We start from the raw sequence: 144,179 nt of genomic DNA on the forward strand, positions 1-144,179 counted from the left end.
GTGGAAGCGAATGAGGAAGAAAAACTGGGTAGAAGTGATTTTGTGGAATCAAGGTAGGAGGAAAGGCTACCCAGGTTTCCCTCCTACCTTGCTTCCACACATTCACTCCTACTCAGGTTCTCCTCTTACTTTGCTTCCATACACAATTGAAAATTGGGAGCACACATAGCAACCAAACTCGGGTAGAACACAGTTTTTTAAGCTGTTCACACACACAGGCAAAATCAGGGTAAGGAAGCTTGCAAGCACAGCTGGCAGGCAGCAGGGATCCCAGCCAGCTCTGGGGAGGGGAGGGAGATCCCCATAATGCACCACACACTCACACGGTGCATTATGTGCACTCTGGGGGGTGGGACAATGTGGGGCAATGCATCCCAGCACTCCGTCCCCCCAAGCAACTGACAGCCGCTGGTAATTATCTGAGTGGGCTCTGCCTGCTGAAGAGAAAGCCCTGGATTGTTTACAGGGAGGAAAGCTTTTATGGCTTCCTCCCTGCTAACCCTTTTGCGCTTTCTCTCTGCTCATGAGAAAGGGCTCTTTGATTGCGTTAATGACAATCAAAAAGTCCAGGGAACTGTTTCCTTTTCCAGTGCTTTCCTCCTAATGCTAGCTACTTATTTTATTTTATTTTATTTTATTTTATTTTAATGTGAGAGGGGCTTCATATTTCTTAAAGACCCTCTCAGCACTAAGAAAAGTGCAGTACTGTGTGAAGTTCAGCACCGTGGGAAATGGATCTCACATTGAAGGGTTTTTTTTGTTAAAGTGGGTCCTGCTCGAAAAATCATGAAGATCACTGTTGCAGCCCCAATCATGTATGCCATCCCCTGATCTCCTGGAAGGAAAGGTGGAATATAAATATGGGAAATAATAAATACAAAAGTAGCATGAGAGGACACAGTCAGTTTTTCTGATGTTATACTTTTCATCATGGGAGTAATTTGTAGTTGTGCTGCATGAGTGAAAATTGTACAGTTGGATGCAGCCTTTAGAGAAAAGAAATAAACTGGATTGGACAGTGAGCAATATTTTTTGTTGTTGTTTGAAGGAATTGGCTTTAAAATGAAATATATGATGAATTAATCTAAAAGGGAAATGCATGGCACTAAAAATGAGAAAGGAACTGGGAGATAAAATGAGCAAAAAAAGAAGAAGAAATATAATGGAAAGCTATATTAGATAAATAGAGCTGAATTTAAAGGCAAGTCAAAAGCAATGGGTGATGCTGAAACAAGTGTGGAATGATGACTTGACTGAATGGAAGGGTTCCAAACATTTAACTTGGACAAGGAACAGGTGAGCATGGAAAGCTCTCACACATGGCAGTCAACAGAAAAGCCTGAAACAGAACAATCCATCAACTGGAGAGCTAGAAGATTAATTGAAATAAAAATAGTAACAGAGGATAGGGTTTTTAAAAGGTGTATGTTTGCAGCTGCAGCATGTAACTATGAACTCTGGGAAATTCTACTAGTCTTCTAGATATGGCAGTCCTTTGTACAAGCAATAAGCTCCACCCACAGGAAAGATCAGGTAAACAAATTCAACCTTTTAGCCTACTTTCCTTAAGGAATGTAAGGTTAAGTGATCATCCAGCTCTGCCTCTCTGTGTGTGTGCACACGCATGCACACACATTTGCACATCTCTATCAATTTTGCAACGCCTGGACCAATTTGGACCAAATTTGATGCAATTGTAGTGACACACAGGGACACAAGTACATGAGCCCACTATGGCATATTTTATGATGATGGCATCCACCCCAATTCAAGATGGTGGATGTGTGAATGTTTGAGGTGCAATGGGCTAACCTGTGGACCACATAACCAACTTGAACCAAATTTGCTACAGTTGTAGGGTAACATAGGGTCACCTCAACGGTATAGTTTTCAATGTTGTCATCCACCCCAGTTCAAGATGGTGGACCCATGAAACTTTCAGGTGGAAGTCGATTAACTTGTGAAGATGGTACTTATCATTTGTTTATAGTTAAAGGAAAGCAGGTAGATCTGTTCTTACCAAAAATTCTTGTTTTACAATGTTAATCAGGAAACAGCAATAATAAATAATATTGCCCCAAATGAGAGAGACATCATATCCTGCAAAATCAACTGGATCAGGGCATCAGTCCTAGTTCCCAGGTTGTCCCCAACTAGACATGGAGCTACTAAGCTTCTTCAGGATCGCTGCATCATATGTCTTGGAGTAGACTTGGCATCTTAGACTTTACATAAGAACATAAGAACAGCCCAGCTGGATCTGGCCCAAGGCCCATCTACTCCAGCATTCTCTTTCACACAGTGGCCCACCAGATGCTGCTGGGAGCGTACAGCAGGAGTTGAGGGCATGCCTCCTCTCCTGCTGTTATGCCCCTGCAACTGGTACTCAGAGGCATCCTGCCTTTGAGGCTGGAGGTGGCCTAGAGCCCTCTGACTAGTAGCCGTTGATAGACCTCTCCTCCATGAAGTTATCCAAACCCTTCTTAAAGCCATCCAGGTTGTTGGCTGTCACCACATCTTGTTGCAGAGAATTCCACAAGTTGATTATGTGATGTGTGAAAAAGTACTTCCGTTTCTTGGCCCTAAATTTCCTGGCAATCAATTTCATGGGATGACCCCTGGTTCTAGTCTTATGTGAGAGGGAGAAGAATTTCTCTCTGTCCACTTTCTCCATACCATCCATGATTTTATAGACCTCTATCATGTCTCCCCGCAGTCGTCTTTTTTCTAAACTAAAAAGCCCCAGGTGTTGTAGCCTTGCCTCATAAGAAAGGTGCTCTAGGCCCCTGATCATCTTGTTTGCCCTCTTCTGCAACTTTTCCAGTTCTACAATATCCTTTTTTAGATGTGGTGACCAGAACTGTATGCAGTACTCCAGGTGTGGCTGCACCATAGTTTTGTATAAGGGCATTATAATATTCGCTGTTTTATTTTCAACTCCCTTCCAAATGATCCCTAGCATGGAATTGGTCTTTTTCACAGCTGCCGCACATTGAGTCGACACTTCCAGTGAGCTGTCCACCATGACGCCAAGATCCCTCTACTGGTCAGTCACCGACAGCTCAGATCCCATCAGCATATACTTGAAGTTGGAGTTTTTCATCGCAATGTGCATCACTTTACACTTAACAACAATGAACCGCATTTGCCACTTTGCCTTTGCTTTCCTCACCACAAGCCTGAAAGCAAACGAAAAACTACCTGACCAGCCTGTTTTCCATCCTTCTAGTTGGTTGGCAACTCCACCGTATAAGACTACACAGGGTTCCTTGGGAATAAATCAGCTGAAGATGGTGCATACTGTATCTACCCTTAGGATTGGCATGGTGCCAAGCTACCACAAAGCAAAGCAACAGAAAGAGTGGCTAGCACATATTTTAGGAGCAATTGCACAGTGTTATCTCTCCCCCAAACACCTGCACATGTGAATGAGTGGGAAGAGACCAAAATGAGCATGCATGCGAGAGGGGAGGGGGAAAGTCTTGTTAATTATGCCAGGGACTTTCTCTAATGGCTTGAAGTTGCCAGTCCACCCACCCCAGATCCATTGGCATGTGGCCTTTACTACAGATGGATCTAGCTTGCGAAACATATCCAGCTGCTATTGCCTGTTCCGCAGGTGCTTGGCTTTGTAACTGCACACCAGCCAAAAGCAGACAGATTTGCTTGTGGCTTCTTTTCACTGGCAGTCTAAATGGAAGCGTGTGGGTAAAAATAGATGTGATCTGTTCCCTTGCACGTGCATCGCTCTGTCTGGTAAGGAGTGCTGCATACAGACAAAAGAAGCCCCCAAATGAATAGCTACTGGCAGTACGTGAGCTTATTTCCACAACCATGTCTAGATGCTCAATAAGAAGTGCAATTGTTACATAAGAGGCTGCCTTATACTGAATCAGACCATTGGTTGGTTCATCTCACCCAGTTCCGTCTATTCCGGTTGGCCATGGCACAGCTTACTGGCAGAGATTTTTCCATTTGCCTGTCACCTGATCCTTTCTAACTGAAGATTCCAGGGTTTGAAGCTAGGATCTTTTGTGTGCAAACTACAGGCTGAGCTGCCACAGACTGAGCTGTCTTTTATGACTACAGCGTATCTGAGAGGAGGCAAGTTTAGGACCAATGTGCATGACTAAGCCCATTCACATGTATGTTCAACACTTGTGCAATGAGTGACTAGTGTACACAGGTACAGATCTGTATACAGGTGGTGTCATTCACATGTTATGTTGAACACAGGTACAGAAGTATGCTTCCTATCTGTACCATGCGTGTATCCGGGTTCACTTTTTAAATGAACACAGGTACAGCCATTCTCACAAACACACGCACGAGTGTACAGACATCTGTACTCTCATATGGCATAATGTCTGTGTTGGGCTTTTATGTTTAGAGTGACAAAGTCCTATACTTTTATAAGCTCCTTCAGAAAAAGGCTCTGCCACTTCAGAGTGGAGATGGGGAGAATCACGTGTTGAACACTAAGCCATACCTTTTTTTTTTTCCTTTAAAAAAATGTTCCCTGCATAGGCAAAACCAATTTCAGGAATAGTTCAGCCCCAATGGTGGCCCTTCCATGAGGAAGATTGAGGCAGTCACCATGGAAACAGGTACAAAGATGGGCACGAGGGGGCAGATGCTAGATCCCCACTGCCATGGGCTCCACTCCTTCCCTTCCCTCCACTCCTGTTCTTCATTTCATCTATCTATCTATCTATCTATCTATCTATCTATCTATCTATCTATCTATCATGTTTCTATACTGCCCCATACACAAAATGTCCCTGGACGGATCACAATCTTTACCCTGCGAGGGTACACTGTTCATTTCTTCCTCCTTGCCCCAATAGGTACATCCCGTCCTTCTTGCTCCCCCAAGTGAAGCTAGGAATGCGCCAGCCACAAGTGCCTGACTTGGTGGCATAATCTGAGAGAGCTTGTGTGTCACAACCACTACCCCAGCATCCCAGCCTGAGAATGCTCAGCACTCACTGACCAATGGGGAGGTCAAATTGTCTACCTTCAGCATCAAAGTCTCTTGGACCTCCCCTCCCATTCCCTGTTTCAGAATACAAGCTCACTTCAGGCCAGAGAAGGAGAGCTGGCCTTGTGGTTGCAAGCATGAATGGTCCCCTTTGCTAAGCAGTGTCTGCCCTGGTATGCATTTGAACAGGAGACTATGAGCCAGGTCTCACGATCCGTGAGACTCAGTTTTGCAGGGTGAGCAGGGAGCCCTGGGCAGCCGGATCAGCCACCCACATGATTGCCGGCTCCGTGATGGAGCTGGCAGGGGCTGGGGGGAGCGGGGGCCCAGCATGCCCTGCACGAGCACGCAGGGCATGCTGGTGAGACCCCTGGAGCTGGGAGACGGCTTTTTGCCCCCTTCCAGGGGTCTCCTTGTGAGTAGGTGCAACGCAAAGCTGCGCCGCAGCTACTCACGATCATTGAAACCAGGTTTGTGGAGTGTTTGCTCCACAAACCTGGTTTGAGGGCAGGGGTTCTTGAGTGTGTTATGGTGGTTCTTACGATCTGGTTCTTACGAGTGAGCCCGGTGGTTCTTACAATCTGCAAAAATCGGGCTAGGCTGTCCTAGCCCAATTTTTGCAGATCGTGAGAATAGCCCCTATATCTGTGAGCACTGTAAAATATATTCCCCTTAGGGGATGTGGCTGTTTTTGGGGGAGCACCTGCATGCAGAAGGTTCCTGGTTCCCTCCCTGGCATCTCCAGGATAGGGCTGAGAGAGACTCCTGCCTTCTTGGAGAAGCTGCTTTCAGGCTGTGTAGACAATACTGAACTAGATGGACCATTGGTCTGATGTGGCATATAAGGCAGCTACCTATGTTCCTACCACTTCCATTGGCTTCAGCATCCCAGCATCCCTATAAAGGAAGCAGGAAAAGGCAGCCCCATCAACTACTTGTTCCTGGAGCTGGCTGACCGTGCTTTAAGATTTCCCCCCCCTTATTGCAATCCTGTGACAGTTCACATCCTCCACTGTTATCCAATATTGTCACCAATGTATTATCTTGTTTGCTGATAACTAGGGGGCAAGATGCTAGGCTGGGCTAGAATCTTTCCTCTCTATCATGCTAAATTTCTACAGGTAGGGAGTTCTTAGAGACACAAATAATCATATGATTCCCTCCCCTCCAGGCTATCATGAATATAAGGAATAAAATCACTCCTTCTTCCCTTCAGTCATTTGATTCAACTGTGACCTAGAAACTAATGGCCTTTTTACCTGCAATATTTTTACATAAAGCTTCATACTTGCATTTTTAAAGTTGTTTTTTTCTGATAAATTTGTTATCTAGTTGTCCTCTGTTCCTCCAGTATAAGGATAAGTGAAGGAATTTACAGTATAAATTTACAGTTATACAGTATCCAGTCTAGGTGAAGGAATTTACACCTGTATGAAAAAGGTTAATTATATCTCCGAGATGGAGTAACAATAGATCAAAGAAAGATGTAAACAACCCAGTTTAGAGGAATGCTGTAAAGGAATGATGTAAAGAAATGCTGACGTATTTCTCAAAGATTTTCTGCTTGATTATGAGACATTTAAGAACCAAATGAATCAAATGGAGATTCAGGTTGCCTTCTGACACCTTGAGGTCATTCACACAACTAAAAACGGGGTAGGACGAGTGTTTGGGAGGTGTGTGTGCTCCCAATTTTTGGTTGTGTGGGAACAGGCTAGGTAGGAGGAGAGACAGGTGAATGAGGCTATCCTTAGATGCAGGCAAAACCAGGCTAGGGCAGCCCAGCGGGCGATCAACCAGCCTAGCAACAAGGAGAGGATAGTCTGAGGAGAAGGAGTTAAGCTTTTTGAGGCTTCCCCCTCTTGCCTTTTCAAGCCCTTCCCATGGATTGTGAGCCCACCTCTTCACCCAAGCTTTTCCAGCTTTTTAATTTTTAAAGTTTTAATCTGTTTTGAATTTTGGATTGTTTAAATAGTTCTAAGTTATTTGTATATGTCTTAACATGTTTTATGTTATTGCCAACCACCCAGAGATGAACGTTTGAGGTGGTGTACACATTTGAAAAATAACTAACTAAATAAAGTGTGTGAAATCAAGGTAGGAGGAAAAGCTGGGTAGGACAGCTTTTCCTCCTACCTTGGTCAGATGCTGGGTATGTTAGCTGTGTAGGATAGGGCTGTCCTATTCTCCCTCCTCCTACCTAGTTGTTTGCTCCCACACAACCAAAAATTGAGAGCACACACTAGGGTCGTACAAAGAAACGGCTGGTCCAGTTCGGTTCAAGTCCAAACTGGACCCAAACCAGTGCGGTACCAGTGTTGGTCTGGTACCCCCTCGAACCTGCCCCCCCCGTTTTGTTCAGTCTGGGGAGGGTTTGCAGGTTTTAATTTTATTTTTATTTTTAAAAAACTTACCCCCTCCAGGAGGATCCTTTGAGGCAGCAGGGGGGTCCACTGAGGTTTCGCCTCCCCCTGCCAGCCACCCATTTGTCCAAAACCGGCCCATTCAGCCATTCTTTGGCCTGTTCAGGCCTTTCCCCCCAGCACAGTGGCCATTTTGGAGGCCACTACACCTGCACAATCAGCCTCTGCATGGCCTGGGTCATGCCAGGCCATACAGAAGCCCATTGCACAGGTGCAGTGGCCTCCAAAATGGCCACCGCGCTGATGGGGGAAAGGCCCAAATGGGCCGAAGAATGGTTGAATGGGCCGGATTTGGACAAATGGGTGGCCGGCAGGGGGAACCTCCATGGACACCCCCTCCACTACCTTGGAGAACCGCCCCCAGAGGGGTAAGTTTAATTGTTTTAGATAGATAGATAGATAGATAGATAGATAGATAGATAGATAGATAGATAGATAGATAGATACATACATACATACATACATACATACATAAACTCACAAACCCCCAAATAGGCTGGGGGGGGGGTCGGTTGGGGGTCGGACCAAACAGGGGGTGGTTTGGTTCGACCCCGAACTGTCAAACTTGTTTGCAAATCCCTAGCACACACAGCTCCCAAACCTGGAGAGGACAATTGTCCTATCCAGTTTTCGGTTGTGTGAATGATCTCCTTATCTGTCTTTTTGCAGCTTAAGAATAGCTGTAGGTAAAACTGAATTAAGAATAAACTCCTAGAACATATTTTTCACATAAAGCCTTTTGTAATCAATTCTATTTTGATATATTATGCTTTGTCTATGTGTTATGTTCTGTTTAAGCTGTACTAGGAGCTATATTGGAGCACAAGTATTTTACTAGAAACTTTTCCTCTTAAGTTCTTATCTTTTATATTTTCAATACAATACCCTGGTGAACACGAAATGACTGAGTGGTGTATTCTCTAAACTGAAGCCTTACACACTCTGCAGTTTCCTGATATAGCTTAAAGCTAATCTAAACACCAAAGATGTTAAAAGTCATCTAATTAGAGGCAATCTGTAACAATGCACACCTGCATTCTGAAATGGTACAACCCCCAAAGGATTGTACAGTGTGCTTGTTCTGAAAGTGCAGATTAGACCAGTGCAACTGTGTTTTTGATCATATGAAGCTGCCATATACTGAGTCTGATCAATGATCTGTCCAACCGTGTATTGTCTATTCCATTTGGCAGCAGCTATCTGGGGTCTAAGACAGGCTCTTTCTTAGTGAGATCCTTTTAACTGTAAATTGATTTCATCTTTGACTTGGTGTATTCAAAGCATGTACTCAACTACTAAGCGGTAGTCCCTATCCCAAGGGCAAGGTTTTTTCCTTGGAAAAAAATGAATTACATAGTTCATTATTAGATATAGAAATCAAATTATTATTAGTAGTATTTCTTGTTTACAGTCAGACAGGTGTTATTGACTGGTTTGTTTTATCCAGACATGGAGTCCTTCCCAAGGACCTGGGATGGCTGGATTTTATTGTCAATGTTGTTGCTGTATTATTATTATTATTATTATTATTAAGCCCTCAGGGACACATTCTTGGTACAGTAATGACAAGGGTTTTTAGGGAGAGAGGAGGGGGGGAAATCACATAGGAAGCTGCCATATACTGAGTCAGACCATTGGTCTATCTAGCTCAGTATTGTCTACACAGACTGCAGCAGCTTCTCCAAGGTTTCAGGCAGGAATAGCTCTCAGCCCTATCTTGGAGAAGCCAGATAGGGAACTTGAATCCTTCTGCTCTTCCCAGAACAGCTCCATCCCCTGAGGGGAATATCTTACAGTTCTCACAATGTGGTCTCCCATTCAAATGCAACCAGGGTGGACCCTGCTTAGCTAAGGGGACAAGTCATGCTTGCTACCACAAGACCAGCTCTCTCTCTCATCACTGGCATGTTTTCCCCTCCCCACAATGTCCCAGTGTTCTGTCAGTTCTGGGCACTGTGGTGGGAAAAAAGATGTTGGTCATCACATTTTTATGACATTTGTTGTATTTTTCCCTCTCACTGCCCTAAAATCATACAAAAGGTCAGGGGATTCTGGGGAAAGAAGATATGGGGTGGATATCAGAATGCAGCCCATTGGAAATATCTGATGCTTCTTTTACACTTTAAAAACAGTTTCAAACAAAGGATGGGGAAAGTCTCCTATTCAGTTTCACTACAAGGTAATCCCAGGACCACTACTACCCCTTTGCTACAAAATCATGTGGGATAATAACATCAAAGATGAAACAAATGTGACCTTCAACAAATGAAAATGAGAAAATGAGGATAAGGAAAATGAATGCAATTCTGAAATGAAAATAATCCTTGAACCTTCCTACAGGTTCACTCAGGAAATTCAGGTGCACTTGTACTTTCTGCTTTAGATGATTTTTATGTCCTTAATGTGGATACAATCAGCATTTGGAAGATCACAACTAGGGCTATCTAGCATAGCATGAGAACATTCATACAACCCAAAACTGTGTTCTACCCAGGTTTGGGAGCTGTGTGTGCTCTCATTTTCAGTTGTATGGAAGCAAGGTAGGAGGAAAACCTAGGAAGCTTTTTCTCCTACCTTGTTTCCACGCAATCACTTTTACCCAGGTTTTCCTCCTGCCTTGCATCTACACAACCAAAAATTGGAAGCACACACAGCTCCCAAACCCAGGTAGAACAAAGTGTTTGAAGATATTTATATTTTCCTGCAAAACCGGGCTAAGGGAGCCCAGCCCAGTTTTGAACATTCGTGTGAACCACCGGGATTGAGCCTGATCCCATTGGCTCCACTGAGGCAAACCCACCACCAATCGTAAGAGGCTCTTTGATTATGTGAATGACCTCAATAGTTTGTTATAGCAATTGCCTTAAAATACTTCCATGTGATGTTTTGTTCTGCTTTTGTCACTGTTTCGTTTGATCTCTACTTGTCTTCCTTTCTTTTTTTATTGTCCTACAAGCCACTTAAAATAGGAGTTCTCTTTCTACAGAAGTGTAAAACAGAAGCAAAAGACCAAATACGATCACAGAATTGTGTGAGTGAGTGATGCAGGATTTTGTCTTAGAAATCATTCCCCACTGCATAAAAAAGTAGAACCATACCATGAATTCAGACCAACAACATTGGCACAGTAAGATTTCAGGTGCTGAATAGTTTTACACTGAATTTTATTATAGTTATTTGTTTTGCTTTCTCCACAGACTGTCCTTTAATAAAGTATCTTTTTTTAACATGTGATTGCTTACAAACATTAGAGAGTGTGATTGCTCTCAAAATATACCTTTATTATCCCTTTTATCTTATGGAAAAGATGATTATAAAACAGCATACACATCTGATGCAATTTGCCTACCACAAACCTTGGTTCATAGTCAGCATCCAAACTTTTGCTGTAATCCCTGTATATGGGAGAGATTTGTGGTTTTAAGACCATGAGTCTTAAAACATGATGAATAATACATAATGAGCCTGAAAACACTTAACTACTTTTCTTCTATCCCGCACTGGAATGAGCCTACCTCTTGTCTTGACATTGTTACCCAACTCTGCCCTCCTGGATTATGCATATTCACAAGCCTTCATATGTTCTCTCTCTCTCTCTCTTAAGGGATGGTATACCTATGTACAGGATCTTGAGATTGCACCAAAAAGCCCCACTCCAGTACTGCTGTGCTCAAGAAGCTCATGCTGATGCACTGACAGTGCTTACGCCATTTGTCTGAAGACACCATGTTGTAAGTGTGATGAAGACTGGGGTACCCCAGCCTTCAAATCACAAAAACAAGCTCCATCTGAAAGAATCCCTTTCCCTATAATATCTGAAGAGGGCCACTAATAATTGCACACATTTCTTTTGGGTTCTGATAGGGAACTGGAAAGTGGTGGTGGACACTGCAATCTGAGTACTCTGGCAGTTTTTGGTGGACTTTTTTTTTTTTTTTGGCACAGGTGAGAGGGTGAACTTCCCTTTCAACAACTTTCTCCATCCATAACTTCCCACATCCAGTCTTGCAGCTCAAGCTCTTAGCCGTCATACTGTACCAATGACCAACTCCAGCCAGGTCTTAAGCTGGCAAAATTTATTTAGACAAAGTTCAGCAAGAGGAGGGAAAACAGTGGAATTTTTGGAAGATATGCAGCCCTACCGACTCCAAAACTCACCAATCACCATTTAGTTCCTGAACTGTGGAATGGGAATAATGCTGACCACTGTGATGATTTAAGAACAATCAAATTTATGGTTGCAAATAGGGAGAAGCAGAACCCCCTGAGAAATTTCACTTGCCTTACCGAAATTTGTTGGTTTCAGTGTTCCTTCTAAGATGTGCATGTGTACACGCATTCATTATGTTTTTTTTTTATATCTCTCAGTTAATTATAGTTCCTGCTCAGGTTGAATCAGAAAGGCCCTACTCTGAACATAAGAACAGCCCTGCTGGATCAGGCCCATCTAGTCCAGGATCCTGTTTCACACAGTGCCCCCCCCCCCCGATGCCTCCGGGAAGACCACAAGCAAGAGGTGAGGGCATGCCCTCTCTCCTGCTGTTACTTCCCTGCAACTGGGGAGTAACATGTGCGCACACTGCCTTGATAATGCTGCCCAGAACAATACTCATTCAGTACACAGGTGGTGGTGGTGGTGGTGGGGGGGGAATAGAGAGAACACAGGATGGTTTCCCTTCAAAAATTTTCAGATGTTTCTCCCTGGGGAATTTGCTTCAAATTGCACTTCTTTCCAAGTTTCGGTGTCAATTCTCCTCCCAAAGTACTTTGCGAAGGCTGCCTTTGCATGCCATAGGAAACCTGAGGCAAACTCACCTCAGGTTGTCCCCCATCCTGTGACATCTGAACAGTCAGAGCCATGGTTTTGAGATCCAACCATGGCACTGATTACCACCCCCAGCCTCTGAATGAACCCTTGGTGGTAAGTAAGATTCACTTACCAAACTGAGGGTCCAGAGGCTGGAACATGTTGTCTGGTTTCAGCAACTCACGCAAATCAGAGTTAAGGGAGGAAGTTCCTCCCACTTCTCAGAGTCCATAGGCTGGCAAGCTTTCCTTCCCGGGTCCTGGGATGCCTATGCAGTCAGTTTCTGCCCCCTTTCAGGTTCTGAGACAGCAACTCCAGCTCATCTGGGAGTGTGTTGGGGGACGAGCAAGAGAACCATGGGTTCACTGAACCCATGGTTCTTAACAACGTCCGAAGGCAGCCAGATTAAAAGTTCTAGACAAACCATTGGAAATAGCAATGGTTTGCATTCCTCATGGGCTGTCTATCATGGATTTACAAAAATAAAAAAAGTTTCATCTGAATCCTGAAGAAATTATTCTGTGTTCCTTTGACCCTAGTAAGGAATATTGTATAATTTGTTGGTGTGTGTTTGATTCCCCAGAATGTTTCATTTCAAGGAATGAGAAATTCAGATTTAGTAACTGTCTGGGCCCCCCGGCCCCCAAGACAATAAGATCTTGTTTCCTCTGAAGTTGGCAACTCTTGATATGTTGCTAAATTATAGCTCAAGCTGGATTAAAACACTGTAACATTGCAGTTGGATATGCTGATTTGTGCTTTCTATGGCAGCGTTCTAGAATACTGATACTTCTCTATGCTTAAGGACAAGAAAATGTTGCATTTTTCTGCTTAAACTTCACAAATGCTTTTTAAGAGTGAAACTTGCTTACCCCAAGCCACCTAAAGAGATCCATGTGCACAGGGAGACCTGTGTACTTGCTGGATTGGGAACTGCAGGTATAAGTGGGATATGCATTCTAATGTGCTTTAAAAAACACTATCTGAAGGATGCACTCTATCTGCAATGTTATGTGGTTTCTACTGTGCATTTGAACACTGCATTCTATCTGTGCTTTGAATGGAATGCACACTCTAATGCAGTGATCTTCACTATTTTCCAAGCAGGGTCCATTTGGGCCAGAAACCTTCCGTGTGAGAGCCATTTCCGACAATGCTGACCTCTGCACAGTACAGCACTTTTCTCAGTGCTAGGAGGGCCCCATAAGACAGACAGAACCCTCTCTTAAGAGCTCTATAGGGAAAACAATGGGAAGGGCGACACTTTCTAGAACTCCATGCACACCTTCCAAGATGGTGCAAGAGCTCAAGAAGGCTCTGTTTCCCTTCAAGGAGCCCCACTGGCATTGGGCAAAACACAACACTGAGCAGTGAGAATGGTCATCTCTGCACAGGGCCAAGAGGATCTGCAGCGTATTCAGCTTCAGCTTCACACAAGCCCAATAAAAAATTAGTCAGGGGGCATATTTAGGGTCGATGGGAGTTACGAAGGAAGAAAACTACTCTGATATGCGGCCCAATCCATGTTCCCACCCACATGCACAACTAGTCTATGTACAATGTACATAGTACAAGTATGTACCACTAGTCTATGCCAATGCCTTATTTTGGGTGCCATGTGACTTAAACTGGGGCCAAGTATTTATCCATGCATGTATCTATCCTCCTCCTGCTTTAATCGCCCTCATCTCTTCTCCATTTCCTGAAGGGTAGATGTGCTATATAACATTTATTGATATAAATAGAAGTGGATCTGGAAGACCAGTATATTTGTGACATGTCACTGAGCCTGCATAACATGCTTGCTGGATATGCTACATTAGCTATCTGTGTGTTTGCCTTGATCTCTGACAATACAGGCATTCCAGCAAGGCTGAAACTTTTAATTAGAGACCTGTGCAGCTTTCCTTCTTAGTAACGTAATCATTAAATTGATTTTTCCAGTCCATCATGTAATTGTTCCAGTGAAGGAATCCTGCTTTCCACTCTCGTTCTGCTTCATCAATGTTTCCTGTAAAACATGAAATGGGTGGCATTAATCTAAATTTAAATCTCTTTGTACATTAATTGGAAAATAATTCTGATTACCAATGCCATTTTCCTCTAAATACACCACACACCACTTTGCCCTCCCCTTTGCTCTCTCTCTCATGTGATTTATTGTGAGTTGGAAGGGTAACATTTTATCTCTGGATCATGAGATAATCAGTTAAAATGAAGAATTATTCTTCTGGCCAAATATTCATTACTGTATGGAAATGCATTTGCCACTTTTACACCCATCTGACATTTACTAAGTTGCTTCTAAATTCATGAGGGATAACAGTGGACGGAAGTCCAGCTACAAACTTCCATTCAGGGCTCCACAGCTTCAGCCCTGCTGCAGATGCTGGACAGGCCACTGTGGCTGGCTATGATGGGAGTTGTAGTTCAAAAGCAGCTGGAGAGCTGAAGTTGTGCAGCCCTGATTTAGGGGATCAAGCCAATGAGGCGGGTCTCATGCACAGGCAAAACCAAGCTTAAAAAGCCAAGCCTGGTCCTGCCCACGCATAAGACTGGTGGGGGACCACCTGATCCGAGTGGTTCTTCAGTGGGAAACCCACCAAGCCAGCCACCCTATTAAACAGGGTTAAGGGAGCTCATGCTTCCTTAAAGGTAAAGTGTGCTGTCAGGTCAATTTCGACTCCTGGCGCCCAAAAAGTCCTGTGGTTTTCTTTGGTAGAATACAGGAGGGGTTTACCATTGCCTCAGTATGAGGTGATGCCTTTCAGCATCTTCCTATATCACTGTTGCCCACCACCAGGGATTTGAACCAGCAACTTTCTGCTTATTAGTCAAGCAGCAAGAGGCAAGAGGTGGTCCCTAGGTGGCCCCTCCCTGGGGCAGCCTAAATTAGAACATGTCCACCCAATTACAGCAACACCCTTGCTGGAGTCTTTTTCAGGTGGGGAATATCATCCAGGTTGGACCATTGTTGACATTAATAATAAATAAAACCACCGTAAGAAAAACAGGACAAATTAAAAGCATACATAGACGCATCGGACAGAAAACAATAACATTGTACACTGGTTTCTGCTTGATGCTGGACTAATAAGTTGGTTTTTACCTGACACTGAATACAGGCATAGCTCTAAGGAGGGCATTCACAAACAGGATCAATAAATGGAATCATAAATGATTCTCAATAAGGGAATCAATCTTTTAAGTGCAGCCAGATAATCTCCATGGGTGCTTCTTGGTCCAAATTACATTTTGAAATACTAATATTTTGGCATCCCAATTTGTTTCTTATTTGTGAATGCTTAACGAGTGGCAGACTCTAATGTCATTTGCTTTTTACCTGACCATTTGCTTTTTGTCATCATGACCTTGTAGAGTAGAATGAATAGATGCTAGCAGCTGGATGCAGGCCATATTGTGGTTAGGATACAGTACAATTTATTAGCCTACATTAGTCAGGAAAATGGATGTCTTTTAACCAGCTCCTCATCAGGAAGATACCTGCAAATATTCTCCTGACTGATAGCTATGATAAATATGGCCTCACTGAGAACAGTATGACCATAAAGGTCAACCTGAGATCTTCTTGGTGCAAGACTAAAATCTGCAATTTCTATATTTCTCTGGAATATTAAGCTGAAATGCTAACCATTTGGAATAAATCATCACTGTGCTGGTTCAGGCAATACTTACCAGCTCAAGCAATGATATATACTACCATCATGATGTCTTCTGTGAACTATCTATCTATCTATCTATCTATCTATCTATCTATCTATCTATTTAAAATTATTTTATTTTTTATTGTATTTATTGTATTTAAAATATTTCTGTACCTCCCAAAACTTGTGACTCTGGGTAGTTTACAATTAAAATCATTTAAAACATTAAATCAATTAACAATTAAAAACATTTAAAAGATTAAAAACTTTTAAAACCCAGTTTTAAAATTATTTAAAACTGTAAATCTGATTAAAAGCCTGGGTGAATAAATGTGTTTTCAGTGCCTTTTAAAAAGTTGCCAGAGATGGGGAGGCTCTTATTTCAACAGAGAGCGCATTCCAAAGTCCAGGGGCTGCAACGGAGGTGGCCACGGGATGAGTTGGTGGCAGCCGCACGCGAACCTTTCCAGATGGTCTTAGCAGGCAGTGGGGCTCATGGCGAAGAAGACGTTCTCTTAATACTCAGGACCTAAGCTTTTTAGAGCTTTATAGATAATGACCAGCACCTTGTATTTTGCCTGGAAATGTATCGGTAGCCAGTGCAATTCCTTCAGCACAGGAGTAATATGGTCTCTCCTAGATGACCCAGAGACCAACCTGGCCTCTGCATTCAACCAACTGCAGTTTCCAGACTACTTACAAAGGCAGCCTCACACAGAGCGCATTGCAGTAATCCAACCTAGAGGTTACCGGCAGATGTACCACTGTTTTGAGGTTGTACATCTCAAGAAACGGACACAGCTGGCATATCAGCCAGAGCTGATAAAAAGCACCTCTGGCCACTGCCTCAACCTGGGCCACCAGGAAGAGGTTTGGATCCAGAATCACCCCCAGACTGCGTACCTGTTCCTTTTGGGGGAGCGTGACCCCGTCCAGAACCGGCAGATCAAAATCATCTCCCGAATTTTGACTCTGCACAATAAGTAACTCCATCTCATCTGGATTCAGCCTCAGTTTGTTATCCCTCATCAAGCCCATTACTGCCTCCAGGCAGGCGTTCAGGGAGGTTATGCCTTCTCCTGATTATGTTGACATGGAGAAATAGATTTGGGTGTCATCAACGTATTGATCTCAACTCCCTCCTGGAATGTCTCTTTCTCAAATGAGGGGAACTGTTCATATGATCAGCCTCTGTAGATGTAATCCAAATATTTGTTTAAATTAGTATTTGGAGTGTGTTGAGAGTGGCCATTCAGAAGAACAGCTCCCAGGAAATAAAGGGATATGCTATAAGGCATCAGGATATCCATGGAATGCCTCATTATGAGCATGTCCCTTTCTAATCACATAGGCTGGTAAGGTATGGTCTAAACCTGCCCAATGTCAGTCCCATCACTTTAAGATTCCTCTTATAAATGATGTACATATCAGATGTGCATATCTGGAGATGTACATATCAGGTGGTAAAAATATGATAGATAGATAGACAGATAGATAGATAATAGAATGAACCCTTCATAGTTACATCCCAATTCTGCTCTGATGGAACTCAACATTAATTATAGAAATATCACAATGGGTTCAATTCAGTCTTAATATAGCTGGCTCGGCTCGAAGACTCATCTTCAAACTGAACTGAGGGGTGCTGGTCTAAGGGTGAGTTGAGCCAAGGCCCCACCTCATGAGCCAGCTCGATGTAAAGGGGGATCAGGCAAGGATTCCCCAAAGATCTAAATGCGGTGAATGAGCAGGAGAGAAATTTTGGAAGGGCGGCATAGAAATTAATTAATTAATTAATTAAATGTCGCCTTGCCCTTTGTTTATCTTTAAAATCAAACCATAGTGGCAGCTGGAACAGCGGTAATGGCAGAGGTGAAGCTGGCGGTGGGCCTCATTCCACACACACACCCCACCGGCCTCGCAACCGACCAGGCGGCTGCGCTGCGGCCTGTTTCAGGCCTCATACAGGTGGCTGAGCCAGCAGGGATGATGGAGGTGGCAGCAGGGGCTCCATCCACCCCCCTACTGGCCTCCAAAATGACCAAGCAGCTTCCCCGTCATTTCGGAGGCCAGCGGGGGGTGGAAGGCGCTGCCACCTCCACTGTCCCAGCCGTAGTTTGATTTTAAAGGTTAAAAAACTTAAAGGGTGAGGCTTACTTTCCCCTCAGCGCCCCCCCCCACTGCATTTAGCCCCTTACTTGTAAAGAGGAATCCTTGCCGGATTCCCCTTTACAAGTATACCTGTAGGATCTCTCAAGCCAGCTCAACAGCTAGGCTGGACTAGGCCCAGGCTTGATCGAGCCTGAGCCTGAGTTGCCTGGAGCGGCTCAATTCTGGTCCGGATTTGAGCCGAACCAGGCAATCCGGTTCCGTGCACACCCCTAACATGAAGGGAGTGCCACAGCCCTGTTTCTCTCCCTTCTCTTCAGAGTAGACAAATGCTTACCTTCCATTTGAAGCCCTCCCTCTTTCTTCAGGCTCATGGCTCATGTTTCCTTATCCTCAGGAGGATAAGGTTGAAAAGCGTAATATAGCAACCCAGCATGTTGCCTGTCACACACCAAGGGGAGGGGGGAATGGGACTCTGTTATATCATTTTGCATGATATACTTATGGATCAAACCTACTTATTCTGCAGAAAAAACTTAATGTATTCATCTCAACATGAATCGAAAAATAGCAATGACAGAGAATTATTTAGGATTCTTCGTTATGTAAAAACAACTGGATCTTACTAGCTCATTTACTGACAAAGATATCAAAACTGTTAAGATTTTGCCCAGATTCACTAGGTGACAAAAGCCCTATTTACATGTTATGTTCAATGCACAATACACTCTCAATCTGTACTCTGCATTTAAGAAGGCCTGTACCCAGGTACACTTTCAAAACGAATACACAGACAGTCATTCATACAAAAATATGTACATCCATACACCTGAATGCATGTACAACATAATTTTTGAATCGGGCTAAGGACTTGGGTCTCACTGATTCAAAATGTGTGTCAGAATTGTTAGATTACTACAAAAGAAGATGGAAAGGTGATATGATTTACACATAATCTAACACACTCTAATTTTCAGAAAAGTTTGAAATTGGGAAGAGGGGGTTGTATCTTTCATAAAACAAGACATGACATGTACTTCATTCATAAGCCTGATTCAGACATTATAAAATTGTACCTCTGTAGCTATGTACAGTGGTGCGAAGGGGGAAGAAATCCCACCCTTGCCGGTCAATCACCCTCACGCCCCACCGCTCATACTTACAGCGGGGCTTGTTTGAAGAGCCCTAAGCATGATGGCAGGCGCTTCTGTGATTGAAAGGCTGGATCGATCCAGCCTTGCAATCACAGACGTGCCTGCCATCATGCTTAGGGCTCTTCCCTCTTCAGACAAGTCCGTCTGTAAGTGTGATTGGCAAGGCACAAGGGTGATTGACACAGCAGGGGAGGGACTTCCTCCCCCTTCGCGCCACTGTACATGGCTACAGCAGTGTGATTAAGTAGCAGCCAGGAGACAATCTATGTTTGTGTGCGCACCCCAAAACACATACAATCAGCATGTTCACTGGCAGATTTAGAGTTTGTTCTCATTTCATTCCCCACCTCATATGGATGATGATCTCGCTAGCCTGCTACGTAATGCAGGAGTTTACCGTACTATCGGTTACATCACAGAACATTGGGTGCTTTTGCACTTAGATATCATCACCCAAACAGATGGTGTCTATTTCTGTGAGTAAGGATCAAAAAGAATATTTCATCAATTAATATACCCACTTCTTGCCTGAAACAGACCCAGGTTCACATAAAACACACACATGAGGTGGTGGTGTTTTCAGCCTCCCCAACATCCTACATATGATGGGATGTCATGAAGTGAAATGATAAAATCCCTCAAATGTCAAACAAAAGAACAATGTGTCAGATGAAGAATATTATGTTGTTTTCCTCCTAGGAAGCCTTGCACATACAGCTATTTGGGGAAGCAACCAACCAAATCCTACTTGTTTGTTAGCTTTCTCTGTCAGACAGAGACAATCCAGATCACAACATAAAATACGACACATGCTACTTCGTTGAAAATAAGCACATAGGAGAATTCAAGCATACAAAATAGAAATAAGATGAGGATTTTGCAACAACTTCCCATTTCGTACAAAACATCTCAGTCCTGTTAAAGCTATCGCTGCCTGTAAAGCTGCATGTGCAGCCCAGGACACAGCTTAGGCACATTAGGTGCCTAACATCCCAGACTAATGTTGCATGTACCAACATTTTGCATGTGCAACAAAGGAAGGGCAATATTGGGGGATGCGTTGTAGCTCAGCGGTAGAGCAAATGCTTTGTATGCAGAAGGGCCCAAGTTCAATCCCTGGCATCTCCAGGTAGGACTGGGAGAAACTTCTGCCTGAAACCTTGGAAAGCTGCTGCCAGTCAGCAGAGAGAATACTGAGCTAGGTGGACCAATGATCTGACTCAATATAAAACAGTTTCCTGTGCTTCCTTCCCTCTGCAGCCCTCTATGCCTCCATAAATTATGTTTCTGACAACTATGGAGCCCTCAAGCACATATCTTCTGCAGGCACATGGGGCTGCAGAGGGAACTTTGAATTGGCAAAAATTGCCCTCCCCCTGTTGGGTGTGCAAAACATTATTCTGCATGTGGGGCCTTATTTATTTAAAAGATGTATATGCCATTGTCCTTCATAAGTAAATTCATGGTGGCTTGCAACAAAATTCATTAAAAACAGAGGGGCCCAGAACCATGCATTCAGTTGTGAATTTTGGTGAGAAGAATTTAGTAACAATTCTACTGTTGAGTTGCTTCATGCAATAGAGATGTTCATGAAGTGTTTCATGCACATCTGGGGGTGGGGGGAGCGCTTAGGAGGACAGCAGGTCTTACCTGCTCCTCCATGGCACCTCCACTGCCCCGCATGGTACTATCAGGATTAACCCCCCTGCCGCATGGCTGTAGGGCTGCTCCCAGCAGCCTGTGGGCAGGGTCATCATGGAAATGGCATCTGCATGGGCACCATCTTGAGTGGTCAGTATGGTGTCACTGACCATTCAGGATGGCACCTGCGCATGTGCAGATGCCATTACCATGACGACCCCACCCACAAGCTGCTGGGATCAGCCCTGCAGCCATGAGGTGGGGCATTTCATCCCAACAATGCCACAATGGGGCAGTGGGGGGCAGCAGAGGGGCTATGGAGAAGCAGGTAAGATCTGCTTTCCTCCTTTTAAAGCACTTGCTCGCCCCCGCCAAAATGATTCAATGGGGGAAGCTCAAAGCGTTTTGGTGCCTCGAAACAGAGGTGCCGAAATGCTTCATGCACATCCCTATGATGCAACAAAGATATATGAAGTGGTATTCATACTCAGTGCTACAACAGAAGGTAAATAATCACACTGTCTACAGCCACATTCAAGTTTATGTGTTATAGAAAGCTGCCTTATACTGCGCCAGACCATTGGTCCATCTACACTGAGTGGCAGCAGTTCTCCAGGGTTTCAGATGGTGATTTTCCAGCTCTACTTAGAGAAGCCAAGCCTTCTGGGGCCTTCTGCAAGCAAAGCAGATGTTCTTCCACTGAGCTATGGTTCTTCCCCAGTGAGTACAGAGTAGGGTTAGAATACAAACATTCTTAGTTCTCTGCTTTCCTCTTATCTTTGTAATGTACATATTTAAAAGCTCCTCTGACAAAATGAAGGCAATTTGTGCTGTAATTAAAATGCCCAATGAGGATCCAGAGAACCAGCAGTAAACATACTTCGATTCAGATAAGATTCAACCATCTTTCTAATCTTTTCTCTATATAATGTGTCTAGGCTTGTCTGGAAATGGGGAGATAGCAGTAGCGATGTGCAAACAGGTTTGGAAGTTGAACTAGTTCGGTTCAAAGACTCCGGGTTGAGCTGAACCACCCCTGGGTCATGCCCAGGCCACACAGAGGATGATTGAATAGACACAGCAGCCTCAAAAATGGCCACCGCACTGAGGGAAAGGCCCAAACAGGCTGAAGAAAGATCGGACGGGCTCGTTTTGGAAGTCAGGGAGGCCGGCAGGAGGAGGTGGAACCTCCATGGACCCGCCTGCTGCCTCGGAAAACCCCCCTGGAGGGGTAAGTTAAAAAGAAAACAAGTAACAAAAAATGTCCGTGAATTCCCCTCCCCTGGACCGAACCGAGCTGGGGGGGCTTGAGGGGGTGCAGGACCGAACTGGCCTGGTCAGGTTCATGTCTGGTCCAGACTCGAACTGAACTGGGCCAGCCGGTTCCATGCACATCCCTAATAACTAAGGCTGCTGAAATCCCCATTATTCCCTATGGGGGAAAACATAAACTTCGTAAACTTCAAAAATCATTTAAAAACCACCCCTTTGCCCAATTTATTTGAAATATGGGCACTACCACACTCCACAACCTACTCTGGGCCACCCTGTTGCCCCCCATGTGGAGCTATAAGGCTGCTGAAATCCTCATTATTCCCTATGGGGGAAAGCTTAAAGATGCACCAACTTTAAAAATCACCCCTTTGCCCAATTTCTTTGAAGTTTGGGTGGTAGCTTCCACCCATTGGGAACTACCACCCAACCCACTTTGGCCACGAAATGGAGGTCTGAATCTCCAAATTTCTCAGGTCCAAATCCGGGATTATTTGTTTTATCCCTGAATCTGGGCAACTGAGGACAGGGGTGATTTGTTTTGTCTACAAATCATTTTGTACCCAAATCATTTCCCACATCCCTAGACATCAGTATGCTGATGTCACCCAAATCTATTTTTCCATGTCATCATCATCAGGGGAGGGCATAACCACCCTAAGTACCTGCCTAGAGGCAGAGATGGGCTGGGTGAGAGATAACAAACTGAGACTGAATCCAGACAGGATGGAGCTACTTATTGTGCTGGGTTGGAACTCGGGGGACTATTTTGTTCTGCTGGTTCTGGATGGGGTCACATTTCCCCAGAAGGAACAGGTACACAGTCTGGGGGTGCTACTGGATCCAAACCTCTCCCTGGTCTCCCAGGTTGAGGTGGTGGCCAGAGGTGTTTTCTATCAGCTTCAGCTGATATGCCAGGTGCGTCCATTTTTTTGAGATAAACAACCTCAGAACAGTGATACACATGCTGGTAACCTCCAGACCTGACTACTGCAATTCACACTATGTAAAGCTGCCTTTGTACGTAGTCAAAGATACAGAATGCAGCAGCCAGGTTGGTCTCTGGACCATCTCAGAGAGACCACATTACTCCTATGTTAAAAAAGCTACACTGGCTACCAGTAAGTTTCTGGGCAAAATACAACGTGCTGTTTATAACCCATAAAGCCCTAAACAGCTTAGGCCCTAGGTATTTAAGGGAATGTCTTATTCGCCATGAGCCCCATCATCCATTGACATCATCCAGAGAGGTTTGTCTGCAGTTGCCACCAGCTTGTCTGGCAGTTATACAAGGACAGGCCTTCACGGTTGCTGCCCCAAGACTCTACAATGTGCTCCCTGCTTAGATAAGAACTTCCCCATCTCTGACAACTTTTAAAACCATCTTTAAAGACTTAGTGTTTTCACCTAAGCTTTTTAATTTGACTGTGGTTTTAAACTGTTTTCAGGTTTTCATTTTTAATCTGTGTCATGTTCTTGTAAACCGCCCAGAGACGGAAGCAATAAAAACATTGCAATGCTGCCGGTATTTAGCAGTACAGGGGCCAGATAAATTTACTGCCAAATAAACATACCCTTTCTCCTCCCATTTCACCATGAATCAGGTATGTTTAGGAAATGGGTATTCAATGCTTCTGAGAAGTTGTTGAAATATAACTTCCCTTATCCCCAGCTGAAGGCTGTTGTGTCTGGGAATGATGGGAGTTGTAGTTCAGCAGTATCTAGAGGTGCACGGTTGGGAACATCTGGGGTAGGAAGTCAATTTACAAGTCAGGAAGACTTCCGCTCATTTTAGTAGAGTTCATGTAGAAATTTTTTCCAGCTGATGGCCCTCTTATAGTGATCTACAAATCTTATGTGGATGAAATTGAAGCGAGGATGAGAAATATGTACAAAACGATGTATTATAAGACTTAATGAAAAACCTTATTATTGAAGTGAAGGAGGTTGTCTCATTGGAAGGACCTCTGGATTTAAATTTACACAAATAATTCTTTCCCATAAAAGCCTTGGAATTGAAATTAAAATTTAGCACCAGCAAAGTGACCTTGTATTAACCAATTTACTGTACATACATACATTTACCACAAAAATTACCTGTCATCTCCAGGACTTTGGGAAAAAATATATTCCAGAATCGGCACTGCCGGGCACGTAATTTTGTACGAATCTTTGACGCTTCTGTGCTTAACGTTAAGTATTTTTGTTCAGCGCTGGTGAAGACTGGCCATCTTGTCCCATTAATCTGAGTCCCACTGGGTATTCTAAAGGATTAAAGAGAAACATTAGATTTCTCATGGGAAATTACCTGTGCACATCAGTAGTGTAAAATTATTCTATTGAAAAGTTATTTTATTTCAAAGACTGGGAGGTATGCATGGAATTACTTCAGTACTTTGGAAAGTAGATAGAAATACACATCAACACCCCCAAAATTTTAAATGGGTTCATGGTACAAAGTTTAATTAAAAATACAGCAATATACAGCTGGATTTTTAAAAAATGTGAAAAGGAGAAAACACCTTAATAACATCAACTCTCATCAGTTGCATTTGATGAGCCCAAGAGGTCAGGGAGAAAATGCAATCTCATGGATAACAATAAGGGCAATAAATTCAGTATCTTGGCTTGCCCAAAGTGTTTAATAAGAATGCTAATGCCTTATTCAAATATGCAAGAATACTGTATTGAATTTTTAGGTACAAAGCCCTGCAAAGATGTGCACCTGTGTAGGTGAAATGAAGTCCTCACCTGTAAGTATGTAGCAGACATTTGGGGTGGGAGCTATTTTTGTGGTAGCGAGCATGAATTGTCCCCTTTGTTAAGCAGAATTCACCTAGGTTTACATTTGGATGGGTGACTACATGTGAGCACTGTCTTTTGTTAGATATCCCCCTTATGCCACAGCTCAGTGGCAGCGCATCTAATTACCACTTGATGCTTCTAAATACCAACTGCATCAGCAGGAGAGAGGCATGCCCTCAGTTCTTGCCTGTGGGCTTCCCAGAAGCATCTGGTGGGCCCCATTGTGAAACAGGATGCTGGACTAAATAGGCCTTGGGCTATTTAGAACAGGGCTGTTCTTATGTTCTAATGCTCATCTGTTTGCATTCAGAAGGTTCCATGGCATCTTCAGGTCGGACTAGGAAAGACTGTTGTCCAAAACCTTGAAGAAGCTGCTGCCAGTCAGTATAGACAATACTGAGAAGAATGATCTCAGAATGGTGGTGCATACACTAGTAACCTCTAGGCTAGGTTACTGCAATGTGCTCTGTGTGGGGCTGCCTTTGTAGGGAAACTGCAGTTGATCCAGAATGTGGCAGACAGGTTGGTCTCTGGGTCATCTCGGAGAGGCTATGATACCCCTGTGTTGGAAGAGCTGCACTGGCTGCCAATACGTTTCCAGGCAAACTAGGAGGTACTAGTTATTATCTATAGAGCCCTAAACAGCGTAGGCCCTAGGTATTTAAGAGAGCGTCTTCTTCACCATGAGTGCCACCGCCTGTTAAGATCATCTGGAGAGGTCCGTCTGTGGTTGGCGCCAACACGTCTGGCGGCTACTCAGGAATGGGCCTTCTCCGTTGCTGCTCCTGGACTTTGGACTGCACGCTCTCTTGAAATAAGACCCTCCCCATCTCTGGCAACTTGTAAAAAAGGCATTGAAGACACATTTATTCACCCAGGCTTTAAATTAGATTTATAATTTTAATATTTTGATGTTGGGTTTTAAATGATTTTAATGTTAATGATTTTAATGTTTAAATTATTTTAATTGTAAACCACCCAGAGATGCAAGTTTTGGGCGTTATAGAAATATGTTAATAAATAAATATTATGATGATGATGATGATGATGATGATGATGATGATGATGATAAGCTAGAGGGACAATGCTCTAACCTCCTATGTTCCTAGGATGTACATAGGATGTGGGCAAAGCCTTCTGCTGTGATGCTGCCCATGCCCAGTGTACATTTAATGCATACATGTAAGGGGACAGCCCAAAGCATATGCATCAAATGATTACTCATCACTTGAGACCTAAGTACATACAATTAATGTCTATGGGAGGATGTGAGATTTTATTACTAGGTTTCACCTTCCCACCTGTACACGTTCACTAGACAGTGCAGTCTCTATGTGTGTATCCAGCATACATGCCATACACAGGTCATTCATGCATGGAGGAACTGAGACTGTGTTTAGTTGGAGGGCAAAGTCTTATCCCATTCCATTCTCTGCACATTCAGTCTACGCCCTTAAAATATTCAGTCTACACCCTTAAAATTTTCTAGAGGGCAATGTCAGGCCATCTGTCCATGAGCTGAAGCTGAGCCAGAAGTGGGTCATGCAGCAAGACAACAACCCTGAAAATTCAAGTAAGTCTACCACAGAATGGCTGCACAAGAAGAGATTTTGTGTTTTGGAGTGCCCAGGTCAAAGTTCTAACCTAAACCCTATTGAAATGTTGTGGCAAGACCTGATGCGAGCTGTTCATGGCCCTCAAATGTCACAAAGCTGAAACAGTTTTGTATGGAAGAATGGGCCAAGATTCCCCCAAGCCGATGTGTGAGATATTGATCACTGGTAACAGAAAATGAATAGCTGCAGTTATTACTGCTCAAGGAGGTGCCACCAGGTACTAAATGCAGGGTTCACATACTTTTTCACATGAGGATGTTTGTTGTTGACTCTTTCTGTCAAGTGAATATTCAAAATATATCATTTTTGCCCGGGCTACTTATTCATTGGGGATGCCTTTCTCTCTTATCAGAGTTTTACTTAGAATCTAATCATATTTTGAATAAGAATTGTGCTAAATACAGATTGTCCTAGGGGGTTCACAACCTTTTCCTCAATACTGTAAATGACTGACCAATCCTTGTGTTTTTAGTCCTTTGTATGTTTACTTAGCCAGGATGGATGAAGCCATAGAAAAGCAGGGACAATGTATAAAAAGACTGAAAGTGACAAGATCCTGAGATGTAGACACTAGAGTATAATTCTGCTTCATTAGTAATGTGCTTTTCCTAAACCTTTGCCTGTTGCTTAGGACCACAGTGTTTTGATGGTTGCTCCATAACTCTGAAACTTGTCTTGTCCTTGACAGACAAGAACCCATGGAATCCAGAAAGTGGTGGGGCAGGTCAGTTTACAGCACCATGGACAGCTCTGGGGGACAAATTTATCAGACCATACTCAGTAGTAGATTGAGCTCTTAAATACAGGTGGACCTCCTTATAGGTGGACCTGGCCAGAGGCGTAACTATAGGGGGGGCAGGGGGGGCACGTGCCCCGGGCGCCATCTTTTCTGGTCACGTGGGGGGCGCCACCATGACAAATTTTTTTTTAAATTTTTTTTTAATTTTTTTTAATACAAATGTTTCCTGCTCAGTGCAGCAGCGCTGCAGCAGTCAAGGGAGCGCGTCGGCGCCCCCTCCCCCACGAGCGGTCCCTTCCACGCCGCCCGTGCCCCCCCCATTGCTTTGTTGGCGCCTGGCGGCCAGTCAGTGGCCTGGCTTGGCAGCGGCGGGCGCTTGTGAGGAAAAATCTAAGTATAATGTAGTATGTGGGGGCGCGGGGGGGCGCCATTTCAGTGCTTGCCCCGGGCGTCATTTTCCCTAGTTACGCCTCTGGACCTGGCATCCTCAGTTTCGCATATCCATGGTTGGGTAATTAACACCTGACCTCAGCACACACAGAGAAAAAGGCAGATAAGGGGTTAATCCCACATATCTTGGAAGTCATTTCCAGGCACCATTTTGAATGCAGGAGCCATTTTATGACTCATTTGTTAACACACACAAACACACACCAATCTTTGCAGAATTCCTGAGATAGAGACTGGGGACGGGGCATCCTTGGTCTCCCGGAGGCCCATGGAGCATGGTATGACACTTCATTTGGCCCATTTTCATGTTTATTGGGCTCTTGGGGGCTCTTTTTGGTCTAGGAACTGTACCTCCCACTGATCCCATAGACTCAGTGCTTCATTATCCATGGTTTTGTTACCCACAGTAATATGCAGGAATAGAACCCCTGTAGACAATGAGGTACCTCTGAGCTCAGGCTATCTTCCTGGGCTCCATCTCCTTGCTGGGAGAGTGGATGCCTTAAAGGAAACATTTCTAGCTTCCTTTCTACCTGATCCTGCTTAGCATGTTGCCAGTGCTAGTATGCAGCTCAAATAAAGGTTGATGGTGTGGGAAGGACCAAGGGCTCAGGTTCCAACTTTGTGGGGCACCCAGCTTGAGGGTGCTGTTTCAGGGGACTCCAGCTCTGTAACTCTCTTGGGCCCTGGCCTGGAGTCAGGATCTGAGGCTGGGAAGTGCTGGCCCTGCCTTATTTGGGCATGAGAATGTTAAAAATCCATGCTGGATCAGACCAAAGCCATTTATAAATGCATCTAAACCCAGCCTCCTGGATTTAGAAGGTCAAACTGGTCAAATCCCATACCTTTGTAAATCCCAGAAGCAGTGAATGAAGGCAGTACTTTTTCACACAACACATAATTAAACTGTGGAACTCTATGCCACAGGATGTGGTGTTGGCCCCCAGCTTTGATGGCTTTAAAAGGAGCTTAGACAAATTAATGGAGGACAGGTCTATTAGTTACTAGTCTGATGTCTAGTCTATTAGCTACTAGTCTGATGGCTATAGGCCACCTCCAGCCTCGGAGGCAAGATGCCTCAAAATACCAGTTGCAGGGGAGTAACAGCAGGAGAGAGGGCATGCCCTCAGCTCTTGCCTGTGGGCTTCCCAGTGGCATCTGCTGTGGCATTCCCCCATCTGCTAAGTGAGCAAAGAGGCATATTTTACCATGGTGATTCTCTTTATTTAGCAGGGGGAGAGTAACTGGCCCTATCCACTCCCAGCACAGTACTTCCAGTGACTGTTGCTGGTGTCTATCTTATGTTTCTTTCAGATTGTGAGCCCTTTGGGGACAGGGATCCATCTTATTTATTTATTTGTTATTTCTCTGTGTAAACCGCCCTGAGCCATTTTTGGAAGGGCGGTATAGAAATTAAATTAATCATCATCATCATCATCTGGTGGACCACTGTGTGAAAAAGGATGCTCAGCTAGATGGGCCTTGGGCCAGCAGGGCTGTCCTTATGCAATTGTAATACTCCTCTCCTGCTGCTGTTCCTCAACTACTGGCATTCAGTGGAATGCTGCCTGTGAAAATGAAAGGTTATATAGCCATCATGCTGAATTGGCACTGATTGTCCTATTCTCCATGTATATCTAATCCCCTTTAATGCCACCTATAAGCCATTTGCAGATGCCCATGCCTGATGGCTATCTGAAAGGGGCACAGCTTCTTTTGCATAAATTATTCTCTGTGAATCAACAGCAGTGTAGCAAATATAGACACACTCTCAGTACATGCCAGTGTGATGATAGACAAGAGTTTCATTTCAATTATCTATTACTTGAGTTTAAAACTGATCAGCCACCTTTCCTGAGAAGACTCTGCCCAAAGTGAGGCACGATCAAACCACGAAGCAGATTCCACCAAACAAGGCTCCTTTCCTTTGGGAGAGACAAAAGGTGCTATTTTAAACACTCAGAAAGAGGAGTGCAATAAAAAGCTTGAAAATGCTAAGCTGATCTGAGTAATCTGGTGTCCTTCGCCATGGTTTCTAGTCAAGAAAACCAGCAAAGAAAAGCGAACTCTTTTTGAAGGCAGTGGGAGTTGAAGATTGTTTACCATCCTAGAAGTGGAGGTCAAGCCTGGCAATTTGAGGAAAGATTGGAGGACTGCAAATGTTTACTTTGTGGTTCCCCCCACTCTTCAATGGCATCATTGTTAATGAATGCTACATTTAGCAACTGAATGGCCTCGATAAAAGGGAATTAGGTTTGAGCTTCATATTAAGCGGAAGAAAATTCACTCTTGCAGGAGGCAGATTGCGACAAAGAGTTTGATTTGTACATGGGATAGATTGTGATATCACTCTTTTCAAACAGCAAAGATTCTGCAGCTAAATGCGTTAAAGGGATAAACAAACACCCAGTGCTAAAGCAAAAAAGAACACCAGCTGTTCTTGCTACAGGCCACTGGCTGGATGCCTGGAATATCTCAGCTCTGTGTAGTGACTGCCCAGATGCAGCCGTGAAAAAGTAACTTTCCTACTCCACCTGCTGTTGCATTTAGTGTTGATGCTGAATTTCGGAACAGAAGTCAATTCCAAATTAGCCCCAAATCCTCCAAAGTTTGGGCACAGTTCAGAAAGGGATTGTCCTGTTGCCAGCCCTCCGCATTGTTGTCCTCACCACCCTTTCCTATGCAAAAACGTACCTGGTGGTGACAGCAGCAATGATGGGGCTTCCATTATGCACTAAAAAAAGTGCCATCATGTGGTACTCAGGGATCTTGACAGTCACAGTAAGAATTCCAGAGCCCCAGAAACTATATTTCTGAAGGTTACTAGTGTCCCAAACCCTAGACAATCCTAGGTCCTCTGACATCCTGAGCAAAGACTTCAGAGTTCTGGTACCTGGAAGACTATTGCAGCAACATTCTAAGACAAAATAGATATTGCACTGGGAGAGCTCCATCACAAGGCCTCACACAATTGCCCCATCATCATAAAGGTTCTGGGGTAAGATAAAGTGACAGCAAGGTTATTATTATTTATGATGATGATTATTTTTACATTCATATCCTGCTCTTCCTCCAAGGAGCCCAGAGCGGTGTACTACATACTTAAGTTTCTCTTTCACAACAACCCTATGAAGTAGGTTAGGCTGAGAGAGAAGTGACTGGCCCAGAGTCACCCAGCTAGTATCATGGCTGAATGGGGATTTGAACTTGGGTCTTCCCGGTCCTAGTCCAGCACTCTAACCACTACACCACGCTGGCTCTCTTGGTTGTGTCATGGATTCATAGGCAGTTGTAGGGCATGGGAAACACTGAACTTCCAATAATGTCACCAGGAATACATCAGTGCCATCCTTCAGAATGGGCTTGAAAATGCAACATTTTATCCCCTCCCCATTCCCCCCAACTTTTTCTTTGAGTTTCTATCTGAGCTCATTGTGAATCAAGCCACAGCGATCTCATCCTGCTTTTTTTTTTTTTTTTGCTTCCTTTGCTCTTCCAGATCATTAGATGTGGAATCACACAAAAAACCCTGAGAGGAATACAGTTACATATTATGAAGGTGCAATGTAGGTGAACTAGGAGATGTAATGTAGACCACTGACATTCAGCCTTCCAAGTATTACTGAAGTACAGTGGCCAATTTCATACACTCCACATTTTGTTCCTGCATTCCAAGCATTTAGCTCTACCTGAAAGCCCAGTGGACAGATACTAGTGAAGTCGAGCTGGGAGTCTAAAATATCCCTTAATCTGATCTGGCATGGCAATTCCTATGTTCCTCCTTTGCCCACTTCTTTGCTAATTCTGCTCTGATTAGCTTATGGCACCCATTTAATTGCATGTTTATTTGTGGCTCTTGAGAATAGTGACTTAAGCAGAGCTGACTAGTACTTCAGTCCAAGATCAGGATACTAATAGCACTGTCAGAACTCATTTAAGTGCCTCTGTGCTATGGAAAAAATAATGACATTCCAAATTGCAGTTCACATGTAAGAAGGAGGTCTGTGCTTATGGATGCAGATGCCACTTTACAGAAAATGCTTGAAAACATTATCATTGTAATATAGTGCAATGTCATATGAGACCTTGAGCTATCTATCTATCTATCTATCTATCTATCTATCTATCTATCTATCTATCTATCTATCTATCAATCAAAGAATGCCGTCAAGTCGATTTTGACTCCTGGCACCCACAGAGCCCTGTGGTTTTCTTTGGAAGAGTACAGGAGAAGTTTACCATTGCCTTTCAGCATCTTCCTATATTGCTGCTGCCCGATATCATACCAGCAGTAGGGATGTGAGAAACATTTTGGGTACAAAACGTTTTGTACACGAAACGGACCGTTTCGGGTGTTTTGTAGAAAAAACAAAATGCCCATTTTCTAGATCCGAAACTTTTGTACACAAAACAAAATGTCCCTGTTTCGGCTACAAAACATTTTGTTGTTTCGGACCTCCATTTTGTGGCAGTCTCTGAGTCAGTCTCCATTTTGTGTTTGACCTCTCTTTGAATTTCCTCCACTTCCAGCCTTCTGATCGGTGACCTAAAGCATGGGCTGAGTTGCTGACGATTCCCTGACGGTTCCCTGCTGACGGTTCCGCATTAGCTCTTTTGCCTCTTGCCACTCTGACCCCACATTGGCCAGAGGAAGGGTTGAAGAAGGGGTAAGGGTGGGGTTCTGTTGTTTTTGAGGTGTCTGAGTGTAGATTCTCTAGTAGCATATGAGATTTTCAATGATAAACCATGAATCCACTCTCATATGCTACCAGAGAATCTACACTCAAAACATCTCAGAAACAACAGAACCCAGTACCCCATGGGTTAGCAACCTAGGGGGATGATTGGCACCCTATGTGCTCTACACCACCACTCACTCTGGGCCACCCTGGTGCCCCCCAAGTGCAGTTACGGGGCTGCTGAAAGCTCCATCATTCCCTATGGGGAAGAAACTTATTAAAGATAGGTAAACTCCATTAAATCTTTAAAAACAAGCCCTCTGCCCAATTCCTTTGAAATCATTCTTGCAGCTTCCTTGCCCCCACTGGGCACTACCACACGCCCTACTCTGCTCTGGGCCACCCCCTCCCCCCATGTGAAGCTATACTTTTGCTGAAACCTCCATTATTCCTTAGGGGGGGGATCTTAAACGTCAAAAAATTACCAAGAATCAGCCCTTTGCCCAATTCCTCTGAAATTTGGGTGGTAGCTCCCACCCATTGGGCACTACCACCTCCACCCACTAGTTTTGCCATGGGGCCATTTTTTAAAATCCAAAACATTTCAGATTTGGATTTTGCCATTTCAAACAAAGAACAAAATTGGGGTGTTTCGGATTGGTTGATTTCAAACAAAGAACAAACTGGGGGTTTTCGGATTCAGGACAAAAACAAACAGGAAAAAAACAAAACGCACAACCCTAACCAGCAGGCATTCTGGCAACCGGCAACCTTCTGCTTGTTAGTCAAGGATTTCCCCATTGTGCCACTTAAGGTGACTATATATATCTGCATTGATTACACACTGAACTGCTTTAACAAGCAATACAAAAGAACTCCCTGATTCATCGGGAAACATGCTAAATGTACATTCTAGGTATGTTACAATTTTCAACTTGCTGCAAGTTCATTTCAAATTGTAACCTATCAATGCTCTAAGAACTGATATCTATGTCTTCTGATTTACCAGTGTTGTCATATGAGTGGCAACCCACAGCTTATGGAGTGATTTGACTCACCCAGTTCAGACATAGTGCAGAACCATGAGTCCAGTGGACCCGCAGTTCCGCGCAACTCCTCCCGCTCTCCTGTCCATGTTTGGACAACAGGGAGAGCTTCCTCTCTGCAATCGGTGAAGGACAGTCCACACAGCCAAATGGGCCAGAGTGAGGGAGGAACTTACTCCCTCAACTCCAACTCCGTGGGCGAAAATGAAATATTTTAGGTTTAGATCCACTAAAAATACCTGATCGTTAGTCATGCTAGTACCGTCTGCTACATTCATGCAGGGTCATGTTCTAGCAGCTCAGTCTGATTTCATGAGCTAGAAAAATCTCAGTGAATGGCATTATCTTGGATATAATATCTGGATAATTCCAGGAATTAGTCTAGTGTGAGATCAATACAAGTCATTTGGGACACTAAAAGCCAGAAGCAGCAATAAAAACTTCTTTTAAAGGTTGCTTTTTTATAAACATTGCATTTATAACTAGCTGCTTATTAGCCACTGATTCCATAAGAAATGGTTTATCGGCTGCCGACTTCTGCGGATTTGCTGATGACAGTTAAATACTTTTTAGTTAACAAAGTGACCTTAGTGGAAATCTTTACTTTGTATAGAGAACTTCCATAATTAAAATGAATGTGCTGCCCATTTTTGTTTTCTCACTAATATGATTTATAGTTTGATAGCATATTGTATGAACACATTGACTTTTTATTAAAAGCAACTTTTTACAGATAATTTATCAATCACAGGAAAAAAGGCATCAAGCTTCATATTGAACCTTCATAGCCTCTGGCATTCAAACAGAGGTCTGATGGTGATTTGACAGAGATGATGTAGCAGCTTCCTGTCCTGAGCAGAGGTTGGACTGGGAGACCTCAAAGTGCTATAGTGGAGCAGATTTTTCCTCATGAGAATAAGGAATAAAAGGGATTTAAGTTCTTCCAAATCTTCAAGGCAGCAGACTTTCTTTGCTGGGGGCAGTCACTGTAGGAGTCAATAACTTTTTATTTTGTTAGTTTTTCAAATGGGCAATGTAAAATTTAGAAGTGATCCTAATATGTTAATGTGTATGCAGCCATTGCATAACACACTTCGCTAACAAGACTGGACGGGAAACAGCAGTAAATTACTACCGAGACTGTGAGCACTACTTCACCATAGAATGCCTGTCACTGCCTCCTAAATGTCTGAACCAGCTCACAGTTCTTTCTTTTTCTTGACAGAGAATGTGTTTTCTCTACTGTTATACAAGAAGGGCAACTCCAGATACTCTTTTCAAAGTATGCTAAGAGAAAAATATTTATTTTAACAGAGCAGATAGATAGATAGATATAGATATAGATATAGATATAAATATAAATATTTAAAAAAAACTAGGGGTGTGTGCAGCGGGGGGATGTCCCCTTCAGATGTAGCATCGAACTGTGGATCCAGTGGACCCACAGTCCCATGTTCCCACTCTCCTGTCCACATTTGGATGCTGGGGAAAGGGGCATATCTGCAGTCAGTGAGACTGCAGAGAGACAGGGTTGCTGGCTGTGCAGGCTTCCTTCTTTCCTGAAGGACAACCTGCCCAGCCAATAGACACTGGAGTGAAGGAGGATCTTCCTCCTTCAACTCTGGTTTCAGAGGGGCGAAACTGCGCTGCCAACATTCAAATGTATTGCTAGCCCTGCGTAACTGCGTTTGGAGTGGGTGAAACTGAGTTATAACCAAACGTGAAAAATAGAGTTTGGAGAGGGAAACCATGGGTCCATTTTTTCTTAAACTCTAGTTCACCACATTCGGACATTTGGTTAATGAAACCAGAGGTAAGGAACCTCTGGTTTCGTATTTTGTCTAAACCGTGTGTGTGTGTGTGTGTGTGTGTGTGTGTGTGTGTGTGTGTGTGTGTGTGTGTGTGACAAAGAATAAATACACTCATAAATATGTTTGTGTAACAGTTTCTATGGGCAGCTCCACACATAATCTCAAATAAGGCACTGCCAACCACTGGTTCCTTCCCAGGATGCGTGCGCTCCTGGAGTCAGCTGCTAGTTCCCTGCCTTTCATGTTGTCCAAACCCACCAATGTTGGATTACCCAGCAGCATTTTCCTTGCCCACCCAACATCTGCAATCAACTTCAAATCTGGATTATAGAAGGCTGACTCAAGGAAAGTGCTGCTGCACAATCAAACATTAGTGGGTTCAGAAAACACAAAAGGAAAGGCACGCAAGTCGCCATGTTTGCTAGGAGTACTCACTCTTCAGGAACTGGTAGTTGGCAGTACCTTACTTGCCACTGATATATGTGAAGCAGTCCTATAATTCTAATCTTCTTCTGTTCATATGACTAGAAGAAGCAGAACTTGGGAGAAATATCACACTGTAGCAATTGTCCATCTCTTTTCAAACCCAGGCAAAAATATCCCAAATTGATATGAGCTTTCTACAGAGCAAGAAGAATTCTGGCCTGAATACCCAGGCATCCAATTAAACCCTGAGCCAAGCCATAATTGAGCCTTCCTCAAGCCTTAATTATGGCAAAGGGATAGCTTCAGATGAAAAAGGCTGCAGTTCCAACATCTTGCCACCCAAGAAATGGGAGAGAGTCTTAGACCAAAAACAAAAAACAAAAAAAAGATAATCCGATTCCCTGATGGGACAGGACAGCAAGGCACTCTCACCCTCATATCAAAAGGATATGGACAACAGAATCAACAATAGCAGCAAATAGTCCTGCTTATTTGAATAAACTGCACTGCCTAACAGTTTTTAAACAGGTTTTCAAAAGAGAATGGGACAAAAGAACTAAATGAACAGAAATGCATTTTAAATCAATATGTCAGATGCTTCTTGAGCTGGTGATCAGAACCATGGGTTGTGGGAGAGATTGCCCTTCATGATGAGCTACCAGATCTGTAGCTGGAACATTTTCACAAGAAAAGCTCTCAGTCCGAGAACTTTCCCATCCATCCAGGCTGGTAAATGGATCCATCTGGAACAGGAAGGGCTATGAAAGGTGTCCTGCATGGACTGGGGCCTTGCCCAAGTTACAAGGTCTTCTTGGCTCTGGTGTGCCAGAGTCAAGTCTGTGACTTCTGGCATGACACTTCAGTTCCGATTGCTGCCTTCAATCTTGGCTTGCTTCTCAATCTTGATTTCTGGCTGGACATCTTGATCCTGGCTTGCCTCCCAGTTCCAACTCTCCTGCAGTTGTTGCTTGCGACCCCTTGATAAACAATGCGACCATTGTTATGAGTTTCAGTTCAATTTAGTGGTACACATTTGCAATCTAGTTCTCCAGGATACTGAACCCCAGTCTTCAGAGAAGAGATTCCATAGCCCAGGTTTGTTAAACAGTACACCAGGTAAGACAAAGGATCTCTTTTTTTTGTGGGGGGGGCTGGTCTATGGCCACAATAAATATATTGATTGATTGACAAAGGATCTTTAAGACCATTACCAGTCTGTTGGATGGGATACATTATCCACACTATTTATGGCCTTGGAATAGAATCCTCCTATTCTATTTTCTGTTGGAACAGAAAGAACAGTTCTAATTAATCTGAGAACTGGAGTTAAAACACCATGTATGATTGTTCTCTCCAGACCTTCAAATTACAGCTAGCTGTGCAAACTCCCCGCCGCCTCAAACATACACACCTTGATCAGTATTTGCTGTATTACTTAGGAACATGCATCTAGAAGTCTCCCATAATTTCTAAAGGCCAGGATACACAATCCATATACCTCTTTCCATTCTGTACTTGCAGTATAACAGCTGTTAAGCAAGAAATATTCCATACATCCATGCAATTCCCAGTTTTAGAGCAGAATTCCATAATACTTCCCGTGTTTTCAGAGCTTGAAAGATGCAGTCAGGAATTAGGAATCCTGAAGGTTTAGTATTAAGTGATAAATAACTGTCTGCAAACCCCACTCCTTTCAGTTCATTATTCAAGCCAAGCAATGGTGTGGTTAGAAGGCAGACATCTCAGACTTCTTTTAAAAGAGCAATTGTCAAGGAAAAAACAAGCCAAGAAGCTAACCACAGGGTTTTAGGAGTTGGCTGGCAGATTCGCAAAATGCTGAAAAGTATCAGACTATCCCCCTTGGCAAAACATCACTGACAGTATTGCAAAGCACATTAATCTATTGTGCAGCCTCTTCAGTCATAAAAAGATGTGTATACTATTTATTTCATTTATTTAACCTTTTAATATCCCACTGCTCCAATACACTACTGTTTGAGGCAGCTCATGAAATCAGTAAAACAGACACTATAAAATATACACATTTTAAAGGCTCAGTTAAAACCACATTTAAAGTTGCAAGTTATCATTTTAATGTTTTAAAACCTACCAGATATAAGCTGCAGGTAAAATATTAAAACTCCTGTCAAAAGCAATGGGACTCTTGAGCAGTTTCTTAAGAACCCTAAGGGAGGGAGCAAGGTAGAGCTCTTTTGGGAGGGTGTGTTGGTATGATTTAGCCAGCACACCAGGCATGTCCTATTCCCACCACCGTATTACCCTCTGCCAAGGACAGCTTTGATTGGAAGGATCTCCTCCAGATTGATTGATTAATTGATTAAGTGCCGTCAAGTCAGTGTCGACTCTTAGCAACCAAAATGATAGATTCTCTCCAGGATGATCTGTCTTCAACATGGCCTTTAAGGTCTCTCAGTGGTGCATTCATTGCTGTTATAATCGAGTCCAGCCACCTTGCTGCTGGTCGTCCTCTTCTTCTCTTTCCTTCTACTTTTCCCGGCATTATGGACTTCTCAAGGGAGCTTTGCATAATGTGTCCGAAGTATGAGAGTTTGAGCCTGGTCATTTGTGCCTCTAGTGAGAATTCTGGATTGATTTGTTCTATGATCCATTTGTTTGTTTTCCTGGCTGTCCACGGTATCCTCAAAAGTCTTCTCCAGCACCAAAGTTCAAAAGCGTCAATATGCCAGATTAAACCCTCCAGATTAAACTCCGCCCCCGGAAACATCTTGAGAAAAGAAACCCTTCAGTAACACCAGAAAATAAAAAGCTCCCTTCGACTAAAAACAGAGGAAATGCCCCAACCCCACCCCAGAATCAGTTCCATGTGTTCTGGTTTTCCATGATCAGCTAATGACTGCTGGTTCATGACATTTGGTGTATGTGCTTGGCTAAGAAGCCAATGAGGCAAGACTACCATCAGTGGGATTATGACTGAATCCCCCCTAAATGGAGCAATACTACAGCACTGTGGAGCCTCGGTTGGCCTTGGAGAGCTGGGCCCAGCTAAGGTGTTAGAAATTAGACTGCATTATTTTTAACATTAGTAGTATATTAGCAATTATTATTGATTAAGGAAGCTTTTGCTTGATCAAGCTTTTGCATAGGCTTAAATAGAAATGCTGGTCCCTATCCTTAGAATGACCTTACAGAAATTTGTGAGTCAGAAGCTGCCTGTGCAGGAAAATTTCACAAGTGAGAGCAAACAAGTGAGAGGCTGTGGCCGGGAATGCTTTTGATCAGCTTCAGTTGATATGCCATATATGTCCATTTCTGGAGGAAAATGACCTTAAAACAGTGGTACATATGCTGATAACCTCTAGGCTTGACTACTGTAGTGCACTCTATGTGGGGCTGCCTGTTTGGAAATTACAATTGGTTCAGAATGCGGCATCCAGATTGGTCTCTGGGTTTACCTGAAGGGACCATATAACACTGATTCTAAAAGAACTGCACTGGCTGCCAATATGTTTCCGAATGAAATACAAAGTTGTGGTTATTACCTATAAAGCCCTTAATGGCTTAGGTCCAGGATACTTAAGGGGGTTCTCTATCATGAACCCTTTCACATATTAAGATCATCTGGAGAGGTCCGGTTATGGTTTCTGTCAACCTGTTTGGTGGCAACTCGAGATTGGTCCTTCTCTGTGGCTGCCCCAGGGTTTTGGAACTCACTCCCTGCTGAAATAAGAGTATCTCCTTCTCTGTTTGTTTTTAGGAGGACCCTGAAGACATACTTATTTTCCCAGGCTTTTAACTGAAATCTATTTTTTTTAATTTTAATGTGTTTTTATCTATTATGATTTTTTATCTTTTTATGAATTTTAAATGTTTTATATTATATTATTTTTAATTTTGTACACCGCCTAGAGATTTTGATGTTAGGCGGTATATAAGAGCAGGTAAGATTGCCTGTGAAAGAAGGGCAAAAGAGGGAACCTTGAAACCATCCAGTTAAAGTAGTTGAAATTAGGAGTAAACAGCTATGACCAGAGGAGGGGTATAAAAATAATTGTATTAAATTGTAAGGGGTCTTCAGCTCTTCACTGGAAGCCTGTAATACCTTCAGCCAGCTGAATACACAATTGCACTGTCTTACTACGTCCTCCTCTGGATTTGTGGTGAGTTCCTGAATAAACAATTTGATCACTTTTTGGGGAACCTGGGAAGATTCTGTCTTCTGACCTGAGAGTTTCTGCTGACACTGAGGCCAAGCCCAGAGAGGACCACTTAGATTGTTTAAATACATTCTTACATCATGAATGTACTATTGTCACACCTCTGATAAAATCATTTTGTGCTGAAGTATGTAGCAGTCTGGCTTGTCACTAACTGTTCTTCTCAGTATTGTTGTTTTACTTTCTTTAACTATCCATCAGAAACATTTCATTTTGAATTTTTGTTTGCTAACTGCAGAGCAGGCGGGGCATCACACCACTCTAGCTCTCTGCCCATTTTGCCTCCAGTTAGGGTTGCCATGTCACAATTATTTATTTATTTGATTCATTTGATTGATTGATTTCTATACCACCCTTCCAAAAATGGCTCAGGGCGGTTTACACTAAAAGACTATCAAAAACTATTAAAACAACATAAAACCATTATTAAAACAATGAAAACAGTTTTTAAAACCCTGGAAAACCAGGCCAAACCTTTATGGTTTAAAAACAGTTTAAAAACCCTGGAAGGCCAGGCCAAACAGATAGGTCTTAAGAGCTCTCCTGAAGGCCAATAATGAGAAGGCCTGCCTCTGAGTTGCCACCAGACGTGTTGGTGGTAACTGCATACGGACCTCCTCAGATGACCTTAATGTACGGTGGGGATCATACAGAAGAAGGTGCTCTCTATGATAAAGGGACAATGACAAAAGAAACCACTGGTGGCAGAATCCTCTTGTCAGAGCCTAGACTTTAGATCTAATAACCACTTCTTTTAGCTACCCTGTTTTTTGCTTAGTCTGCCAAGTACTCCTCAGTTTCCCCCTCATTAGCATATAGTTCTTCCTGACCGTATGCACTAACCTTTAGCTCAGAATTTTATGCAGTTCCATCACTGATTAATCCCTTCTTGCCTCAGTTGCCCTGTCTACCCATTTTCTCATGACACACTTCTTTCAGGTTGCTCCTCAGTCCATTGTCTCCTCTACATCTGTTTCCTTGTTTCTGGGTGTTCCTATATCCTGGGACTCCTTCCCATCCTCAGCCTTACACTTTTTGAGGTTTTAATTGTCAGCTGAACTGACAAATATTCCTTCCCTCACAGGAATAAGTGCAACCTGCTTAATCCTTTGCATAACTAAACATTCCATGCAACACACTAGCTCTGCTCTTGATGTCAGAGGTTTCACTGCCACAAGCATAATCATTCTATATTAGTTTTGGAAGATAACATTCAATTGCAGTCCTATAACCTACTGGGGACACCAGTATGCTAACCAACACAATGAAGTCATTCTCCAAATTTCTTTAAGTCCAGAGGCAATTATTTAGAACTTGTTTAAAGTCAGATCTCAAAATGAAAGACCATCTCCAATGGCAGAAGTAGGAAAGACTTCTAGACCTTGGAAAGCTGCTTGCCAATCAGAAGAGTTGTTATTAGACTAGATGGATGAATGGTATGGCTTGGTATAAAGCTAATTGGCCATCATCATTATATTTGATACAAATTTGCTCCCTCTGTGATATTCATTGACTCCAAGAAATACAAGCTTTGTGGATAGGCACTTGATTTCCCCAAGTTCGCAAATGATGCCATTTGAAATAAAGGGAATTATATTCTTTCTTATAGGAAGCATCACTCCTGAATGAATAAAATGGGAATCTGACAAACTCTCACTTTATGAATGCTTTGATTACATTTGAACTCATTCTCGCTATCATTGGGGCCCACTGATGTGTGATCTGGAATAACGCGTTCTCTCTCCAGATTTCTTTTTTAAATTCAGAACATTTCTCCACTTCAGCTAGTCATTTATCATCTCATCAAATGATGTGAAGGATGCCCTATGCAATTCCATCACACCTTATACTTAATTCACCTAAACAGTCTATTCATGGTTTTCATTCCTATAAGCCTAAAATAAAAAGCAAATGACAGAAATATTTCACTTTGCAATTTCAGATATTATTCATGATGCCACTTTGCATCAATGAGTCCCTAGGATTTACAACTTAGAAAAGTAGAAGCTCTAGCCAGCTTCTCCACTGCCATCTGATTCTCCCCTAGTCCATTTCCATTCATCTGTCTTGTGCATTTAATGTAGGCTGTTTGAATAGATACTATACAACTGTAGGGCTGACAGTGCCCAGCATTATAGAAATCAAATAATCACAGAATTCAGGATAGTATAAGAGTAGTTTGCTAAAGGGGGAGGGGTAGTGGTTTACATGCTGTGGTACCACACTACCACGTGTGGAGGAACAGCTATCCCACCACACTACCACGGGTGACAGATCCCACCTCTACCACCACATGTGGAGGACCCTGCTATCCCACCAGACTAACAAGTGTGAGGAACAGCCCTCTGGTTCTCCTGACTCCTTCACCGCTGCCACCAAGTGGGCTTTTGGTAAGGCTGAGTCCACTGCAACAGCCCTTCCAGGAATTCAAAAAACTCAAACCAAACCTTAGGTGAATGGAAAGGCCTATAGGCGTGGGGCAGAGACAATCAACAAGCTCTACTATATTAAGAAAGTTTTTACTAAAAGCAAAAGTTCCAATCAAAACATTACCTTACAGAAAATCACAAAATAATACAGAAGAAGTCAGGGTAACTAACAAGCTGTAGGTTTTTTAACACTTGCTCAATTCTATCAAGGTTTTCTTCTCTCAAAAGAACTCTCAAAGTCTCTCTTTTCTTCCTCTGGCTGTCTGGGCAGACTTCTTTGTTCAGGGGGATAGCACAGATCTGGGGCTCAATCCTGCCTGACTACTTTCCCACTTTCAGTGACTTCAGTTCATGGTCCTGGCTTATTGGCTGGGCAACTCCAGCAGTCTCTAGCAACCACCAGTTCTCTGCTCAGTTCTCTCCCAGGTTTCTTTCTCCAGTTTTTCTTTCAGGCTTCCAGCAGACTTTTGCCAGCTCTTCTTCTGCAGACCCTCTCAGCCTGACTCAACTGAACTCCAGCAGCTCCACTCCAGAAGCTCTTCAACTGCACTCAACTCCAAAACTCAACCACAGCCCCCTCAATTCCACCGAATTTCTTTCAGCAGCTTCAGACTGACCCAATCCCTTTCAAACTTCCCCAATATATACACTTCTTCCATCCCATCAGTTATTTAGTTCAGCCAATCAGAACTCAACAAATTCCCCTCCATAACTTAAAATCATTTTCCCCTCCAAAGTTCAACTGACAGATTTTCCAAAACCAAAAGTGAAACAGAAAAACACCACTGAACCTTTGACCCTGCACCGTCTTCATGCATAGGGATTTGAAATCACAGCAATCCTATGTACAACAATGCAGATCTAAGAATATTTACAGTACAGTGGACCCTCGACTTACGAACTACTCGACATCCGATGTTTTCGACTTACGAACAACAAAAATGGCCGCACGCTTACGAATTTTTCGAGCTACGAACGGAAACCATTGGCGGTTTAGATGCGGTTTCCTCGACTTACGAATTTTTAGATGCGGCTTACTCGACTTACGAATTTTTTCAGACCTCCGTGGGTGCGCTTTTCGACTTACGAAATTTTCGACCTATGAACGTGCATTCGGAACGGATTAACTTCGTAAGTCGAGGGACCACTGTATATAATTCATTTATGTGAGCTTATTTACAAAAAACTGGGAGGTCTAGGCCTCGTTCCTTCACACATGCTCTGCAGTGTAATGTAGGCACTGCAGAACTGTGGGTCTCTAACACATATAGGGGCCATTCACACAGCCATCAGGTCAGGGAGGGCTGGAATTAGAAGGTAGGATACTACCTAAGAACATAAGAACAGCCCTGCTGGATCAGGCCCAAGGCCCATCTAGTCCAGCATCCTGTTTCGCACAGTGGCCCACCAGATGCCGCTGGAAGCCACAGGCAGGAGTTGAGGGCATGCCCTCTCTCCTGCTGTTACTCCCCCGCAACTGGTACCCAGAGACACCCCACCCCCGAGGCTGGAGATGGCCTATAGCCCTCCGATTAGTAGCCGTCAATAGACCTCTCCTCCATACCTACCTTGCTCCCACATGACTGCTTGTTCCTTTTGGGTGCTGCTGCTCAAGTGCCCACCCAAACAGCACTGCAGCAAGTGGTACACTGATCTACAGGCCAGGGAAAGGACATCCAGCCTCTGGATATCCCATAATATACCACATGAGCAGTGCAGTGCCTTACAGAAATGCTAGAGGCCGGATCACAACTCCCCCTGGCTGCCTGCAGTCTGTGTGCCCAGATGACCGGGTTGTGGGGGTGGGGGGGAGGAGATGTATGTGCATCCTCCTACCACACTTTTGGCTCAGATTAAGAAACCAGGCTACCTGGCAGGGCAATGCCAGGATTGGGACTGATCCACTCCACACAACCAGCCCTACCCCGGATAGGGCTTTGCAAGCCTGGGTAGGGCCGATTGTGTGAATGGCCCCATCATAATGGTGCTGCACAAGAGGGCAGTACTGGAACTACTAACCTTTTGTGCAGCTGCACATCATGTGTGACTTCCATGACTCTCAATGAAAATCACACGCAACACATGATTGTGCAAGAGATTGGAAGTTCTGGTACTGCCCTCTTATGCAACACCATCACCACATGTGTTAGAACCCCACAACAGTGCAGATAGTTTCACAGTGCTCATGTTACACAGTCTGGTAAAGCTGAAACCAGAAGAAGTGATGCTTCAAATCCATTATGATTAGAGTTGCCTAAAGTACAATATCAAGTCAGATTTGTTCTTCGGACAAAACATTAGAGGAGTTCCAAAGGAAACAACAAATATTTCAGTAAGATTGGCAAAATTTCTCAGCTCATTCTCTAATTAACTTCGAGAACATCCTGAGATATTTTGCCTCTTTTTACTGAGTTCCACCTAAGTGCTACCTGAAAGTAGAAATATGTTCTTTTGAGGTCCACCTAAAGAGGTCTTTCTCCAAAAGATACTTAGAGAAACATCCAGTGCATTTTTAGAAAAGCAACGGAGCTTTGATAAATATTTAGTAAAAAAACTAGGCTTCACATGTCCCTAATTAAGTCATAAACTAATTTCATGGGAGAGTATTTCAAGCTCTTGGCATCCTGCCATTCTATGTCCTTCCCATGACAAGCAGCAGCAGAATAAGGCCAAATAAGCAAATTCATGAAAACTTTCCCCCCTTATAATTTTTTAAAAATACATAAATCAGTTTTTCTTGGCACAGAATTTGAGTTATCTTGGTACAGATTTGTATGTGTACAGGCATGCACATGCACACAGCCCCAATCAATGCCTTCATTGGATGGATAGTCTTGAAATGTGTTAAAGATGCTCAAACTCAGTAATATGCTTTTATTAGTTTAACCATTAGCAAATAATCATAGTTCATCACCAAAATGGATCTGAAAACTACTCTCATGATCTCTGAAGCCCTAGTAACAACCAGAGGTGCTCTTAACCCTGGTCTTCAGGGCCAAAGTCCAGTGCCTCCGGAGACCCTGGAGGCCCTCAAATCCTCTTTAGTCAGTCCTGGGTGGTGTGGTCGCTGAGCGGAGCATGATTATGCTTAATTTTCAGGGGACAGGGGGTCCTCCAAAGGCCTTTAGGTCCAGGCTCCAAAATTACCTAGGTGCACCTCTGGTAGCATCTAGGAGTAGGTTGGACAACTACAATACAGTCTATAAGAGGATACCTTTGAAAGTTCAAACCCTTCATTGGACCAAAATATGGCTGCCATATTAACTGGGGATAGACGGACATTGCATAAACCTTTAGTATGAGTCCAATAAACCTTGGTATGGGTTGCTGATTCCTTTCCTAGTCCAGTTCAAAGTACTGGTTCTTAACTTTAAATTCTTAAATAGCCTAGAGCGAAGACAATTTCAGGACCATAGGAGCACAGGAAACTGCCATATATACTGAGTCAGACCATTGGTCTATCTAGCTCAGTATTGTCTTCACAGACTGGCAGCGGCTTCTCCAAGGTTGCAGGCAGGAATCTCTCTCTGCCCTATCTTGGAGAAGCCAGGGAGGGAACTTGAAACCTTCTGCTCTTCCCTGAGCGGCTTCATCCCCTGAGGGGAATATCTTGCAATACTCACACATCAAGTCTCCCATTCATATGCAACCAGGGCAGACCCTGCTTAGCTATGGGGACAAGTCATGCTTGCTACCACAAGACCAGCTCTCCTCTCCATATCATCCCATATGTTCTGTTCAGCACTGGGAGGCCCTGCCTATTTCCCTCTTCTAGGATTCACCATAAAGACACAGGAGACAGGGCCTTCTTGGTTGCTGCACTTCTACTGTGCAATGCCCTCTCCAGAGAAACCTACTTAGCAAAGTCTTCTGGCACATGGCCCAAACATAGTCACTTAAAAGGGGTTTTTCTGGGATGCTGTGTTCTAATTCTTTGAGGTGCTTTTATGATATGCTTCTCATCTGAACTATCTTGAATTTTGTGACTGTTTGAGTTCTATAGGGCACTGTTGGCATTACAGTTGTATAGTTTTCTACTCAAAGAGCCTACATTAAATGGACAAGACAGATGAATGGAAGTGGACTAGGGGAGAATCAGATGGCTAGTGAATGTTCTAGTGGTGAGCTAGAACATTTCAGCTGTAGTTTTCATTTGTGGGGCTGAGTCTTGTATCTTTGACTGATTCTATATTTTTGGTTTATATGATTGCTCTTAGCTTGAATATAAAAAAAAAATATAGAAAAATAATTTATATCTATTTCTATCATTCATTTTTCCCCTTAACAAATAGCAGTGGTGAATAAATAAATGTGTCCTAGACCAACATGCAAATATACTAATCCATGTGGTTGGAGGCTTCCGAATCCGAACCTTAAAAAACTGAGCCTAGCAATTAACACTTGAGCTGTTACAGAGGTGAGGAACCAAATTTTTCTCCCCATTGGCTCCTAAAATGCTTCTAATCGAATCTTAGAAAATCTTACTAGCTCTTAAGTTTTGCAAGAAAAAAAGATGCAACTCTGAACAAAACTATTTAAAAGCAAACATGATGTCTCCCCCTGGTCTCGCAAGAAATGTCTGTGATCCATCTGGCTTAAAGCCTGACATCCAGAAACATGAGAAAGCCTTCAACATCTCAATTTTCTAATGCCTAGACAGACTAAATAAGGTTCACACTACTCCATCTAAATTACTCCTGGGTGACAAGAATCTTAACCATACATTTTTGGGGCATGCACAATTCCAAATGACATTCAGAGCAGGAAATGAAGTGGTATCATGTTGCCTTGAGCTATCATATCTCAACAACAACAAGAAGAAGAAAACATTAAGCAGAAGTGTACATTAAGATTAGCTCTACATTCATGGTTTATTTCCAGTTTGGCCTTGTAATGTAGGCCTGAACAACTTCTGATCCACTAAACTGGACAAAATACACAGGCAGGGAGGCTATTCACACACGTGTGAATAAGGGAGCCCAGCCCGGTTTTGCAAGTGCATGTGAACGGCTAAGATCAGGTCCGATCCCGGAGGCACCACGGCTACAAACCCGCCTATGAAGCCTCGCCTCGCCTCATTTTCCTTATTGTGTGTTAGTCACAGCAGCTTGCAGTCATGGCTGACAGACTCAGGGAGGGGAGGGGGATCCCCATAATGCACCACACACGTGCACAGTGCATTATTAGAGCTCCGGGGGGTGGGGCAGTGCGTCCCGGCACTCTGACCCTCTGAGCTACTGGCAGGAGCCGATGCTCATCTGGGCAGGAGATCTGCCCACCCAAGGAAGCCAGACTGGTCATGTGCAGGGAGGTAAGCACTTTTGGGCTTCCTCTCCACACCTGGATACCCTTTTCACACTGGTCGTGAGAAAGGGCTCAATATATGGTGTCACACCAAAAGCTTGATATGGGGCTAACTTAAACACAATACATGAAAGTGAAATCTGAATGCCATTTCTTTTTAAATGAAAAATCTTTTGTGGAACACATTGATATGGAATATACACACATATGATTGGAGGTCATCAGCTTGACACGGGGAAATCACCCTTGTGGGTAATGTGTGAATCAGAGCTGAGGCATGAAGCACAATGTAGTTTTCATGTCAACATATGTAATACATTGACTGCCAAATGTTTCATAGTGCTGCACTGACCCCAAAACCCAATATCCCTAAAGCTCTTTTTAAAACAATTATTCTTTATACTTGCAAATTAAAGAAGGCATTGTTCTTCTTTCCTCTGGCCTTGTTGAAGACAAACAATCTGCAATAACTCTGAATGTAGCATGAGTCATTCTCAAATTGCATTCATTTCAGGCCAATTCATTAGTCACGGTTAACCAGGATAGAAAAGAGGGTAGTTTATGAGGAGCGGTGCTGCTTAGATTCTGTTAAGATCGAAAACAACAGGCCTGGGATTAGCACACAGCACTTCCTAGACTATTGCCGGAGGTTGGGTGTTTTAGAATACAGTGAATTGGGGAGGAGAGCTGGTCTTGTCGCAAGCATGAGTTGTGCCTTTGCTAAGCAAGGTCCACCTTGGTTTGTATTTGGATGTGAGCACTGTAAGATTATCCCTTACGGGGATTGGGCTACAGATCAGTGACAGAGCATCTGCTTGCATGCAGATTTATTTATTTATTATTATTTATTTATTGGATTTATATGCCGCCCTTCCAAAATGGCTCAGGGCGGTTTACAAATTAAAACAAACCACTAAAACAATAAAGAGCTAAAACAAATTAAAAACAATATAACAACAATTAACAATTTTAAAACAATTAAACAATTACAGTGATTAAAAGCCCCCAAAACAGGTTAAAATATTAAAACAGATTTTAAAACCCTGGAAAGCCAGGCCAAACAAATACATTTTAAGGGTTCTCCTGAAGGCTAATAGATGAATCCAGATTCACTCCCTGGCATCTCCAGGTAGGGATGGCGGAGTCTCCTGCCTCTAACCTTGGAGAGCTGCTGCCAGTCCTTGCGGACAATACTGAGCTAGATGGAGCAATGGTCAGACAGTATAAAGCAGCATCTTACATTCCTACGAATTGCGTGTGCAGCACCCGACGAGGAGACAGCTGTTTACAGAGTTGCAATGTAAAACAAAATTGCAGCGACATAACTAATGACCAGAATAGGGCTGCATAAATGGTGACTCACCACTCAGATTGCAATCCAGCAGTGTGTTATAAACATCTGTTTATTATAGTCCTCTCTGTTCTTCCATGAACATATATTATTAATTATTATTATTATTATTATTATTATTATTAGAATTATTTATAGATTTATAAATTATTGATAAATTTATTTTAAAAATTTTACAAATAAATATTTATTATATATTATTTAGCCACAATAAATTGCTAAGAAATAATCCCAGCATAACGGGGATGCTGGGAGTTGTAATACAAAAACAGCTGGAGGGCTAAGTTTGCTCGCCCCTGTGCTAGGCCCTTTGGCAGGACCTTACTTGGCTAGGCCCCATCCCCCAAGCTTACTGGGTAGCTCCTCCCCCTCCAGGGGTGTAGATCTCTCCCTAAGCATTTGAGGAGCCCCCACCCTTCAGTTTACTGACTTCCCCCTGCCAAAATTTCCTGAAGCGGCAGCTCCTCTTTTTCTTATATGCCAAGGGTGGGATGCTATTGAAAGATGTTGCAGTGGTGGTATCAGCTTCTCCCTCTCCTCCCCTGGAGGGTGGGAAGAAGAGGAGTGACTGTTGCTGCTCCCAAGTCATTTAGTGTCAGCTCCACCACTAGAAACATCCCCCTAGCCTCTGCAACATCACAAGACCTGCAGGACACTCCCATTAGCCATGGGGAAACAGGGAGGGAGGAGCTGCAATATGAGTCTCAGTCTTCAGTTCGAAGCTAGCTGATACTACTTTTCTCTCTCACATTTTCAATGCTACCAGCAAAGGCCACTGTCCATGGAAATAAAGGTTGCTTCAAAAGAGACTATCCTTTCCCACCCCCACCCACCACCGCACTGACAAAGATAAGAACTTAAGAGATGTTTTGAATTCTAAAATTGTAGTTAACATGGGATAGATGTGAGCAGATGCAGTATCTGAAATCAAAGCTCTGGTCAATGCTTCAAGCATGTAGGTGGCCAGTCAGCTAAATCAACTTGACAAGAAAGGTCGCATTGCATGTGAATGGCAAGAACCATTCTGTGTCAAACTGTGGTGATTTTTTAAGGTTAGTTGAAATGAGTTTGATAGGAAAGAAAGGAGCAGAATGGTGCATATTATTGCACAAAGTAAGCACTTTAGGTCCATTGATATCAACAGGAGAGTTCTAAGCTCCAAAGGAAAAGCCCAATAGATATTACAGACAGTTGTCTGGAATATCATATTTCCTGAGGCTGAAGTTATCAGGAATATTCTCTAGAGGTATGCAAGCATCCCTTACTGCCCCCAAGATCTGGATGGATTGTCCTCCAAGTCAAAAATTAGACTAGAGGCAAGATTTGAACATCCATCTTCATCCATCTTCACCATCTTATTAAAGATGTTAAATTGTATTACTCCAACTTGTCTCCAAGGAGCTTGGGGCAGCATACATGGTTCCCTCCACCATTTTTCCTCTGTAACAATCCTATGAGAGATGATCACCAAGGCCACCCAGTAAGACTCCTGGCTAGGTGATATTTTCAGCTATTAGCACAGATATTCTGAAGTGAAATTCAAAATGAATATCATGGTTCTTCGCAAGGAGAAACAGCTGAGAACTTTCAAGAAAAGCCATATGGGTTTCTACAAGAAAAGCGAAATTCCTCAGGAGGTTTCTGCAGAACCAGGTTTCTCCAGCCCTCATCTGATACTGTAGTCACTATAACACACTCTCTATGTAACCCTCTATAATGCTTTCCTACATGTCTTTTCGCTTCAGTTGTAATTTCGTAAAAGAGTAGCACCACTTACACACATGCACGTACATACAGTCTGTGCAGTTTACACAAGTAAAGATTTGTACACACATGGAGGCTATTTTCATGATGGGGAAAAACTGGGCTAAAAAAGCCCAGCCTGGTTTTCTCCCATCGTGAGAACCAGCGGGCTCACGGGCGAGCCCAGTGGTTCTCTGGTGGCTAGCCCGCCAAAGTAACCCCCTTGGCCCAGGTTAGCAGAGCGAGCGCTCCGCTAACCTGGCTTTTCAGATTGTGTGCTGCCATGGCATGGCTCCGCACCACGGTGACACATGAGGAGACCCCCCACTGGGAGGCTGCAAACAGCCTCCCAGGCTTGGGGGTCTCTTCAGGATGTCCTGCGCTCTCACACGGGGCATCCTAGAACTTCCGGTGGCTACACGGCCCCTGATCCCTGCCACCCCTGTCGGCTCCATGATGGAGCCAGCAGTCGTGTGGGCGGTCAATCTGGCCGCCCAGCTGCAAGCGACTGCTCAATTGGCTACGAGCGAGTGACTACAAGCTACTATGAGCTATGAGCGACTACAAGCGACCAATCATGTGAAGCACCTCATTAAGTTATTCACACATTGGACCAGTTGAGATGATTCTTCATCTGCCAGCCAGCCACATGGGAACCACGTGGCTAGCCTCCTGGTACACACATGTCCTTTCCCCCTCCTTGTGAATTCGGGGGGTGCTTTCCCAAATGAGCAAAAAGATCCCTTTTTAAAGTGGTGATTCTCATTATTTAGCAGGGGGACAGCAACTGGCCCTCCAGGACAGGGAGATAGATAGATAGATAGATAGATAGATAGATAGATAGATAGATAGATATAAACTTTAACAGTATATAAATATTTATTGTATTAGTATACATGGGGGATGGTTCATTTGAACTGCTGTTCCATACAAAGCCCAGAATGTAACTTCTCCATTGTGCTTTGTGTTTGTACTCCTGTTCCCTGTTGCTCTGGTCCCTGAAGCACACCAGCTTCCTGCCTTTGATAGCTGGGAGCAGGAGTGGTCCAAGACATTTTGATGCCTGGGCTAGGGGAGAGGAGGTCCATGTTTGCCCCTCTCCCTGACGGCACTCGGAGTGAGGGAGATAATGAAGAAAATAGGGAGGAGTGGAGCTGAGGGCCCCTCAGGAACTGTTTCACACAACCACAGCTTATAATTTGCGTGAACCTAGACATGGACATTATTGTGAACTGCTAAATATTCATATAGTTTGTAGCACCAGCAAGGGGTGTATAGTGTAGTAGCACCAGCACCAGCAAGGGGCTTTGGAGATGATCCCATACTCCCAAGTGTTTTGACCAAATTTCAACAATTTGGATCTCGGCCGCATTTTGTAAAGCAATCACAGGATCAAATGTGCTCCATTTTGAGATACTTTGACAGCTTGTCTGTGTGGAAGCCAGGACTTGATACAATTGCCAGCCTTTGTCTCCAATTACTGGTTTCTTGTCTGAAGGACTACCCTCCAAATTTATGAAATAGCTAAGTGGTTTTTATTACCAACCCTCAATATCTAATAGGTGTGGATAAGCAGTTCTGTTATGAAAAGGTCAGTGATTCCTCTCTCATTATTTTATTGTATGTGATTAGTTTTATATTATATTATATTATTTATTTATTTATTTTGATTTGATTTTTATACCACCCTTCCAAAATGGCTCAGGGCGGTTTAAAATTTACTGCCATTTTATTTTACCACTTTTTAAATTGTTCGGAATTGTGATTTTTTAACATTATAGTTATACTACTACTACTACTACTAATAATAATAATAATAATAATAATAACTTTATTTGTTAGCTGCCCCTTAACAAATTGTTTTCTGAGTGGTTTACAACATGTTAAAACATAAGATAAAAACACATAATACATTAAATTATAACAGACTGAGAAGGGGCAGGGAGAGAAAATACAAAATATAATACAAAACCATATTAATTAAAAAAAATAGTTAAAATCAAATCACAATTTTAAAATTTAAAAAGCCTGAGTGAACAAAAAGGTCTTCAGCCGAATATCTAAAAGAATAAAGTGATGAAGGTTGACTCAGCCTTCCATCCTTCCGAGGTCAGTAAAATGAGTACCCAGAATGTTGGGGGCAATATGCTAAAATCATTGTAAACTGCTTAGAGAGCTCCGGCTATAGAGCGGTATATAAATGTAAGTGCTATTGCTATTGCTATTGCTATTGAAGCCAGGCAAACCTCATTGGGAAGGCTATTCCATAAATGGAGTGCAACCACTGAAAAGGTCCTCTCCCTAGTAGCTAGCCACATGCTTCATTGTCAGTGGCACTCATATATAACAGGAGTATGTAACATCCTCAGGCAATGTGTCTGCACTGATACTGCAGACCACCTTGTATCACTGGATGAATAATGGTATCTAAATTCTTGAAGAAATTATTGATAATGACGACAACGACAACGATGAATTGTTTCATCCAAATAATATGGTAAAATGGCCACCTGGGCTCACGCTACCCAAAATCTAGACTAACTTCATGATGTGGGAAAAGTATTTCCCATTGTGCAAGTGGGAAAGGGAGATCTTCACTGATCCCCCCTTCCCCCTTTGTGCTATGGATTTTCAGGGGGCACAGGGGGCTGAAGAGGAAGAAGGGGCAGTGACAATCCTCCTTCCCCCCTTGCATAATTAAAAATGCTGCTCTGACAATATGGCATTAGCCCAGATGTCACAGGGTAGCTTTGTTCATACAATTGTTTGAAGCCAGATTTAATGTGGGTTACCAACACGGAAGTGATTGTATGAACCCGTGCCAAGGTAGGAATCTTGGCTCATAAACCACCTTGGTGTGGGTTCACAAAATCACTTCAGTATTGATAACTCACATTAAATCTAGGTTCAAATGACTGAGTGAACAGGCTCACATTGACTTGCCCAAGGTCTTCCTGCAGCGTCAGGGCTGAACAAACTTTGAACTCTGCTCTTCCATGTCTAGAACTCCATCAACTAGAACAGGGGGTTTCCACCCCTTTTAAACAGAAGGGTACCCCTTCTGTCTCAAAGCTTCAGCTCAAGTACCCCATATAAGCAATCAAGAGCTGTGACTCCCAGAAGTAAGTCTTGACAAAAATGGTGGGAAATAAAATACTAGCCAAGAGAATCTTCCCTGGAATCAGGTACCACCCCCACCCCCAATTCTGTGCTGTGCTGCCTGCCTGCCTGCCTCCCAGAGCTCCACAGAATACTCCTGATCTGACCTCATATTTCTCTCCTCCTCTTCATGTGACTGACTGGCTAGGTGTTCAGGCTCAGCCCACCCCTCCCTCAGCCTGACTGAAAGGTTCAGTAGCAAGGGACTCTGAGCATCATCCAGTGTTTCTCTCACTGATGAGCCTGTTGGTCAGGCTGTGGGAGGAGTGGGCTGAACTTGAGCATGTAACCAGCCAGTCAAGTGGAGAAGAGGAGGCAGGGATGCTGCCTGACACTTACATGCTACACTGTTGGCTCCCTTTCCAGAAGGAGAGGGGGAAAGGGAGCCAACAGTGTAGCATGTAAGTGAATCAGGGAGGCAGGAGAGTTCTGTATACCCCATGCACCGCTTATGAGACAGAGTACTCCAGGGATTCAACTATCCCAGTCGAAAGTCCCTGAACTAGAAGAACCATCTTATCATTATTTCTGTTCCTATGCAAACAACTTTTGGGGAGTTGAAAATAGTTATATAAATAACCACAATGCAATAATCCAGAAACCTTAGGTTTAAGATGAAAGTTAAGAGGCTTTAATATTCATCCATCTCTAAAACATGTGAAAATTGCAAGGTAAGGTGCAAATAAGTACAAATAAAGCCTTTAAGTTTATATAAAGTTGGTTTCTAAATGGTTGTCTTTACTAACTATGATACTTCTAGGTTCTTATGGGACAACATGTAAACATGAAGATTCCCTAAAATATAAAAGGAGAAATATTTCAAATACTTAAGATCCCAACTAAAGCCTAAAGAGCATTTGATTCGTAGAATGGCAAGAGGAAAAGTTTCTGCCAGTTTCTTTTAAATGAGGCATTCTCTAAGGCCTAAACATGATACTTTTGTGAGTTCCTTCACTTCCTTTCTCACAGCTTTCATTTCATCTGATTTGTCCATCTTTTGTCGGGTTTTTTAACTTCACTCATGTCTGGAAAATGGTACTGAATAAAGATAATGAATAAAGTAATGGAAAAGGCATAACCTAGCAATTTCTGATGTTGGTTGACAAGCATTTTCTTCCATGATAAATAAAGCTTCCCCTTACAAGGGTTTAGCAGAGCATACCGCTGACTGTGATTGATAGTACCAGTTAGTGTCACTCATTTACTACCAAAGGCTTTCTGAAGAACACCAAAAGTCAGGAAGAAAAATGAGAATAAAACATTTTTTTTAAAGTAACTAAGTTGTCATCATGGATCTAAACTTAAAATAAATCACATGAAAAAACCATAGACAAAAATAGACTTGTTCCAACAAATGTGCCTTGATTAATATTCATATTTGCTACTACTGAAAAACCAAAGGGGATAGAACTCTTAAAGTTGCATTGATATACCAAGAAACATTTGCATGGTCAAAATAGCTGCAGCAGCTCCAAAATGGGCAGCTTAGGGGGTTATGTAACACTTATAATTAATAGCAAATTTGTGAAATAGTGATTTGTATGAGTACAGACAATAGCCCTATCACACATTAGCCCTAGACATTTTTTTTAAAGGATGCTGTGCTCCTATACAGAACCCCAGAGTGTGTCCAAAACCCCAACCTGCCAATCATGGAAGCAGCCATGGCCATGTTTAAAGCATTTGCCTCTTTAGACAAATGCTAAAACTGAGAAAAGCAAGGTGAGACTTCCTGCCACATTAATGCCAAGGGCAGGACTTCCAGGCACATTTTAAAAAAAAAAAATCTGAACAGGGCTGTTTTGTTGAACCCTCACCCTAGTATACAGTGCACAGGTACAAATCTGTACACAGGTACACTTATTCACATTGAACACTGTACAGCGTCACCCTCTTATTGTGGTGCGTACTGTGCATATGTGGGGCTTATACGAAGGTTCTCTTTTAAAATGAATGCAGGTACAATCACTCACACAAAAACATATACGAGTGCACAGATATTTGTATACTTGTACATCAAAATGTCTGAATAGGGCTAACTTATAAAATTTTCGATATCTTTGTATTACCCTTTTTGTAATTCAGCATATTTGATTCACAAAGGTGTAATTATAAGGCTGAATACAGCAGTCCGGTATCCAGAATGAATACACAAGAATCCAAACATGGATTAAAAAGAAAAAAGAAGAAGATCACCACTTAAATGAAGTAATAAAGAGACTAAAGTTGTCGTGCCATCGAGTTGGTGTCGACTCCTGGCGACCACAGAGCTATGTGGTTTTCTTTTGGTAGAATACAAGAGGGGCTTACCATTGCCATCTCCCATGTGATGATACCTTTCAGCATCTTCCTATATCACTGCTGCCTGATATAGGTGTTTCCCATAGTCTGGGAGACATACCAACAGGGATTTGAACTGGCAACCTCTTTCTCCCTGGGCAAGTTACTTCCATGCTGTGCCATTAGGTGGCTTAATAAAGTCCTACTGCTGCTTGCCTCCATCAGGCAACCCTACTGTGGCTCCTGCCTCAAATCAGACCTAAGGCTGGATCTGGCTCTTCAGTGCTGGCTGAACTGAGGAGGTCTCTTGGCATCATTTCCCAAACCATCCAACCTTCAAGTTTTATGAGGCCTCCAGTCCCCAGCGTTGGTCCCCTCTCTATTTCACTTAAGCCAGTTAGCTTTGGTAAACATACCCAAGTAATGCCTCAGGGTGCTTCCCAAATATGCCCTTCATTTCAAATCCTCCCCACATTCACCTGCAGTTAATACAAGGGAATAAACCTTGCAGCTTACTAAAAAAAAGCTGTATTGATCAACCTCAATGCCAGCAGTACTGAGCCAGCAAAACAAAAAACTGTCAACCAGGAGCCAATCAGGCAGAGAGCTACTTGATCCCCGACAGGTCATGTAGGGATCTGAAGAAACCATCACACACACACACACACACACACACACACAGAGCCACCAGTGGAGTATGGCCTCGCATGCCCTTCATTCATTCACTGAGGCTGTTCTCATGAGCAGACAAACCTTGACTTATGCAGACAAACCTTGGCTTAGGCAGCCAAGCTTGGGCTTGGCTGTCCATGAGAATTTCCAGGATCCATACGGATCTTGGTGGTGCCTCACCACCAAACCCAAACTCTAGCCCAGCTCAAAGATGAGGTTTAGGGTGAAAATGCACCCTTAACCCAGCTGCTGGGGTTTGTGTGTCGCCATGAGCTGCTTCTGTGCCCATCTCCTGAAGGAATGTGCCTGTGTACTGTGGAGTTCCCAGAGACCGCGACTACGAGTCCCAGCCTCAGAGTGATCCACCCTGCTCCACACTACATGGAACAGGGCTGATCTTGTGGGACCATGCTTTGGGAACTTTTGTTGGAAAGCGGTATATAAATATTCATTGTCATCAACCAAAGAAAGGATCATCTGGAGGGAAGGAAAGGTTTGCAGAGCTTTCGCCTTGCCCACTGGCCCACCTGCCTGCCCAGTAGATCATGTGAATGGCCACACTGAAAGTAGAAGGGAAAACAAGTGAAGTCTTGGGCTAATCAGAGAACACTTGGCTACTTACAAACACATTGGGATTGGAATGACTGATTGGTCCAGAGCAAGGCCCTTGTCCAAAAAGGACAATACTCCCCAGTGGACAATACTCCACCCCTGCTAACTGGGCAAAAAGGCATCTTTTTAATGTGGCCAGTCTCTTTATTTAGCAAGGGGAGAGCAACTGGCCCCATCTACCTTCAGCACAGTACCTTTCTAGTGCTGATTGCTGGTGTTTATCTTATCTTCTTTTTAGATTGTTCACAGCCAGGGGTGGGGGGTGGGCCTGAGCAGGCCTCCCTGCCAATGGCAGTGGCAGGCAGAGCAGGAGCAGCCACTGGGCTGACCGTCCACCTCAGTGACCCTTGGGGTGAACAAATTATAAGCTGCCAAGCTAAAGCCCCCCTGACCTGAAAGGTCTGTAGATTAAAACCTCCACGTTGTGGCAATCTCTCTTGCTGCCTCCATTTTGTGTCAGGAAATCTTTTTGAAAATCTCACCCTCCCAAGCTTCAGATTGGTGTCTTCCAGTGTGCAATGATTGGCTGGCGATTCACCCCTGGTTCCAGATTGGCTCATTTCCATTCAAATCTTGTGTTACCAGGGGTGAATGGCCCTGTATTGGCTAGGGGAAGGGTCAAAGAAGGGGCAAGGGTGGGGGAGTTCGAAGGAGGGATTTTCAAATATGCTTAAGGAGGCAGCCAGCCATCATTCTGCCTTTCTGCCTCATGGGAAAAGAGAGAGATAGCGAGCCAGAAGAGCTTTGCTTTGCCTTGCCTGCCTGCTGCCTGGAGTGGATTCTCTGCTTTTTGTTCCTGTTTTCCTGACTGAGGAAAAGAGAAGAGAACTTTTTTCCACCCTCTTCCTGCTGCTGAGAGACTTGCTGCCTGCGCCTTCTGTCTATACAAATCAATTTGGGTACAAAGCAATTTGTACCCAAATCTATGTGTTTCAGGAGATTTGTGGACAAAACAAATCACCCCTATGCTAGCTGGTCAGATTCAGAAACAAAACAAATTGGGGGTGATTCGATTCAGGTATGAATCGAATTGGAAAAATTGATTTGAGCACATCCCTAATATTAGGTTGGCACAGGGGATAGTTGAAACTTGCATCTTCATCTTATACCATGAATGAGAAAGTTTTGCTGTCGCATGTCATAGTCTGAATGCTGCCCATGGTATCTCTTCTAGCAATATGGTGAAGGCAAGCTTCTCACTGCATCCTCTATTTAAATACAGATTGTTTTCTCCATGCTTATTAGAGAGTTAGGATCTGGAATTCATTCTCTTCCTCCAATTTTCCACTAGCTCTTCCAACTATGACTATATGCAATTTAACTAATTTTGCTTCCATGTAAAGATATGATCTGTAGTATTAAGATATGTGATCCATATTGTCATAACATTTCTAAAAAAGTAAATACCTTATGTTTCTGAGGTTGCAATCTGAAGAACTCTTGCTAGGAACGAAGTTCCACCTAAATCAATGGGACTTACTTCTGAGTAAACATGCTTAGAACTGTCCTCTAATACAATGCTTTCTAAGTTGGTTGATTGTTTTTGTTCAGAAATTTTTTTGCTTTTTTAGGAAAATTATTAGATACAGTACTCTATTTTTTCCTTATGAAATCATTCTGTAGATATTTGACACAGTATGAGCTCTGGTATTTTCCAGGAATGACTGAGCTCTTTTCTGTTTCTTCAGGGCTGGCTGATTTTTCTAGAGGAAATTCTTCTAGGACAATGTTATTATTATTATTGTCGTTGTTTATTAGAAATGCTACTGTATTGTTTTAAAATGTGTTTCCTTTGTCCTGAGACTAATGGCACAGATATTTCATCTTGACATGTAAACTGGGATTTAGGATGCCCAGAATTCAAAGAATTTAAAGGAGTTCCTTACAATACCCAAGAAACAGTTGAAGTAGTGTTATTTACAAATGGACCCCCTAAAATAGGCATCATAAAAAGACAAATGACTCCATCAAGACATTACTCTAGTGATATATAGAGAATCAATTACTCATTTGTATCTGACAGTCAAATGGAGTTGTCAGTTGGCCTGAAACATTCCAGTACAATAAGGAGCACAAATCCTTAACACAAAAACACTGGCTGACAGCCAGACTAAATTACTCCTAAGTAGTCCCATTGAAATTAAGTAATCCTTTAGATTAACTCTATTGAGCAATTTAGTTTGGATATCAGCCTCAAACATAAACTAAGCTTGGCCTCTTTGCTTTGCAAAACTATCAAGAATTAACTATGGTTTTTTGGAGTTCATTTTATGGAAGGGTAGAACTTTTAATCTTTTAACTTTCTAAGTCTTCAACTTTTAACCTTGATTTAACTGGGTTCTGGTTTTAGTTTTTTATTTTATATTGTTCTATTGTTTTATCTATTTTAAAATTTTGTGTGCTACCCGGAGGATTGCAGGGTGGGGGGTGGGGTGGCATGGTGGCGAGGTATACACATTTAAAAATTTAAAAATTATATACAATGAACTCAGCAGATCATCCCTTGATATGTCCTCCTGCTTAAGTTGTTCTCCTCCTTACATTTGTAATTTGTCCTCCGCTTCAGATACGTATTTAAATGGTGAATCTACTTTATCAAGACGTACAGGGAAAAAAATACTTACTGGGTGATAGCGCTGAGTGAAAATTTGTCATAAAGAAAGAGGAGATGTGGAGCAGGCATGTAGGCAACAAGCCAAAAAAATAAAAATATAAATAAAATTCAGTGACAGATGTACAAGCACATAAACTAAACAATACAAAAAAAAAAGCTGACAGGATTAGTGTTCTTATTGATTGTTCCCAATTTATTTTATAACAAATTTATTCACTGGGAACAATCAATAACAAGACCAATCCTGTCAGCTTTATTTTATTTTATTTTTTATTTTTTGGAGATGTAACTGAAGCTTTTAAGATATTTTTAAGTGGCAAAAGTCTCAAAGCTCAATGTTTTTTATGCCGTGAAGGGTATGAGGATACTAGAGTTGTACACAAAACTGGCCAGGCCGGTTCAGTTCAAATCCAAACTGGATTCAAACTGACCCAGATCAGCTTGGTTTTGGTTCTGGTAGAACCAGACCCGGTCCATGTCGATTGCCAAACCAGTTTGAATCGGTTCAGAACTATACTGGTAAAGGGGAATCCAGTGAAGCTTCCCCCTCCCAACTCTTGCAGCCTTCCCCAGAATAGCCCAGGCCAGCTGCCACCTGGTTCAGGCCTTCTTCAGCCCTATTTGGGCCTCTGCACATAATTGTATGACCACAAATTGTTTCTTAGTGCCTGTGCTGTTTTCCTTCCCCTTGTGTTTTCTTCCTGGGCATTCCTGCTGCTCCAGACAGAGGTGAGTGTGGCTGGAGTTTCTATTCACATCACAATTTGGTTTCTACAGGTCAGTGGGAGGTATTCCTTTGAAAAATACAAGGAAAAAAGTTTCAACCCTCCCCTGAGCATGAGTCTGGTGTGTAAAGTAGTTCATTCAGCTAATTTAAGAGGCAGGACTGCCCGTGCAAAATGTGGAATCTGCAGGTCAGTGAGAAGTATATTATCCAGAGTTTCTTCTTTTAAAACACACAGAAATATTTTTTTTACCTTCCCCTGAGCATATTCTGGTGTAAAAAGTAGTGCAATAGGCTAATTTAAGTGGCAGGAGTGTCCATGCAAAATGTGTTATCTCCAGGTCAGTGGGGAGTGTATTATTCAGAATTTCTTCTAATGTTCTATTCTAAGTGCTCTAACCTTTTCCTAAGCATATTGTCGTATGAGCTAATTTAAGTGGCAGGACTGAATCTGTGTTTGTCACTGCTATTTAAATATTGGCAGAAACAATGATGGTGAATGCCACTGTTTTCACAAAAACTTGGGGATTGCAATATTCATGGTGGTATGATATGATGGTATCATACAATGGTGTAATATGATACAAGTTTCAAGAACACAATGAAGTTTGGATAACAGCATAATAAGGAGCTAAAGACAGGATGGTATAAAAAGTCCTTGCTTATCCCCAGCTAGCATGGCTACATATATCATTGATTTTTATTGTTATCTGCTTATTTAAGGATCTATTGTAAGATGCCCTAAAGACTATGTCACTGGTGGAAAAGCAGGAAACAAATGTCTTCTGAGACCTTGCTTTCTATACTTTGTTTATTCTACAGGTTCTTTCATTTCTAATTGTGCATGTCCACGTGAGGCTTCGAAGAAGAAATTAGCCAGATCTCTTGCGCGCAAGCCTGTATACAAGTGTGTGTGTGTGTGTGTGTGTGTGTGTGTGTGTGTGTATACACATCTATATACAGTATATGTAGAGGAAGCTTATGTTAAAAAGCGGGGAAGGGGGCATTGGCCCATTAGGTCCAGGCTCCAAAATCACCTATCTAGGTAGGCAGGCGGTGGGGGGAGCCTCTAGGTCCAGGCTCCAAAATTACTTAGGTGCACCTCTGTGTACAGCAGACACCAGGACACACAAAAAAGAAAGATGGACCAACTCAGTACTCCAGCACTCCATACTCTTTCCAGGAATGCAGCAGACAACTGGAAAAGATTCAAAGAAGAATTTGACCTATTTCTGAAGGCAAGTGGAGCTGCTCAGAAGGAAGATGAGCAAAAGCAGGATCGGAGTCACCATTGGGCGAACGGGCTCAAAGAACCCGAGCCACCGCCAATCAGGGACCTCACCTCATGGCCCCAGACATGCCCCCAGCATGGGAGAGCTGCTCCGGCCACCCTGAGAATGCAGCACTGGCCGATCTAACCCTTGAATGGGGCCACGTAGCCCCATTTGTAAGCAAAACTGGCTAGCGTTGTGTTCACAGCATGGCCAGAACTCTCACTGCCTTTTAAAGGCAGAAAGAGGCACTCCTGGCCATGCTGCAAATGCAGCACTGGACAATTTCACTCCCAAACGGGGCTGTGTGGCCCCATTCAAGAGTTAGATTGGCCAGTGCTGAATTTGCAGCATGGCTGGAGCAGCTCTCCCTGCCTTTAAAAGACAGAGAGAGTTGCTTTGGCAACACTGTGAAGCCAGCACTGGCCGATTTCGCTCCCAAGCGGGGCCATGCTGCACTGTTTGGGAGCAAAGCCCCACCCCCTGCATCTGACATGTGATGCAGGGGATGTGGCTAAATGTGCCCTGTGTCATACATCAGACGCAGGGGGTGGGGCTTGGGGGGCCACAGTGGCAACAGAACCTGGGCTGCCTCTTGGGTCAAAATCTTTGTTTTGGGTCAAAATCTGCCCCCCATCACCCCAGATTTGATTTGTACCTGAATTTTCTGAATCTGAATCTTAATTTGTTTGGGGCAAAAAAGAGGTCCCATGGGCAAAAGAGTGGGTTGGGTGGTAGTGCCCAAATGGGTAGAAGCTATCACCCAAATTTCAAAGAAATTGGGCAAAGGGGTGATTTTAAAAGAATTTTTGAAGTTGACACATCTTTAAGATTTTTCCCATAGGGAATAATGGGGATTTCAGCAGCCTTATAGCTCCACATGGGGGGCACCAGGGTGGCCCAGAGTGGGTTGTGGTGGGTGGTAGTGTCCAATGGGTGCAAGCTTCCACCCATTGGGCACTACCACCCAACCCACAAAATGGAGGTCAGAATCTCCAAATTTTTCAGATCTGAAACTGGGGTGATTTATTTTGTACCCGAATCTGGGCAATTGAGGACAGAGTGATCTGTTTTGTCTACAAATCACCCAAATCACCCATATTTAGTTACAAATTTTTTTGTACCTGAATCGTTTCGCACATCCCTAATGGGTATATCTCCCACAGAACATTAGGGTCCAATTTATGCATTTCTGAAGGTAGACTGACATAACTAGTCCACTCCCTGATGGAAGCATAAAAGGTTGGAAATCTGAGCTCCCAAAATAAGCCATGCTTATTACTGACATCTTTTCACCACATCTGATAATCAAAATATCAATTTTCAGGCCACTACTAAGTATTATATCCAACACCAACCCTTCCTTATTTGTCAGGTCAATGATGAGCAGAGGCAGACTGTCAAATATGTCCAGGAAAGCAGGTGCACAAACAGAAGTTGACCAGCAAGCAGAACTTTATCCAAGACAAGTTCATCTGCCGAGTCCATTATTCAGTCAGTGCACCAACAGAATTCTTAAAGTATTCCATGTTTCCAAAACCAGGAATACACATTCTGTGATCCAGAACTGGATACCTCCAATAACTCAGCATGTTCCACTAATACACTTCTCCATTCTGCAACCAAATCATAGCTGATTATTTATTTAGCTAAAAGAAAAATCCACTCAGAAAACACTGATCCATCTGCTTCATCCAGCCGGGCTTGGTAATGTGCACAAGGCCAATGGCTTCATTCTGAATTACACTTTGAAATGTTGATGTTCTCTTTTGCATTAACTCTGCATACCAGCACTATGCTAGTATTATCAACATTATTAATGCTGGTATTAATGCTAGTATTATCAGTATTACTATTATTATTACTAGTATTACCAGAATTATTACTAGTATTATCAGCATTATTATCAGCATTATTACACCCAATGTCCTTTCACAGAAGTCCTTGTTTGCTAAGTAAGAGATAAACCAAGGGTCAGCTCAGAAGAGAACGGGAATTGCATGGAAAAATTATCTTCCCATAAATAGTAATGTTTCTGGCAGTTGTGGAAAATGCAGATTCTAAATATTTGCTGTAGAAGGCACTTGATATATTATTTGCCATCTAATGTAATTATAGCCCAAATAACAATCAGACCAGATGACCAGATAATTGGTGAAGAGATTTCCACAAATGTAAAATGTGCACTCATATAAATTTCATGATGTTTAATTTTAGCAAGGACTTGCTATCTCAGTAATTTTATCTTTGTGGGCAAGTATTATAAATCAATGCCACGTGTGCATAACGAGAAACTTAAATGTACATGAAAACCCAGCAAGATAAATCTGTAACTTATTCCGCAACAGTGCCCATAATTGAACATATGGAGCTGTCTTATACTGTAAGACTATTAGTCTTTTTCAGACTATTAGTCTGCTGTAGATACTCTGATTCATTCTTGCCAATCTCCACTTCCCTCTGAAGTCCACTGTACTTCCCGAAAATATGTCCCTGAGGGTCAGGCAGCACAGTGGGCTTCAGAGGAAAGAGAAGATTGGTGAAAATATTTTATCCTCCCCTTGCATGACGGTGCAACATTAGTTTGGATATTAGTGTGATTGCACCAGTGCAGTGCTAGTCAATTTGCGGAAATTTTCGGTCTCACATCATGATCTGTGGGAGTATGTGCACCTTCGGAATCTTGGATTTCCATTGAACTAATATCACATGGGGCGTGGGAATGCATATCATCCTTATGAATGCTCATGTGGATCAAACACAGAATTTTTTTTTGCTGTGATGGTAAGTATCATTGCATGAAAATGCCTTTTATTTATTAATTATTTATTTATTTGATTTTTATACCGCCCTTCCAAGCTGGCTTAGGGTGGTTTACAATTAAAAAACAGAAATCATTAAAAACAATTAAAACAGAAATACAAATATGAACACCAATTTTAAAAAAATCTTTAAAAAATTAAACAATCAAAACAATTAAAACCCTGAAAACCAGGTTAACTTTAAAACAATTAAAACTAATTAAAAACCCTGAAAGTTCATGCCAAACAGATGGGTTTTAAGAGCTCTCTTGAAAGTCAGTAAAGAATTAAGATTACGAATTTCTGCAGGGAGTGCATTCCACAGCCCAGGAGCAGCCACAGAGAAGGCCCGCCTCCGAGTCGCCACCAAACGAACCGGTGGCAACTGGAGACGGACCTCCCCAGATGACCTTAATGTGTGGTGGGGATCATGTAAAAGAAGGCGCTCTCTAAGATATCTTGGACCCAAGCCATTCAGGGCTTTAAAGGTAATAAACAGCACTTTGAATTTTGCCCGGAAACATATCGGCAGCCAGTGTAACTGTTTCAAAACAGGCATCATATGGTCTCTCTGGGTTGCCCCAGAGACCAGTCTGGCTGCCGCATTCTGAACTAACTGAAGTTTCCCGACTATGTACAAAGGCAGCCCCACGTAGAGCGCATTGCAGTAGTCAAGCTGGGAGGTTGCCAGCTGATGCACCACTGTTTTGAGGTCATCCTCTTCAAGGAATGGGCTCAGCTGTCGAATCAGCCAAAGCAGATAGAAAGCACTCCTGGCCATGGCCTCCACCAGAGATACCAGGGTAAGGCCTGGGTCCAGGAGTACTCCCACGCTGCACACCTGCTCTTTCTGGGGGAGTGTAACCCCATCCAGCACAGGAAGATCTAACTCACCCCTCAGATTCTGAGCCCCCACAATGAGCACCTCCGTCTTGCTTGGATTCAGCTTCAATTTGTTCTCCCTCATCCAGCCCATTACTGCCTGTAGGCAGGCATTTAGAGAATAAGTGCCATTTCCTGAAGATGAAAAGGAGAAGTAGATTTGGATGTCATCAGCATACTGATAACACCCAGCACCAAACCTCCTGATGACCTCACCCAGCGGTTTCATGTAGATGTTAAAAAGCATGGGTGACAGAATGGAGCCCTGAGGGACTCCATATAACAACTCCCGTTTTGAGGAGCAACTGTCACCAAGCTCCACCATCTAGATTCTACCTGAGATATAGGATCGGAAGCACTGCAAAGCAGTAGCCCCTATCCACAACTCCCCCAGGCAATCCAGAAGGATACCATGGTTGATGGTATTGAACTCCACCGAGAGATCCAGAATAACCAGCAGAGTCACACTCCCTCTGTCGATTCCCCGGTAAAGGTCATCCGTCAGGCCGACCAAGGCTGTCTCAACCCCAGAGCCAGCTATAAAGCCAGTTTGAAATGGGTATAGATAATCAGTTTCCTCCAAGACTGCCTGGAGCTGGTCAGCAACCACCCTCTCAATCACCTTGCCCAACCAAGGGAGATTGGAGATTGGCCTGTAGCTGTCCATCGCTAAGGTGTCCAGGGAAGGCTTCTTTAAGGGTAGTCTAACCATTGCCTCCTTCAGGCAGGGGGGCACCCTCCCCTCCCTCAGTGATGCATTTACAATATTAACTAGGCCACCTCCAACAATATCCCTGCTAGACAGAAGCAGTCAAGTTGGGCAAGGATCCAGAGAACAGGTGGTAGGCCGCACCGCCCCAAGCAGCTTGTCCACACCCTCAGGAGTCACAGATTGAAACTGATCCAATCTAATACTGCAAGAGGGATTGCTGGACACCTCCTCCATAGACCTTGCAGAAATTGTGGAGTCCAAGTCAGCCCGAATACAGGAGATCTTATTTGCAAAGAACCCATTAAAGGCATCACAGTAGAGCAACTCTGGGGACTGATTGGAAGTAGAAGGAGCAGAAACCAAACTCCTCACAACCCGGGATAGCTCCACCAAGCGTGAACCTGCAGCCTCAATGCGCACATACCAGAATCTCTTTTTGGCTGTGCGCACTGCCACCACATAAGTCTTCAAATGGACACATTTGAAGACTTATGTGGTGGCAGTGCGCACAGCCAAAAAGAGATTCTGGTATGCGCGCATGCTGAATCCTGTCAAATTCGAACCGAGTTCTCCTCCACTTGTGCTCTAATCGCCTACCCAACTGCTTCAGCCCCTGCAGCTCCTCAGTATACCAAGGGGCCATTTTTGCGGCAGGTTGGAAGGGATGCTTAGGAGCAATTGTGTCTACTGCCCTGTTGAATTCCCTGTTCCAGGTTCCCACCAGGGCATTGACAGAATCACCGGCTGCACCAACGTCAAAATCCTCAAAGGCCTTTTGAAATCCCTCTGGGTCCAGCAGCCTTTTTGGACGGACCATCCTACTAGGTCCACCACCCCTGCAGGGGTGGATTGAGGCTGTGAGACCAAACTTAACCAGGTAGTGGTCCGTCCATGACAATGGGGAAACCACTGGATCCCCCACCCATGGGACACCCCCCTGATCCGAACAAAAGTCCAAATCAAGTGCATGGCCAGCAACATGAGTTGGTTCAGAAACTAATTGGGATATGCCCATAGTTGTCATGGCTGCTATGAACTCCTGAGCCACACCAGACAAGCCAGCCCCAAAGTGGATATTGAAGTCCCCCAACACCAAATGTCTAGGAGACGCCAACACCAACTCTGCGACCAGCTCCATCAGCTCAATTAGGGAGTCAGTTGGGCAGCGGGGTGGACGGTACACCAACAGAATCCCCAATCTATCCCTAGTTCCCAGCCTCAAAAATATGCACTCCATATAAGTCAGCTATCTCACAAGGGCCCTGGTAAGGGAAATGGTATTCTTATGGCCCACAGCCACTCCACCACCACCCCGCCCACTTCCCCTGGCCTGCTCCACGACAGAATAACCTGATGGGAGAAGCTGAGCCCACACTGGACCACTCACTTCCCCCAACCAGGTCTCGGTTATACATGCCAGGTCACTCCCTCATCCACGATCAAATAGTGTACAATTTTGGTCTTATTCTGAACTGACCTGGCATTGCAGAGGAGCAAGGCCAGATTCTGTGGGTCGTTGGAGTTGCTCCCTGAGGCTGAAGAGTTGACAGAACAGTTGGAAGTGGAAACAGTTACTAAATTACTGATTTCCCTTTCACTGTAACGGCCAGCTGCTCTGCCAGTGCCAATTCTTCTATTCCCCACCACAACAGAAATAGCTGCCCCCAAACTGCCAGGCACACCCCCAGCACCATCCCACTCAAGAGAGCCCAAACACATGTTTGCAAGAGGCCTGGCCCAACCCAACCCCCCAGCCCTCAGTCCCACCCCCGAAGGCCCAGCCCCAAAGGCCGGCCCCCTTCGGCGGCCGGCTTCGGCAGCTGCCTACGGGCAGCCTGACGTCCATGCCAACTGCTACGCCTATGGCAAGCCTCCTTGCTTTTAAGCTTGCAAGCTCCAGAAGCCACTCCTCACACAAGCAGCTCCCAGGACAGGCAGCAGGTGGAACTTCAGCAATCTTCAGCAATCTGGGAGGCTGCCAACCAGCCAGCTGGAACTTGGCAGCCGACAAGCAGGCTGCACTCCGTCTGTACTGGAATGTCCACAGGAGGCAGAGGGGCTAGATGGTGAGTCCCAGCAAGGCAGATGGAATGGCCCTGCTCCCCCTGTTACCTTCCCCTTTTGTGCAGTGTTTCACTTGTGCACAGTGACAAAATACCAGAAAAAGCCATCTTGATTGGATCATACATACTGTATGGTTTGATCAAGTTATTTTTGTGAGGTTTCTTACTAATGCACAAGAGGATACATGCATATGGATAAGATACCAAACAAAAATAATCTTAATTCAGCCATTGCTTTCCCCCCAAAGTTGCTTTTTCCCAGTGTTTTATAATTGCATGTGTGCAGCATGAGGGTTATGTAAAGGGGGTGTGGGGGGGGGTTGGGGGTAAGAGCTGTGCCAAACTTAATGTGCCAGTTTCAGAATTAATTTTAGAAATTATCCTAAGAAATTATCCTAAGAAACTCAGGTGTTCTGTAATGCCAACTGCAAGCTCCCCCCCCAATCAACTGCAAGCCTTGAGACATAACCAGAGGTGAGGTGAGAGAGCAATTCCCTTCCAACAAACAGCTTGCCTGCTCCTACTCCCATTGCAAAATATGTTAAGGAATTATAAAATGGAAAATAAAATAAATAAAATAAATTAATGCCATCAACAGGACATTTATTGTTGGAGACGGCAATGCAACTCTTCTCACGATTGGTGAGAAGAGCTTGTGGCAGGTCTTCAGGGAAATCGGGTTAACTGACCCCTCCCCGCAGACGATCACCGAGCCGTCTCTGGGCGGCCAATCATGACCCTCAAAATTACCAGCTCCATCACAGAGCCAGTTGGGGCAGTGGGGATTGGGGACCACCCGGCCCTCGGAGGTCCCAGGATGCCCCGTGCAAGTGTGCAGGGCATTCTGGGGAGACCCCATTTGGTAGACTGATATTCTCAAGTTTCATTCTTTCACCTGAGAGTGACTTCCTACTACTGCTTCTTCTGCAGCTCCATGAGATAATCAGCTGCTGTGATGCAGGCTCTCTATCCAAATTTTTATTCCCCCAATGACTTTGTCCCATTAGCTAAGCAGAGTCCAACCTGTTTGATTTGAATGGGAGACTTGATGTGTGAGCATTGTAAGATATTCCCCTCAGGTGATGGAGCTGCTCTGGGAAGAGCAGAAGGTTTCAAGTTCCTTCCCTGGCTTCTCCAAGATAGGGCTGAGAGAGATTCCTGCCTGCAACCTTGGAGAAGCCGCTGCCAGTCTTTGAAGACAATACTGAGCTAGATGGACCAATGGTCTGACTCATTATATGGCAGCTTCCTATGTTCCTATGTTCTTATGAGCTGTGCGTTCTCTTCACCTGAGACAGTCTACTCCCTCCAATATTGGTTTTATTTATTTACATTTATATCGAGCTCTTCCTCCAAATTGTCCAGAGCAATTGACATGGATGTGTTATAAGTGACAGGCCCAGAGTCATGTTCATAGCTGTGCGGGGATTTGACTTTGGGTCTCCCAGGTCCTAGTCCAACAATCTAACCAATTATTCACAAGCACGTGCAAATGCGGGCTAAGGGACACCAGCCCAGTTTTCCACCCGTGTGTGAATCACTAGGATCAGGACGATCCAGGCGGCAACACGGTGGCAAACCCACCTAAGTAGCCTCCCTTGAAAATGAGATTAAGAGAGTAAGTGCTCCCTTAACCTCGTTTTTTTTGCTCGTGTATCAGCCACGGTTGTTTTCAGCCATGGTGGCACACTCGGGGAGGGGAGGGGGATCACCATAATGCAACACACACTTGTGCGGTGCATGATTGGAGCTCTGGGGTCAAGGCAAAATGAGGCAGCACATCCCACCACGTCAACCCTTGGAGCTGCTAAGATAGCCATTGCTCGTCTGGGTGGGCAATCCGCCCGCATAGCAAAGGGGAGGCAATCATCTGCTGGGAAGGTAGGTTTAACCTGCCTTCCCAGAAGCTCGCCCATGAGCACTTCTCACTGCTCGTGAGAAGAGGCTCACTGGCTCCTAGGATGGGAGAGTTAATGCAAAATATACAGTAAGGTCATTCACACAATCAAAAACACAACCATCCACCCTGGTTTTCCTCTTAGCTTCCTACCACACAACCAAAAAATTGGGAGCACACACAGCTCCCAAACCTGGGTAGAACACAGTTTTTGACTGTGTGAGTGACCTCAATTATTTCTCTTTCAGCAGTCTAACAGGTGGTGCAAAGTTCTTCTCTTCAGAAATATATTCTGAGCCTTCTGTGCCCGCCCCCATATATATATATATATATATATATACACACACACACACACACACACACACACACACACATATATATATATTCTCCTGCTCCTTTTATTGTGGAAGGATGTACAATTATTGTATATCATTTACATCTTGTTTGCAAACTGGTAGCTGTTGCCTGTAGGGCAGAGCAAGTCATTTCCCCCCCAGCACTGCTGCTTTTAAAGGCAAATGAGAAGGGCAAGGATGTTTTTCTTCTGATCTTCAAGTAGAGCGTTCGCCCTGTTGGAATGGAAATGGGTCTCGATAAGAAGGCTGCAGTTATCTGTGCTGAAAGTCAGGCATTATCTAGCAGGGCATCATGAATGTCATAGACTCACTCCTTTTGCTTCCCAGGAAGACAGATAAACACTGTTATTCGGATTGGTTTTGAATTTGGCCTAAAGCAAAATTGTGAGGCAAATGTGCAGGTCCCTGGTGAGATGAAACATCTGAGGAATTGTAAGACAAGCAAAAGGAGTCTTGATCCTACAAGTGAAACTTTTGGTGGGGCGAGGATGGGCAGCAAATAGTTGTACCCACATTATGAAGCTGCTACATAGTGAAATGTTGAGGTGAATAGGAACACAGAAACATAGGAAGCTGCCATATACTGAGTGGGACCATTGGTCTATCTAGCTCAGTATTGTCTGGATAGCTGGTCTTGTGGTAGCAAGCATGACTTGTTCCCTTAGCTAAGCAGGGTTGGATATAAATGGGAGATTAGAATTGTGAGCACTGTAACATATTCCCCTTAGGGGATGGAGCCACTCTGGGAAGAGCAGAAGGTTCCATGTTCCCTCCCTGGCATCTCCAAGATAGGGCTGGGAAAGACTCCTCCCTGCAACCTTGGAGAAGCCACTGCCAGTCTGTGTAGACAATACTGAGCTAGAGGAACCAGTGGTCTGACTCAGTATATGGCAGCTTCCTGTGTTCCTGTGTTCACAGACACAGTGGTACATGACCTATCTCACTTGCAAGTTCTATATAAGCAAAGGTCCATAAAACATGAGAGAGATAATACTGCAAATGGGTTAATAATATATCATATATCAAATGAGAGGTACATGGGTCATTTCCCAAATTTAGCTGCTTGTATTTTAATTCTCACCTTATATCTATATATATTTTCAAGTGGTATCGTGATGGGTAAGATGGGATAGGACCAGAGGCGTAACTAGGGAAAACGGCGCCCAGGGCAAGCACTGAAATTGCGCCCCCCGCCCCCCCCAACATACATCTGACTGTCACGTAATCTACTCTTCCACCAGTGCCTGCCTATGCTCACATTCTGCCTGGTACAGAAAGTGATCCTCTATAAACACAAACTCAGCTATCTGGCCTCAAGCCACACCCCTGTGATTAGGGCTATTACAAAATATCTGTGTATTCAGGAGGCCATGCAATTTTTAAGGTACACCATAAATTCAAATATTAATTTATCTGAAAGTTATGCTTGTTAATCTGTTTGAGCAACAATTAGAAGCCACTGTTGCTAAAAGAGATTTGAATGTGTTTTTATTTTAACTTTTTATATTATTCATTAGATAGCACTCTACGTGTAGGTATTTCTTCATAGTAGTCACTTAGTGCTTCCTCCATTTGTATGCCTTTCACTAAGTGACAGTGTAATGAGAAAAGCTACAGTAAGTGAAAGTAGGAGGCAGGTATAGGAGTAGTATTGGGAGTCATTGTAAATTCTTCTTGGAGAAGGCGCTGCCAGTCTGTGAAGACAATAGTGAGCTAGATAGACCAATGGTCTGACTCAGTATATGGCAGCTTCCTATGTTCCTATGTTCTTTTTAAGGTAGCCAGATATCTGGATGACAGCAGTATTCCATTAAATTTCATGGCAATTACTGTCTTTAATAAACACAGTGTTGGTAGCACTAAATCCCTACTCACTGCCATACAATCACTGCAAAGAGTAACCCTGTACTCTTTATGAATACTTCAGCCTGTGTTTAAAGCAACAAAATCACTTTCTGGGAAAATGCACCTAGCAGCAATCAGTACACATCATATTAAAACCAAGATATACTGAGCAGCACCTTCATAATTTTTAGTGACACATTTTGGGTTATAGTGGATAGATTGCAGGTTTGTATGCGTATTAACTTGTGCCAGTTATGGCTAAAGAACAATCTTAAAGCCCCACAATAACTAAACCACAAAGAGACATTTGTTAATACAGGTCACATACCACTTTGTTTCCATATGTAGTTGCTTGAATATATCAATGACAAGGACACTGATATAGTAAAATAATATGAAGCCTTATAGTAAAATGATATATTTAGCTCTTATTAACTATAGTTAATGGTGGGCTATGAACTGAAGCCCTCATAAACATTGCCACCACCCCCCTTACTCCACAGTCTTACCACACTCAGCTAAGCCAGTGGAATAAACATCTATCTTCTGCCCACGGAAAGCAAGACAAGTGTTATTTTTTTAATACTTTCCAAGCATTTAAGTTCCAGAACATGCAAGCCAGTAAAGTTTGGAGTGCTCCCTCTAGATTTATTCGAGTTTCTAAGTGCTTTTACAAATCACTGGCTGAGCTTATTTTAACCATTGCTCATGAGGTCTTAGCCCTGGTGCCTGTTTTTCATGGCAAAGCTCAGCCAAGAACAAATGAAATTAAACAGAATGCCTTGGAGCATACACAGAGTGCATTTGATCTGGAACTCAAAAATGTGTAATGCTCCCTTCCTTCTGTCCTTTACGAAGCTTCTGAAAACGTATCTATTTTGCCAGGCTTTTTATTTTTAGTGTGGGGGTGGGTGGGTTGTGTTGGGTTTTTTTGTTTGTTTATGGCTGCTCCAACAAATGCAAACACGGTTCTGCAGCAGGCAGGCTCCCTGCTTCTGCCCCCTTTCCCGCCTTTTCGCAGAAGATTTGGGAATCTAGACAGCGGGGAGTGGGTAGGTTGCTCCCTCCGCCAGCCCCTTTGCGGAATACATAGGGGCGCTGCCAGGGCTCCCTTACTTACTGCTCCTGGACTGGGCTTTGCCTCCGAGCGAGCAGCTTCTCTCTCCTGCCTCCAGCTGGAGGGCTCTCAGCGTTCCCGCCGCCTTGTCTTGTCTCCCGACGCGCCCAGGCAACCCTCACTTCCGGCTTCCATGCGACTTCCCCCCACATACAGAGTGGCTGCATTCTGCCACTCTGTATGTGGGGGGGAGTCGCATGGAAGCCGGAAGTGATGCAATAATCATTTCCGGCTTCCATGCGACTTTCCCCCACATACAGAGTGGCTGCATTCTGCCACTCTGTATGCGGGGGGAAGTCGCATGGAAGCCGGAAGTGAGGGTTGCCTGGGCGCCGCGGCGCGTTTTTTGCATTTTTTAAAATTTGGGATCGGCAGGGGTCATGGCAGCGCCCCCCACGTGACCAGCAAAGATGGCGCCGGGGGCACGTGCCCCCCCTGCCCCCCTATCGTTACGCCTTTGGATAGGACTGAATTTGTGTCTTTAAAATGCAGTGGAAGATGCATCCAATAGTCCAGTCTTGAATCACCAAATGTGTTTATGTTGTGCAGCTATTCGGGCAATGGTTTCATCACATGATCTTTTCGTGTTCCTATCCTCCATTGTGAAAGTCACAATTTTAGAGCCTGTGGTAAGGAACCAAAAAAAATGGAGACTGCAGTTCTAAACATGATTTCTGAGTAGGGATGTGCAAGTCAATTTGAATTTGAATAGATTTGAATCAAATCTGGATGAGTCGAGTGATTCGAAATCAAATCAAATCACTGCTTAAAAGGGCAATTCGATTAGAGAGCTGCTTGGCACTTTTTAAAAACCATTCAAGCCCCCTGACTGGTTTTAAAAAGGCATCAAAACTGGGTCAAATGATTTGAATTGGATTCAAATTTGAAGTGGATTTTCAGACCAGATTTGAATTGGATTCAAATTCAAATTGAATTTTTGGAATTTGATTTGAATATGAAATTAATTTTCTAAAAACTCATTTTGTGCACATCTCTCTTTCCGAGTACACCTACTTTTTCAATGAGATGGAAAAATTTTCATAACAGGGGCATGCATGTGGAACCTACCTTTATACCCTAAACCTAGCATGTAAGGCTTATTAAACTGGCCATTGAGGGTTCCCCACCTCCACATCAATTGTTATAAATAACAGGTTGGAATAATTCATTCTTTAGAAAGAATACAGAGTTCATATGCCAACATAAAATTAATTAAGAAGCAGAAAATTCAAAGGTAGCGCCGTGTAGTGGTTACACGCATGCATGTCTCTTTATGAACAATTTGGATTAGGACTGGGGAGACCTAAGTACAAATCCCGATTCAGCCATGACACTCTTATATGAAAGTAAAGCTTTTACTGCTGCTGCACACATACAATTTCCCTCTCTGTGTGTGCAAGAAGCTGGTGGTGGTGAGGAGCTGTAAATATAAGTGGTGGCTGGTGCAGGTGCCGCCAAGGGGTGGGGAGCTGGAGGCACCTTTAAGTGTAAATTAGTAGGTGCTTGTCTCCTGTACTGCTGCACCCGAAAGCTCTTCTCGGTAGCATCACACTGCCCAACACCAGCTGCAGCAGAGGATCGGCTCCATCACTCAGCTGGCCTTCACACCTGTGTAGAGGCTATTTGCTGGGCATGCAAATGGCCTCCAGCAGCTGAGTGGTGGATCCTCTACTACATTGGGTGCTGGGCAGCACGCCACAGCTTTCAGGTGTGGTGGTAAGGGAGGTAAGCACCTACTAATTTACACATAAAGGTGCATCCTGCTGACCCCCTGGCCCCCACACCAGCCCCACTAAGATATAAATTTTTGCAACTCAAAGCGGTGGCCTTCACTTTTAACAGCTGTTATGACAAGACAAGGTTTAGTTCTCTTTTAAGGTAGGCAATAGATTACTAATAACTCATCTGTGGCTGACATACTGGGTAAAATTACATGCACATCGCAACATCACGTCTAGCATTATAGTCAGTCCTATTATAAACCCACCCGATACTGTCAGCTTGTGGAAGTGACAGAAATAGGAGAAGTCTTGCTTAGAGAGAATATGAACTTCCATGTAGCTGCCATAACAGTATACAAGTATTATTATTAATTGCTAGGGCAACTAGCAATAATTAGCACAGCATCCCTCCAGTGGTGGTTGCTGGTGTCTATTTTATGTTTCTTTTTAGATTGTGAGCCCTTTTAGGAGAGGGAACCATCTTATTGATTAATTATTTATGTTCTATGTAAACTGCTTTGAGAACCTTTCTTGAAAACTGGTATGTAAATATTTGTTCTAAAAGTAGTAGTAGTAGTGGTAGTATTGACCACTGCTGCCACCATTGATACTCTCCATTACTAACGCCATAACCACTACTACCACCATAGCCTATAACCTATGTACTATAGTATTACACTAACAGTATTTTTATTAAGAGAAGAAGAGGACGACCAGCAGCAAGGTGGATGGATTCAATTATGGCAACAATGAAGACACCACTGAGAGACCTTAAAGGCCAAGCTGAAGACAGATATCCTGGAGAGAATCTATCTATGTGGTCGCTAAGAGTTGATACCGACTTGACAGCACTTAATAAATCAATTTTTTTTGGAAATACTTTGCTTGATATTTTCCAGGATAACACAAAAATATAGAAACAAAATAGGCAATGCAATTTTTGACATCCAAATGCTAAAAAAAAATTCACCCTTGGCAGAAATACCTCAATAAAGACATCCCATATTTGAACACAGTAGCTGACATACTGGGCAATATTACTTGCACATCACAACATAATGTCCAGCAATTGCAAAAATAATGGCCAACACCTACACAACTGTGACTGCGCTATTTTTGTGTGTAGCACAACAATCCTCTTGCACAACTGCATGAACATTAGGTTGTGACATGCACATAATGTTTCACAGTGCGTCCACCAATATTTTCACAACTATTAAGCATTTAATACAAAGTTCAATTTTTCATACCTTTAACATATCATTAAAATATTATAACATAGAAATTGTAATATTTCTGATCTGGTATAATTTTATCTACATAATTGTAAAATGGCATCCAACTTTATAAGAAGAAACACCTATATTCTGGGTGAATGGAATTGGTTAAATAATAACAAAGAGCCACTTTTGTAGCAGTGGGCAGGAATTGCCCTCTTTGCTAAGTAGGGTTCACCATGGTTTGCATTTGAATGGGTTACCACATGTGAGCACTGTCTGATGTAAGAGAATGGACAGGTGATGCTGGAGAGCTGATGCCAGAGTAGACAATACTCTGGGTAGACAATACTCATAGTAGATGGACCAATGGTCTGACTCGGTATAACATATGTTCCTATTTTCCCAGTAGTAATAGTAGTAGTAGAAGAATGAAGAACTAAGCTCTCAGTTTTGCTAAACATAGAAGGAAAAACTCATAGCAAAACAACAACTCAAAACTTTTCAGGATAGAAAAGAAATCAAAAGGAGAAAAAACACATACATACCCAGTTTTTGCAAAACTTGCCCAATATCTTAGGATAGACCTACTCAGTGTTTCCTCTGCTTTGGTATAATTCACTCTTCTCTCTAGAGGTAGTCCAAAGACAAACTCTATTTCATAACCATGTGGGACTCCCATCCACTCCGGCCAAGGAAGTTTTGAAGATCGGTGCTCAAAGAAATATAGAAATGCACTGTTCCCAGCACTGGCAAATGCTTTTAGGAACTCTACCACAGGGCAAATGAAATTGTAATCCCCAAGGATATCATCCATAGCATTGCGATAATTGAAAGGGTTCTGCTCATTCTCCCACTCTGAATAGTGGAAACTGATAGACTCCAACCCAACTTCACTTGATTCTGGAAAGGAGAGCTTCAAACCTGCCCGGAAATTTGTTTCATTGATGAGGCTGTTGTTATCTTTGCTGAAGCCAGGTGCTCCATACACAAGAAAAGCTGTCCCTTCATCTCTATTCACACCCATCAAGATCTGTGTTTGCTTAAATTTCCCATCCTTCAGCAACGTTCCTGGCATGTCAACAAGGAAGTCCCCATCAACAACTGGAGTGAAATAAAGTTCTAAAAGAGCGCTGTATGTTAAGACGGACACTTCTTTCTCAAGTATATCTTGGGGATCTTTGTTGCGTAGACAAAAAATGGTTTCGGTTTCATTGCTTCTGGTGCAGTGGACGAGTTCAGCTAGAGCCAGTGTTCTCCTCTTTGCTTCAGAGGGTGCAAGTGCGCCCCAAGGGGCATTTCCAGAACCACTTTGCATGACTGCCCTAGTGAAGAGAGGATAGCTTTTAGGAGAAAGAAGATGGTAGCTGACAGACCCTGCTCCAGCACTCTCTCCAAATAATGTCACACTTTTAGAATTGCCACCAAAGACTTCTATGTTGTCCTGGACCCACTGAAGGGCCAGCCGTTGATCAAACAAGCCTGCATTTCCTGGGGCTTCCACATTTCCTGGCAAGGCCAAGAATCCTAACGCCCCTAACCTATAGTTCATTGAAACCACAATGACTCTTTCAACTCGGGCCAGAAATTTGCCATCATAGACAGGCAATGACGATGTCCCAGTCTGGAAGCCTCCTCCATAGATCCATACCATCACAGATGCATTCTTAGGCTTGGGAGAAGGTACCCATATGTTGAGGTAGAGGCAATCTTCACTCAGGTTTGTGTTGGGGTTCCACATCTCGGATCCTGCAAATCCAGGGAAAGTGTTGTCTATGTTCTGATAACAAGAGTTTGCATACTTGGTGGCATCCCAAACCCCCATCCATTTTTCCCGAGGCTCTGGCTTTTGGAACCGAAGTCTACCAATAGGTGGCTTTCCATAAGGAATTCCTAGGAAGGCTGTTACAGTTCCACCAAGTACAGGCAAGTTCACCCCTTCTACTATTCCATTCTTAGTGGCAATGATAGTGTCTTCTTCAGTGCATACCTTCTGAACACACATGAAGAGCAGAAGAAACCTCATGAGGATGCCTTTGTGGCTGCATGCTCCATTCGTGCACATCATGATTCCTGGAATGAATGAATAAATGAATGACATTTGGAAGCAAGTCCTTTAAACAAAGCAACACAGGACACTTCTGCATTCAGAAAAGCCCTAGCCTTAACATATTAAAACACAGGAGATGTGCCGCAAGAAAGATCAAGGAAAACTATTCTCAGAGATCTGACCATTCTGTTATATTGCTACATACCCAGTCTAAAGAGCAGTGGAGAAGAGTAAGGAGGAAATAAGAGTCATTAAAGATAATAATAATATTAAAAAAGTTACCACTGGGTTTCTCCTAAAGGAAATGTCAAGGTGAATTTGAAAGTCCACACACTGGATACCAGTTGGAATATTTGAGGGAAGCAAAAAGAGCTTTAAAATGCCTAATAACATTTCCCAAGGGCTGTTTCACTGTCACCTAGGCCAGTGATCTTGACTATTTTTCAATCAGGGGCCACTTTGGCAAAAAAAGAAATACAACAACAACAAAAACCTTCAGTGTGAGAACCATTTCCAACTCTACTGACCTCTGCCCAGTACTGTGTTTTTCTCTGCTGGAAGGGCTCTTTAAGAAAGATGGAATCCTCTCTTAAGTGCTCTAGGGAGGAAGTGCTGGGAAGGGGTACATGCCAGGGAGGCTGTGTAGGGTATTCAATTTGGGTCAAAGCTTGGCACAGGCCCAATAAACTATTAGTCAGGGAGCTGCACTTAGAATTGAGAGTGGCTGTCATGGACCCCAGGCCTTACAATGAAGAACATTAACTTAGGTTGTAGGGTTATTTTATCTTACTGTGTACACTTAATGCAGACCTTTAAATACCACAGTGCGGCCAGAGGTAAACAGCCAAAGTTGCACCTAATTTGCTCTCTGGTCCTATCGTCTGTCCTCATCAAGTCTCTAGGTAAGCCACACAGCAGGTGAGGGAGGGGATGACAACAAATCCAGGAAAGAAGAAAGTAAAAGCACTATCCTGCTACACACAGCTCGGTTGAAGGCAACAGCCTTCAACCCACATAAGTTTTCCTTCAGCAAAAGAGAAGACAAATTTAGAAGTTCTTGTTCAAGCTTAACAAGGAAAAATGGTTTCTGGAAAAGGGTGTGTGTGTATGTGTGTGTGTGTGGCAAAGGGAACTAGAGATTGTCTGGGGGAGGTAGCTGACCTTGATATTGGATGGGAGGGCCCTTCAGGGATGTTCAGACCCCAAAAACTGCTATTGCAGGCAAGATTAGTTCCTAGTGTTTGACTAGGACTGGGCAGACGCAAATTCAAATTGCCATTCAACCATGAAAGTCACTGGGTGACTCTAAGCCAGTCACTTATCCCTCTGCCTAACCTACCTCAACAGGGTTTGTTAGTGAGGAAAAACATAACCATGTAAACTTCTCTGGGCTCCTTGAAGGAAGAACAAGATAGAAATGTAGGAAACAAAAAATGTCCTTTGTGCAACTAATTCCATTAAACCTAGTCCTGCTTTCTGAGGCGGCAGAGAGCAAACCTATCTTCTATGTGGCAGCGGTTCAGGTATTTGAAGAGTGCTAGCATGCCCCACCCGCTCTTTTCAAAAGTAAGCATACTCAGTTCCACCATCCTTTTCACATAGGCCTTCGTTTCCAGGCTTCTGAGAATTTTAATTGGCCTCCATTGAACCCATTTCAATTTGTTCACATCTTTCTTAAAGTGTGGTTCCAGGAATTGGACACATTACCCCAGATGAGGCCCAACTAGTGCTGGATAAAGTGGACCTATTACTTCATGTGATTTGGAAACTATGGTTACACGAATGCAGCCAAAACTCACATTATCCCTTCTGCAGCTGCATGACACTGCTGACTCATGCTTCGCTTGTGCTCAACTGCAATCCAGAGAGCATTTTCATGTATGCTACTGCATAGCCAGGTATCTCCCATCCTATATTTCTGCATTTGATTTGTTCTTTGGGGTTTTTTTGGCATAAATGAAGAGATCTGTTTCTGCTGAATTTCATTCTGTTAGTAGTTGCAGCCCAATTTGCCATTTTAGAAAGGTAACTATTAATCTTATTCCAGTCTTCAGAAATGTTAGTCATCCCTCCCAGTTTTGTGTCATTTGCAAATCTGATGAGGATTGCCTCCATGACATCATCTACACCACTAAGAAAAATGTTGAAGAGTATTGGGACCAGGACAGAGCGTGGCAGCACCCTACACACAACTTTCTGCATATGGTGAGGAATCATTGAGTAGGGAAGTGCACAGAACTGGGTTTTCTGGTTCAGATCGAATCCAAGACAGATTCAAATCAGACTGCACCAGTTTGGATTTGCCCCCTCCAGACCGTGGCCTGCTCGGCTTGAATTTGAGCTGGTTCAGGCTTAGTTTGAGAGGGTCGGGGGCTTCCCTAAGTGTTATATTAGTTAGTAAAATCGAAGTACTTACTTCTGCCAGTGGCTGTGGTAGCTGCTGGGGGTGCTGTGGCAGCCACAGGAGGGGGTTGTGGCAGCTCCCACTACCACGCAGGCCTCCCCCTGGGTCTTGTGGGCCCGGTTCAGCCCAGTTCAGGCCCAGTTTGGCCCTCTGGCAGCAATATTTTTGGTCACACAAATGGCCTTCACTAATGTGCGGAGGCCAAAAACATGACCACTGTGCATGCACAGAAGGCAAAAATGGGCCTGAAATGGGCTGGACCAGGCCCAGGAGATAGTGGGGGGGGGGGGGGCAGCAGGTGTAGGGGGAGCGGGCAGCCTGAGCATGCATAGAGCTGGATACCTAGAGCACCTGGCTTGAGCAGGAATCCATGAAGACATTGCACTGCTCGTGCAGTACTTTCAGGGATATCTGGAGGCTGAGACTCATTTTCCTGGCCTTCAGAGCTCTGCATTTTGTTGAATGCTTTGCTGATATCAAGATCAATTCTTTTAGCTATCCATCCATCCATCCGTCTGTCCGTCAGTCAGTCAGTCAGTCAGTCACAGACCAACACAATTCTCTTAACTAGATATCAAGAGAAATCAGAATTCCCATGTCCCTCTTAGGATTTATAAGGTCTGATAGGATTCATTTTTTAATTTCTACTAATTACTTCATTTTTATTAAGATTCTTATGGACTGAATGCCTTATAATCTGTATAATTTTTGGAAGAACATTGATAAACTGAAATGGGTTCAGAGGAGAGCAACAAAGATTGTGAGGGGTCTGGAAACCAAATCCTATGATGAAGGACTGAAGGAGCTGGATATGGGAAGAGAAGCGTAAGGGTGGATATGATGATAACCATCTTCAAATATCTGAAGTGTTATTGTCACATAGGAGGAGTGGACTTGTTTCCTGTTGTGCATGAGCAGGTCTAGAATGAATGGATTGAAATCAGAAGGAAGCAGTTTAGTTGAGACTTTAGGACGGATGTTCTCAGCGGCGTAACTACCATTAGGCAAGGGGAGGCAGTTGTCTTGGGGCCCCACTGCCTCAAGGGGGCCCCCAGAGGCATATCACATGACTCCCCACCCGCCCATGTTGCACCCCCTATGAATTATGTTGAGTCTCTTGGAGATCGGCAGGAGCAGAGAGTAAAGAAACTAGATTCAATGTGAACTACAGTAGATATTCACCGTATTCAAAATGGGGATGTGAGTGTGAGTGCACTATATATTGTGAAGTGGGGTTTTTGTGTGTGTGTGTATCAGCGAGGGGCCCATTTTAAAATCTTGTCTCTGGGCCCCCTCCAACCTTGCTATGCCCCTGGATGTTCTAACTGTAAGAGCTATTCTACAGTAGAGTGGTCAGCTCTCTGCTGGAGATCCTTTAGCAGTTTCCTGTAACAGGGATCCTATAGCAGTGTCTTCCACTAATTAGGAGCAGGAGGGGGACTAGAAGATCTCCAAGATTACTTTCAGCTCTATAGGTTTCTATTGGTTCTGAGAATGAAAGCAAGTTCTATTAGTGCCATAGAATGTAATTCATCTGGCTCTGATCTCATTTAACATAGAAAAGTTGCTTTCTGACCTTAATCTGCAGCCGACCATTCCCACTGTGTTTGTGAGGTTTCACACAGTTCCCTTTTGGGGAGAAGAACGAGGCAGAATAGGAGGTAAGCAGTTTCACCTTCTCTTCTTGACCTGTTAACATTTCCTCACTCTTACTGATCACCGAGCCTACCATTGCTTTTTGACAAATTGGTATCTCTGTAACAAAATGCACTTAATTCCTGTTATTTTGCCTCCCTCAAACTATCAGTGTGATGCATGCTTCTTTTCTTTGGCCTCTCCATCTTATTGGGCTGAACTCTGTGATGGTTATTTCTGAGTAAACCTAGATAGGTTCATATGTTTTTTCTTATACTGTGTTTTGAAAATAGCCAGCAAGTGCATAACAATATATTATAAATAAAAGAGATCATTACAACAGTTGTTTGCAGTATGAATTGATTTTAGCATTAATATCTTTATTATTTGCAAGACAAAATAGATGCTTTGCTTACTTTCAGAATAATGTTTCGATGATATAAAAAGTGTACCAAGATCCTATAAGTGTTCAGTATTGTTTTCCTTTAATCAGTTACTAGTTACTAGCTTCTGTTTCTATGAATGAATGATTGTGATAAACTCATGTGATGGCTTATACCTTTATTTTTTTTCCTATTTCCATACTCATGGTTATTTAGAAGTAATCCTGCTGTGTTCACTGGGGCTTACTCCTAAGTAAGTGTGCATAGGATTGTAGCCTAAATATGCAGATATAAAAATGCACCTGAAAAGCAGGCAAGATTATTTATTTGTTTATTTATTGTTAAATTTTTATACCAACTTTCATTTTAAAAAATCCAAAAATGATTTACAAACATTAAAAAATACATAAAGCTATAGAAAAGATTAATCACATTCTGACTGCCTTGACCCCTCCCACCTTAAAAAATGCTTTTAGGGTACTCACAAGAGAAACATAAAGAATTTTGAGAAGACCAATAAATTTTTTGAGGCATTTCATAAATCTTTTGTTTGAGCTGCTTTTGCAAATTGTCTTCTAGGGAAAACTGGAATCCCTCAGAACTCCTTCAGAAATTGTTCTATTTCCTCATTCAGACAGAGAACTGGAGTTGCAGGGACCTGCGGTTTTCTTACTGTTACATCTGAGTACAATTTTGGCTCCATCCATAGTGCGACCCAAGGTTGGACAACAGAGACTTCAGTTTGAAGACTCCAAAGACAATTCACTCGGTTTGCAGTGAATTTCACTGCACAAAACCAGGGGTCCACAGAGCCTCCATTCCGTCTGAATGCAGCACTAGAGGCTGCATTCAGCCAGACTAGAGTTGAGGGAGGAAGATCCTCCCTCTCTCCCTCTGTGATTGGATGTGTGGGCTGTCCTTCAAGCAAGAAGGAAGCCCACACAGCCTGTTCCCCCTCCTCTCTGCAGTCTCACTGACAGCAGAGAGGATGCTCTCCCTGTAGTCTGTATGTGGACAGGAGAGGAGGTTGTGGCAATGAAGCAGAACCATGGGTCCATTGGACTCACAGTTCCATGTTACATGCAAATGTGGCCAAAAAGGAAATCAGTAATGGCAGACCAGTTTCACTGAAATTTTACTTCCCTACTATCAATCTTCCTTGGCAATGTGGAGCCACAAGAGAATACCGGGTGTGTGTTAAGGTGTTCTCTCAAGCCCTATTCAGACATTGACCTGGTTCACACAATCAGTCAAATCTAGGTTAAATGTGGGTTTCATCTAGGGTTATAAATCACCTTGGCGTGGTTTCCCACAATCATATTAATGTTGGTAACCCACACTAAAGCTAGATTAGGATGATTGTGTGAACCAGGACATTATGTTGTACAAGTGTACAGATGTCTTACATGCTCATACCAGCCAGCATGTCCCTATGTTCCCATTCAGGTGAATGGGAAAATAGGGACATGTTGGCAGGTATTCATGTTTTTCTGTGAAGTTAGTTAGTTAGTTGTTTATTTACAATCTTAGATCAAACATTGTTTTTCTGTGAATAAACCTGTGTTCATTATAAAGTGAACAGGTCCCTGCAATGCATGGTACAGATAGGAAGTTTACTACTATACCTATGTTCAACATAACATGTGATAACTGTACCTGTGTATAGAGCTTTACCCATGTGCACTGTACACTTTTTGTAAGGTGTGAAAAGGGCTTCAGTTTGCACAGAGTGATGGTGAGGCCCAAGAGACCTGGACAGAGCTCTGCATGAACTGACATTGACTCTCTGACTGCCTTAATACTTGCACTATGGAAAAGATTTCTGGAAGATAGAAATGTAAACACTTCTAATCTAGGTTATTGTTTGCTAAGTGTTACCCTTGATTCTGCATAAATATACCAGTTTGAGTCAGAAGATTGTAGAACAATGTAACAAATTTTGGATTTTGTAGAGAGAGCCCCCCTGTTCAAATACATGCTGTAACATGTTCACTCAAGTCTAACCTAAAGGTAAAGGTAAAGTATGCCATCAAGGCAATTTCGACTCTTGGTGCCCACAGAGCCCTGTGGTTTTCTTTGGTAGAATACAGGAGGGGTTTAGCATTGCCTCCTCCCGCACAGCATGAGATGATGCCTTTCAGTATCTTCCTATATCGCTGCTGCCCAATATGGGAAACATACCAGTGGGGATTCAAACCGGCAACCTTCTGCTTGTTAATCAAGCATTTCCCGCTGTACCACTTCACAGTTTTTCTGAGAAATTTGTTGACACACACACACACACACACACACACACACACACTTCTTTGTTTTTAATTACCATATGTTTTCTGCCTTATCTGGTTTTCTCATGAATTGTTTGGGATTCACTACTTTAATAAACTATTGTGCTCCTGACCTTGGATGCTGCCCACAGTATAAGGCATAGAAACCCTCCAGCAGAACATTAGAATATTCTTGGTAGTTTTTCTTTGGAGAGCAGGAATGAGGTGGGGGGAGGGAGGGAGGGAGGGAGGGAGAGAGAGAGAACTCTGTGGCCTCAATACTGTTGCTTTAAACAGTCTGTCCTAGGTTATCAAGTACTCCTTCTATCCTTAAAAGGAGTGGAGTTAATTTCTGTGGAAAATACAGCTGTGCAGCTTATTTGGGGCCGTTTTGCTAGTTGCCTGCTCAGAGTTGAAAGCTGAGAGTAGAAAATAGGAACATTTTTGCTTGAAGTGCTTCCTAAGTATGTGAGAGCATCAAAGGAACAGAAGGAAAGAGGGGGATTATCGGAGACAATATTTCACAGATTCAGCCGAATGAGAGAGCAAATAAAAAAGCTGGCGCACATGAGCCAAGTATTTCAGGGAAGGATTTAAAGTGATAGTAGACCTTATGTAAAGCCTCTTGGGGCAATTCATAAAGAACTGTAGAGCATTATCTAGCATTAATCTAGACTTGAACTTTGCTCATCTAAGATTGTACAGGAACCTGCAGACCTGTGAACTTTATGGTTGTCAGGCTCTCTGTGATGACAAAACTGCCCCAGGGTGTACACAGAATACATGTACAAGGTTTATCATGGTCACAGCCCTGAGTCTTGATCTAGCGATTAGCAGTACAGACCAGCAGGAGAGATTGGAATCAAGTAATTTGAGCTCGTAAAGCTGACAGCACTAATAATCCATTTAGCAATAGGAACTAAGGAACATAGGAAGCTGCCACATGCTGAGTCAGACCATTTGGCCATCTAGTTCAGTATTTTCTACACAGATTGGCAGCGGCTTCTCCAGGGTTGCAGGCAGGAATCTCTCTCAGCCCTATCTTCGAGATGCCAGGGAGGGAACTTGGAATTTAGATGCTCTTCCCAGAGTGGCTCCATCCCCTAAGGGAATATCTTACAGTGCTCACGCGTTTAGTCTCCCATTCATTTGCAACCAGGGCAGATCCTGCTTAGCTAAGGGGACAAGTCATGCAAACATGGTACATGAATATCCTAGTTGCTGTAGCTTTTCCTTTAGGCCAGTGATCTTCAATACATTTCAAGCGAGGGCCACTTTGGCAGAAAAACGTTCAATGTGAGAGCCATTTCCCACTGTGCTGAACTCCGCACAGACCGCCTTGGTCGGCCTGATGGATGATCTCCCAAGGGGAAATGAAAGGGGGAGTGTGACTGTTGATCCTTTTGGATCCTTCGGTAGCTTCCGATTCCATTGACCATGGTATCCTTCTGGGTTGCCTGAGGGAGTTGAGATTGGGTGGCACTGTTTTACAGTGGTTCCTTTCCTACCTATCTGGCAGATTCCAGATGGTTCTGCCTAGAAACTGTTGCTCTGCAAAGTGGTCTAACATGTGCATCCCTACATAAGATAAAATACAACAAATATAAAAACAGGATAAAATGTTTAAAACCATTTTATGAGATAAAACCAATTAAAAGTAATTTAAAGCCTGAGAAAACAGGTGCATCTTAAAGGTCTTTTAAAAACAGCCAGCGATGGAGAAACTCTGATTTTAACAGGGAGTTCCTGTTAATTCCAGAGCCCCAGGTCAGCCCCAGAGAAGGACTGGTCCTGAGTAGTGACCGTACTAGCCATAACTCAATAGTAGATTCCTTGCTTTGTATGCAGAAGGGTTCCTGGTTCAATCCTTAGCATCACCAGGTAAGCTAGGAATCATCACTGTTTCAAATCCCAGAAAGCTAAATGGATTAGTTTTCCTACAATGGACAAAAAAAATTATGGGTTAAATCCTGCCAAAGTTAAGCAATTTTAAATCCCATTGGATTAAATGAGAGTGCTTTTTAGCATACTAGCTGGCCCAGCACAGAACATTTGTGCGCTAGTTCTCCCTGCCTCTAACCCCCACTAGCTGTTCCGGCCCCCTGCCTTGCCTTCTCCCACCTTAAGTAACCCCTTGCCATCTGGGATTCTGGCAGAGGCAGCAGACTCCTTCTGTGGGTCCTCTGGCCACCCAAATGACAGGTTGGAATGTTTTTGGCCCATATCGGGGCTCTGCGCACGCAGAGAGCCCCAAAATGGGCTGAAAACAGCCTGATCTGGGCAACAGGAAGGTCCACAGAAGGAAGTTTCACTACTTCCACCACCATCCCCACCTTGGTCTCCACGCTCCATCACCAGCACCGTGTCCCACTGGCTCCATCCCTGCTGCCATCCCTGCCGCGATCTCCCCTCTCTGCCACCTGTGGCAATCGCCCATGCTGCTGGAGCATCATGCCCCACTCCACCATCCTGCCTGCCATGGCCACTCTATCTGTATCTCCTCCTCCAGGTCGCAGCTGTGGTAGGGGTGGCACTTGCCATGTATGCCCTAAGCATTTTATATATATAGATATTTTAAATTAATGAGACTTGAAAACGCTAGATTTTGGTTGGATTTTGTCCTATTTTTTCACATAGTCAAAATATAACAAAGATAAAAATGTGGGATTCTGATAATAACTCACATGTCTAAACGGGAAAGTATCTGTAATTCTTTGGATACATTCACACAATTAACAAGCATTCTGGTTAAAAAGATAATTGGTATTAGTGAGCCCAGTGGAGCTGATTGTGTGAATGCAGAATTTTTGGGCAATCCTGGTCAAACCACTCCAGTTAACCAGGATTCAGTTCTGGTTCTCCATCTGGGTTAAAAGTGGGTTAAAAAAAGGAGTTTGACCAGAATTGCCCTAAAACTCTGCTTTCATACTATCAGCTCTACTGAGCTCACCAATCCTGAATAACTTTTTAACCAGGATCTTTGTGCCTGTGTGAATGCAGCCATAATATCAGCATAGAAGACATCAGTCAAAGTTAATATACAGTTACGTCTCAGATATTTGTTATAAAACCTAAAAGGAACCAGAAGGGGGAAAGTTTGAAAAGCAGTTATCCATAACAATGTTTCCACAGACTCAAAAATGCTTGTGAAGCCTAGTCTTGTGCATATACAAGTCCTACGGAGTGCAGCAGTTCCTCCCAAGTAAGGGTGTTGAGGATTGCATCCCGAATGTCATTTCAGCATACATGTACATATACTTGGTCCTATTAATTTCAATGTGATACAAATGCACATAGCTGCATGTTGGCTTGCAGCCAATGTTATCTATTAAATATGTACACTTAAACCACTTGTAATGTGGCACATCTCACTATTATCCATGTTAACAGTTTGTGCACATATTTTAATTCTCCATAAGGCTACAAGTTAAAGCATTCAAGAATTCCAACATTTAGGCATCATGGAACAAAGCTCTCAAAAAGTGTCTTGAAGTTCTTTTTCAAATCGTCAAAAACCAGCAACCAAGCGAAAGTTAAACTGCAATTGTTTGGAATAAAACATTTGATTCTGTCCCTAAATGAACACAGGTAACATCAAACAGAATGAGCTAAATAAAACTAACTTTATTTCTTGCAGAATAAAAGAGGTCAGAAAATTGCTGTAGGCTGTCAGCCAAATTGAGATACATGGTTAGTTATATTTACATATTTTTTAAATAAAGTTTATTTCCATTAGTCTTAGCCCATGAAAGTTAAACAGAATGCACTTCAGTATTCTCACTCAGTGAAGCAATAAAATTCATTTCAATGATTGTTTCCTCTCTTTGCAAATCCTTAGCCAACCAAGAAATCTATACACAAGGCAATGTAATCTCTATTTAAATACAGAAGATGGTTGAATTAATAAATGATTTCTTTTCGTTCAGTTTAATTTACTTAACTTCAAATCCGTTGAATAATCCTATAGTTCGATACACATGCCTGCTTATTTGCTCCATCACTCCATTTGCAGAATAGACTTTGTATTCCCAGCAGAGCAACAAATGGACAGAGCGTAACGTTTTAGAAGAGTACAATTCCCACACAAATCGAGCTTAACTATAACTTACGTGGATAGCAATGAAGAGAAATAGAGAATCTCTTACCCTTGTTTGTATTAAAGAGACTCCAAAGTTTGTTTGTTTTTTAAAAAGAGCCAAGTTCTTTAATACTTCAGCAAAATGCAGTGTTCAGCTGCTTCTTTAAAGCTTGCAAATTGGACTGTGCTGACATTATAATCAACTGTTTAAGACAAAGCTCGCGAGACCTTGGCAACAGCAATTTGATCTGAAAGCAGGCGGTCTTTATATCTGACATCTGTTCAAAGGATAATGGCATGGTTGTTGAAAGGCTTCAGAATGAACATGTAGGGAATTTGAGTGCTCCAACTTTTTAAGGATTTCCTGGAAGGGGGGAAATGTAGGGAGATGTTTATTTACAAAAGACAGTCTATTAAACGCATTAAGTACAGAAGCATGCCCAGATAAAGAACGTTTTACTTTTTCACACCAGGAGATACCTTTATTTTTGTTTTTTGCTTCTCAGAGAGAGGACTATTGATTAGAGAAACAATTAATGTACTGTCTTTGGTTGGTTCAAGCTTGAAATCTGTGATGGCTTGTGGGTCACCACTACCATCATTTTAAAATCTATTTTTTAAAGGTTTGTTTTAAGTAAAGCAGAAATATTGCTGAGAAGGGCAAAAGAAAATATGCAATAAAATATTCAACATGGGTCCCATGTTGCATGTAAATTAAAGGAGAGCTTGTCTTGTGGTAGCAAGCATGAATTGTCCCCTTTGCTATGCAGGGTCTGCCCTGGTTGCATTTGGATGGGAGATGACATGTGAGCACTATAAGAAATTTCCTTTAGGGGATGGAGCCGCTCAGTGGCGTAGCAAGGCTGGCGGTGGCCCATGTGTGGCCGCCGCGGGCCCTGGCCCCGCCGCTGCATCTGATATCAGACACAGCCCAGCTAGCCACACCCCCACATCTGATGTCAGACGTGGGGGCTTGGTTCCCCAGATCGATTGGCCCTACCATCAATAAACAGTTAAGGGGCTGCAAAGTGGGTGCTTTCACAGTTTCGCTCAAACTAGGGGAGGACAGCAGAGGACGCCTGGAATGGGGAACTGTCCCAGACTGAACCCGGGCAAATACACAGCAGCCCCCTCAACCACGGGGGGTTCCCTGGGGCCGACCACGCAAAGGATCCCCCGCAGACTCAGGCACAAGAGACGCACCTGGCACAGCCCTTGTATTCACAGCGACTCTGGTCCTCGCCAGCTCCAATTCCATTTCCAAGTCGCGGATTATGACAACACTTCACCACCCTTCAGTAGCCCTGCAGCCTGCATGCAAAGCCGCCCAGTACCTGTCCACGTCACAGCGGTTGCCTCAGCCGCCTGCTCGCTCCCAGGGCTCGTCCCTTACTCCGAGGAACCTGCTCTGCTCCCCATCTAAAATGGCAGCTCTACCATCACGGAGACATTGATGCCGTTCCGGCCATGCTGGCAATGCAGTGGGGCCAATCAGCAGCGAGACTAGGAGCGGCTCTCCCTGCCCAGTTAGTGAAAGTCACTCCGACCATGCAGTGTGACCGATTTTGGCACCATGCGGCTCTGTTGGAAACAAAAATAATGCCCCTGCATCTGACATCAGATGCAGGGGCATGTCTGGTGCTGCACTCGCAGCCCCTGATTGGTGGGTGGCCTGGGTTCTTTGAACGCTTTTGCCCAATGGTGGCTCTGCCCCTGTGGCCACTCTGAGAAGAGCACTTGCATGCTTGCATGCAGGAGGTTCCAAGTTCTGTCCCTGGCAGCATCTCCCAGATAGGTCTGAGAGAGACTCCTGCCTGCAACCTTGGAGAAGCCGCTGCCAGTCTGTGTAGAAAATACTGAGTGAGATGGACTGAGGGTCTGTCTATGTTTCTATGCTCCTGAAAAAACTGGAGACTCCTGTGTTATTTGGCAGAGTCCTGGAATACTGAGGCTTAGTTTTAGGGATATTTTGAGGTATCTGCTATGGTTAAATAACCCCAGATTTCCTTTCTAATTAATGGATATAGTAACCAGTTAATTAATAAGTGAACCAGAAGAATAAGTGATCCAAACTGAATGTATATCTAATCAACGTGTGTGTGTGTGATTGTGTGTGTATAACCCACCTTGCATATTTATTTAACATCCCTGATATTGTTTCCTTTGGTGTGGGATCTATTAATTTTTAACACATGGGCTGGCATACCATGCAAGGGTATGTTGGCCCAGTAATGTTGCATTCATTCAAGTGCAGAAATTGTGCAAATTATGCTACACAAGATTAAGATCATTATCTCAAATGGGTTTACTGTTATGTAACATCATTGGTGCAATTTGTGCAATTGTACTGCTTGCCTACATGCAACCTTAATGGGTGACATACCCTTGTGTGCTATGTCAGACAACAATTTGTAGCATATATTATTCTAGATTTACATAGTGAACAAAAATATTTACAAAGTGGTGGTTGTCCAGATGACATTACAAGTGACTGGAGAATGCACCTACTGAAGATGTAGTTCCTAAATTCTTTAGTAGATTAGCCAACTAAGGATGCATCCAGACATCCAGAACATGAGTGGTGAGTCCACTTTGAGATTGCACTCACCCCTGTTTGGGTCAGATGTGTAATCTTCTTTCTTTGTATTAAACTCAAAGAAAACCCTTTCTTCCTGTTTGCAACCAAACAGCTGTGCACAATGCCGATTGGTCAGACCCTTTGACAATTAGAAAGAGACTTCCCCACTCATTTTTTCAAGGTTGTTGGTTTTTTTAATGGCCAAGCTCTTCTATTGACACTAAGTGCAAAATATAGCCAAAAAGAAATTGAGAAGAATGGAGATATGATACATTAATGATAATAATATTTTAGAGCGGCCACTGAATTTCTTCTAAAGGAAAATGTCAAGGTGAATTTGAAAGTTTCTGCTTGGGTAAAACAGTGATAACATTTTGAGGGAGGCATGGGGTTGGGGGAGGGGATAAAGAAGAAGAGGAGGGAGGGAGTGTTGGATTTGAAGGCAAGTATGTGTATCAGCCTTGGTGGGAAGATGTGGAGAAGCCTAGCTTATCCAGCAGTAGCGGGGGAAATGCATGGGCATCTGTTATGTGTCTGAATACATCCTAAGAGACCATGAACAAACCGTTTATTCACACTGCTTGCTCTGTAGAGAAGCTGCTGTTTCAAATAATGGAGAACAAAGATTGATAGGTGTCAGGACTGACCCGCCCACTAAGCAGACCTAGGTGGTTGCCTAGAGTACCAATTTTTTTAGGGGGACTGTGTAATAACCGGTAATTTTACTTCCCATGTCAGATTTACTTACTCTGTGATATTTTCTGATGGATAGGAATGTAATTGTCCCTTACTCTGTCATATTTCAATACCGGGGTACGTTTTTGTGATGGCAGAGGCATTGTTGGGAACTTGTGGACTTGAGCCCATAGGGCTTGGCTTGGGCTCATAGGGAAAACCTCCCCTCCCCACTCCCAGTGGCATAGCAAGGGAAGAGGGAACCGGTGTTCAACGGATGAACATGGGCAAAAAAACCCAGCTGTGGTGCTTTGCTGCCACTGCTACCCACTGATGCATTTACCAATTCACACTGCTGCTTCCCTGTCATGATCTCAACCCTGCCGCCACACCTAGCCAGATCAGACAATGAAAGCTCTGAGGACAAGGCACCTGGAGGGACTCCAGACCCCCTCAAAGGACCATCACTCTGATCATTAACTCACCCTCGGAGCCATCCATGACAAGCCAGAATGAAGAGTGCTCAGAGGAGGGGACACTCTGATGAGCCACCACCACCACCATGCCCTGAGAACAGGCGTCTGCCCTCATCCTCCAGCTTAAAGGATGCTCTGGCTCCTCAACCTGTGATAAGGGAATCACCCCCTTGCTGTAGCAGTTTATGTCTGAGAAATAAGTCATGGCCCTTTTAAATGGCTGCACTCTTAGGAAGCAAGGGGAGGAAACTTTGACTAGAATCCTGGGACAAGACTATATAAGAGTTCAGTCTGGGCTGAGCAGTTGCTGATGCAACGTTCTTGTGGAAGTGTTCTGCATGAGACTTATGCCCTCCTCTTGAACTCCTGGTTACTGATCCTTGCACTGCCTAATCTTGCTTTTGTCTGCTCCTGGCCTTGGACCCTCTGCCTGTTGACCATGCCATTCACCTAGACTTGTGAATTGCTTTCTGGTGCTGGTCCCTTGCTCATGTGACCTTGGCATCATTTGCTCCTATGGACTGACCCCACACTACTGACCCTAGGCTTGCTGACCTTGGCTTGATTGTTCCTGGTGCTGAACAGACACATCTGTGTCTGATGGACATGGCATTGCCACCCCTGACACCCATGCTGTCTCACCTGCCACCTGCCACTTCTGTAGCTTGCCACTGCCCAGCACTCATTCTGCCCCTGCTGCCCACCATCCCTACCAACTCATTCCTGCTGGCTGGCACTGCCCACTGTTCCTACCACTTGTGCTGCCACACACTCCTCCTGCCCTTTCCCCTTGACTATCCCCAAAAGATCTCCCTGCCAGCCCCGCTCCATCATGTGCCCTCTTCTTCCTTCTCCTTCCTTACCTCCAAGCAATCATATGCAGGAAGAACAGGGATTTGTAGCCTGCCTCCCTCCTCTCCTCTGATCTGATGCACTGGTTAGCAGGATGCCAAGAGGCAGGCCCCATGGAAGATGTAGTTCTCCCCAAAACAACAGCAGCACAGAGGACCTTTTCCATGTGATTGGTAACCTTGGGCCCTGCTCAGGAATGTGGTCGATGTCTATTGATTGTCACTCCTATGCATATTCTTTGGCGGACAAGATGAAGAAAATTACTCAAAGTGGTCGCATTGAATTGAAAGGGACTAGTGAGGTGTTACATAAGAACAGCCCTGCTGGATCAGGCCCAAGGGCCATCTAGTCCAGCATCCTGTTTCATACAGTGGCCCACCAGATGCCACTGGGAGCCTACATGCAGGAGCTGAGGTCATGCCCTCTCTCCTGCTGTTACTCCCCTGCAAGTGTTATTTAGAGGCATCCTGCCCTTGAGGCTGGAGGTGGCCCACAGCCCTCCGACTAGTAGCCGCTGATAGACCTCTCCTCTATGAAGTTATCCAAACCCCTCTTAAAGCCATCCAGGTTGTTGGATGTCACCATATCTTGTAGCAGACAATTCCACAAATTGATTATAAGAACATAAGAAGCAGTGTTACAGCTTTCACAGCACTGTGAATTTCCTTTTTATGTCACATGTCTCCTGGCCTTGTTTAACACAAAGAAGCCATTTTTTCTTTATGAACATGTCCCCTACACAAGAGCATCACAACAAGAATCCAAATATTATATATGAATATTTTAATATAATAGTAATAAAACTGTATGGTTTTAAAACACTATCCAACTATACATGATATTATAAAACTGGATCAGTTAAAAAAATCTAACTATAACTCTCAGTGAAACTAGTACCAAATGGTCATTGAGATACTCTCTGTATAAAGTCCAATAGTTCATTTCAAAATTGCCAGTTAAATGGGAGAAGTGTGGATGCATGTTCCCAGTATTGTGCTTTAGTTGAAAGATGGAGCATCATATCGTGATTTTGCCAGCATCCAATCACTCATGTGTTTTTGCTAGACATGTGTTTGCATGTACCCTAAGTGACATACAAGGAATAACAGTATGTATAGCCAGCCCCACACACCATTCATTTGTAGATCAGTACATTTAAGATCCGCTAATTATACAGTGAGCCCTTTCTCATGATCAGTGAGAAAGGTTGGAGGGTGGGCGGTGGGGAAGAATGATTAAACTTACTCTCCCTGCAGATGACCGCTCATCTGGTGCTGGGCACTCTCACCACGTGCCTAGATGATCCTCCACTGCTCCCAGATCCCAGTCCCCGGAAATCCCATAATGCACCTCTTCTGGTGCAAGTGCACTGGCTAAAAGCAGCCAGTGCTGCACATGATTAAAATAACAGGGCTAAGGATGCACTTGCTCCCTTAACTTCATTTAAGAGGCTGGCTCCGCAGGCTGGTTTGTCACCATGGCACCACCAGTCAGCTCTTGCAGGTGCACACATGTGAACAGCCTCAATGTATGATCCAACTTACCATTTCCAATCATTTTGAAGACAAGCGTTCTACTGTCCCACACCAAACATATCTCCAGCTGCCCTGAGCATATCCCACAGAGAAAGACTACTAAAAAGAATGGGAAATTTAAAGTAAGCTCTGCTGGGCAGGCATAGGAAACAGCATGCGTCAACCTTCCTTCTTGGTTGCCAGAGTAACTAACAGCAACAGATGGACAGAGGCAGAGAACAAGGTGGACTCAAAGGAGGAAGAAGGAAGTTACAGATAGCTTGCAGGGTGGACGAGAATATAAGAGGTGGAGGAAGAGAGAATATAAAGACGCACTGAGCAAATTAGGCTTCCAACTGACCTTGTGTGGTTAAAGGAAGCAGCAGATTTTGCTCCGCAACATTTCAAATTGCAAGCCCAGTTTTTTGTCATTTGGGTGAGACAGCTGACAAGATATCCCTTATCACTGGGGATATGCATGAAGAAGAATGTTTCCTGTTGATATGTCATCATTAAAAAAAACAACACAAAACCCACCATATTGTAATATTGTTTTGTCACCCTTTATGTTGTTCAATGTCATTTATGTCATTTCAGTTAATAGGGATGTGCAAACCCCTGTTAACTTGGCAGAGAGGCACCTTTTAATGTGGTGATTCTCTTTATTTAGCAGGGGGAGAGTAACTGGCCATATCCACCCCCAGCACAGTACCTCCAGTGACTGTTGCTGGTGTCTATCTTATGTTTCTTTTTAGATTGTGAGCCCTTTGGGGACAGGGATCCCTCTTACTTACTTACTTATTTATCAATCATTCCTCTGTGTAAACCGCCCTGAGACATTTTTGGAAGGGCGGTATATAAATCAATCAATCTATCAATCAGTCAGTCAAATGGGTTTGAAACCAAACTTGTTGGAAGTCAAACCAGTTTGGTTCGAAGGCTCGGGGTTGAGTCCAACAACCCCAGGTTTGGCTTGACCATAGACCAACCCCTATCCCCTGGCCCATTCAGGGGGTTTGTGAACGGTTTTTTTAAAATTAAACTTACCCCCTGTCTGTGGAGGTTTCCCCTACCTCTGCCGGCCTCCCTTCCCAAACTGCCTGTTCGGCCATTCTTCGGACCGTTCAGGTTTTTCCCTCAGAGCGGCAGCCATTTTTCAGGGCACTGCACCTGTACAATGGGCCTCTGCAATGTGCTACTCAGGAACAGGCCTTCTCCGTTGCAGCCTCTGGACTTTGGAATGTACTCCCTGTTGAAATAAGAGCCTCTCCTTCTCTGGCAACTTTTAAGAAAGCACTGAAGACACATTTATTCACCCAGGCTTTTAATTAGATCTATAGTTTTAAATAATTTCAATACTGGGTTTTACATGTTTTTAATCTTTTAAATGACGTTAATTGTTAATTGATTTAATGTTTTAAATTATTTTAATTGTAAACGGCCCAGAGACGCAAGTTTTTGGTGGTATAGAAATATTTTAAATAAATTATAAAATAAATTTTAAAAACTCACAATAGATAAAAACACATCATTATTTTTTTAAAGATACATTCTTCGATTGATGATATTCCCAACAGCTTGAAAATGCTGACATTTGAATACTTACAATATGTGTTAGTGTGACATCATTTGGAGAATGCTGGACAGATGAAAAACTATTTTTGTGACAACAGATTATTTTTCTCATGGTTCCATCATTGCTACCATAAAGGTGACCATTGTTTGAATTAGGTTTACACAGAACTTTTGACAAGCCCCACCCCCGCACTTTAGATCTTTTTTTAAAAAGGTCCTAGTTTGTACAAAACTATGCCACTGCTGTGAACTAGTGAAAAGTTTGTGTTTAAACACTTTTTGCCTCTAGCTGAGTCTTTAACTATATTTTGTTTGCTGCTCTCAGTGCATCTTTAGAGCATTTAAAAGCTCTCAAATGAGCAGTTTAACACTTCCATGCTCCCATGAATGCAAATGACACTGCAGATAATGGTTTACCTGAATAAAGTAGTAAATTTAAATGCTTGGAAAGGGAGATTGGTACCCTCAGTTGAGACTAAGTTGCAATTATTGTTGTGATTATTACTTATTCCTTTGAGCCTGGTAGTGCTGAGAATGGTAAGATTTAAGCTTACAATGACTACAGATAAGAAATCACACTATAAGGCTGCGCACACGTGCAGCCAGACCAAAGGTTAGGGCATCGCAACCTGGGTGTGGCTGCCTGTGTGCAACACCAGGATTGAGCCCAATCCTGGTGTTGCCCTCACAGGGAGCCAGACTTTTAACCCCGGGCATTAGCAGGGTTCAGAGAACGAGCACAGCATTAACCCTGGCTCTGTGGTCGTGTGTATGCGCAGGATGCACGCATCCACAGAGTTGGGTGCCTATAGCGCCCAATTCCCAGGGGGATCTCCCAATGCACCACACTCATCGTGTGGTGCATTGAGTGATTCCTGGAGGCTCAGAAAATGAGTCTGGGCCTCCAGAGATCTGTGCTGCTCTATACAGCGTGGACATTGTGGGTGCGTGGTGGCTTGCCAAATAGGAGCTCAGCAATTGTCTTGAGGGAAGGTTGGTTCATCCTTCCCTCCCTCCTCCCCCACTCACCGGCTCACTGTTTAGGTCATGTGCATCGCCTTTATATGGTTTACAGGAAGTGAATCAGTTTCTGTAACTAGGATCTTAAACATATGAACTGACATTTTGATTCACAGAAGTCAAAGGGTATTTTGCTATTGACATTGGTGAAAATGTAGATTTTTACATTTACATTGGTAAAAACACTCTGTAGCTGTAAAACGTTGCTGGCAAAATGAATTCAGTGGGTTGATTTTCATACACCCTCAATGAGCAGAAAGATTTACCAACATGCGTAACTGACACTTCCTTAATCATAAAAGTGGGGATGGACAAATAAATTTCTTAGGACATCAAGTAGGGCTGCAGTGTTTAGTTGATTAAATCTTTTGGTAGACTAAGCAGTGTCCCTAGCAAATTGGGCAACATATTTTGTAAAATATATATCTATGTGTTATACATAATACTACACAGATAATAGGCACTAGGCTTGCCCTGTTGCGTTGGTCCGATAAACATGTTAGACCAATATGACCTCTGTCGAGCTTTGACAGAGGATGTTCCACCACAACAGCAAGAAGCTTCTGATAGTCATTCGAGACAGTCAGAACTGTTATTGTGGTGGAGCTCTGTCAGAGAACTGACATGTCTGTCAACCCCCCACTTTCCCCTTTACCCTACCATCTCCTCCTCCTTTATCTGTGACTGATGGGGTGGAGCAGGAGAAAGGCTTTGTGAGGTCCTTTGCACTCTGAAGGGAGCATTAAAGCAGCCACCTTGCCTTCCTCCTGCTGCCTTGCTGTTTAAAAAATGCAATTTTAGTCTACTTTCTTTAAGGACAGTAAGCTTATGAAATCACCCAGCTGTGTGTGTGTGTGTGTGTGTGTGTGTGTCCATCCATCTGTGTGTCTGTGTGTGTGTCCCCTCCATCAAATTTGCAATGCTTGGACCAGTATGAACCAAACTGGGTACAGTTGTAGGGACACGGCGGGACACCTCAGTGGCATAGTTTGTGTTGATGCTATCTGATTCAAGATGGTGGACACATAAACGTTTGAGGTGCAAGTGGGCTAACTTGTGAACCACCTAACCAGTTTGAACCAACTTTGCTACCGGTGTAGGGACACTTAAGGATACCTCAATGATGTAGTTTGTGATGATGTCATCCACCCCAATTTAAGTTGGTGCACATGTGAATATTTGAAGTGCAAGTGGTGCAAGTGGGAACTGATTTGGACTAAATTTGGTACAGTTGTAGGGACACCTAGGGACACCTCAAAGGCATGTAGAGATAGTGAAAGGAAAGTAGGCAGATTAGTTCTTACCAAAACAACTTGTTTTCTTTTCTTAATTCTTTTCTAGGTCTCCAAGTGGCAAGGGACCTTATGGAATTTGAAGTTTTTTTTCATGAGACTGCCGCCATGACAGTCCTCCAACCCAGAGTATAGCATTTCTCATTCACTTCATCAAGTCCTTCATGGCTTGTTGCTGGTACTGGTGTGCAGGCTTGGGGAGTGGAATGTACTTGGCATGGAAGGGGGGAATGGGCTCAGGCTCAATATGTGCTTGTTTCAGGGTCTCCCACCTGGCAGCTTGGGGCTGGGACTAGGCATAAGCCTGGCTCCTCCAGCTGACTGCTCCCCACGTCTCAGGATCAGACTCTGTGCTACTGCTCATGGCAACAGTCATGACAGAGAGGAGGGACACTTTAACCCTTTACTTGCCTCACAGTACCAATGAATGCTGCCCCCTCCCCCACCACAGCTTCTGTTTGCCGGGGGAGGGGTGTTGGAAGTGAAAGACTATGTGCTGTCTCTTGTCTCAGTGACACAGGAGGACAGACTAGTGAGTCAGAGGGTAGAGGGTCAAGACATTGGTCATCCCTTCTCTACTGCTCTGACACTATCCCTTGATATTTAGATTGCTATTCATAGGGACTTACTTACTTCCAGCCACTTCCTACTTCCTTCCTTTCTCTTCCCTTCCTTCTCCCTTGCAACATGCAAGCTCCTTTCTCCCTGCACCCTGTGTGCAAAGATGCAGAATCCATCTGCATCCAGCTAGATAGATAGATTAGAGATCCTATCTCTCCACTTTACCATCTAGAATAGAGTTCACTAATAAATACTCCATATATTGCTTTGAAACGATGAACTGGCTCCAAGTTACTTTACTCTCAGCATACACGCATGCCTAACCAAATTTCACTGTGTTGTGCCTCTGTGAACTCTGCTATAATTAAAAAGGGTTTCTCCTACCAGAGAGAATTCCCAAAAAGCGGGAGCTGTTATTGTAATGGCAGCTTCCCCACCTCTTTCCCCAGGGCAAATGCTAGCTATGTGTGCCAGACTATCTGGGTCAAGACTGTGGGAGGTCAAAGGAATTCCTTTCTACACACCATGGTACCAATCTGTTCATGGCTCCATGCAGCTGCCATTTATGTTGAAAAATCAAGCGCACAGGCCCAAGTCACACAACAGGCATAATTTGGCCCTCTTGGACAAATTACTAAAGCTCAAAGCCACTGCTCTTTTAATGGAGATACAGGAGGGCCTCCTTAATCATGGGTCCAGCACTTGCAGTTTCACATATCCACGGTTGGTGATGGTGGACACGTAACCTCGGTATATGTGGGGGGAAAGGAGGGGGAAACACAGAAGGACCTAAGTAATCGCTCATTCAGCACTTGCAATTTTGCTTATATACAGTCGGGTGATGGACACCTGACCTAAGTATATGCCAAGGGGGAGGTGGGAGAAGGGTTAAACCTATATATTCATGGGCTGGGGTGGCTGGAATGACCTTGGAGGTTATTTCCGGCCACCATTTTGTGTTTGGCAGAGATCGGGAGCCATTTTATGGCTCATTTTAAAGAAAGAAATGCCAAAATCCCATGATCATTCACCAATTTTTGGCCAAGTTTTCACTCCTGAAGGGCATTGTTGCATTGTTGAGGACCTGCAGAGCATGTTAGGCCATGTCCTCCATGTTTCTAGGGCCATTTTACCAAAATTTTGACATTTTCCCAACCTCCGGGAACCTAACCCCCGGATTTCCATTGCCCCGATTGTTCAGTATTCACAGTTTCTGTGGTAGTAGCAGAGAACGGAACCCCCATGAATACTGAGGTTCTCCTGTGCTATGTTTGAGCTACAGTAGCCTTACAGAAGCCCAGCAGTATAAATAGGACAATCGCACGTTCCACACATGGGGGCCTGCAGAAATGCATGAGGTCTAATTTCGCTACAGCACAAGGTCTAATCTGAATTGGCAAGTTCTAATTCATCATCAATTACAAATTCCACCCCCCCCCCCCATGTTCTAGGCTTATGCTTTTATGTCCCGAGCATTAACCTCAACATTAGATTCAATGGAGTCACAGTCAACAGTGGCATGATTCAGTTTGAGCAGTTAAAGGACTTCAGCTGCAGTCAAAAGATTTTGTTTTTAACTGTAAAAATAAAACCTTTTTTTTTTAAACTGTGTGAAAATTATCCAATAATTCATACAGGATAAAGTGAAAAAATTACAATTTTTCTTAAGAATATCTTCTCAATATTAGGAATTATATTCCTAATTTATATTCCAAATGATTATCTGCACATTTGGTAAATGGAAGGATGTTAAACAATATAACCACTGAGAGACTTCTTTTTAATCATAGGTGGCTGTAATATTCAATTTATTGCTCTAATTATAGGTGATTGTATTTTTTTTCTTCATTAGTAAAATTATAAATTGCTGGTTTACAAAAATAACAGGGAAAGACTATAAAAGAAAGAAATTGTGCTATTTATATTTCTTATGAATACAGTCCTTCCTCTTGTATATTTATTTACACTTATTTTCTAATTATATACAAATTCACACACATAGTCACAGAATTCTGTTCTGAAAGGCTTTTCCAAAATGTGCATTTCCATTTGTCTATAATTTCGGGAATGAACATAGCTCAGTGAAATAGCACATATTTTGTTGCAGAAAGTATAAAGTTTAATCCCTTAATTCATTTCTATGAACTTTCAGTATAAACCAGGGATGTGAAAATTTCACTGCTAGTATATACAGTACTGAGATGGGACAGTGGTTCGAAACCATGTAAGGCAGTTTCCTATGGTCATAACATAGCAGCTTTCTGACCAGCCTGCACACTTCTAATAAAATGAATTCAGCAAAATGCAAGCAACTTCACAATGCAAAATGCCTCTCAGAACAGAAGGTTCTGTCATTCTGTGAATATGTGTGTGATCATGAAGATCTTATTGTAAACATCTGTGCCAAATTTCCAGGAATATGTCACGATTCCTACATGCTGACTAATACATCATGGTGCCATCTGCTCAAAAGGCATGAGTTGTCAGAAGGGTTTGTTAGTGGGGAAATTCGTCAAGTTAATGGACATACTTTATTTTATTTATTTAAAAGGATCTGCAGTATATCCCACCTCTTTGCTACAAGCAACACAAGGCAGCTATCAACAATAGCAAAACTATAATCCATAACACGATAATAAGACATGATAAAAATACAGAAGCAGCCAAACAGTGACAACAGCCTCAAAAATCCAGCAGTAACAATACTGTAATGTTCACAACCTCTGTCACCTCTCAAGGAAGAAGAAGAAGAAGAAGAAGAAGAAGAAGAAGAAGACATGTTTTAACTTTCTGCCGGCAGGAACACAGCATGGGGACTACAGAAACCTCTAATTCTACAAAGTTGGTGCCATCACCCAAAAGACCCTGCTCATAGTAGATGCAGTGAGGTATTTGCAAATTCAGAAAAGGCACTCTCCATGACAGCCCCCAAGTCCATGCCCACCCCAACAGCCAGAGAAACTGAGAAGTACTGGTGCTCCTTCCTACTCATCTCCCCTCCACTTCACCCCTGAGTGGATGTTTGCTGTACCTCTGACAGTGGGGGCACCAGAGCAGGGCCTCAGATAAAAAGAAAAGTATATGGCCGAGTACATATGGGAGGAGACAGCCCTTAAAATCCTGACTGTGGCTTTATCTTATTTTCTCTCGTCTATTAGATATTTTATTCTTGCTGTACTTTAGTGTAATATATATATGAATAAAATACACTAAGATGTTCAGGGCAAGCCTCGCTCACACAGTGTTTACCAATCAGAGGTAACAGAGAAGCGGGTGGGGGGCGAGTGAGTGAGTGAGGGGCAGGGAGGGGTGAGTGAGTGAGCAGGGAGGGGCAAGCGAGTGAGTGGGAAGGGGAGAGTGAGTGAGTGAGTGGGGAGGAGGTGTGTGAGTGAGGGAGTGAGCAGCAGGGAGGGGGCAAGTGAACGAGCAGTGGGGAGAGGGCAAATGAACGAGCAAATAGCAGTGAATGAGAGTGAGCAGTGAGTGAGAAAGCGAGCAGGGAGTGAGCGAGCAAGCAGCAGGGAGGGGGCGAAGGCACAAGCGAGCAGTGGGGAGGGGGCGAGTGAGTGAGCGAGCAGCAGGGAGGTGTAAGTGAGTGAACAAGTGAGCAGTGGGAGGGGCAAGTGAATGAGCAGGGGGGAGCGGGCGAGTGAGTGAGGTGAGTGGTGGGGAGGGGGTGAATGAGTGAGGTGAACAGCAGAGAGGAGGCAAGTGAGTGAGGCAAGTGGCAGGGAGGGGCGAGTGAGTGAGGCAGTGGCAGGGAGGGGGCAAGTGAACGAGCAGTGGGGAGAGGGCAAATGAACGAGCAAATAGCAGTGAATGAGAGTGAGCAGTGAGTGAGAAAGTGAGCAGGGAGTGAGCGAGCAAGCAGCAGGGAGGGGGCGAAGGCATGAGCGAGCAGTGGGGAGGGGGCAAGTGAGTGAGCGAGCAGCAGGGAGGTGTAAGTGAGTGAACAAGTGAGCAGTGGGAGGGGCAAGTGAATGAGCAGGGGGGAGCGGGCGAGTGAGTGAGGTGAGTGGTGGGGAGGGGGTGAATGAGTGAGGTGAACAACAGAGAGGAGGCAAGTGAGTGAGGCAAGTGGCAGGGAGGGGCGAGTGAGTGAGGCAGTGGCAGGGAGGGGGCAAGTGAGTGAGCAAGAAGAGAGCGAGCAACCGAGCAGCAGGGAGGCATGAGCAAGTGAGAGAGAGCAGTGGGGAAGGGGCGAGCGAGCGGGTGAGTGGCAGGGAGGGGGTTAGTGAGAAACAGGGGTGAATGAGTGAGCGAGTGGCGGAGAGGGAGAAAGTGAGAAAGTTAGTGCTGGGAAAGGGGTGGGTGAGAGAGCAAGCAGCGGGGAGGGGACAAGTGAACAAATGAGCAGTGGAGAGGGGGCAAGTGAGTGAGTGAGTGGGAGGGGGCAGATGAGAGTGGGTGGCTGACACTGAGCAATAAGGCAAGGGCTGTGGTGGGGGGGCAAGGAAAGAAACAAAGTCCTAATGCACAGATGCTCTGTGCAGGTTCAGCTAGTTCTGTTTTATTATGCTATATTCTGTTTTTATTATATGCTATTGTATCTTATTTTATTCTGGATACTTTTTATTGTAAGCCACCTGGAGTAAGAGTGTACTGGAGGGCAGAATATACAGTTTTAAAATATATACATAATATTTTATTTCTGGACATGATCCAGAGATCAAAACACCAATTGTCTTGTTTACATTTTTACTCCAAAAGTCTCACCAAACAGCAAATCCAGTTGCTAGGCACATATGCAGAATGTGTCAGATTTGGGGAGTTTGGAATTCAAAAGGATGTCTTAAGAGATCAAAAAGCACAAGTTCAAATTCAGACTGGGATCTTTGACCTCTCAGATTGAAGTGCAGGCTCAAACCAGCTTGACCCTACTTACACACATTCCTTCCTAACCCCTTTACATCCCAGGCCACCCAGGGCTAAGCAAGTACTTTATTTCAATGGTACTTCACTCCTGGCAAAGGCAAGGAATCTGAAGTAGCATGTAATTTTTTAAAAAACAAAACAAAAAAACTCATAGCCCCATGGTTCCCACAGAGAAGTTGCAGGAAAGGCACAAGGTATTTTGAGGATTGTGGTCTTTTCAAGGCCTCTGGTAATGCCCAGAACCCTTGAATAGACTACAATTCCCACAATGTCTTATTATTATTTGATTTATGTATTTGTTACATTTGTATACCAGCCCATCCAAAAAGGCTCTGGGTGGTGCACAGCAACAACAAAACCCACTAATTGATTGTGTAAAATTAATCAATACAAAAACAAATTTTAAAAGAGTTTTAAATCCCTGGAAAGTTAGAACAGACAAATAGAGTTTAAGCGCTCTCTTGAAGGCCCACAATGAACGCAAGCTATGGATTTCTGCCAGGAGTGCATCCCACAGCCCAGGAGTAGCCACTGAGAAGGCCGTTCTGAGTCACCACCAGACATACCAGTAGTAACGGGAGATGTACTTCCTCATACAACCTTAATGTGCGGTAGGGGTCATGCAGAAGAAGGCACTTTGTAATGTAACCTGGACCTAAGCCGTTCAGGGCTTTAAAGGTAATAACCAGCAATTCATATTTTGCCCAGAAACATATCGGCAGCCACTGCAACTGTTTTGGTACAGGCATAAGATGGTCTCTCTGGGATGCCAATAAAGGCTCTCCTGAAAGCCAATAAAGAATTCAAATTACAGATTTCTGCAGGGAGTGCATTCCACAGTCCAGGAGCAGCTACAAAGAAGGCCCGCCTCTGAGTCACCACCAGATGTACCGATGGTAACTGGAGACTGACCTCCTCAGATGACCTTAATGTGTGGTGGGCATCATGCAAAAGAAGGCATTCTCTAAGGTAACCTGGACCTAAGCCATTGAGGGCTTTAAAAATAATAACCAGCACTTTGTATTTTGCCCAGAAAATATTGGCAGCCAGTGCAACTGTTTCAAAACAGGCATCATATGGTCTCTCTGGGTTGCTCCAGAGACCAATCTGGCTGCCGCATTTTGAACTAACTGAAGTTTCTGAACTACGTACAAAGGCAGCCCCATTTAGAGCGCATTTCAATAATCAAGCCTGGAGGTTACCAGCTGGTGCACCACTGTTTTGAGGTCGTCCTCTTCAAGGAATAGATGCCACTGTCATATCAGCTGAAGCTGATAGAAAGCACTCCTGTCCATAGCCTCCACCTGGGATACCAGGGTAAGGCCTGAGTCCAGGAGTACTCCTAAGCTAAGTACCTGCTCTTTCTGGTAGAGTGAAACCCCATCCAGCACAGGGAGTTCTAAATCACCCCTCAGATTCTGAACCCCTATAATGATCTCCTCCGTCTTGATTGATTCAGTTTCAATTTGTTATGCCTTATCCAGCCCATTACCGCCTATAGGCAGGCATTTAGGGAATGAACACCATTTCCTGATGATACAGATGAAAAGGAGAAGTAGATGTGGTTGTCATCAGCATACTGATAACACCCAGCACCAAATCTCCTGATGACCTCACCCAGTGGTTTCATGTAGATATTGAAAGCATTTGTGACAGAATGAAACCCTGAGGGACTTCATATAACAGTTCTTGTTTTGAGGAGCAACTATTGTCAAGGTCCATCATCTGGAATCTACCCAAGAGATAGGAGCGGAAACACTGCAAAGCAGTGCCCCCTATCCCCAACTCTCCCAGGAGATCCAGAAGGATACAATGATTGATGGTTTTGAACACCACCAAGAGATCCAAAAGAACCAACAGAGTTACCCCCTCTGTCAATTCCCCGGTAGAAGTCATCCATCAGGCCGGCCAAGGCTGCCTCAACCCCATAGTCAGCTCTAATGCCAGTTTGAAATGAGTCTAGATAATCAGTTTCCACCATTTATGCATTTATGATATTAACCAGGCCATCTCCAACAATCTCCCTGCTAGATAGAAGCAGCCAAGTCGGGCAAGGATCCAGAGAGCAGATGGTAGGCCGCACTGCCCCAAGCAGCTTGTCCACATCCTCAGAAGTCACAGATTGAAACTGATCCAATCTAATACTGCAAGAGGGATTGCTGGACACCTCCTTCATAGACCCTGCAGAAATAATGGAGTCCAAGTTGGCCCGAATATAGGAGATTTTGTTCACACACAAAAACCATTAAAAGCATCACAGCAGAACACTTCAGGGAGCTGATTTGAAACAGATGGAGCAAACTCCTCATGACCTGGGATAGCTCTGCCAAACGCGAACCTGAAGATACAATGCACGCTCACCAAAATCCCTTTTTTGACACACACACTGCTACCACATAAGCTTTCAAATGGGTCCTATGCTGCATCCTGCCAAATTCGAGCCGGGTTTTCCTTCACTTGTGTCCCAGCCACTTCAGCCCTCGCAGTTCCTCGGTATACCAAGGGGCCATTTTTGAAGCAGGTCGGGAGGGATGCTTAGGAGCAATTATGTCTACTGCCCTGGTGTATTCCCTATTCCAGGTTCCTACCAGGGCATCAAAAGAATCACTGGCCGCACCAACACCAAAACCCTCCAAGGCCTTTTGAAATCCTCCTGGGTCCAGCAGCCTTTTTGGGTGGACCATCCTAATAGGTCCATCACCCCTGCAGGAGTCGATTGTGCCTGTGAAACCAACCTTAACCAGGTAGTGGTCTGTCCATGACAATGGGGAAACTACTGGATCCCCACCATGGAACCCCCCCCCCGATCGGAGCAAAAGACCAAATCGAGTATTTGGCTGGCAACATGAGTTGGTTCAGAAACTAATTGGGATAGGCCCATAGTTGTCATGGCTGCTATGAACTCCTCAGCCGCACCAGACAAGCCAGCCCTAAAGTAAATATTGAAGTCCCCCAACACCAAAAGCCTGGGAGACTCCAACACCAACTCCATGACCAGCTCCGTCAGCTCAGTTAGGGATTCAGTTGGGAAGAGGGGTGAATGGTACACCAACAGAATCCCCAATCTATCCCCAGTTTCCAGCCTCAGAAATATAAATTCAATATAAATCAACTGTCACACAGGGGCCCTGGTAAAGGAGATGGTATTCTTTTGGACCACAGCCACACCACCCACCCACCCTCTGCTCACTTCTCCTAGCCTGCTCCACAACAGAATAACCTGGAGGGAGAACCTGAGCCCACACTGGTCCACTCACCTCCCCCAGCCAGGTCTCAGATATGCATGCCAGGTCAGCTCCCTCATTCATGATCAAATCATGGACAATTTCGGTCTTATTCTGAACTGACCTGGCATTGCAGGGGAGCAAGGCTAGGCTGGCTCTGTGGGTAGCTGGAACTGCTCCCTGAGACTGAGTTGCCAGGGCATCGGACTTCTGGGAGAAAAAAATGGTCTTCACTTAAAACAATAATAAAATAAAATTGCTGGACTGCAGGTCTTTTTTAAAAGAAGCCTCACACAGCTGCTGCTCCCTAGCTTCCACCAGGAGCAAAGAATAGTTGAAAGGGTCTGCCCTGTCCTGCCCTGCTCTGCCAGGAAATAGTGCGGTGGGGGGGGAATCCTAAAGGTGGCTCACTAATTTTGAAAATTGTGACTGAATCAAAAATAGACAAATTGCAGCATTACTGAGGCAATTCATGGCAGTTTGCAAGGCCCATGATGACAATCTTTGAACAAAAAGGAATGTATAGTTTTTGATTTGTTTGGTAGATGCATGTTGGGGGTGGGACAGAGACTGCTGCATTTCTAGAATGTCCTCTAAACATATTACATTATCTCCCCCCCAAATTTCCTACCTTCACAACAATCCTACGAGATAGATTGTTCTAATTCCGATTTTTTAAAAAAATGGAGGAACAGGGTCTGAAAAGGAATGATATGCCTAAGGGCACTCAATATTCTTCTCTACCGGAACAGACTGCTTTCCTTTTATCTGTGTTTTGCGCTGTACAGAGGCAACCACGCTATGCTCACTAAAAAGAAAATCAAATTGCAGAAAGCTTTATTTGATAGCCAACTGTCATTTGTAATAGAAAGGAATGACCAGGAAGATCTGTAAGAAGAACCACCTCTGGAGTGAAAATTGAAGCAGACTTGCAAAAGCAATACCCAGCTAGAAAAGGGAACGAAGGGTGAGGATATTTAAATCTCTGAGAAATTCTATAAGAACAATAACGTACTACATCATGATGTTAATTATGGAAATGCCGTTTAAGCATCCTGTCTAATTCATTCTTGAAAATGTCTTCAATTTTGAGGGGAAACAGTTTTTCCCCCTTTAAGGGATGGCCGTTGCTCAGTGGTAGACCCCATGATTTACATGCACAAGGTCTTAGTTTCAATCTCTGTTATCTTTTGGGCCCAAGGTACCTCAAAGACTGCATGCTCCCAGCTAAATTTACCGACCAGCTAGAAAACCTAGAGGACTGGAGTCCTCCACAGAATTATTATGGGTGACAATACAAGGACTGAAAGGAAACGCGTTACTAGAGGTGTGCTATCACCCTCTGGGTCAAAACACTGAGAGTGACCTGGACTTCAGAGAGGCATAAATCAGAGAGGCATAAAAAAGAGAGAGAGAGCTGTAATAATGGATGGATTCCATTACCCTCACATACACTGGATGTGAAAGGCCAAACACCCAGATGTGAAAGGCCAAACTTCTAGACTTGCTAAATGACTGTGCCTTACAATTGTTGGTCATGGAACCAACTAGAGAGGAGGTTAACCTTGGACTTAATCCTGAGTGGTGCCAAGGACCTGATGTGAGATGCCACAGTTGTAGAACCATTGAGGAAGAGTGACCATGGTGTGATCCAATTCAGCCTAAGTGAAGCACTTCCAAGGAAGTCCAACACAATGCGTTGAACTTCAGAAGAGGCAACTTCTCAAAAATGAGAGGATTGGTAAAAAGGAAGATGAAAGGGAAAGTCAGGGGGGTCAAATCACTCCAGAAAGCAAGGAACTTATTCAAAACTATTATAACAGAAACTCAGTTGGAATGTATACCAAGAAGGAGGAAAGGTACCACCAAGTTCAGGAGGACGCCAGCATGGCTAACAAGGAGAGTCAAGACCTGGTGCGAGATGTCCAAGTTGAAGAACCACTGGGGAAAAGTGACCTTAGTGTGATCCAATTCAGCTTATATGTGAGTGGAGCATTGACAAGGAAGTCCAACACAGATTCATAAACTTCTCAAAAATGAGGCGACTGGTAAAAAGGAAGCTGAAATGGAAATTCAGGAGGGTCAAATCACTCCAGAAAGCATGGAACTTATTTAAAACCACAATAATAGAAGCTCAGGTGGAATATATAACAAGAAGAAGGAAAGGTACCACCAAGTTAAGAAGGACGGCAGCATGGCTAACAAGCAGAATCAGGGAGGAAATAAAAGAGAAGACTTCCTTCAGAAAATGGAAGTCCTGCCCAAATGAAGAGAACAAGAAGGAACATAAACACTGGCAAAAGACATGCAAGGAGACAATAAGGGATGCAAAAAGAGAGTTTGAGGAACATACAGCTAGAAGTGTTAAGGAGAATAACAAACCATTTTAAAAATATATCAGAAGCTGAGAGCCTTCCAGGGAGGCAGTTGGACCCTTAGATGATGAAGGCATGAAAGGAACTATTTAGAGGGATAAGGAAATTGCAAAAAAGCTGAATGAGTTCTTGGCATCTGTCTTCACGGCAGAGGATACTGACCATATACCCACTCCAGAACTGAGCTTCTCAGGTTCAGAGGCTGAAGAACTGGGCCAAATGACAAGAGAGGGTGTTCTAAACTATCCTGAAAAACTAAAAATTAACAAATCACCAGGGCCATCCACACAGGAGTTCTGAAGGAACTCAAATATGAAATTACTGATCTCCTAGCAAAACAATGTAACTTGTCCCTACAATCAGGCTCTCTACCAGAGGACTGGAAAGTAGCAAATATAACTCTGATTTTCAAAAAGGGATCCAGGGGGGATCAGGGAAATTACAGACTGGTTAGCTTAACAACTGATCTGTGCATATCGATGGAAAGCATACTAAGGACAGAATTGTTAAACATATAGAAGAGCAGGCCTTGCTGAAGGAGAGCCAGCATGGCTTCTGCAAGGACAAGTCTTGCCTCACTAAGCTTTTGGAGTTCTTTGAGAGGGCCAACAGGCATGTGGATAAAAGTGAACCAGTTGACATAGTATACTTGGACTTCCAAAAGGTTTTTGAGAAAGTTCCCCACCAAAGGCTCTTGAGTAAACTTAGCAGTCATGGGATAAGGGCACAAGTTCATGTGTGGGTTCATAATTGGTAGGACAGGAAATAGAGGGTAAGAATAAATTGACAGTTTTCACAATGGAGCGAAGACCTCCAAAGCATCTCTTTAAGCTGGTTGGGTAGGCAACAAAATGGCAAATGCCGTTCAGTGTACACAAGTGTAATGTTGGGGCAAAAACCCCAACTTCACATATACACTGATGAGATCTGAGCTGTCAATGACTGACCAGGAGAGAGATCTTGGGGTTGTAGTGGAGAGCTGATTGAAAGTGTCAATCAGGTAAAGGCAAATTCCATACTAGAGATCATTAGGTATGGGAATGAAAATAAAAATGCTAATATTATAATGCCCTTATACAAATCTATGGTGCAGCAACATTTGGAGTACTGAATGCAGTTCTGGTCACTGTATCTTAGGTAGGACATTGTAGTACTGAAATAGGTGCAGCAGAAGGCAACCAAAATGATCGGGGCCTGGAACACCTTCCTTATGAGGCTAGGCTACCATCTCTGGGGCTGTTTATTGTTTTTTTTTTTTTAAAGGCAACTACAGGGAGACATAATAGGGGTGTATAACATTATGCATGGAGTAGAGACAGTGGACAGAGAGAAATTTTTCTCCCTCTCTCACAACACTAGAACTAGGGGTCATCCCATGAAACTGAACACCAAACATTTTAGGAACAACCAAAGGAAGTATTTTTCCACACAATGCATAATTAATCTATGAAATTCTCTACCATGGTATGTTTGGATGGCCACTAGCTTGGCTGGCTTTAAAAGTGACTTAGACAAATTCATGAAGGACAGGTCTATCAATGGCTACTAGAGGGTGGCTATAGGCTACCTCCAGTCTCAGAGGCAAGATGCCTCCAAATACCAGTTGCAGGAGAGCAACAGGAAGAGAGAGGGCATGCCCTCACCTCTTGCCTGTGTACTTCTCAGAGTATCTGGTGGGCCACTGTGTGAAACAGGATGCTGGACTGTATGGGCCTTTGGCCTGATCCAGCAGGGCTGTTCTTACATAGGGATGTGCAAGCAGGTTCAGAACCAAAATGGTTTGAATTTGAACAAGTTTTGGTTCAAAGGCTCAGGGTCATGCCAAAGAACTCCCGGTTTGGCTCGACACCAGACTGAAACCCCCAGCCCGTTCGGGGTTGGGGGGGGGAGTTTGCAGACCTTTTACTTAATTTTTTTTTTAAACTTACCCCCTCCGGGGCACTTCTCCAATGAGGCAGGATGTGTTGGTGTCTGCAGATGTTTTCCCCTCCCCCCTGCTGGCCTTCCTCCTCACAAAAAAAGCCCCATTCAGGCATTCTTTGGCCCATTAAAAGCCTGTGAGATCAGGTGAGTTTTGAGGGTCTTCCTGAAAACAAATAGAGAAGAAGATGCTCTTATTTCATCAGGGAGCACATTCCAAAGCCCTGGGGCAGCAACAGAGAAAGCCTGGTCCTGGGTCACCACCAAACAAGCTGGTGGCAACTGTAACTGGACCTCTCCAGAAGATTGTAACAGGCAGTAGGGTTTATGACAAAGGAGGCACTCTCTTAAATACCTTGGACCCAAGACGTTAAGATGAGAATTATATGAGCAGAGTAGGGGTGTGGGGCATAACGTGGGATCTGGGCCAAAAAAGTGGGGTGGGTGGTAGTGCCTAATGGGTGGAGGTTACCACCCCAATTTTAGAGTGATTGGGCAGAGGACTGATCTTTGGTGAATTGTTGAAGTTTACGCGTATTTAAGGTTTTCCCCCATTAGGTATAATGGAGGGTGTATTGCTTCACGTCAGGGGGAAAGGGGTGGCCTAGAGCAGTGTGGGGTTGGAGGTAGTGCAAGGTAGGGGCAAGGAAGCTACCTGAATTTTTTCAAAGGATTTGGGCAGAGGGCTGATTTTTGGTGAATTGTTGAAGTTTACACGTCTTTAAGGTTTTTCCTCATAAGGTATAATGAAGCTTTCAGCAGCCCCATAAGTGCACTTGGGGGGTGCTGGGGTGGCCCAGAGTGAGTGGTGGTGTAGTGCACATAGGGTGCCAACCACCCCCATGGGTTTCTAACCCATGGGGTACAGGGTTCTGTTGTTTCTGAGGTGTTCTGAGTGTAGATTCTATGATAGCAAATAAGAGTGGATTCATGGTGTCTCATTGAAAATCTCATTTGCTATCATAGAATCCACACTCAGAACACCTCAGAAACAACAGAACCCTGTACGCCATGGGTTCACAACCCATGGGGTGGTTGGCACCCTATGTGCAATACACCACCACTCGCTCTGGGCCACCCCAGCATCCCCCAAGTGCAGTTACGGGGCTGCTGAAACCTCCATTACACCTTATGAGGAAAAACCTTTAAGACACGTAAATTTCAACAATTCACCAAAAATCAGCCCTTTGCCCAATCCCTCTGCGATTGGGAAGGTAAACTCCAACCATTAGAAGCTATCACCCCACCCCACTCTTCTGCCCCCAATCCCACGTTATGCCCCAAATATGCAACAAAGACACTAAAACTTCAAATATTCACAAAAAAATCAGCCTTCTGCCCAATCCCTCTGCAATTGGGGTGGTAGCCTCCACCCATTAGGCACTACCACCCCACCCCAATATTTTGCTCCTGGGACCCAAAATTTGAGTAGACATCACATCAGACCTTTTTGCATTGAAGTCAATGGGAGGCAAAAAGGCGGGAAATTCAAATAGACGTCATTGCTCAAAATGGAGGGGGAAGAAGAAGGCATTTATTGGCCACTAAATGGAGGGCCGAAACAACAGATATTTCGGAGCTGAAACGGGGGTGATTCGTTTCGGCTCCAAAAAATTTCAGAGGGCTAGAAGGGTGATTCAATTCAGATCCGAATCACCTGAAATTGGCTATTTCGAGTACAGATCGTTCTGTACCCAAAACGTTTCGCACATCCCTAGAGAAGAGTGTGCCCCTCTCCCCAAAATTTCAGGCAGATAGAAGATTGGATTATCATTCAGAATAACATCTTGCTCATGTTTTGGGGAGGTACAATTTTTTGCTGCTTTATCCAGCAAAATATGTCCTTGAAGGTTGGTGGGGACATTTGGGGACATCAGGGCAATGGAGGGAAAGGGGAATCCTGTGACTGAGAGACAACGGAGATGCATATCAATACCATTCACTTGTTACTTATTTAATATTTATTTAACATATTTGTATACCACCCAAAACTTATGTCTTAGCCAACAAGGGTTCTCAATCCTCTCCTCCATCTGCCTCCTCAGCATTTCTCTTAGAAGGACATCACCGCATTTTCAGACAGCTGGGGAAAAAAGTAAATCATTTTAGACTAAAGAAAATTTTTTAAAAGCAATATGATGCCCTTCAATGTGCTGAATCAATTTGCTCCGATTATATTGGACAATTCAGCCTCGACCGGCCTTGCTGCCAGCACAGATTATTTATTTATCTGATGCAAAGCATGGCCCTGCTTCTGATATTCCTGTTTTTTGTTCTGAATAGTCATGTGTAAAAGCACGAAAAATTTAGTTTTGAGCTCAGCTTTTGTAGCCCCCAAAAGTAGATTACAACGAAACAATATTGGCAGATCTGAATTTTGGGCAGCTCCAATCCTGTTTCAGTTACATCAATTGGTTCTTATTGCTTTGATTAATTGAATGGTCCAGATTTGTGTATGTGTGTGTGTGTGTGTGTGTGTGTGTCTATGTGTGCATGCATGTATGGATGTGTTTGTGTTCGTGTGTGCGTGCACATGCATGTATTATTTTTCCTGACAAGTAAAATATATTACAGAGTTTGAATCTTAAATCCATATAAACATAACTTAATTCTTACTAGTTGTTTGTAAACGTTTACGTGGACTTTAGATCACACTATATTATGGGTCATAAATGTCTTTAAAGCTTCATCACGGCATATTTACATTTTTTCGCCCTAGGTTGCAGCACAGGACATGGCTTGTCACAAAAAGGGTTCTCATAACTCAAGAACACAAATATCACAAGACTATGAGACTCATGTTCACTTAAGTGTGGCAATAAGGAAGTCATTCTGATCTCGGGTGAATATTATTCCCCCAAGCTAGTCATGAGGAGGAGTAGGTTTTGTCCCAACCCTTTTAGTAAGCATTGAGAAGGCAGGGAGCACTGTTGATTTTAGTACATGAGCCAGCTGGGGGGTAATCTGGGAAGACAAATGCCCATTATGATTTATGACAAGGTCGACACCCCTAAAGATGGAAATTTAGTGATAGCATTGCAATCCTTTCAGCTTCAGTGTGTTATCATGCCTTTTGTCCTGACTGTCAGGCAGCTGCAGAGGAAGCCAAGTGCTAACCCAGGTGCTGCCTCTGACATACACCCCCCAGCCTCCCCCCCCAATGTCTGACATCAGATGCAGGGAGTGTGTAGCCACACCCCCTGTGTCTGATGTCAGATGTGGGGGCATGTTTTCACTCCCAAACGGGGCCATGCGGCCCCATTTGGGAGCTCAATTGCCCAGTGCTGCTAGCTCAATCAAACGCAGCACTAGTCAATCTAACTCCCAAATGGGGCTGATTTTGCTCCCAAATGGGGCCGTACGGCCCCATTTGGGAGTGAAATCACACACCCCATGTCTGATGTCAGATGCAGGGAGCTTGTCTGGGGTGCAAGATGCAGCCCCTAATTGGTGGCGGCCCGGGTTCTTTGAACCCATTTGCCCAATGGTCGCTCCGCCCTGCTATCAGGCCTGCCTTGGCCAAATGAGCAATGGTGTTTTAAAAGCTTTAAAAAGTAACACAAAAACTATTACAGAATTTAATCAATGTTGTCAGAGGAATGAAAATGAAAATTGGCAGGAATGTTTTCCAAAAATTACTCCATGGAGAGAGCACAATTTGGTCATTATTTCCCTAACTCTGACCTAAACCTTTGCTCTGTGCAAAAAGAAAAAGAAAAAAAAAAGACTGCAGTTTCACCCTAAATGTTCACAGGTAGGGATAAAGAAGGATTGATAACACAGGTAAAGATGTAAGCGCAACAGTGCTATCACCCATTTTCTGTCTCTAGGGGGGTAGACATTGTCAAAGATCACTGTGAGCATTTGTCCCTTGAGATGGTACCAATGGCCCAAATTTGTGTGCCTGGCTGATGGACTATGTAGGACCTGCTGGATGGGGGTGGGGAGGTGCTAATACAGCTGTTAGGCAGATCCTCCTTCCCAGACTCTCAGTCTCAGAAGTAGTTGACCATTTGTCTATCTAAGAACAACAGTATGGGATCCGCTGGTTGCCATTTATGGGGCCAAGTGGGAATTTTTGCTATGCCTATCTGAGTGGGTTTCTTTTTACCTGCTTCATGCTGTTTTGCAATGGATGTGGTTACATCTCAGTTAGTGCCTTCTAGATCACAACTGGTAGGTGCAGTGTGGAAAAGAGAAGATATGGCCAGAGATGCCCCTAGGTAATTTTAGAGCCTGGACCTAAGGGAGGCCCCCCTGCTGCAAGTTAAGCATCATTTTTCAACACATAGGTTCTTGAGGACACAAATCACACCATCCAGATCAGACTAAAGAGGCTTTGGGGACCCCCAGGGGGTGTGGAGGCCCTGGACTTTCATCCTCATGTCCAGGGGTAAGAGTGCTTCTGGACAAGGCAAGATGAGATTGGTGAACACTTTGAGGCACTTAAGGGAGGATGATCCAAACCAATTCCTTAAGGCTGGGTTACAGCCTCTTTGAAGATGCCAGAATAGCCATATTTATCCTAGTATTTGCATATTGCAGTGGCTGAGGGGTGTACTTTGGAAAACTGTGTTTTGGGCTTGCTAGGAATGTGTGCTCCCAATTATACAATATAGACAACTTTACACAACAAGATATTGTTATGATATTACCTGTTCTGATAATAGGTAAAATTGATTCCTGGTCTCCTCAACTCATCTGCTAAGGATCCTTGACATTATGTCCACCTTCTGTTATTTTGTCAGTGAAAAGACTAAAGCTATTAACAGGTGGATTTCTGACACTACGTGTGTCAGTGATAGCCATGGAACCATTAACAAGCAAGTCTTTGGGGATGTTTGTCATGAAGTGCTGTGCCAATGTGAGCTATAGAGCTATTAAAACATCTGCCTTTGACAAGAATCCTTTTAACAGCAACTTCACATGTCATCTGATAAAATACATTGTGTCTGTCCATGCTATAAGACAATTAAACTGAAGGTTTTTGAAGTAATACACAATTTGTCAGGACAATGCATACTTTTAGGTTATCCTACAATTAAGGTATCCTTGATACTACTAGCTGGCATACATCCTAATGTTGCATACGCTGTAATATGTTTCACTTGCACAATGGGAGAGGGGAGATTTTCAGAAATCTCCCCTTTAATCTGTAGCCCACTGTGCCTTCTGAAAATATGTACCTGAGGGTCCTGCAACCCTCAGGTACATATTTCCAGGAAGCACAGTGGGCCCTAAAAGTAAGGGGAGATTAGTGAAAATCATGCATGACCTCTTGTGCACATAATCGGGTGCATGCAAATTTAGTCTGGATGTCAGCCAACATTTACAGTCCCAATGACTGTGATATGATTAAGATATACAAACTATCAAATCGCAGATGAAGAAATCACAAAGGAGGAAGAGACAATAGGTTACTGTTCATGTTTCTGTGTTGAGCACAGGATGGAACCACTCTTCTTTTGCTGTCCTTCTACTCTTCATTAATAAAGATGAGAACTAAGACACTCCACGCTGCTCTCTGCATCTTGCATCTGCCTCTGAATGTGGAGAGATTCCTTCTATAATTAGAATGCTGGGATGCCTCAGCATTTCACATCATGGGGATGATCTCTCATCTCATACAGTGGCTGGGTTTAGATGTAATGCAAAATTGGAGTTAAATGGGGCAAAGCTTGGAACCCCAGTACGTCTGAATTTGGAAAACCACAGTTTGGGGCCAAAAGCAACCTGCGGTTTGCCTCACCAGACTCCAATTTGAACCTTCAATTTGCACAAAGGTTCACCGCCAAGACCTCCAGATTGGTTTTGAGTTGATGTCCAAACAGCTATCATAGAGACGCGCCTGGCATCACGGGTGCTCCATACAATGTGGCATGCAAGTTTTGACATAGAAGGTGTGTGTGTGTGGTGGGGGAGGTTTGCCATGCTTAGGTTCTATATTTTGCCATGGAGAGTTGGGGGCCCAACACACACGGGTGGGGGGCTTTGAGGGATTAGCTTAACTCCTGAGCATGCAGTCTGAAGGGAGTCCTAGGGCTAACTCCCCATGGTCTTCCCCAGTAGACTGGCATGATGGTGGGCTATCCGTCTCATGAGAGGGATAGCCCACCATCAGCAAGCAACATAAGAAATGCAGCCCATCGCATCGCCGGGAGGGGAACAATCGACAGGAAAGTCACTAAGTGTTTTGCTCCCTGAGAAAGAAGTGACAACAATGTATGTTCACAAGCACAAACACTGCAGATGGCAACATGTGCAGGGCACCCAATCACTGTGCTGAGAGGGGAGCAAATGGCTGGGGTGTGTGTGCCCAGGGTTGGGTTTAAAAGAAATCCCCAAACAGGGATTCTGGAGCAGCCAAGTTCTTTTCTTTTTTTACAGAAGTTTGGGGAAATGGGCTCCAGCCCCTTCCCCGGGGGTGTGTGTGTGTGTGTATTCCTAAGGCTTACTCATGAGCAGGATTGCTCACTAGGGTCTTTAGTGCTCCTGTCAAAGGAGTGTGCCCACTATTGTGAAGACATTACTGGGGTGGACTGCTCTTGCTCAAAATAGTGCCAGCACAGTATCCAACCCCAGCACAGTGCCAGTATCCAACTCAGCCAGCATGGTATAGTGGTTAGAGTGCTGGACTAGGACTGGAGAGACCTGAGTTCAAATCCCCATTCAGCCATGATACTAGCTGGGTGATTCTGGGCCAGTCACTTCTCTTTCTCAGCCTAACCTACTTCACAGGGTTGTTGTGATGAGAAACCCAAGTATGTAATACACCACTCTGGGCTCCTTGGAGGAAGAGCAGGATATAAATGTAAAAATAAAATGAATGAATGAATGAATAAAAACCTTGAACAGCATCCCTCCTGTGGCTGTTGTTGGTATCTGCCTTATGTTTCTTTTAGATTGTGAACCCTTTATGGCAGGGGACCATCTTAATTAATTATGTATTATTTATTTTTATATGTAAATCACTTTGAGAACTTGGGTTGAAGAGTGGTACAGTTATATAAATATTCATCATAGTAGTAGTAGTAGTAGGTGGCCATGAGGACACCCCCTCACAATTCATGAGAAGAACCATCTTGTGGGGAACAAGACAGGGGCACAGATTAATTATCGCTAATAATGTGGAACTATAAATAAATAACCCCTTATCCCATGGACCACTCTCTCATGAGAGTGTGAGGCCATTGGGGCTCTATATCAAGCCAGGTTACTCTATGGAGGAAAGCCACGGGGACAGGTACCCCAGCTGCTGCTGTGGACATGTGCACCCTTGCTTATGCCCTGCAGCTGACACCCCACTCTCCAGGGGTTGCTGGAAATCAGGGCTCCCCTCTCCCACTATTCCCCAGATCTGCATACAGTGCAATGCCAGACCAAAACCAGGAATTTTGAGTGGGTTTAAAGGTCTGTTCCAAAATCCAGTGTTTTCCCCCATCTGCACATGAGGCCAGGCTATGGCACATGGAGTGTCAAAATCTCTGATGGGTGCATGCGAGTTTTCTTCTTGAGTGTGTGCAAGACACACACTCAAGACACACACTCAATGCTGCTGGTGGACTTGCCCTCTCATGAGAGGGCCAGTCTTCTAAGGAGGAACCCCAGAGTGTGAGCCCTAAGTCTCCCTTCAAACTGCATACTCACAAGTTGAGCTAACCCACCATAGTGGGCCTCGCTTGCGTGGGGCCCCCAATTCTCCATGGTAAAAATGAGAACAGAATCTCTGCAAACCCCTCTCTTCCCTGTGAAGCCTTGCACACAGCCAAAGGAGCTTTTGATGCTCCATGTGCCATATCCTGGCCTCGTGAGCAGATGGGGGAAACACTTGATTCTGGATCTGAAGTTCAGCTTGTTCTGCATGGACTGCTTTTCTGATTGAACCCTTGCAAATACATTCTTGGTCATGGAGGGACAGACCCTGACCCCAGCATCCTTTGCCCTCATCTACATATCCCCTCCTGGGAAGTCATCATGCTCCCTTCTGTTCCCTGAATAACATGGAAATAGTGCCGCCGCCCCAAACAAAATATATGCTTTTGTGGAACTATTTGGATGCATAGCTCTTTGGGAGGTGGCAGTGTCATCGCTGTCTGAAGAAGTGCTGGCATATCAAAGCATTTAAAAAGATGTAAATGCCCTTTCCATGGCTTGGATGGGTGGGCTACTCAGAAAAGGTACAATTATGCTTGGCAATCCCCTTAGAGATCGTGGCCAATTGTGGCTACTTGGCTGATGTGCTGACACTTGCCCACAGTCTGGCTATGGAGTTTGCTGGGATCAGCCTCGACAGCTAAGCATCATGTTCCCTCTCCTGGAACTGGAGGGAACTGGCTCCCCTCTCCTGGAACTGGAGGTTGACAGACTCTGGTTGGATGAACGTCTGTGATTCAATTTAAAGTTTAAAATTGAAACAGCAGGTTTGCTGACCTCCAGTTTTGTGTTACGTATGAACCCGGCCAGTGATTGTCAAACACTGTAACGTGGATAGCAGAGGTGGAGGGATTAGCATATGTCATAGTGGGGGTGAAGTTTCCATGCATGCTAACAGAGATGCTGTATTTTTGCCGCTGAGCTTCCTTCTTCCCCTCAGCAGTCCAGGAAAAGGAACGATACTTCTTGGGATTCATAGTATTTCCAGTGGCTGTGGGCACTACAACAACTCCTGGAAAGATTACGAGTCTCAAGAGCCTGAGCAATAACACTGAGAAGTTGAGTTGCTCAGTTCTCATTTGATTCCACCCCCACACCCCCATTTTTTTTTGGTAAGGACAAATTCTTAACACTTCAGTGACACTTCCACTATGTGCTCTTTTTGAAACCGTGCTAACACAAAACAACTTCAGAATTCATCTTAACATATTTTCAAAAATTCCAAGTCCTCCTAATGACAATCACTTACAAACTTAACTGACTTTTTATTCTGTATTTATTCATTTTTATTTATATTATATTTACTTAGTAAATACAACATTAATAACTGAATTTCAGCATTGCATGTCCACAAGGAGATCAGTGCCTGCCCAGACTGACAGATGCCCACAGTTGGTATGTCCAATTCTCACTGAATAATTCATATTGCATAATGCTACAATATCAAATGGTGTCAAGAGTTAGGAGGAGGTGCTGAATATAGGATTTGGTGTGCTTATAATAAAGATATCCCTACTCCTCCAGGCCTCTAAAGAAACTTAACAGCACAAACTGAATGTTGACTCATTGGGCTTAAACCTGACAGACGTTAACACTGTCAACTTGATAATTAATGTTGTATCTGCCAGTGTTATAGAAAGCAAGGCTCTTTTGTGCTAACAGAAATAGAATAGTATAATTAATACAGTTAACATGGCCAGCAAGAAAGAAAACATGTAAAGACTGTTCTATTCTTGGCAAATCTAAAAACAAGGCAGACCTGAGCAGTTGGGGGTGGGGGGAATGACATATCAAAATATATGTAGTTATGTGACATACAGATAGGAATATGCAAAAAAAATTAAAATCAGATCCCCCCCCCCTTACTTATTTCAAAGACCTGAAATTGGGAAAGAGAACTTTTGAGGGGGAAACAGAAAAATTGTCTTTTATGAAATATTTTTCTTTCTTTCAGTCGGATGTAATTATTTTTAAAGCAGTATTTTACAGCTCATATAGCTCATGGGCTCCCAAACTGTGGTACTCCAGATGTTGCTGAACTACAACTCTCATCATCCCTAGGCACAATAAATTGTACCTGGGTGTGATGGGAGTTGTAGTTCAATAACATCAGGAGTACCACAGATTGGAAACCCTTGATATAGCTCAACAATCAATTCACAGTCCTGGGAAGGGTGCAAGGTATGTTGGGAACAATGTTCCTTGTTACCAGATGTTGACTACAACTTCCAGTATCCCCAGAAGCAGTGGTCATTGACTGGGAATGGTGGGATTTGTAGTCAACAATCCCAGTTGCAGCAAACACTGGTTAGGAAATATAATTTTTTCAAAGGCTGCTGAAAAGGCAATGCAATCTCTGAAATGCAGTGGTAGCCACTGAAAAAAACTACATTTCTCAACATATACTATGAAGTCATGCACACAACCTCCAGTGGCTGCTGGAGCTCGCCTGTCTTCTCAGGCAGAGGAGAACTGGGTGACCGCCCTGCCGCTGCATGCCCACATGAGCAGCGATGGCATGAACTGGGAGTGGGACAACTTCCCCCTCCTGCATCCCAGAGTGCCGCATGGCAAGAGCGTGGTGGCTGCTCTCATTAGAGCAACCATCATACTCGGAGCAGCTGCTGATTCCCCATTCCCCCCAGTTCGCTACCTTTTAACCCGGTAGCAATGGTGCACAGAACCATCTGCCAAGGTTAAACGAACCTGTGGTTTGTTTAACCTTGGCTAAACACCAGATTTAAAAGTCGGGCTAGTATATTCTGGAGCAGGTTACCCCAGGTGGCTCATGCCATATGACTAGCCTCATTGAGTTTCCCAAGAGGAGAGCTGGTCTTGTGGTAGAAAGCATGACTTGTTCCCTTAGCTAGGCTGGGTCTGTCCTGGTTGCATATGAATGGGAGACTTGATGTGTGAGCACTGTAAGATATTCCCCTTAGGGGATGGAGCCACTCTGGGAAGAGCAGAAGCTTCCAAGTTCCCTCCCTGGCAGCATCTCCAAGATAGGGCTGAGAGAGATTCCTGCCTGCAACCTTGGAGAAGCCGCTGCCAGTCTTTGAAGAAAATACTGAGCTAGATGGGCCTATGGTCCAACCCAATATATGGAAGCTTCCTATGTTCCTAGACTGCAGAGTGAAGTTGAAGGACACATTTCAGATGTCTTTTTAAAACTGAAGCTGCACCACAGCAGCTATGTCTTCCTCATTGCTGGTAGCAAAAATGAAAACCTGTTCTAATCCTGCCGTGTAAAGCAATAAACAGGACTGCTAGAGTGGCAAGTGGGAAGAGGGAGGTAAAAGCTGAGATGAAGCCTTCAAACTGGGCTGAAGCAAACCAGACGGCCATGCTCAGCTAGTGAATTAAGGACACTCTGAAGCACCAAGGCGATTTGCAGATCCCAAGTCATAAATATACCAAAAGTTGTATGTGGTATCTAGATTACATTTGTAAAGTAGTAAAATGAAATTCAGGTTTGATAAGAAGGCATCAAGAATGTAAGTACTGCAGAAAATTCAGTTTCCCCCAGAATTTGGTGGGTGGGGGTGTTGTCCTGACAAAAAAAAGTGGACAAAGAGAGCCCTGATGGGTGACTTTCTTCAACATTATATTAATAAATATATATATTGATTAGAGAGAACAGGCACTATATGTTCACAGTATACATACAGTATACATATACAGAATAATAGAAGGCTTCAAGAATCATGATAGCAAATATCCGAGGGGCTGTCATGTAGGAGAGGATGTTCTCTGCTGCTCCTGAGGGTTCAAATTATAAATGAGCAGATTCAGGCTAGACATTAGGAAGAATATCTAAACGGTAAAAGTTGTTTGACAGTGGGGCATTCTGCTTTGTGCACACACTTCAGGTTTTCAAAGAGAGGCTGGACAACCATCTGTCAACTCACAGATCACCCCAACTCTGCCCTGCCCTGTTTTCAGTGCAGACCAATAACTTGCTTATCCTTATACTCAAAATTATTTCACATTGCTGACAACCATCAGCTATACCCGTAATTTAAAAAACAGCTGGCAAACATCTCATTCACACTACCGCATTGCTTGCAGGTGCATTCCTATCAGCTACACAGGATGTTCTCCAACACCAAGCAGAATGGAAATTGTAATTAATTGTTTTTGAAAAATCCCCTCTGAGCCCTGTTTCTTGCCATTGTTCTGTTTCAAAACACAGTCGAAGATATGGCAGATACCCTGAAGAGGCAGAAGAAAGGAAGTAATTTTTGTTGTTGTTCTATCTGGATATTTAGCCTACGTGAACACTTCCTATTTTGCTTTGTTTCATTGAAATAGAAACAACCTAGGGAGAGAAACTTAGGGCTTTTTCTGGCCCTAAGCACTTTGCACATTCCCTTTCTCCCCACTGTGCATTTTGTAACTTACTGCAGTTTTTCCATTCTAGCCAGCTGCCTCCGGCTAATCGTTTGGAACAAAGCTGAACTCCAAATACATCCAGTCCCCAAAACCCAGTAAACAATTGGCCACAGCTACACCTACAGGTCTCTGGATCCACAAAGCATTTAAGATGGGAAAGACCTATGAAATCAACCTCAGCATTACTCTGCAAACAGACTACCTTAAAAAAGTGTGGGGGTGGGGGTTAGTTTTCACTCTCCCAGCAGCTGCAGGATGTTTGGTCTCTCAATCAAGCCTGGGGTAAACTGGTGTCCTACAACTGAGTTAATTAAAAGCAGTTTCCTCCTCCTGTAAGCAAATGGTTGGTAATGAATGAAAAGCCTGGGCTTTTCCTGATTGATACATGATATTAGATGCCACCAGGTTGTGCTGTTGCACTTGTACATTGTACGTGCCATGATGGAACTCTGTTACCATGTTCCCCTGATGGAGATATTATTCATCTGAGAAGAGCCTCCAGATCAGAGCACAGAGAGAAGGAAAGGGAGCAAGGTTTTCCAGGTTCATTTTCTCTCCTTAGTTTAACTGCTTAGTATTCCCCTTGACATTTGCTTCATTGCCAAGACACCAGCAGTGTTCACAAGCCATGAAAACAAGACAGGAAATGAACAGATCATCTGGGAAAGCATTAGATATGAACCTGCAAAGGTGATCTGTAGATTGGCATTAGAGTTCATTCACTTTGCAGGACATTCTTTACTATCAGCATTGCATGAACCGTGAATACATGTTACTTTACATTTCACCGTATACAGGTTTGAATGATTCCTCCCTCCTACACAGACACAGACAAATTGTCATTTCACAATTTCCCCCAGAAGGTATTGCTTGATATTCTGACTAAAGCTGCATTCAAAGGATGCATGACTGTTGTTCTAGCACCCTTGCTTCTGAAGCTAGACTGCTCATGTGCAGGGGCAGCAACATGGGTGTAGCTAGCTATAATTGAGCGGATGGGTTCAAAGAACCTGTCCCCTCAGCTCCTGAGGGCCCCCAGCTCCACCCCTCCCTATTTACATCATTATCTCCCTCACTGTGAGGGGCTGTCAGGAGAGGGGTGAACACGGCCCCCTCTCCTCTAGCGACACCCCTGGGCAGTAATATTTCCTGATCTCCCCATCCTCTGGAAGAGCTCTGAGCAACATGTAGTTATGTCCCTGAGGGTCAGTCCTCAAGGGTATATTGCTCAGAGCACTTCCAGGAGAAGAAGAGATAAGTGAAAATCACTCCCTGCACCTTAGCACCCATACTTCAGAAGCAAGGACACTACCTCTGCAGGCATTCACCTGTCAGCTGCATGCACACAGCTTTAGTTAGGATATCAGCCAATGTGTTAATAACAGGGTCCTAGTTTGTGTCTGATACATAGAGCTGAGGTTGGATCTGGCACATTAAGAGAAGAGAGGGGCTCTATAAGGGCGATTCAGTGTGGTGGTTGCGGGAAGATATAGACATTGAGATAAGAACATATCAAAATTATGGAGGTGGGCTTATGTGCTTATGAATTTTGTTCCCTTCCAGTTTTGCTCCCAAGCATTGTATTCTCTTTATCCTTGCCAAGAGTCCACTAAAACTTCAGTGGATCTTTTTAAAAAATAATAATACCTGGTTGGTTCTTCAAGGAAAAAAATACGATAGTGGAACTGGCCTGGCTTGGCCATCATACTTCTGCTCCATAGAGGGAGAGAATGGGCAGATAACTAGAATTGCTGTGACCCATAACTATTATATATTCTACCCTAGGTGCCCTATCCAAGTTACTGTTCCTGTTGATTATGTATTGCTTTCTAGAGGGCAGGTTAAAATTGCTTCACAATGTATAGGCTTGATGGCATTCATACGATCTGGGTTTTGACACTGTCTTGCATACGGGAACAGCTGGTGTTGAGTATTTGAGGCTGAGCAGATTCATGGGCAAAGGGAGCAGTAGCAGTTCCTTTGTTATGGGTGGATTATTACCACACGAAGGTTTTTTTCATGGGTTCTGTTAACCTCCTCAGAAGTGGTGTACCAGTTACCTTCACCTGCCTCCTCCTGCTTACACTGAGGCTATTCTCTCGATAGGAGAAAACCAGGCTAAAGAAGCCCAGCCTGGTTTTTTCCCATCGTGAGAACCAGCGGGCTCATAAGCGGGCCAGGTGGTTCTCTGGCGGCTAGCCCACCAAAGTAGCCCTCCCCTTAGCCCAAGTTACCAGAGCAAGTGCTCCACTAACCCTTGTTTTCTGCTCATGTGCCACCATGGAGCGGCTCTGTGCCATGGTGACACACAAGGACACTCCTGCCAGAAGGTTGCAAGCAGCATCCCAGGTTCGGCGGTCTCTCCAGGATCCCCCGATCCCCGCCACCCCTGTCGGCTCAGTGATGGAGCCGGCAGTCGTGTGGGCAGCCGATCCAGCCACCCAGCTACAAGTGGCTGCTCATCTGCGGAGAGAGCGGGCTAAATCCACTCTCCCTTCAGAACCCGCTCAGGCGCTTCACACCAATTGTGTGAAGCATCTCACTGTCAACTGTTTTGGCTTCTTGGGAAAAGGGAATTAGCTCAGGTGGTTCACATCAGAACTCCAAGGTGCCCTCTCCCTCTTGCAGTTCTTGGATTTCTCCATGGCTTACTAGATTGCTAGGGGCAATGGGATATAATGATGAAGAGTGCAGATGGAGAGAGACAGTGCTGACTCCAACCACACACTACTTACAGATTATCTGAAGGAAGTGATGGTGGAAAAATGGTCTAACTTTACTGCCAGCTTTGAAATTGCACATCCATCCAGTTGAGAGATTCTGAGTCATAGGTGGATTATTACTTCTGGCTTCTATTGTGAATGATGAACTAGAACCCTCAGTGGTCCACTGATCATTCTGCAATTCTCAAGTAGTTCACATTGCATGTGAACAGTGGTGCCAACTCTGAGGGAAGCTGCGATCAGCCTGATTGCTGCCCGCTGATCTCCTACCTCTGTGGTAGGGGTGTGCACGGAACCGTCTGGCCCGGTTAGAGGCCAGATTGGCCTCAAACGGAACTGGGCCAGTTCAGTCCAGCCCCCAGCGAACACCCCCCTCCCGGTCCGGTCCTGGACCAGTCTGCAAACTTTTTTTAAAAAAATTAAATTAAAAGTAAGTACCTGTAGCCCCTTTGGGGTGCTTGTTGTAGCCGCGGGTGTGTGTGTGTGTGTGTGTGTGTGTGTGTGTGTGTGTGTGTCCGCGAGGTTTCCCTCTCCACCTGCTGGCCTCCCTCATCACTGCCGCAGCTGGGTCAATGTAGCCTTTTGGGCCTCCATAAAGGTAAGCGGCTGCCATTTTGGCTGCCGCTGCGTATGCGTAAACACCCTCTGCGAGGCCTGGCATGGACTACGGCCTTGCAGAGGGCATTTGCGCATGCGTGGTGGTGGCCCAAATGGTGGCTGCTAGGGGTGTGCACGGAACCGCGGAGCTGTGGTCCGGCACTGGGGTGGGGGCTTTACTTACCCCCTGGGCTGCAAATGGCTTCTAGGAAGCCTTTTGCACGCCTGTGCAAAAGGCTTCCTAGAAGCCATTTGCAGCCCAGCTGGGGAAGCGGACGGCAGGGAGTTCTCCCACCGCCCGCTCTCTAAAGTTTAAACTATTTTAGAGAGCGGGCGGTGGGAGAACTCCCTGCCGTCCGCTTCCCCGGCTGGGCTGCAAATGGCTTCCTGGAAGCCTTTTGCGTGCCTGCCGGGGAAGGGGATGGGGTCGGCATGGGAGCTCTCCTGCCGACCCCTTGTGTATGGGAAGGGAAGGGGCGCCAGGGGTCTTGAGGTTGCTCAGGGGGCGGCCGCCAGCCGAGCCGGGGGCACAATGAAGAGCCGGGCGGCAGGGACTGAGAGATACCCTGCCGCCCGGTTGAGAATTCGACAAAGTAGAAGGAACTTCAAGGAAGCCATCAAGCCGAGCCGCGCCGCCGAGAGGAGGGGGAATGAAGCGGGCGGCAGAGAGGTATGCCGCCCGCTTACTCTAAGAAATATGGCAAAATTCTTGAGGGGGTAAGTAAAGCCCCCCCGTACTCTCTTGGAACCCCCCACCCGAACCAAAACCACCCCGTGTCCGGACCGGTCTGGAGGCCTTTAGAATGGCCTCCGAACCGGTCTGTGCACATGACTAGTGGCTGCTTGCCTTCATGGAGGTCCAAAAGGACCAATAAGGCTATATTGACCTGGCCGTGGCGGTGATGAGGGAGGCCAGCGGGGGGAGAGGGAATCCTCATGGACACCCCCCCCCCGCGGCTACAACAAGACCCACAAAGGGGCTACAGTTACTTACTTTTAATTTAATTTTTTTTTTAAAAAAAAAGGTTTGCGGTCCGGTCCGGGACCGGACTGGGAGGGGGGTGTTCGCTGGGGGCCGGACTGAACTGGCCCAGTTCTGTTTGAGGCCAATCTGGCCTCAAACCAAACTGGGCCAGATGGTTCCATGCACACCCCTACCACAGAGGTAGGAGATCAGCGGGCAGCAATCAGGCTGGCCGCAGCTTCCCTCAGAGTTGGCACCACTGTTAATATGCAATGCAGCACCTGAGGTTACCGTGAACTATCAGAAGCACGGGAATGCATGCACACCCAATTTCCAGTTGAGAGAAGGCTATTCTGACATTGGACATATCATGTGAACCTGCCAGTGCCTACATCTGTCCTGCTCTTCAGATCTTAGGGACAGATGCCCCACAAGTAGGGCAGGATATGCTGATATTGGTGGGTTCACACAACACACGCAGTGTTGGCATAGCCTTTCCATGACTGGAAGTCAAGTATACATGCATTCCCAAGGTTCCAGTGGCTTTCAGCAACCTCAGGTGCCATGTTATGTGTGAAGCCACCCATAGTGCATTAGACTGCATACAACTGGCCCTATCTACCCTGAGCACAGCATCCAGCATTCACTGGCTGTTGCTGGTGTGTACTGTGTTTTTAAGACTGTGAGCCCATTGGAAACAGGGAACCATCTTATTTATTTGTTTATTTTTCTATGTAACCCACTTTGAAAACTTTGGTTAAAATTTGGTATATAAATATGCAAAGCAGTAGTAGTGGTAGTAGTATGGGTCAAGGGAGGATGACTAAAGATTAAAGTAAGTAAAGTGTGCCGTTAAGTTGATTTTGACTCCTGGAGACCACAGAGCTCTGTGGTTTTCTTTGGTAGAATACAGGAGGGTTTTACCATTGCCATCTCCCACACAGTGTGAGATGATGCCTTTCAGCATCTTCCTATATCAATGCTGCCCAACATAGATGTTTCCCATAGTCTGGGAAACATACCAGCCGGGATCCAAACCGGCAACCTTCTGCTTGTTAGTCAAGCACTTCCCCACTGCACCACTTAGGGGTGTACAAATTGATTTGTGGTCAAATTGATTTGAGTTGAATCAGGCGTGATTTGCAGATTCAACCCTGAATCAAATTACCTTCAAAATACAGGGCCCCTATTCGGGGTTGAGGAGAATCACCCCCGATTCCACCTAAATCAATTCAGGCAATTCAAATGCCATCTTGATGCCCCTTTTTTCTGGAAAATCTGGCCTCAAAATGGCACATGAATCACCCTAATTGATTCAGATGACTTGGAGCTGATCAGTCAAGGCAGCTGGCCAATCAATTCAGGCGTCTGTGATTGGATTCAAATCACTACTACTAAAGATCATTGCATTATCTTATAATAATTCAGAAACCTGTGAGTTAACTGTGCAGAAGATGTGCAGAGCATTCTATACATATTCCAGAGAAAAGGAGTTGGCTTGTGAGTCAATCTGAAATTGTAAATCTGTGTTGCAAGTAAGGTAAAGTTGTGCCATTGAGTCAGTGTCAACTCCTGGTGGCCACAGAGCCATGTGGTTTTCTTTGCTAGAATGCAGGAGGGGTTTACCATTTCCATCTCCCGTAAAGTATGGGATGATGCTTTTCAGCATCTTCCTATATCACTGCTGCCTGATATAGGTGTTTCTCATCGTCTGGGAAACATACCAGTGGGGATTCAAACCAGCAACCTCTTGCTTGCTAGGCAACTTACTTCTCCGCTGCGCCATTGTAGGCTTATTTTATTCAGCTAAAAAAGAAATCCCTGCCCCCCACCCCAGAAAAAGAAAAAAATAAGACTCTTGCAGAGGTTTATTTCTTACCCTTGTTCCCCAATGTTTTTCTAGATAGTTCAGCTTGGCTTCCAGAGAATATCCCATCCCAGCACAAACCAAGCTGAGACCTGCTGAACTTTAACAGTATAGCCATATTCCATGTCCTCAAGCTATTTTCTCATCCATCTTGTTTGCAAATTTTCTATTACCTGACATAACTTTTAAAGGTCTACAAGGGCTGCTGTGCTGAACATGCTATTTAGATGCCTCTACCAGAACTAGATCTTAAGTTTAAACCTAAGAGATACACTTCTCTTTGCTTGAAGAAATAATTAAGGAGAGAATTATAGCTCCTAGAAGTATACAATACAATTGGTTAAAACCAGCAAAAATTTCATGAGGAAAATAAAAGCTGTGTCTAACACCTCTGTATTCTGTAAAAGCGATAATGATACAGAGCATGGAGTGGAATTGGAGAAAATTATGTAGACTTTTAAAGGGCTTGTAATAAATGCCATCACAAAGGGTTATTGCAGGAACTCCGTTAACTACCAGGTGAAAGATACATTTCTGCCATGCATTAAAAAGTGCTTTAAAATATAAAGGAAAGAGCAAATAAGAATAAATGGCTAATTCTCAGCATGGAAAGAGGTTAATAGATGAATGCCCTCAGGTTCAGTAATGGTCCTGGTTTGTCAGAGTATAAAGTATGGACATAGGAAAGTAACTCTTGACGTATTTAAAATATATATTCTGGGTCTCACATTATATTCAACTACTTTAGTCACTTGCATAGTTTTAAGAATTCAATAAGACATATTAAAGCTGAATATTTTCCTCCTAGAATGACTTGTTTGAATCAGGTATGAGAATGTGATATAACATTAACATCTTGTTTATAACTTAGTAATGAAAATGTTGGTTTTTCTATGGTATGTAAATTTAATTTAGCTTAAAGCGAGTCAAAGGAAAGAGGAGATGCATGCATGAAGCATCCACTAATATTGAAGAGCATGGCAAGCCCTTGCTCATGTCGAACTCCATATGCATCTCAAAGCCCTGCTCCATATTGGCTCACCACAAAAGATGAGCAGCAGGTGCCAACACCTGCTATTGTGGGACACATGACCTCATGTAGGACATATTTTCCCAGACCACAGAATGCCAAAGAAGGACACTGGGGGAAGAAGCTTTTTAAGGGGATGGAAATACATGAAGTCAACAAGTGAATTATTTTTGAAGACTCTGGGTGGATTCAGATGATACATAAAATGTTGGGGGTTGTAATTTTTACCCCCAGATTAATTAGCAGAGTACTAAAGAAGCTACCCACTCCAGTTACAGAGTAGTTGCAGAGTTTACTTGTTGCAGCTATTTATAGAAGACACGTGGATATTCTTGCAGAACTAAATACTAAGTATTTATTGGTGAAATACACTTTGGATAGGAAAGTCCTAACCCTAATCTATAGTACTACACAGTGAATAGGTAGCGAGAGAGAGAGAGAGAGAGAGAGTTTCCATCTGCTCTCTAAGAGGAAAGGAAAAGATTCTGACTCAGCACAGGAAATATCTGTAGAGTCATATCAGGGGTCATACTGTAGAGATAGGAAGAACAGTTAGGGAGACTCACTATCTCTACTCCCAATGCCCCTAGTGGTCATTAGGATAGTTGGTGCAAAAGGTTGAACAGTCAAACTCAGAGAGACATGGATAAGGGCTATCTCATGAAAAATCTGGCATTAACACATTCTTCACATTTAAAAAAAGGATGCAAGAAGAAGGCATGCATCTGGACACAACTCATTAAGAAAAGCCCTCCCACTGCTAAAACAATCACCTGCTAATGCTTAGAGTCAGGGGTGTTCCAAGGTATTCTGTTGCAACCTTGAGAGAGAGAAGAGCTGGACTTGTGGAAGCAAGCATGACTTGTCCCCTTAGCTAAGCAGGGTCCACCTTGGTTGAATTTGAATGGAGATCACGTGTGAGCACTGTAAGATATTGCCCTCATGGCATGGAGCTGCTCTGGGAAGAGCAGAAGGTTCCAAGTTCCCTCCCTGGCTTCTCCAAGATAGGGCTGAGAGAGATTCCTGCCCACAACCTTGGAGAAGTCACTTCCAGTCTGTGTAGACAATACTGAGCTAGATAGACCAATGGTCTGACTCAGTATATGGCAGCTTCCTATGTTCCTATGTTTCTAACTTGCCCTCTGATAATGTGGGGCCCAGCTCCCTTTCGAATCTAACCTTTGCAAGCTTTGAAAATAGTATGGGGGCAGGAAGGAGGGAAGGTTGTCAGCCACCTCCTCTTTCCTCTTCATGCTTCTTGTAAGCATGGCAAGGCGTGTGAGGACAGGCACTCCTTGCAAAGTTTGCAGGGCCAGATTGGTCTTGAAGAGCAGCTCTGGTGGCAGCAGTGCCACCTGCTGGCGCCCCAATAATCTGCCACCTGAGGCAACCGTCTCACCTTGCCTTATGATAGGACCATGATAGACTTAGAGTCATGGACAATTAAAGCAGAGGGGATGCTGCTGCAGCTCAGTGGTACAGCACATGTTCTGCATGCAGAAAGTCAATCCCTGGAATCTCCAGCTAAAGGGGCTAGGAATAAAAGACTTTCTTGGACATCTTTGATGTGTGTCCTAATCAGGGAAAGATCCTATTGATCCGTTCCTTTCCAAGTCAGTCTCTTGTTATGCTCAGCCTGTTTGAGAGTTCAGTAAGGACGACTCCTTTTTTCTTTGCTGGCTTTCTGCTTCCCTGGGCTCCATCATTCTAAGATCTTACAACACTCACCATATGGCCCAGCTGCAGTATTCAGCTACATGGAAGAGACAGCCACTTTGCATAGGTAATATAAGTTTCAGCCTTTAGTGTTCATAGACACTTGGGAAGGCAAAAGGGGGGGGGGTATTTTAATTTTTCTTGGGAAGGCTCATGTTTCCCCAGTTTTTTAAAAGTATAGTTTAAAAGAATCAGGAAATATATTTCCTTTAAAAGAAGATAGAGGAAGAAAGTTATACCCTGAGATTATATTTGAAAAGATGCCTCAAGCAGAGAAATCTCCAAAATGACCCACACTTAACACTTGGGATAGGATGTGCTAAAATTCCAAATGAACTTAAAATGGAGAAATAATAAATTTTGACACATATCACCACAAGTAAACTAAAACATGTAAGACTTTCCTTGCTGGATCTGACAAGTTTCAGCAAACTGTTTCCAATAGCAGTCAAACTAATTTCTCTGGAAGTTCAAAAGCAGGGCATGAAGATTACAGATTTGTTTCCAGGCTCCATTTAAAGTGCTGGTACTAACCTTTAAAGCCCTAAACATTCTGGGAGCAGGTTACAAACCTACCCAGGTCCTAAGACTGGCTTTGCTCCCTGGCTCACCATTAACTCAAATCTGATCGGTAGGTATTAGGGACAGAGACTCCTCAGTGATGGCACCACAACTGAGAATATCTATCTGTGGGGAAGAGCCTCTGTCCAAGCCTCTTGTTTCCCCTTCTAGATAATAGCAATAGCACTTACATTTATATACCGCTCTATAGCCGGAGCTCTCTAAGCGGTTTACAATGATTTAGCATATTGCCCCCAACATTCTGGGTACTCATTTTACCGACCTCGGAAGGATGGAAGGCTGAGTCACCCTTGAGCCCCTGGTCAGGATCGAACGTGTAACCTTCTGGTTACAGGGCAGTTTTACCACTGCGCCACCAGGGGCTCTTTTAGATAAGTTTTGAAAACCTCTTGATTCTATTCTGCATTTTATCATTGGTTCTATTAGTGCTGGCTATTTAATTTCATTTAATGTAGATGTTATACTGATTTGCTTTTACCTGCCAAAACTTGCAATTGTACTTACTGTTTTATATTGGCTGTGTTGCACATTGAACTTGTAAGCTGGGGTATAAATGAATGAATAAATACCGTGATCCCTCCACCATTGGCTTACAATCGAAGAAATGCTGTCTCTAGAACAGGCAGACTTGAATAACTATAGCTGTTGTTGAACTACAACTCCCATCATTCTTTTGGCTGGGAATTATGAGAGTTGTATTTCAAAACAGCTGGAGAGGGCCAAGTTTGCTCTAGACTAAGAAGTTCCATTTCACCATCATGCCTAAGAGACATGATCCAAAACACTGGCACTGGCTTGGATGGCTTTAAAAGGGGCTTAGACAGATGCATAAAGGGCAGGTATATCAATGTCTTGATGGCTATAGGCTCCTTCCAGGTTCAGAGACAGGATGATTCTGAATACCAGTTGCAGGAGAGGAAGCATACCTTCATCTACTGCTTAGGGGCTTCCTAGATGCATTTCATAGGCCACCGCTGGAAACAGGATGCCAGACTAGATAGGGCTCAGGCAGGATCCAGCAAAGATAAGTTATTCTTATCATGGGGGGGAAAGGCAAGATTAAGAAAATATTACAATAAAAAACTCTCTATCAGCAGTGTATATAAAAACTGAAATTCTATATACAGGCTCTCTGTATGACCCTACCTTCCATTTTTCTAAGTGTTACAATTTCATATATCCATTTAAAGTGAAAAAGTCATTTTTCTCTGCATCTTTTGACCTCCTTAGCCCTGACTAATTGCCATAATTCTGATTTTTACAGAACCCGTTCATTAAGAATTAGAACAAATGCCAACCTCAGCTTCTGATCTCCTGAGCTAGCTGTGACTACATTAAACTGATTTTGTCAGAATTCTTTGTTCTGCCTGGCTCAAAGTAATCAAACATATAGCACAGCAGTCAAACAGGTGAGTCAAATGTGGACTTAACAGCTGACCAGAGAGATAAGCTTATTTGTTTACAACTTTAAAGAAAAAGTACCATGTTTCCTTCACTCTCTTTTTAAACAGTCAGTGGGTGTTGATTTAAGTAGATGTACTGGAAAACATTTTGATTTGTGGATATGCAGCAAGTTTAAGAATGTTATCAGTGTTTTTGTCGGAACCATAAAGAAGAACATGAAAAAGTGCTAACTGCATGTGTTAAGCTATAAAGCATCAGTCCCTTCCCAAGCTTCCTAGCTATACGTTGAAGATCATAATGTCTTTATGTGTCTCCCAATAAGGCTTACGAGGATTAGGAACAGGCTTCTTAAAGGGGAGGACAATGTGGCTTTATTAGGGATGTGCACAGAACTGGTTCAGAGGCCCGTTATGGGTCTCCGAACTGGTTCGAACGGCAGGTAGTTCTGCCAGTTCGAAGGCAGGGGCGTTCTGCTTTAAGGGCAGGCGAGGGTGCACTTACCTCTCCCTCCACTTCCCCCAGCCGGTGATCAATGTTTTAAAAGTCCACTGGGGCGGCAGCGTGCCTCCCTGCCACCCTGTTGCCACCTTTACCAGAAGTAGATGAAAGTGTCCAATGTGCCTGCATGTGCTGGATGCATGCATGCGCCCGCGCATGCAGGTGCATCGGATACTTCCGCCTACTTCCGGCAAAGGCAGCAACAGGGTGGCAGGGAGGTATGTTGCTGCCCCAGTGGAGTTTTAAAACATGGAGTGCTGGTGGGGGGGGGGAAGCAGAGCAAGGGGTATGTGCACCCTTCCCCACCCTTAAAGCAGAACGCCCCCCACCCTTGAGCCTCACCCACCCAGTTTCATGCACATCCCTAGGCTTTATGTCAGTTTCATATATCAACAAACACCCCAGTGGGGACTATGACGTAGCTTTAAGCCTGTCGGTACAGGAGCTTGTGCTTGAACCTCAGACCCATTTTAAAAAACAGTGGGCAGGATCCAGACTAAGTCATGACTAATTCTCATTGCAATTAATGGAACTCGTATCTAGTCATGACTAATTTGATTGTGTTGACAGGCACTGGGCAGGATCCAGACTCTGTTAGTAATGACTTAAGTCAGTTGGATCTCATTTACTTCAATAGTGCTTAGGGTGGATCCTACCCACAGAGGCTATTCTCATGACTGCTGGAAAGACCGGTGATTCTCACCTGGTGGCTAGCCCGCTTAATTTCCCTTCCTCTAAAATGAAGTTAGTGGAGCAAGCACTCTGCAAATTCCAGTTTCCTGTTTGTGAGTCACCGCAGTGCAACAAGCCTCCCAGCCTTGGAGGTCTCCCAAGAATCACTCAGGGCTTTCTGGGACTCCCAGGGGCTGGGGGGGAGGCAATCCTCACTCCCCCACCTGGCTCCATGTCAGAGCCGGTAATCATGTGGGCAGCCGATCCGGCGGCCCAAGGAGGGCGTACGTAGTGCTCGTGTGCAGGGAGCGCGGGCCAATCCCATTCTCCCTGCCAAATTCTCCTTGGCTCTCCATACTGCTCGTAATGTTTTTATATGATCATCATACATGCATAAGACAAGACTTGCTCAATAAAATTCAGAAGTCCGTCTACTTCAGCATTCCTTTCCCAGGAATAGCCAACTGTTATCTCTGGGTCCATTCAAATGCTATGGCCTGACAGCACATGTGAACAGAAAGGGGTGTGCCAAGAGCATCTGGCATTCCCAATCATTGGGAGGATTTCTCTCCAGATAGAGCAATTGTCTCAGCATAGAAATGCTGTAATTGTAGAGGGTGGGGGCGGAGTTATGACACACAGCATAGGAATGTGTACAACATGCATGGTTACATAACCACTGATGTCCTCCAAGTCTCCTGATCCTGCAGCAGCCCTGCCTGAAGGGTTGGGGATGGGGTGTTGTCACCCTCTATCATAACACTTCCCCCCTTTCCAGTTTCTGGTTAGGCAATCTCCAGATCTTATTTATTTATTTGATTTATATACCTCCATTCCAAAAATGGCTCAGGGCAGTTTACAATAAAGTAAAAACAATTAAAACCAGTTAATGATTAAAATCAAAACTATAAAAAAAGATGATAAAACCAATTAAACATTCAAACAGTTAAAAATCCTGAAAAACCAGGGCAAACATTTATAACAATTTAAAAGTTTACAACAATTGAAAAACCCTGGAAGGCCAGACCAAACGGATAGGTTTTAAGGGCTCACCTGAAAGAGAATAATGAACTCAAATTATGGATTTCTACCGGGAGTGCATTCCATTCCATAGTCCAGGAGCAGCTACAGAGAAGCCCTGCCTCTGAGTCGCCATCAGATGAACCAGTGGTAAGTGGAGATGGACCTTCTCAGATGGCCTTAACGTGTGGTTGGGAACATGCAGAAAAAGGCACTCTCTAAGATAACTCAAACCTAAGCCATTCAGGGCTTTAAAGCTAATAACCAGCACTTTGTATTTTGCCCAGAAACATATCGGCAGCCAGTGTAGCTGTTTCAAAACAGGCATCATATGGTCTCTCCGGGTTGCCCCAGAGACCAATCTGCTGCTGCATTTTGAACTAACTGAAGTTTCCAAACTAGGTACAAAGACAGCCCCATGTAGAGCACTTTGCAATAGCCAAGCCTGGAGGTTACCAGCTGATGCAACACTGTTTTGAGGCCATCCTCTTCAAGGAATGGGTGCAGCTGTCAAATCAGCCAAAGCTGATAGAAAGTACTTCTGGCCATGGCCTCCACCTGAGACACCAGGGTGAGGCCTGGGTCTAGGAATCTTCCCAAGCTAAGCACCTGCTCCTTCTGGGAGAGTGTAACCCCATCCAGCACAAGAAGATCTAACTCACCCCTCAGATTCTGAGCCCCTACAATGAGAACCTCCATATTACTTGGATTCAGCTTCAATTTGTTATCTCTCTACAGAACAAGAAAGTCCAGTCCAAGTTATCAAAGGGCTTTTCTGCATCTACAAAGATCATTGAAGCTTTACTCCTCTTTTTTGTACAGTGGTCCCTCTACTTACGAATTTAATCCGTTCCAAATGCACATTTGTAAGTCGAAAAATTCGTAAGTCGAAAAGCGGTTTCCCATAGGAATGCATTGGGAATGGATTAATGCGTTCCGGAGCCTAGAAAAAAGACCCAGACCCCCAGTAAGGCTTGCAAACTGCACAGGAACATTTCTTTTCAAGAATAAACAGGCAGTAAACAGGCAGGCAAGTCAAGGAAACCACATGTAAAATTTGTAAGTTGAGGAAACCCCATCTAAAAATTTGTAAGTCGAGGAAACCCCATCTAAAAATTTGTAAGTCGAAAAAACCGCATCTAAAACCGGATCTAAAACTGCCGTTTGTAACTCGAAAAATACTTATGTCGAGTAGTTTGTAAGTCGAGGGACCACTGTAATATCATTTATTGCATTTAATGCAAATCTGAAATTGAATCTGAATTGAAATAGGGAACCAAGAGCACAAAATAAAACTGCACACAGATGACATGGTTCTGACCATTACTCAGCCAAAGGATTATCTGGAAGCAATAATAGAACATATAGACCAATACAGTAAGGTCTCAGGATACAAGATTAACAAAAATAAAACACAGATTATTACATGGAATTTGTCAGCCATGGAACTATGTTATTTACAAGATAAGACTGAGTTGTTGTTGATAGACAACAACTAAACCTATCAAATATCTGGGGATTAATCTGAAAGGCAACAATAAAGACTTGTTTAAGAATAACAATTTACAGGTATGGGAAACTATTTTGGCAGATTTAGAAAGGTGGAAAAAATTAAATCTCTCCTGGTTAGGAAAGATAGCATCTGTCAAAATGAATGTCTTACCAAGAATGAACTTCTTATTCCAAATGATTCCGGTCAAGATTGAAACATGGAATACTTGGCACAGATATTTAAACTCTTTTATCTGGACTTATAAAAAAACCCCAAGAGTTAAATTTAAGTTTATGCAAGATACAAAAGAAAGGGGAGGATTAGCTGTACTTAACTTGAAATTATATTATCATGCCAGTTGTTTGACATGGATTTTGGACTGGATTAGAATGCCAGATGGTTCATTTATGGATATGGAAGGATCAGATCTGCCGGAAGGACTACATAGATTCATGTGGACTAATTAAAAAGAAATAATCCAGAAATAAAATCCCATACAATCAGAAGCAGTCTGTTAAGTATTTGGAATAAATATAAGAAAAGGATTAGCCAAGACTTATCATCTCTGGCATCTATTTTGAATATATATATATATAATGATGAAGAAAAGTCTAATAAATATTATCTCTGGGGAGAGAAAGCATATACTTTGAAAAGTTTAACTACTGTAAAAGTTAAACCAAAAAAAATTCAAACTCTCATGTCGGAATGGTCTGAGGAACCTCCATGGCTTCAGTATTTACAAATCAGCTTGACCATGAGGAAAGAAATACAAAAACAAGGTGGAAAACTCAGAGACTTAACTGAATTTGAACTATTAATAACCGAAAATGTAGATCACTTATTGGGACTGATATACAAGTTGCTGCTGAAATATGACACAGAAATAGAACAGACCAAGGATTGCATGATTAAATGGATGCGAAATCTTAATAGAACAATCGATATTCAAGAATGGGAATACCAATGGAAGACAAACATTAAATTTACAGTAAATAGCAATTTAAGAGCAAATTGGTATTTGTCATGGGCAGATCATTATTTTGTGGGGTTTAGTTTGACTGCTCCATCTACCCTCTGCAGAGGTGGTGAACCAATTAGAATGGTCCACACCTAGAGGTTTATGAATCTGTTTGGTTTCCAGATGGCCCTCAGGGAGTTTCCAGTGTCCAGAGCTGGTGATTCTGTCAAGGCTCTGGGTGACTCTCTGGAACATGGAGACAGCCTGGGCTATTCTCTAAATACCGTCTCTGGCTCGGTGGAGCCTATTCCTCACTTTGTTTTTCTGAGGAGCTTAGGGCAATGAAACAACTCAGATGATGCCTGGAATGATACTGGAGAAAGGGTCATGGTGAATCTGACCAAACACAGGCTAGAACCCATTTTTGGGACTACTCCATGGTGGTGGGCCAGGTGAAAAAACACTTTTTCTCTGTGTCCATTGCATCTGCTCAGTATCGGCCAGTGGAGCTTCTTCGTGTAGCAAAGTTATTGCTTCATACATCCCCCTGTGTAATGAGGGAGGAACCATCTACAGCCTGCTGTGAACAGTTTGCATGCCACTTTGCAGATAAAGTCATCTGTATCCATGCTGATTGGAACTCCTGGATTTTGGAAGTTCTGGCAGATGTGCCTCGGGTACCATATGGTCCTATTGTGTTGGATTCTTTTCAGTTGCTGGAGCTGGAAGATGCGGACAGGATCCTGGGCAGTGTGCAGGCAATGTTGTGCGCTCTAGACCCTTGCCCTTCATGCCTAATAAATCTGCCAAGAAGGGTACAGGCTGCCAGCCTGAGGCTGGTGGTTGGAGGCTGTAATCAATTAATTGGGAGGGCAGGATAACATTGTACCTCAAGGAGGCACTGATGAGACAGATATTTAAGTTTAAAAACTTTTTAAATAGAGATAAATTATTTTCATATTTAATATTTGTACTTTTAATTTGTATTTTAATTGTGCATTTAAAAAAACTATATTGTAAATAGCTTTGGGCTTATTTTAATGAAAAGCGGTATAGAAATGGAAAAATAAATTTTAAAAAATAAAATGAATATATTCAATCTGCTTAAGTAGGTCAGAATTATCCCCTCACTTTTAAGTTCATATTATAACAGATAGAAAAAGTATTGACGCTTTTTAACTTCGGTTCTGGAGAAGACTTTTGAGGATACCATGGACAGCCAGGAAAACAAACAAATGGATCATAGAACAAATCAATCCAGAATTTTCACTCGAGGCACAAATGACCAGGCTCAAACTATCATACTTTGGACACATTAAGTGAAAACCCAGCTCCCTTGAGAAGTCCATAATGCTGGGAAAGGTTGAAAGAAAGAGGATGAACAGCAGCAAGGTGGATGGACTCGATTATGACAGCAATGACTGCGCCACTGAGAGACCTTAAAGGTCAAATTAAGGACAGATCATCCTGGAGAGAATCTATCTATGGGTCACTAAGAGTTGACACTGACTTGACGGCAGTTAATCAATCAAAAATTCACTTCTGAATCTGCTGCTGCTGCTGCTGCTACTACTTCTACGCATATGATTTTCAGGGCTTTTAGCTGTTTTATTGGTTTTATTGTGTTTTAATAGTTTGATTTTAATTGTTAATTTGTTTTTAATTGTTTTTATCATGTTGTGAACCGCCCTGAGCTGTATCGGAAGGGCGGTATATAAATCTAATAAATAAATAAATAAATAAATAATATTTATATATCACTTTTAAAGCAAGGTTTCCAAAGCACTTTACATAGACAAACAAGATGGTTTCCTGCCCCCAAATGGTTCAGAATCTTAAAAACATAAACATAAGATAGACACCAGTAACTGCCTAGGAGGGATGTGCACGGAACTGGTGGGGGGAGGTTCGAAGATGGGGGGGCATAAATTTAAGGGTGAGGGAGGCTGCATTTCCCCCGCCCGCTGCATTTCCCCCACTGGCACTCCATTCAAAAAGTTCCCATCAGGGCAGCAGCGTACTTCCCTGCCGCCCCAGTGTCCTCTTTGGCCGAAAGCACCCGGGATGCACGGTCCCACCGGGTGCATGCATGTGCACATCACGCTCACTCGCATGCCTGCCTGACATGCGAGCGAGTGAGTGTAACATGCATGTGCATGCACCTGGTGTGTGCATACGTGCTGGGTACTTCGGGGTACTTCTGGCAGGGAGGTACACTGCTGCCCCGATGGGCACCTTTTGACTGGAATGCCGGTGGGGGAAATATGGCAGGTAGGGTAAGGGCCCACCCTTAGAGCTATGCCCCCCCCACTTCAAACCAGCTGAACTGCCAGCTCCTTGCATATCCCTTCTGCTTAGGGAAGGATGCTGTGCTGAGGGTGGATAGGACCAGTTGCTCTCCCCTTGCTAAATATAAAAAGAATCACCACTTGAAAAGGTGCCTCTTTGTTCAGTTAGCAGGGGTAATCTAGAGCAACTGGGAGTGATTTTGTCAGGCAAGCTTAATTATTTTTCTTAGGTTGTCATCCTGAACAAACTTTGATTTGAAATAAATATGACTTGCTCACATTGATTTTCTAACAAATAATTTAGAGGCATTGTGTGCTTGCATCATTTTTCATGAGCTACTTTAAAGAAGGAAAATGGCCTCTACGTGTGGCTGGACAAGAAGTATTTATACAGAGAACTTAATAGCTTATCTGTGGCCCATGATGCACAAGTGCTCTAATAACACTGATATACGATGGAACTATTCTAGCCACCGCAATAAATCTCTTCAAAAGTGGTGCACCTGATGATAAAGAAGTATGCTTGGTGTCTGCCTTAAAATCTACAAGTTTTAAGAGCAATAAATAATTTTTATAAGCTAAAAGGCTTGGGATGTGACTCACATTCAGAGCTGGGAAGAGCAGGTGAAAGTTAGGCAGGAAGGGCTATGTCTTACTAAAACTAAGGACACATACTAAGTGATGTAAGCAGGGGCATACCAAGGTTGGAGTGGACCCAGAGATGAGATTTAAAAATGGGCCCCTCGCTGCTCTTCTTCTCCTGGCCCCATGTCTCTGTTGCAGAAGAACGTTAAGGACATGTCTAATATAGTGTAGCAGATTAACAGAGGACAGGAGACTATGGTTACAAGGTGTAAACAAGAGCAGAACCAAATAGTACAACAGTGAGGCAATTCTCACAAAAGGGCGAAATCGGGCTAAGGGAGCCTAGCCCGATTTCACCCGCGTATGAGAAACACCGGGCTCGCAGCCAAGCCGGTCTCACCAAAGCAGGTAACCCGCTACAGTTACTCTCCCCTAAGCCCAGGTTAGGGGAGCGAGAGCTCCCCTAACCTGGGCTTTCGGATCATATGTTGCTGCAGTGAGGCTCCATGGTGCGGCAACTCATGAGTAGACCCCTGACCGGTAGGCTAAAAAGCAGCCTCCAGGCTCAGGGGTCTCTCCAGCATGCCTTGTGCGCTCACATAGGGCATGCTGGAACTTCCAGGGGCCACACGGCCCCCTATCCCCACAGCCCCTGCCGGCTCCACGACAGAGCCAGCAGTTGTGTGGGTGGCCGATTCAGCCACCCAGGGCTCTGCGGGCTCTCCTCTGCGGGAAGAGTGGGCTAAGCCCTCTCTCCCCACTTAACCCCTTCTGACAGTTCCCACTGATCATGGGAACTGCCTCAGTATTAGCTTAGTCCTTTGTCTTACAAGAGGGCAATCCATGCTTGCTACCACAAGACCAGATCTCCTCCCCTTCTGTGGGTTCCAAAGGAAAATTCTGTTCCAAGCTTAAGATTTTTTCGTCAGGGCTGTAGCATGACGGGACTTTAAAAAACAACAACAATATTTTTCATTTGGAAAAGGCAGGTGAAGGCATATCCAGGCAAACCAGTTTAAAATTATCAGCCACCCAGACTTATGACAGAGAACCTTTGATCCAGCCACAGGCAAGGCTTTCCATCCAGTGGAGTGTCTACCATATGGGGTCATGTATGGGCTGCATTATGTAGCCAGAGAGACTACACTGCAAGGTCATTTGAAACTTGATTCCATCTCTCTGTCCAGAGGTCCTTAATTCTCTGCTCTTGGCATGGTCTCAAATGACAAACATTTTGGTTTACTCATCTGGTTTCTCTTCAGTTGTGGCTACTAGCATGGCTTGAGAGACAATTTTTTGAGTAGGTCACATATGGAATGGCCATAAGCCCATTCTAATAACAACTTGCAAGGAGAAACTTAGCACTTTGCAAATTTTTGATTAATTGTAACAAA

At 43.8% G+C, this 144,179-nt stretch overlaps 1 protein-coding gene across 3 annotated transcripts; it reads right to left on the reverse strand.

Moving 5' to 3' along the window:
* Positions 1-10,551: 10,551 nt before the first annotated feature.
* BCHE (butyrylcholinesterase) lies at positions 10,552-89,696 on the reverse strand. 3 transcript variants are annotated; one of them, XM_053312250.1, is made up of 4 exons: positions 89,472-89,691; positions 77,139-78,663; positions 24,150-24,316; positions 10,552-14,222 (listed from the first exon to the last, which is right to left on the reverse strand). In XM_053312250.1, the coding sequence occupies exons 2-4, from the start codon at positions 78,656-78,658 to the stop codon at positions 14,098-14,100; spliced, it is 1,812 nt and encodes a 603-aa protein (XP_053168225.1). In that variant the 5' UTR covers positions 78,659-78,663; positions 89,472-89,691; the 3' UTR covers positions 10,552-14,097. The 3 variants fall into 3 exon arrangements, with proteins under 3 accessions (XP_053168225.1, XP_053168227.1, XP_053168226.1); XM_053312252.1 differs by lacking the exon at positions 24,150-24,316 and having other exon boundaries at positions 14,082-14,222; positions 89,472-89,696; XM_053312251.1 differs by lacking the exons at positions 10,552-14,222; positions 24,150-24,316 and adding an exon at positions 70,772-70,903 and having other exon boundaries at positions 89,472-89,696.
* Between the last annotated feature and the right edge of the window lie 54,483 nt (positions 89,697-144,179).

Source organism: Hemicordylus capensis, chromosome 3 (assembly GCF_027244095.1).
Source record: "Hemicordylus capensis ecotype Gifberg chromosome 3, rHemCap1.1.pri, whole genome shotgun sequence".
Lineage (NCBI taxonomy): Eukaryota > Metazoa > Chordata > Lepidosauria > Squamata > Cordylidae > Hemicordylus > Hemicordylus capensis.

What these genes read in the sequence shown, in the direction of transcription:
- BCHE (XM_053312250.1), bottom strand. Translation starts at nt 78,658, where the DNA reads ATGATGTGCACGAATGGAGCATGCAGCCACAAAGGCATCCTCATGAGG. An exon ending in GCAAGTTTTGCAAAAACTGG is followed by an intron (nt 24,317 to 77,138) that starts GTATGTATGTGT and finishes TTAATCCTTTAG; the next exon opens with AATACCCAGTGGGACTCAGA. An exon ending in CAAAGTCCTGGAGATGACAG is followed by an intron (nt 14,223 to 24,149) that starts GTAATTTTTGTG and finishes CATGTTTTACAG; the next exon opens with GAAACATTGATGAAGCAGAA.